The sequence below is a fragment of the Vigna angularis genome, chromosome 1, assembly GCF_016808095.1.
Source record: "Vigna angularis cultivar LongXiaoDou No.4 chromosome 1, ASM1680809v1, whole genome shotgun sequence".
Lineage (NCBI taxonomy): Eukaryota > Viridiplantae > Streptophyta > Magnoliopsida > Fabales > Fabaceae > Vigna > Vigna angularis.
In genome coordinates this window covers 59887154-60015458 of record NC_068970.1, presented here as the reverse complement: position 1 = coordinate 60015458, position 128305 = coordinate 59887154, and the positions used below count along the sequence as shown (strand labels likewise).

General features: G+C 32.4%; 10 protein-coding genes across 17 annotated transcripts; 6 read left to right on the top strand and 4 right to left on the bottom strand.

The window, feature by feature from the left end:
- Positions 1 to 18013: 18013 nt before the first annotated feature.
- LOC108320811 (serine/threonine-protein kinase SRK2A) lies at positions 18014 to 21949 on the top strand. Its single transcript, XM_017552357.2, has 9 exons — positions 18014 to 18721; positions 19243 to 19317; positions 19415 to 19516; positions 19606 to 19659; positions 19754 to 19846; positions 19939 to 20031; positions 20328 to 20432; positions 20523 to 20621; positions 21386 to 21949. Exons 1-9 carry the CDS (start codon positions 18602 to 18604, stop codon positions 21698 to 21700), a joined length of 1056 nt encoding a protein of 351 aa, XP_017407846.1. The 5' UTR covers positions 18014 to 18601; the 3' UTR covers positions 21701 to 21949.
- Positions 21950 to 27000: 5051 nt separating this feature from the next.
- Positions 27001 to 33021, top strand: LOC108323905 (ferrochelatase-2, chloroplastic). Of its 2 annotated transcripts, XM_017556724.2 has the most exons (11): positions 27001 to 27205; positions 27302 to 27463; positions 28123 to 28450; positions 28567 to 28710; positions 29227 to 29328; positions 30510 to 30613; positions 30713 to 30839; positions 31201 to 31353; positions 31932 to 32032; positions 32169 to 32370; positions 32569 to 33021. In XM_017556724.2, exons 2-11 carry the CDS (start codon positions 27357 to 27359, stop codon positions 32791 to 32793), a joined length of 1593 nt encoding a protein of 530 aa, XP_017412213.1. In that variant the 5' UTR covers positions 27001 to 27205; positions 27302 to 27356; the 3' UTR covers positions 32794 to 33021. The 2 variants fall into 2 exon arrangements, with proteins under 2 accessions (XP_017412213.1, XP_017412215.1); XM_017556726.2 differs by lacking the exons at positions 27001 to 27205; positions 27302 to 27463 and adding an exon at positions 27609 to 27626.
- Positions 33022 to 34735: 1714 nt separating this feature from the next.
- Positions 34736 to 40233, bottom strand: LOC108331879 (TOM1-like protein 5). Of its 2 annotated transcripts, XM_017566874.2 has the most exons (10): positions 39784 to 40231; positions 38898 to 39003; positions 38687 to 38765; positions 38365 to 38463; positions 38150 to 38263; positions 37359 to 37507; positions 36918 to 36993; positions 36398 to 36483; positions 35605 to 35766; positions 34736 to 35371 (listed from the first exon to the last, which is right to left on the bottom strand). In XM_017566874.2, exons 1-10 carry the CDS (start codon positions 39821 to 39823, stop codon positions 35038 to 35040), a joined length of 1245 nt encoding a protein of 414 aa, XP_017422363.1. In that variant the 5' UTR covers positions 39824 to 40231; the 3' UTR covers positions 34736 to 35037. The 2 variants fall into 2 exon arrangements, with proteins under 2 accessions (XP_017422363.1, XP_017422379.1); XM_017566890.2 differs by lacking the exon at positions 38150 to 38263 and having other exon boundaries at positions 39784 to 40233.
- Positions 40234 to 44708: 4475 nt separating this feature from the next.
- On the top strand, positions 44709 to 48715 carry LOC108331103 (uncharacterized). 2 transcript variants are annotated; one of them, XM_017565840.2, is made up of 9 exons: positions 44709 to 44850; positions 44954 to 45268; positions 45650 to 45785; positions 45914 to 45983; positions 46066 to 46159; positions 46617 to 46830; positions 47314 to 47455; positions 47791 to 47961; positions 48210 to 48715. In XM_017565840.2, exons 2-9 carry the CDS (start codon positions 44998 to 45000, stop codon positions 48399 to 48401), a joined length of 1290 nt encoding a protein of 429 aa, XP_017421329.1. In that variant the 5' UTR covers positions 44709 to 44850; positions 44954 to 44997; the 3' UTR covers positions 48402 to 48715. The 2 variants fall into 2 exon arrangements, with proteins under 2 accessions (XP_017421329.1, XP_017421252.1); XM_017565763.2 differs by having other exon boundaries at positions 44733 to 44850; positions 44945 to 45268.
- Positions 48716 to 50998: 2283 nt separating this feature from the next.
- LOC108323886 (uncharacterized) lies at positions 50999 to 57874 on the bottom strand. 3 transcript variants are annotated; one of them, XM_017556696.1, is made up of 12 exons: positions 57731 to 57874; positions 56499 to 56653; positions 56121 to 56293; positions 54620 to 55038; positions 54363 to 54441; positions 53715 to 54061; positions 53085 to 53524; positions 52828 to 52974; positions 52540 to 52705; positions 52303 to 52464; positions 52112 to 52200; positions 50999 to 51352 (listed from the first exon to the last, which is right to left on the bottom strand). In XM_017556696.1, exons 2-12 carry the CDS (start codon positions 56609 to 56611, stop codon positions 51205 to 51207), a joined length of 2283 nt encoding a protein of 760 aa, XP_017412185.1. In that variant the 5' UTR covers positions 56612 to 56653; positions 57731 to 57874; the 3' UTR covers positions 50999 to 51204. The 3 variants fall into 3 exon arrangements, with proteins under 3 accessions (XP_017412185.1, XP_017412187.1, XP_052727467.1); XM_017556698.2 differs by lacking the exon at positions 57731 to 57874 and adding an exon at positions 57302 to 57676; XM_052871507.1 differs by lacking the exon at positions 57731 to 57874 and adding an exon at positions 57335 to 57676.
- A 9707-nt stretch (positions 57875 to 67581) lies between these two features.
- Positions 67582 to 73128, top strand: LOC108320970 (phosphatidylinositol 4-phosphate 5-kinase 1). 2 transcript variants are annotated; one of them, XM_017552584.2, is made up of 8 exons: positions 67585 to 69110; positions 69190 to 69354; positions 69487 to 69652; positions 69806 to 69916; positions 70025 to 70218; positions 70328 to 70458; positions 70537 to 70576; positions 71625 to 73128. In XM_017552584.2, the coding sequence occupies exons 1-8, from the start codon at positions 68053 to 68055 to the stop codon at positions 71944 to 71946; spliced, it is 2187 nt and encodes a 728-aa protein (XP_017408073.1). In that variant the 5' UTR covers positions 67585 to 68052; the 3' UTR covers positions 71947 to 73128. The 2 variants fall into 2 exon arrangements, with proteins under 2 accessions (XP_017408067.1, XP_017408073.1); XM_017552578.2 differs by having other exon boundaries at positions 67582 to 69110; positions 70328 to 70576.
- A 4093-nt stretch (positions 73129 to 77221) lies between these two features.
- Positions 77222 to 89698, top strand: LOC108323853 (uncharacterized). 2 transcript variants are annotated; one of them, XM_052879511.1, is made up of 9 exons: positions 77222 to 77645; positions 79068 to 79159; positions 79773 to 79920; positions 80511 to 80642; positions 80742 to 80891; positions 81120 to 82664; positions 82740 to 82906; positions 82995 to 83176; positions 89493 to 89698. In XM_052879511.1, the coding sequence occupies exons 1-8, from the start codon at positions 77517 to 77519 to the stop codon at positions 83137 to 83139; spliced, it is 2508 nt and encodes an 835-aa protein (XP_052735471.1). In that variant the 5' UTR covers positions 77222 to 77516; the 3' UTR covers positions 83140 to 83176; positions 89493 to 89698. The 2 variants fall into 2 exon arrangements, with proteins under 2 accessions (XP_052735471.1, XP_052735468.1); XM_052879508.1 differs by lacking the exon at positions 89493 to 89698 and having other exon boundaries at positions 82995 to 83452.
- A 757-nt stretch (positions 89699 to 90455) lies between these two features.
- Positions 90456 to 95320, bottom strand: LOC108323809 (MACPF domain-containing protein At4g24290). Its single transcript, XM_017556569.2, has 6 exons — positions 94808 to 95320; positions 94352 to 94590; positions 93724 to 93925; positions 92674 to 92857; positions 92125 to 92291; positions 90456 to 91712 (listed from the first exon to the last, which is right to left on the bottom strand). Exons 1-6 carry the CDS (start codon positions 95060 to 95062, stop codon positions 91065 to 91067), a joined length of 1695 nt encoding a protein of 564 aa, XP_017412058.1. The 5' UTR covers positions 95063 to 95320; the 3' UTR covers positions 90456 to 91064.
- Positions 95321 to 104593: 9273 nt separating this feature from the next.
- On the top strand, positions 104594 to 116313 carry LOC108345484 (MACPF domain-containing protein At4g24290). Its single transcript, XM_017584070.2, has 7 exons — positions 104594 to 105066; positions 105818 to 106056; positions 106817 to 106991; positions 110163 to 110216; positions 110754 to 110946; positions 114098 to 114264; positions 115336 to 116313. The coding sequence occupies exons 1-7, from the start codon at positions 104815 to 104817 to the stop codon at positions 116017 to 116019; spliced, it is 1764 nt and encodes a 587-aa protein (XP_017439559.1). The 5' UTR covers positions 104594 to 104814; the 3' UTR covers positions 116020 to 116313.
- A 1860-nt stretch (positions 116314 to 118173) lies between these two features.
- On the bottom strand, positions 118174 to 126331 carry LOC108321723 (protein PSK SIMULATOR 1). The gene is made up of 12 exons (XM_017553572.2): positions 125428 to 126331; positions 123466 to 123767; positions 123250 to 123342; positions 123052 to 123142; positions 121964 to 122057; positions 121019 to 121116; positions 120735 to 120804; positions 120311 to 120414; positions 119851 to 119967; positions 119330 to 119406; positions 119188 to 119232; positions 118174 to 119080 (listed from the first exon to the last, which is right to left on the bottom strand). Exons 1-12 carry the CDS (start codon positions 125713 to 125715, stop codon positions 118579 to 118581), a joined length of 1881 nt encoding a protein of 626 aa, XP_017409061.1. The 5' UTR covers positions 125716 to 126331; the 3' UTR covers positions 118174 to 118578.
- Between the last annotated feature and the right edge of the window lie 1974 nt (positions 126332 to 128305).

The following is a 128305-nucleotide window of genomic DNA, read 5'->3' as shown; positions in this document are numbered from 1 at the left end:
TTCTCAGACAACTGAATATTAATATAACAATGTTGCCGTTAAAATATGCAATGATTTTGTTTTTTATTTCATATAATAAAAAATATAGATTAAATGCACTATAGATTATAGAAGTAAGTAATTTACACGTGTTTGACTAATTATATACGTTTCTAAAGTAAAAACAACTTCACATTATCTAATACACGCGGTTTTATCGAATTAAATTCGTTTACATAGTAAAACCAAATTCAGGGACGAGGTTTTATGAAATTATATGTTTCCTAAAGAAAATCAATTTACATTTACACATAATTAACAATATTTTTAAGTGGTTTTATGAAATTAAATGTTCCTTGAACAATAATCAAATTCACATTGACATTCATGTCATATAAACGTATTTTGACAAGTTTTATAAATTGGTTATGTTTTAAAAATGGAATCAACTTACTACGAAATGAATGGAAATATTCATAACTAAAACTTTTTTTTCTAATTAGGTTGAAAGATTAGGGAGTGGTAAAATTGCTTTCATTGTGAAAATTATTTTTGAGAATATTGAAATTTTATCTCTTTTTCAAAATTTACCAAGAATGGCATTTTCAAACAGTCTCTTTTCTTCTTTTTTTCTGTAAAATTTGACCTCCGGATTTGGGTGCCGCTGTTCATATTGGTTTCCCTAATTCTTTAAAAAGAAAATCTCAGAGTTAATGGTTTTGTGGAGAAGAGATGGCGTTGTAATTAAGCAAAATAGAAATGATAAATAGAGAGAAGCAGTAAAAAAGATGGGAAGGAATAACGTTAAAAAATTGATGAGAAATGTGATTGGTATTGGTTAGGGTGTTAGTGTCCCTAAAAAGCAAGGGTGTGGCACATTTGCACTTTGCATGCTGCTTCTTCTGTTAGACTTCTCTTTTGTTTTGTTGTCATCTGTGAAAGTCTAGCTGTACCTATGATTCCATCCAGACCATTAAAATCTTCTACTTTGGTCCACCTTCACAATTTTTTTTTTGTAAGAATTATCATGACGGCGTTCCTTACATTTATAATTTGTCAAATTATTTCTTATTCATGTTCGATATTATTATTAGCAAAAAACAATTATATTGACTGCTTTTCATTAAAAAGTTGAATAAATTAAGAAAAAAGAATTATATTGATTACTTTTCATAAAAAAGTTGAATAAATTAAGAACCTTTAGTAGTATAACAAAATTGAAAGAAAAAAAAAATCAATAAACCAAAGTTGAAAAACCTAAGAAAATTAAAACATTGCCTATTATTGTAGTTAGATGTTCGTTTCTTCTAAGGACAGTGTAAAAGAAGACCGAACCATGAACCAATTGGCAACTACAAACACTACTAGGCCCTGGTTACGTTTTTCCAGGGCCTTTCGAGAACCTTTTTTAATGTCGTTTACTTCTTGCACCTGAACAAATTCTTCACACACCCCTCAAATCTCCAAAACGACTATTTTACTCTTCATACAAGTCATTTCTAGATTACATACTCTAAAACAAGATTTCTTAAATGAGATTTTCATAATAGAATTTTCAAAATGCATAAAATATATCTTGAATGCATGTAATTTCTTCTCGACCAAGTTTTCAAAATACATATCCATTATATATTATATTTGTTTCTATCTAACCAATAAACATATCAAAGAGTATTATTCAACAAGATTCATTAAACTTCCTACAATATTCACATAACATAACTAATATCAATAATTTGGTATTATAGTTATTACTATGTTATTATTAATTACTCTATTATTATATACTCAAACAAAATATTATTCCATTAGAAACATAGATTCACAGTTTATATTAATTTATAAATATAATTAGTTTTATCAACGAATATTAAATCATTACTAAGTAATCATTCATATTCATTATATTCATAAAAATTCAAATTCTTTTGTTGATTTGAACATTGTAAAATCTTTTGTACAAATTTCTTTCTGATTAGGTTTTAGAGGCACCCCTATAATCTGATGACTTATTCGCAAATTCATGTTTAAGACCCAGCAATATGAATATGTATTATGGAAACAGCTTTCTAAAAATTATGAAATACATTCCGCAAAGAACTTTTGGGAACGAGTTTATGCTTTCTGCATTTTGTTTCTCTTTTTTCTCAGCGGCAACGAGGTGGCAGTTAACATTCATGACATTGTGGGGTACAGTTAGTAATTATGGGGTTGCATGAAGCAATAGCCTCCTTCAATTGTATAGAGGGCTCAAGGGTATTTTTTTCTACCCTCTTTTGATGAGTATCTCCATATATGTGAGATGTTGAAAGATGAAAAGTGTTGGTTAGTGGTGGGTCCTTTTGAACAGAGGAAGATTGAAGAATATTGGGTATAAGACAAGGATTGGGTAGATAAGGTGGTTTTAAGGTGGTAGCCAATGGTGGGTTGGCCTCTAAAAATAAAGTTTTTATGTTACCAAATGTAATGAATGTGGTGACAATGATTTATGTTGTGTGGTGTGGGGTATGTGTAACTGTGTAAACTACGTTCTTCAATTCCTCTATGTCGTGATGCCGTTTAACTAATCACACTCTCTTTTCTTCCTCCAAGACAACCATGTGATAATGTTAAGTAACGTTATTCTTTTAACTCCACTCTCCAAGAATAAAAACCGGACCCGAAATTATCGCACAAATCACAAGTTATTAAGAATTATCATCATGAACAAAAATATATTCTCATCGTTGCGTCATATTTTTTAAAAATGTAATACATACAAAGATAATTTAGTTTCTTTATACAATTGTGTAACATAAACTATGGGTGACAAGAAGGGTTGAGTTCAATGGATCAGTCTAACAATTCAGTAATTCAACCAAAAAAGTGGATTGAGACGATCTCTTCAACCCAACACCCGATACAATCCATCACACCCAGTAAACAGTTTAATAGTTCAACATTATTAAAAAAAACTAAATGCAAATAACTTGTCATTGTCTACAACAATACTCAGTCCAGTAGCCCGAGACCATTAAAAAAAACCTAAATATATGAACATTTTTTATACATTTTGGGAAATTCAAATGCAGACAGAAATATTATATTCATATAAGTGATAAATTATTCAAATATAGTATGACAATCCGTCCAATAGTCCGAAGCCTACCAATTTTACAACTTAACAGCTTGATGAATTGAGTTGTAAAATTCAACTTGTGTGGATTAGCCTAGTCTGATTCGTTTTGTCATTCATATTATAAACTGCATATATAAATGAAAAAATTACTACTTTTGGAATATTTTTTTTAATAATATTTCATACTTACCATTTTAATTCTTTTATTGTTCACATAATAGAAGTCTTATTTTAAATATAAAATTTTATTTTTTTATAATTTTATTCATTTTATTAGATCCTTGTTTAGTAAATATGATTTCTATATTTTTTTTTTACTAAAATTATATTTAACAAGCATATTTTTTATGTTTTTTCTTCTTTTGTTAAAGTTGTATTTGATAAACATGTTTTTTTGTTTCTTTTGTATTAAAGCTTTTATTTAGTGAGTACAATTTCTATTTTTTTTTATATTGAAGAAGTGGTTATCAAGCACGTCTTTTAAAAAAATTATATGATATAAAATATTGTATGTTAAACATGACTCCTGTGTTACATAAAAAATAAAAAGTTGAAATCATTCTTGTGGAGCATCACTTTTTTTCAAGAGAAGGTCACGTTTCTTAAGTATAACTGAATTATATATGTTTTCTTCAATTTATTCATTTTAGTAATTTCTTGAAAAATTACATCACAATAGTAAATTTTTTCTTGTTAAGTATAATGCTTTATATGAATTGTTTATTACTAAACTAATTTGATTGAAAATGATGCAATTTTATTAGTTTTTATTTAGTAACTTTTACATTATATGATACTGTGATATTTAATTAATTAGTATTAATAATACAGAGTGTTTTAAAAGATGTGATAAAGATCTTTTTACAAAATAATCTTCTACCTATTTATAAGATAAAAGGAATAAATTAATTATTTAGACAAGTTGAGCAAATAACGTTATAATCGGGAAAAAGCATCACCATCACCATGAGTCTGTGTTACCCTCAATCTTCATCTTTTTGTTCAGTATTTAGAAGCAATGTACTTGATTTATTGTTTCATTTACAAATTGTATACTAGTTTTTATAAAATTAACTTCTAAATTCATTCTCTTCAAACAAGCAGCGCTCAATTTATTATAAAATCTCCTCAAATTTATATGACAGAAAAAGAGTTAAGGAGGTTTGGTTTTAAGAATGTTTGTGAATTCGAAGGTTGCTTAGAAGTTGACAACTAGACTTTTTGTTACGTGCTTTGTCAGGTCAAAGTACAAACATATACACAATCTGAGCCAAAACCTAACGCAAGCAAAAATTCCTCAAACTTTCGATTGAAACGTGTAAGCTTTACAATTACATAAAGAGCTGCCTCATTTACCGCCTTGCAAAAACAAACAATATCAAATTCTAGAAACATATTTCGATACCTAACACAATGAACATAATTACTTGAATTTATTATGGCATATAATCAATCTCATTTTTTAAATTAATATTTTCAAGTTAGCTTAAATACAAATTTACTTGTTAATATTTCCATAAAATTATATATTAACATTTTTGTGTTATTTTATGAATAAATTAAAATTATTATTTTATTTTATACTTCTCAAAATTAAAATGATTACATATGATTAGAGATATTATCATAGTGCTTCACACTTCTTATTAACGTTCTATATTTATGAACCTATATAAACGAATCTTCTGTTTATTGTAACATATCAATGCGTAATTAATAGATTTATGATAAAATATTGATTTGTTTTTATTACATATTTAAATTATAAAGGAATAAAATAAAATTTAGAATATTAATAAAGAATAAAAATATGTGTAGATTTTAATAAGAAATTATATTTATCAAGGTAAACAATGATAACAAGTTAAAATATTGTTCATTGAGAGACCAAGATATAAATTTTAAATTAAGATATAAATATCAACTTAGTACTTAAAAATATATAAATAAGTTTAAATTGTAAAAAACAATTACCTAAACATGATAAAGTTCAATAGAGATGTTTTGAAAATATAAAATAACCTCTTTTAGGTCTTGTTCTTTTGAGTGGATTTGAGGGAGTGAATTTGAGAGGATTTAAAAATAAATTTTTTTATCGTTTATTTGAGTGAATTTGAAGATAAATGAGAATGAATTTGAAAATAAATTTTTTAATTTGTCACGTCAATACAATTCTATATTAATTCTCACAAATTTTATTTTCAAATTCACTCTCATTTACCTCCAAATTCACTCAAATAAACGACAAAAAAATTAAATCCACTCAAAAGAAAAAGTCCTTAAAGTTATATATTTATATCCTATGAGAGGATAGTGAGAAAACAAACTTCTTTTCCAACGTGTTTTTGTTGTCATACTATGAATAATAATTGTTAGGGTGTTGGAAATTGATTTATTTTAAACTTTTTTAATATGTTATTTCTTAATTAATTTAGTTCATATTCCAAATTAAAAATCAATAATTAAATTAAACCTTGCATTATATTAAAACATAAGTTAATTGATAACAACTATGGTTGCGCTGATTAAAAATTATTTTAAAATTTAATTGTATCATATTTATAATTATCAAAGCAAGACAGCAAATTTGTATTATAATTTCTAATTATGAGATTATATAATTTATTCATGAATATAACAAAAAATAAAATCATAAATATAAATATAAATATAAATATATAAAATTATAAATTTTATTTTTTGTATTTAACGATTTTATAGTTTCTAAATAAATATTTAACAATCTTATAATAAAAACCCGTAAAACAATACAAATTGAATTGCAAAAAAGTAGTTTGATTTAATTTAATTTTTATATTAAATTAAAATCAAACCAGAACAAACCATATTTAATTTTTAAATTCGGTTCCGTAACTTCTAATTTGAATCCGAATCAATCGCAACAACTTATGTGTATGTCTTTTTTTAGAAATAAAAATGAAATAATAACATTAGAATAATCGAATTAAAATGCTCGAATATCATTTTAGGATTTCATAACTTTTATTCTTCACTTTATTCTCCATCTCTCAAAGTCTCTTCCTAAATCAATTTTGTTTACTTTTAACAATTTTGAATTTCTTTCTAATCAAAGGAACCAAATTAAAATCAATTAAAGATAGAAGTTAGTTATTATTTTATTAATTTTTTAATTTTTATGTTGTCGTAATTGTATAACTTTAGTTGTTTTCATTATTTTAAATATAATTTAATTTGGTTAAGTTTTTTTGTTCTCGTTTTAATTATTAAAATATTTCACAAAATAATATTAAAAATAAATCTTTTTATTTTATATTTTATTTATTTGGTCACATGAATAAGAATGCTGCAGGCAGGGAACCATACCTGTTATTAATGTACATTCAAAGAATTTATCCATTTATGGTCTAAAGATTTTAATTTTTCTTTATGGCCCTTGTATTGACCCTGCGAAAACCAAATATCGTACTAATTCTGTAACATCCTGATTAGCACAATTATTCTATTTTAAATTTGATATTAAGTTAAGAAATTAGTATATGTATTAGAGTATTTTTCAGCATGTTACATAATAAAGTTTTTATAAACATAAGTATATTCCAAATTTAGATTAAATACGTAAAACAAAATTATATATATATAGAGTCTTTTTTATTTATATCACTTTTGAGTTATTTCACTATGAAAGACTTTTACCTATGTTATCTTTTGTTTATGTATAATATATGCTCATTATAGGTGAATAAATCATAAAAAAGAAACGTAAGCTAATAAAATATTTGAACGTTTACAATACTTATAATCTCACATTATGCATTAACTACTAGCATTTCTATCAGTCATGCATTCAAAATGACATATAATTTATTGTAAGGATTCACAAGTACAGTAATTTTAGAGGCGAATTTGGATTTTATGCATTAAGTTAGACATTGAAAATCTTGCACCTATCATGATACAAAACCAAGATCGACCATATCAAAATGCACAATTTTGATCCCATCATGATATGGTGAGTTCACTTATAAATTTGCCAAAAAATGGGTTTTATCCCAGATCGCTTCAGAACCTCATTCAATTGTTACCGCCTAGACCTAAATTTTGGCACTCGGTCAACGAAAAGTTGGCTCGTTTAAAGAATCTGCATAAACCAAACATGAAATTTTGCATAACAAGTAGTGCTCTAACTTCAATAGATCATTTTTCATTTTCTATGCAAGTTAAATAAAAGCCAAATGCATCAAATAACTCATTTTTTATTTTCTATCTAATAGACCATTTCACAATGTTAACCCCAAACCTACGACTGAGAGATTGAAATGACAACTTTAAATCCAAATTTACTCATTCAACAAAGGTTTCATCAAATCAACCACTAAAATACAACAATTTAGCAATCAATACACAATGTATCAAGCAATTAATTAAAACAATAGAATTACACATGCAAAAATTATAATTAGCTCTCTTTACCTTAGTTAAATAATACTTTGATTCAATTATTCCTTAGAACTCTACTTTTCACATATATCCTAACTAAACAAAGAAAATTCCAATTAGAAATATAAAAATATTATGATGATTACGTATCAATAAAGATTCACTTTAAACACATTAAGTCATATACATTACAATAAAATACACATGCAAACTCAAAAAACAAAACCACTAATAAAAGATAAAAAGTAAATTTATTTTGTGCAAACAATATTATATTTTTTATATTCAAAATGATTAAAACGAGATCAGAAATCTAGAAAAAAAAATAAACGAGAAACTTATAAAGAAAATTTGGAGAAATGATCATTTTTATAAAATAAAATTTAATTTATAGAAAGTCTATTTATAATATTAACTTTTTCTTATTAAATACTTTAGTGTCATATTTTAAAAACCACCGCTATATATTTTCTAGATTTTTACAAATATATTTCGAGACATTTTTTAATGATTTAAAATTTTGTTTATTTAAATTTCTTAAAAGAATTAAATTTTGATCTCGCGAACTTAACTTTTAAAACGGATAAATATAAAATAAATAAACAAAATTCGAAATTTCTATATTATCTCAAAAAATTATTATTGTTTTTATAAAAATAACTTTTGATATAAATTTATATTTCTGAATGTGTACATATATTATAATTTAAGTGATTAAAAAAGTCCAATGCTCTTAGCATCAATTTAATCCGAAATGAAACAAAAAAATGAAGAATGTAAAGAAAAACAAATTAAAAGAGAAAAAAAATTGAAAACTTGGGTGAAGATGGTGTATGGAAGCAAATGATTGGGAGATGATGAAAAGGAATAACATGAAATTGTGGAAGAATACACATGACTGACATTTGCATGTGGTGAAATCGTGCGACCATGTTGGGCAAAATTGAAAACTACATGTGTTCTTTTTTTCTTTTCATTTTTCATGTCCATGTCCTTTTACATCTTCTGTTTGTTTTCTGATTCAATAAATGTTCATGATAAGGTTTTTAATTTAACAAAACTACTTTTATAACTACATTATATGTTACTTTCAGTATATATTTACCAGTTTATTTAGTTGTTTCTCAAAACATTACTATATTTTTCATATTAAAATTTGGATTAATTTGTTAGAAAATCACAATACAAAGAAGAAAAATAACACATTTATATTTATATAAAAGCACACGATTAAAACTAGTTTGTTTAACATCTATATTCTCAAACATTCAACAAAAATATATATTTAACTACTCAACATACAATTTTTATAAAAACGTAAGTAAAACTCTCTTATTCAATATTTAATAAAGATGAGAATGTAATAATGATCATGTAATTGAAGTTTGTATAATGAGATATTAAAGTAAGTCAAGTATTAATATGTTACCTGATTTGTCAAAATATTTTAAAATCTATAAATCAATTTTATCCATTATGGATTTTAAAAAAATTAGATTATAAAAAACTTATGAATTTTAGTATAGCTAAAAAATGGATTCCGGTTATTAAGAATTCGACTCACACGTGTTAGATGTGGTGAGTCGAATTGATTAAACAATCTAAACATAAAAAAAATACTTCATTCTTAATCTGAGTCCAAAACTTTAATAATTTTTTTTATAAGATTTTGGAGGAAAGAGACTCATTATCTTTGCCTCTCATTGTATTGAAGTTTAAGCTTTAAGATGAATATGTTTGATTCATTTTTAAGATTATTTAGAATTATAACTTAATTTTTATGATGAATGATTTATTTATTGTCTAGAATGAGAAAAAACAAACTTTTAAAATAAGTTTGAACTTTTTTAAATTTTTATTACATATTAAAATAAAATGTTAGTTTGAAAAAAAAGTAATAATTTTTTTAATGAAACAACTTATTTAACACAACTATGATGGGTCGAATCATACTCAAATATTTTGACTTAATTAATAAGTGTGTTATGTTGGTTGACTCACTAAGTAACTAACCTCTTATGAATCAAACCAAATCAGTGACTCATTTTGACAATTCTACACAAAATCTTCAATTTATTTTTTATTGAGTATTCTTATTTGTGTTTTTTTTTATAAAATATTATGAACTTAGTTAAATTGACAAGTTTGCTATTAAATATTTTAAATTTATCTAAATTCTATAGTCGTATGTCCAAAATGTCAAATGATAGTATCCAACATGACATAACATAAGTATTCAAAAAATGTTAATTGATGTTTTTCCGTAAATATCATTTTGTTATATGCATCCTTAGTAAACTAATTCAAGTAGTAATTTAGTAAGTTAATATGAATTGAAATTATTTATTTAGATTCTTATATATTTTTGTTTTTGATAATTTATCTTTATTTTGGAAATTGATTTCAAAAAATATTTTAATTCTATTTGGTACATAGTAATTATTTGTCCAAACTTTGTACTATATATATTTAAAAAGGAGCCGCTCTTAAAAATAAGTAATTTAAATTTATGAAATTTGTTTGTTTTTTAATGAATGTATAAATATGATTCATCATAGATATTTTAAAAAAATATGATTTACCTACCAATTGGTACTTATAAACACAAATTTATAGATAAATTAAATATTATATATAAATATTATCTAATTAATGATTATAGTCCATGAGTAAATTAAATATTACACACGAATATTATCTATCAATAATAATCCGTAAATAAATTCAATATAATCCACAAATATCACAAAATAATATTTTTACTTAATAATAAAATAATTCATTTGTATGGATTAGTAGATAAATTAAAAAAAAAAAAAACCTACAAATTTTACCTATATTCAATACAAATATCTTAGTTTCAATTTCCCTTCACGGTTTACAATTTTGCATTTTCATTTTCGATAGTTCTCCCACCCTAACTTTTCCAATTTCTCCTCACCCTCTTATTACAAAAAACCACCATTAATTCAAAAACTTATTTGCCAATATACCTTATTTATATATTTTTTATTAAATTGTTAGATTGTGGAATTTGTTAGAGCTGTAGGACTAAATTATGTTTACGAATATAATAGCGTTACCCTTGGATGACAGTAGGTATCTTATTTAACATTCTTTAAAAAGAAAATAACTTTGTTTAGTCAAATAATTATTTATCAATAATTTTATGTCTTTAGATAAACTTATTGAAAATAGCACAATAAGGCAAAAAGTAAAAAATTTCTTTTATATATACACGAATTTTGGGAGTCTCTTGTTAACAAAAATAGGACGTAAGAAAATTAAAAATACTTAGAATTGTTTTATGATATTTTTTTGTAAAATTTATTTTCAAAAAGTTAATCATGATGTTAAGAGTCTCTTTGAATTTCAATTTTAACTTCTAAATCAGCTTTTTTAGTTAACATCTTTTTAACATGTTCAATATTTTAAAAAAATTAATTAAAATCAATTTTCATCTTAAACTTTAATTAACATATTCTTTTATTATTTTAATTTACATGTGTGGGAGGAAAAAGGGTTAGTTGGACGAATGAAAATGAAGCACGGTGGCGCTCTTTGTCGGCTGTCTGTGTATGGCTGACGCCATAAAAGTCGGGAGGAGATGTCCCCACTTCCAATCGGTCAACGCGTTTTCTACATCAGCAACATTTATTTTGTGTTTATCACAAAAAAAAAGATTAATCACTCTTAATTATAACCACAATAAAAGCATTATCTTGTTATTCAGTTAGATTTAAACTTTATTCTCATAATATGTATTAATGTATTTATGGAAATGATGTGTTACATGAATTACTAATTTTTCAATAGTATCGTTCTTCTCTTCATTAGTTAAAATTAACTAGGACATGTATTCTTTTTAGAATTAAACAACTTGCTTGACTAAAAATAATAATGGTAATTTTTTAAAAATTATTATTGAAATAACTTAATCTTAACTCGTATATATAAGGAATTTTACACACGCTACTCATTAAAAATCATGCTAATAATAATTTTAAGTTAATTATTTTGAATTGAAACAAATTAGCCCGTAGTTTTTTGGTTAAATAATCAGTATATACTATTTTCTCGTCAAAAAATGTGTAGTTTCCTTTTCTTGAGATTTTTTTTTCTGTTTGAAAATAATTAAAAAGACTGTCAGTGTATAACAATTAGTGCTAAGTATTCATTATATTTAAAGATACTTAGGATCTATTTGAACATGAAACATGTTAATTTTTATTGCTAATATTCATTATAATAATTAAAAATATAATATTTCCCTATTATGCTAAAAATCTAAAGTATTTCATATTTTAATCGACATGTTAATTCATTAATACTCAGTGAAATATATTATTACATCTTATTTAATATTGTTTGAATCTCAGCTCTTTAATTCATTAAAAAGTTTTGCTGTCATTGTCTACCCTCGTCTCAATTTTGAAAATTGATTTACATTTATTTGAATATGATACTTTGAAAATAAGTTAAAAAGAGGACTTTAATTTTCATGCATAGTTGTAGTAGGATAACGTTATTTTAGAGTGTTAAACTAAAATACTATAATATTGTGTAACAAATATAAAAATCATTAAATTTATTATATATAACTTTTTTTATTGAATGATCTCATTTAATTTTTTACATTGTTAGTGAATATATTATTTCTTTATAAAAAATATATGTTTTTGTTTAATCTGTAAATAAATTATTTTAATTAAATATTTTTTATTTTTCCAAAACCGTTTACCAGACACAGTGTTGAACAATGACCTTTGACTAATAACTGAACGTTAATTAATACTTCCGTCAGTGACGTTCGTTTGAAACAGTTGTTTCTTGTAGTAATAATACCTGTAGGTATAAGCGAATTAAAAAGTCAACAAAACAAAATCCATTTTTAACTCTTGATAAAAAAATAAAACACTAGTTTTTAATATAATTATTAAAATAAAAAATATTATTAAATTTCAGAAAATTATACTCATAAAAAATAGTTATATTTTTTTGTAATTTTATCACTTGTAGTATTTCTATTAAAGATAACTATTTTTAAAAGATATTTACAAAATTTTAAAGATAAAATAATAAAATGAAATATGTGAATAAAAATAAATTTGACAAAAAAATTGTGTATATTAGAATAACGATTACAAATCACTATAAAAATATCATCTTTATCAATAGTTAGAAAAGAGATTTGTTTTTTATTTCTTTAATATATTTTATTAGTGTTTGGTGAAATATTTTTTTAATAACTTTTCATTTATTTCAATAAACTACGTAGATTAGCTTTCAAAATCATTTACAGATGCAAAACTTATATTTTGGTTTATGTTTCATTGTTACATCTTTTAATTGTTACATCTTTTACTAAATTTCTTTGTGAATGGAAAATATAATAAGTTTATGTAAAAAAATAAAATGTGAAAAGTTAAATAAGAAATTTTTGGTAACTTAATTGGTAGAAAATTGTGGTGATTTCAAAAACATGGGTTCAAACTCTTTTCTACCTTTAAAATAATAAATAATATTAAAAAATTGTTGAATAGTAAAATTTTTGAACTATAAATAGTATGAGAGGGGAGGCTATTATGCACAAAGAGAGGAAGAATCAAGTGAGAAATAGAGAAGAAAGAGTTAGGAAGAAATTTTTAGTTGGAAGAAGAGTAGAGGTTTTGGAAGGTTTTCCGGGAAACAAATTCTGAGCAAGAGAGATTAAGTCTGGAATAGAGGTTAGGGGAGCTAACCTTTTATATTATGATTTAGTATTGTCCATTTATGGTGATATTTTAGTATTGTTAATTTATTTTGTGATGATTGTATTTTATTATATTGGAAGTTGAGAAATATGAGCATGGTATGAGTCTCGTTGAGTGTAACGTCCCGGCAACTCACAGGGACCATCGACTGCCCCCACAGATCACCACGATGGTCCCTTGTCTGTACCCCCTGCACCATGCCTCTTGCACCGGCGTCACTCCCCGCCCTCGTCAGTGCCCGGATGTCACATGCCCACCAGCTTCCGTCTGGTTCGTCCTCGAACCACACCGTACTGGGAGAGGCTAGGCTCTGATACCATCTGTAACGTCCCGGCAACTCACAGGGACCATCGACTGCCCCCACAGATCACCACGATGGCTTTCCAGTGTGCTTTGTCCTCACTCGCACACTTTCTGGGAAAACTTCCCAGAAGGTCACCCATCCCATAATTACTCCAGGCTAAGCACGCTTAACCATGGAGTTCTTATGAGTTAGGCTACCGAAAAGCAAATGCATTTGGTGATATGAGTAGTCAAATCAATTCCTTTAAGCTATCCTTCAACTGTATAGTCCCATACCTACACAGTCTCCAGATCCCTCTCATTCCGGTGTATGTTCGATTCGTCCATGTACCCCTTCCACTCGAAGCTGCCAGGAGCCGCTCCTTGTCTGTGCCCCCTGCACCATGCCTCTTGCACCGGCGTCACTTCCCGCCCTCGTCAGTGCCCGGATGTCACATTGAGGGTCCTGTTGTTGGAGGTTATCCTGATACTCTAATAATCATCCAGTCTCAAGTAGAGAATGATGAATTATGTGGTGAGAGGGACATGAGGTCCTGGTTTATGTGCCGGTTTTGGACATAGTGTTGAGGACTAACCTTGTGGATGGTATGGAGTATTTTGGAAGTGTATTTGTAAGAAGAAGTAGAAGTCATCACAAGTGCATAACCTCCCATGACCGCTCATCAACGCATCATCTGAATGAGTGTCTATTGGGTATTGTGGAATGAGTGTCTATTGAGTATTGTGGGATGAGTGTCTATTGGGTATTGTGGAATGAGTGTCTATTGAGTATTGTGGGATAAATGTCTATTGGGTATTGTGGGATGAGTGTCTATTAGGTATTATGGGATGAGTGTCTATTAGGGATTGTAGTATGATGGGATGAGTATTTATGGTGCGATTGTTGTATGATGGTATGAGGGTATCTGACATAATTATTATATGAGGTTTGTTGAGTGTATCAAAGTAATTATGCATGCTTTATAAATGATTTGTTGCATGTTAGCTCACCTTACTTGTTTGTGTTTGTGTATGTGCGATGATCGTGTAATTCGTTATACGGGAGCAGATGAAGGAATGTCGTCTGATTCAGTGCCAATGAAGAAAGAGATAGAAGAATAAATTAGAAGAATTCGAGTTATATTTATGAGTTTGTAATTGAAATCTGAGTTTAAAACACACACACACACACACACACACACACACATATATATATATATATATATATATCAACTATGAATTATCAAGTGTGAGATTATGGGATGTTACAGATGTTAAGTTTACTTATTATTATTATTATTATTATTATTATTATTATTATTATTATTGTAAAAGTTTAGAAAATAATGTATTGAAAGTGACAGTGTTTTCTAATGAGACTTGTTTGATTTAATATTAAAATTTTAAATATATAATTAGAATTTCAGTTAATAAGTTTTATTATTTAAAAACATATTATCTTAAGATTTTTTTAAGAGTTTTTTACCTTTTGTCTAAATCCTCTAACTTATAGTTTATATGTTTGAAAATAAGAGTGTATGAGTGATTACTGAGGTGAGATTTTCAAATCTTTTCGATCAATTTCTACAAAAAGGTAAGTTAGTTTATGTTTTTTTTTATTTAGTTTGTGCATTTCTCCGTGCATGTGAGTAATTGTTTCTTTGCATGTGTCATATGAGTTTTTTTATAAGACTCTATGTTGATTGATGGTACTAACAATGTGCCCTTATCATGATATTGTGGTTTGTGGGAGCAGATGAACTTTCTTGAGCTGTGTGAGTTATTATAGGTTCATTAGAGCAGTTTGATTTTTTTAACAGGTAAGAAAAGTTAAATATCTTTGTTTCAAAGTTTTAATATTATGAGAATTTTTGCGTGCATGTTTGGTTGTATGTGATTGATGGAATTGCTCGTTTAGCTTATTGAATTGTTGTTGAAACCTATTTGGGATATTATGATTGTGTGCTATTTGAATTGCTTGTTTTGGTTGAAATTGGTATTAAGTAGATGGATTAAGTATCTAGCTATTTGAACAAATTGGTATTCACTTTGACACTGAAACATGTTTTTGGACTAAGTATTGAGTCCAAAAATACTAATTTGGTAATCTAAATATGTCTCTAATTCATCATATCACAATTTTAAAGTTGCAGGTATCTAGTATAGTCCTTAGCGTCAGTTTTCATTGTTGAGCAACTAATATGCGAATGGTTCGACACTGAGCGGTGACAGGGTATCGTTGAGTGCCAGTTACCACTTCAAGTTTGGAACCAATTTCACTTTTTTTTTACTAAGTAGCAGATTGGTCTGACTGAACGTGCCAATTTGTGAGAGCTCTAGAGTTGAGCGCTAGACCTGACATTGAGCGCTCTCTTTTGCGGTGAGCATTAAGGTGTTTTTATGTGTTTTTTTTATCGTTGCTTATTTGAAGTGGTTTCTTTGGATGTTATGTATGTTTAATGTGAAATTTGTTATGCTTTATGGATTGTATTATGATTGTATGTATGGATTATGTATGTTGTGAAACAAATTTCAAGGAGAAGCTTCTTGTAATGGTTTCAAGTTGTGAGTGTATTGATGTAATGGTTCCATATTGAGAGTTATTCTAATGTTCTAATAATCATTTAATCTCAAGTAGGGAAAAATATAGGTATGTGGTGAGAGAAGTAGGAAGTCTTAATCCAGGGGTTTTACCTTGGCCTAAGGCATCAACGAACTAACCTTGTATGTGATAGGGTGAAACCCATTAACAATTACTCTGGAAACCAATAAAGGTCACCACCGTGCATAACCGGTTAGAGTTTGACATCAATGTAGTGAGAAGGTCAACTATAGAATTAATGATTATATGCTTTAGGATGATTTGATATACTTATGTTTATGTGTTAACATCTATAATTCAGTTGTATGAATGTTCCTTTGGTAAATTAGTTTATCCTTATCTTTATTTATCTGTTTGTTTGTTTTCTTGCTATGATCACAATATAAAATGATATTTATTTTACTTTTAATAAGATATTTATTGGTTGATAACTATTTTGAATTATAATGAGGAATAAAACTTTACATAAACATTGAAATATTATCTATATAATAAGTTTAGATATAAATATTAAAGAAACTAAAAAAAATACAAACTTATAATTTAAAATATGCAAGTTATCTAATATTAAAACTTAATCCAATAATTAATTATATTATTATGTGTTATGTTATAACTTTCAACTATTTTGTTTAACTAGTTTTATCAAACATTTTAAACTTACTTTCTCATAAACTCTTAGTTAATTTTTCAGTTACAACTGAGCTTTTCAACTAATTTTATAAATATAGTCCAAAAGTAAAAACAAAACTGTCCAATTTTCATATTTCATTTAAGATTATAACACTTAAATCATAACATTTTTTTTTAATTTTCATGTCTTATTTATTATGTTAATATTTTAATATAATTTTTTGTTATTTTCAATAAGAGTAAATACAATGGTATTAACAAGTTTTTATGCATAGCATGCATATTTTTCAGAGTAGGTATAATATAAATCAAATAAAACGATATATAATTTTTTTATTATTCAGGGTGAAGTTACATATTTTATAAAGAAGAACTTGCATATTTACCAGTACATATTTTAAAACGATAATATGATTATTTTCCATAATAAATATTGTCTTTAATTACATATGAATAGATAAAAGAGATACGTTTTGAAATTAAAATTATAGTCTAAGATTGCAAAAATTTCAAATTGATTTTACCTTAAAAATTTATTACTAAATTTAAATTGAGATTGGCAACAGTGTTTGAGAAAAAAAAATACAAAAACAAGATATTTAATATCTGAAAGTTTCCTAATAGCACTTTTATTCAATATTAAGTCATTGATTTTATCATAAATAATCACAATACCAGTGTATTTGTTTTTGAGTTATATGGTTATGATTGGATGCTTGTTAACATGACATAACGAGTTTTTTGGTAGAAATATTTTATTTTTTAGAAAATAAAATGAAGATGTATGGTAATTTTGTGGGTGTGAGAATTTCTCTCAACGTTTAAAGGATAACATTTGTTATATTATTTATTAATGAGTAAAACAATATATTAAATGAATACATTAATTATATATTATTATGTATTAAAAGGTAATTAAGAATTTCATTTTAAACATTTGAAATTATAAATAATTAAGAATTATACTTTCTTAAGTGTTAAGCACCTTCTGAAAACAATATTTCATAGCAAACTAAAACATAATAACAACAGTTATGTCATTATTGTACATTTTAAAAAGTATAACATTATAAAAAATAATAGAAGATAACATAACGTATATATACGTGGGGTTGCATACAATACTACGTATTTGCTTGATTAATTAATAATTAAAGGGTGGAGTGGTTCTTGGGCGAGTGAAAGAAAAAGAAAGAGAGAAAGAAAGAAACTGTTAAATTAAAAAAAAAAAAAAAAAGAGAAGGTAGCTTGTGAAAACGACAAAGAAGATTGAGGAATGAAGAGAAAGGAGTCCCTGTCCTGTCCCCTACAGCATCGGCGTTGTAAGAGATCCCATTCCAAATACCAATTCCAAATTTGCAATCTCAATTCTCAGTTTCACAACTCAAATAAAAAACCAAACCAAAAGGGTACTCACTAATTAACTGGATTCAAGCTGGTTTGCCTTCATCTTCTTCATCTTCATTGATTAGATCCCATCCTACCCCAATTTTCTAATGTTTTCTCTCTCACTCTCCCACGTGCACTTTCTTCTCTCCCGCTCTAAATAATTCTTCATTCCCACCCCCCAATCTCTCTCTCTATACATATATTACACATTATTGTATGTGTGTGTGGAAAAAGAACCGTTTTTTTTTATCAGTGAAAGGGACCACCTTTATATAACCCTTTTGATCAAAGTGTAAAATGGTGTTGTGATTCTACAAGGGTCTTGCATGCCCCCTCTGAGTTTCAAGTTTCAAGTTTGAACCCCCTTTCTTCCATTCGTAATCGTAATAACAGGCAGCATCTTTGGTTGAGTTGAGGGATTTGATTATGGAAAAGTATGAGGCTGTCAAGGATTTGGGGGCTGGGAATTTTGGGGTGGCCAGGCTCATGAGGAACAAGGAGACCAAGGAGCTTGTTGCCATGAAATACATCGAGCGTGGTCAAAAGGTTTCTTTTTTCTTTCTTTCTTTCTTTCTTTTAAAAAAAAGTATAATCGAATTTTATTTTTTCATTTCTTCAATCTTCAGATTTGTTATTGCTTGCACGTTTTGCATGTGAAATGATGATTAATGAAGGGCATGTGAGGTTGAAGCTCTGATTTGTGAAAAGTGAAAAATCTGGGAAAGGTGTTACATGGTTTTTTGTCACAATTTCATTACGCGTGATCGAAAGAAATGTAGGAAGTGATGGAAAATACAATTATAAACTATCTTGTTTTTAAATGTGTAGTAGCTCTTTCCTGGAGATAGTTGATTCTGTTTACTGATTATTATGAACTGATTTTCTTTCACTAAATCTTTGAGTTGGCTAATCCAACGCATGGCTTGTATTCTGCTGTAAAACCAAGCAGACTAGATGGAGATGTTCATATTCTTTTATTTGTTTCTTGTTTTTAATTTCTATTTATGAAATTGAAAAGCTATTGTTTTGGCTTCTAAAAGTTTTATTCACCCCTTCTGCAATTCCAGATTGACGAGAATGTGGCAAGAGAGATTATCAACCACAGATCCCTTCGGCACCCCAATATCATTCGCTTCAAGGAGGCAAGGATTTAAGCTGTTGGCATATTGGATTATTTGGTATTGAGTACTTTATTTTATTAAATTATTTACTCATTTAAATCGTATTTTGGTTTTGTAGGTGGTTTTGACGCCCACTCATTTGGCCATAGTGATGGAGTATGCCGCTGGAGGAGAGCTCTTTGAGAGGATATGCAATGCTGGCAGGTTCAGTGAAGATGAGGTTGATAACTTCCTCGTGGGATTTTCTTCACACCCTTAGTACCTTTTCTTGTATCCATGTCTCATTTATTTTCCCCTTTGATTGTGCAGGCTAGATATTTCTTTCAGCAGCTTATTTCTGGTGTGCACTACTGTCATGCCATGGTATAATAATTCTAAAGTTCTTGAAAAATGATTGAACTTCTCCTCTCAGAATTGTACAAAGTGAGAACCTATGATTTTACTCCTTTTTTTGCAGCAAATTTGCCACAGAGATTTGAAGTTAGAAAACACACTTTTAGATGGTAGCCCTGCACCCCGCTTGAAAATTTGTGACTTTGGCTATTCCAAGGTACCACAATGATTAGATTAACACTAGTTTCAAAGTTGTAATAATATGCACCTTAGCCTCATATGTCTGAACGTTTCTGATTTTTGGTTTAGTCATCTCTGCTTCATTCACGACCCAAATCAACTGTTGGAACTCCAGCTTATATAGCACCAGAGGTTCTTTCCAGGAGGGAGTATGATGGGAAGGTATGTACTCTACAGTCTACATATATTTGGTTCTTTATAGTTCCCTATATCTTTGTATGTGTGGCTGTGTTTTAGGATGTTAACATCATCTTTCTGTCTGCTGCATGTCAGTCTTTGGGTTTATTTGAATAGGGAGAGGGGAGATTTCTTTTCATTTCTTGTTACACCTTGCCTATCTCTAATTTTGTAGCTTTGTTTCTTTGACCATGCTACCTGGAAAAGTCTTTATATGTATATCTACTATAACCAATATATCAATGAATCTAATTAATGTTCTATTCTAAAAATTGTTTTAGTTGGCTGATGTATGGTCATGTGGAGTGACTCTTTATGTGATGCTGGTTGGAGCTTACCCTTTTGAGGATCAGGATGACCCTAGGAATTTTAGGAAAACAATTCAGGTACAGTACTATCACTGTTAATACTGATTCTGATACTCTTTCATGCTATATTCTCATTATCTTACCCATATTTCCCGTTCTCATCTGCAGCGAATAATGGCTGTTCAATACAAAATCCCTGATTATGTTCACATATCTCAAGACTGCAGACACCTCCTTTCTCGTATATTTGTAGCAAATCCATTAAGGGTATGTTATAATTTTCAAGTAACTCTTGTTTCCTTCTTACATTTCAATTTGGACAAACTATCTTAACCGTATTATAATCCTGAGTTACAATTATGTTATTCTGTTGACTTGTAACCCTTGCGAATCATAATGTTGATGAGAAATAATCAAGCTGGTGAAATAAACCCTGTTGACTGAAAGCTATACCTATTGGGAAGTTCTACACCCAACCCCTATTCTTTAATAATCATCTGCTACCCTCTTGTTTAGTTGATTGGTAAAGATCAAAATTTTCCATTTTCCCTCTTGTTAAGCTAGAACTTGAATTGGGTATTCTTTTCTCTCCTCTGCACTGCTTTCCATACTTCATGCTTAGGTTTGTCAGAGATCCGGGACAATGCAAAATTTAGACTTGTACAATTTGAACAGAATCTTATCATATTTTATGAAGAACTAATGGTATTTTCTTTTCAAAATTTTGGTGGCATGTACTGACTCCGGAGAATGAATTTGCTGGCTAATGGTTGTAAAAGTTTAACATACACTCAGTCCTTATTAATTAAATTACTTGTGTGGCTTTAAATCTATATAGAGCTCCCTATTTCTGATTCACCTATGTTATCTTCACTTCATTCACCATTTTTGATATGCTTTTAACAGAAGACAACATTTTAAACACAAACTTTGTGCTTTTGAAAGTACACATGACTGAATTTGATATCAGGAGTCAGTATGTAGTTTACATCAAGCTAACTGCCACACCTGATTCTCTCTATTGTCTGCAGAGAATCTCCCTTAAGGAAATTAAGAACCACCCATGGTTTTTGAAGAATCTTCCAAGAGAGCTAACTGAATCAGCTCAAGCTGTCTATTACCAGAGAGGCAACCCAAGTTTTTCTGTTCAAAGTGTGGAGGAGATAATGAAAATTGTGGGAGAAGCAAGGGACCCTCCTCCAGTTTCTAGGCCTGTCAAAGGTTTTGGCTGGGACGGTGAAGAAGAGGAAGGGGAAGAAGATGTGAAGGAAGAGGAGGATGAAGAAGATGAATATGACAAGAGGGTGAAGGAAGTTCATGCCAGTGGAGAATTTCAAATCAGTTAAGCAGTATAATTCTTGTGTTCTTGGTTAAAGTTTCATTTTTTATGCTAGAAGTCACCTATTTTTATGTGTACTATAATTTATATTAACTACTATAAACCAGCGAGGCAGTCTAAGTCACTGCACTGTCCACTGTCCATGTAATGTATTAGTATTACCTGTATCACCATGGAAGTCGTGTATGAAAACAGTAGTTGTCTGATAACTTTTAAATTACTCATCCATTTATAATCCAGCTAGTTAACTTTAAAATGCTTTTATATCACACGAAACAATGACCTCAACCATGTATTGTGCCTTAAGTTCTTGTACTTGGTTCTGGTTTACTTTGAGAATGTTATATCACAGAAAGTGGATGATTATCTTGCTCGAGTCAGAAAATGATTTTAACCATGTACTCATTGTACATTAGTTTTTTTCAAGAGAATTACCACTGGACTAAACTTTACAAGTGATCATTTAGTTTTTCAAGTGAAATAACAAACATACTTCGGAACTAAATTTGTATATTATAGTTTTAACTTTATATATATATATATATATTTCATGATTCTTAATTTTGTTTTTAGTGAGAAACAATCTCTTTGCTGAACATGTTGCAGACTTCATAACGTTTAAAATAAGTTTTTAGTCATATTTCGTTTTTAAATGTTATTTATAAGCATTTCTAAAACATAAGTGTTTGTTTCAAAGATACTACGGAGTAAACCTTTTCATGTGACTTTGCATAGGGCATAGAATATTTTATAGTCTATTAAATGTAGTCTCCAACACTTGAGTGTTATATGATTATTAGTCTATACGTGTTTGAAACGTTGATTCAAATAGTGAACTAGTTAGAAAACTTACAGTTTACATTAGTGTTCGTATTGTATGTTGGTGGGAGATTCTTTTTAGATTGATTAAATATAATTATTTTTCATTATACTTATAAGAAAATAGTCTTAGTTGATATTAATTAATATTTTTTTCTACACATAATTGATGTTTTTTGTTGATGGGAAAAATACTTTTTTTCTTAAGTTATTTTTCGATGAATATAAATTAATTTTTTTAATTAACATATGTTGGAATTATTTCTTAATTAATGATATTCGGATTTAATAGGTTTTTTTTTTTAAATTAATGGTAGTTGAGTTTTTTTTTATCGATGATGATAAAATAATTTTTTTGAGTGATTTAACTCTAAATTTTTTTCCATCGATATTTCTTATGTTATTTTTCGATTGTCATAATCGAAATTATTTATTTGCTGATGTGAAACAATGTTATTTATTAGTTAACGCTAAACAATGTTTTCTCAACTAATGTTGATAACAATTTTTTTTGCCCAAAGTCGACCATGACACCTTTTTAATGTTGAATATAAATAACTTTTTACCTACTTTAAGTAGTATTATTTTGATCAATGTTAACTATAATTTTTTTTTTAGTTTGAATTAGTCTAAAGGCTAGTAAAAAAACTTAACCACCATAAAAAGATAACCTTGATTACTAAAATCAATATCAACTAAAAGTAAAATTGAGTAACATTAGCTAAAAAACAATATCGAATTATTATTTTGAATCATTAAATATATTTAATTTTAAACAAAAATTTATATTTAATATTGAAATACTTATTTAAAGATTAGAAAACTTAAATTATTTTATTTAAACATCATAATTCTAACATCCCAAAATACAGCATAAAACCATATATAGAATATTCACAATTAATAATATTACAGTTCAGTTATGAGAAGCAAAGGTACAGATATGGCCGAACGGCCTTACGAAAATACTGCAGAATTTAAACTTTACCAAACTACAATCTATACCGAACGGTTTCAAAACTAAGCTTATACTGAACGATTTTACAAAATAAAACCCAACCTAACGACCGAACGGTCTTAAGGTTCCGCTTTCACTTTCACTTCTTCCAACCGCTCTTCTCCTTCTGCTCACATCCATAGGATGATCATTGCAACAGAAATAACGACCAAACAGACAAGACGGAAAAATATAGGGTAAGTTTATGTAATTTAATTAATTTAGTAAAACATATATTTCACATAAATCTAACATAATTCAATATACAACCATGTAACATCCAATCATGCACTTCCAATCAAAATTTCAAGTCAAAGCATGCAATGACCGACCACTTTACTCTGATTGTCCGGACTGTATGAATTATGTGTAGTTACGACGTTTTTGCACCCGGGTGATGTAATAGCTGGGATGCCCTCAACAGCTGCCACCCGAGGTTAGTACGTTCCGTCCAAGTTCACCTTATGGATTAGGACCTCCTGCCATTCTCACACATGACTTACTCCTCTCTACTTGAGAATGAGTAATCACAGAATATCAGGATAACCGCCAGCTAAGCATAACCACATTTATACTCTACCATTCAATAACCACTCATGAGATATTCCTCCCTGGAATACTCTTTCATTTCCATACCATTCCATTTATATTCTATAATACAATCAAACCGAACCAATACAAACAGATCCCATCTGAAATCAAAATTGAATAATAACATTCCCCCAAAGACAAGACCGAACGTTTTGAATACCTTCTAGACTAACACAACTGAATACTTAGTGCAAGACCGAGCGGTCTTCCACTTATACACCGAATAGGACCGAACGGTCCATTCTAGATAAAAACTCATCATAGGCCAAACATTAGTGATAGTATTTGGACTTTTACTTGCTACTCAACAGTTACTACAGAACAATATTTTACTAGACCAAACTCCTAAGAATGTACCGAATACTAAATATTACATATAATTTAGACTTAACCGAAAATCATAATAACTATTGCTAGAACCTAAGAACTTAACCGAAGGATAAACTGAACGGTCAATAATGACTCTCGGTTACAGTTTACAGAATTCTGCAGATTAATGCAGAATCACGATCAACTATGTTTCTACCCAGTTATACCTTTTCATAAATCAATAATACACTCAAACAAATATGCAGTATTACAACATCAACCAACTCATCAATCATAACATCATACCATCCAATAAATCATCATCAAACAAGAATTATAATTAAATTACAAGCTTCCCTTACCTCTAAACGTAGCCGAACACTCAACGATGCAATATTTGGCTCACCACTACCAGAAATCTTAGAATTATACAATCACGCTTTATGAAACTAACCAACAAAAGACCAAAAATACTCAGAATGAGATGATAATCTCATGCAACCAGAATCTGGGTTTGCATGTGACAGAAAAACGAACGGTCTAAGAAGAGAAGTACTCACCCGTTTAAACCACAACTTGATCGGTTTAAATGAAAGCCCTTGACGCCGGGAGAGTTCAAAGGTGCCTGATTGGTGATCGAAATAAGAAAAAGATGAGAATTCTTAGAGAGAAGGTGGATATTGTAGAGAGAATGAGGAGAAAATGGGGTTCAGCAGTTTGGAGAAGAAGGATGCATGCAGAAAAGTGGCACGAAGTTTGAAATTTAGCCTTAAATACTATCGTCACTAAAACCGATCGGTCACTCAGCACTACACACTTGTCTTCCACTATCTGAAAATTCGAACCCTTTCATTGACACTTAACTTCCACTATTTTTGGGATTTTTAATTGGTTCTAACAATAATTAAAAGATAAAATAACATAAAACAATTTAAAGTTAGTGTGTTGTAATTTTTGTAGAAATTATGGGATTATTTGGAACACGTATATAAGGGTTGTCTAAGAGGCACAAACACCTACTACTCAGTCAAACATTCAATTTGCAAAAGGCTTTAAATGCTTTATTGGTCAACCAACCTGAAAGGTATTAGTACTTAAGGGTTAACCAACCTATTTGGATAAGATAAACATTATCCATTTTTATTTTGTTTTAACCTTTTTTAGAAATAAAATGGGTTAAGCATGCATATATTTTATTTTTTAAACTAATTAGTATTTTGAACATGTGTATTGTACAACATAAATATTTAGTTCTAACTAAAAATAAAAAATAAGTTAATATTTTTAAATATTGAATGAAAAATTATAATAGATAGTTTAAATCGTTATTATGTTACTTTTAACTATTTGCTAAAAAAACATTAAGATTTAATTCATAAATATAAAAGAGATGAATATAAAATAATGCTAGTTTGGGTTGATTAAGATGTAATGTTTTTTCCTAATTATGAGATTAATGCGTAAAATGTACATTAAATATAGGTCTCACTTTCTGAGTTAGAGAAGTTGGATATTTTAATTTCTACAATATAATAAATTAGAACAAAATGTTAGAAATGCAATTTTGAATACACTTTATAGAATAATATTAGCATATTTCATTTATTGGGCATTTCTTATGAGTTTATGGTTTGCAAAGTTTTATCATATAATGTATATTAAGTATAAAATATTGCTAACACTCTTCATATTAAAATACCTCTATCTTATGAATATGCACTATATCTTAATAACTTTACAACATAATCTTCTCTTAGTTATCTCGAACTATACTTAAACCTTTTAACCTTCTATTCCCAAAGTTAGCAAAATGGATTGGAAAATCCCTTACATGCCTAAATCTAAGCTTAATATGCTAAAACACAAAAAAAATTTCCTAAGACCTTGAGTCTCTCATCTAAGCTAAAAATACTTTTCTTTTTCCCTTAACCTATTGGTATATTAAACCCAAATTGCATTGATCTTTAACAAGTTAAATTGTTCATTGGATAATTCTAAATTTCAATAATTGAAAACATAATTATTTATATTTTAAAAACATTTATCAATTGTAATTTAGAGATATAAAGGTAGGGTAATTAAGGAAGTTATCGGCTAATTATAAATATAGTATATAAAGATATTACTTTAGAAAAGAGAAAAGAGAGAATAAAAAAAGTACCAATTTAAGAAAATATAAAAAATTTATTTCATTTTCTAAATCATGTATTATAAATCTGGATTAGACTCGTCTTTCTCATTATCCATCCCTAACCTTCTGCTAAAAAAAATAAATCAACCCCTCGTCTGAAAATAAATAACTTAAAATATATGTACCATACACAGTACACCTATATCCAAGAGGATAATTCAGAAATTCCCTTTTCTTTTTCATTTATGATTTTTTTTATCAATTTAGACGAGCTCAGAAAAATAAAAAATGATTTAATACAAATAAGGCCAGAAAAAGTATACCAATCAAGGAAAGAATGGCTTGTCCATGTAAGGAAAAATATCCAGGAAAATGGTAGGCAGTAAAAATTGTTGGAGATGAGACGATAATAACAAAAAAAAAAAAACAGGAGTTGTGGATTATTCTCTGTCTCAGCCGTCACTCTCATCCTTAAGGGTCCCAATTTCAGATGGAAATGGAGTTTCATCATTTATGACATTTTCCACCTTTGTATTAAAACCAGTCCAATTGCAGATATACAAAATGTAAAAAAAAAAAAAATGGAAATTTACACGGTCTTCTTCGTTCACATTATACCCTTTGCTTAGCGATTGCTCCTTCTCTTTCAGTTTTGTGGAGATTTGGTAAAGTTTTTTCCTTTTCGGTAAATTACTTCTGGGTTTAGTTTCTTTTAGAGCCTTGAGTTTCGCTGCTAAGGGTTCAGACATGCATTTGTGCAGAAACAGAAAGACAAGAAAGCGGTGAAAGTGCTGTATTTTTTTAATTAATCGAGCTATGAATTCTCCAATTCATGCCCCTTCACCACCTTCCTCTTCATCTTGCTCGTATAACCGTCCTCCTCCTTGCCTCAGTCCTGGTTCTCGTAATTTCAAGTCACCTCTGTGAGTGTTCCTTTTGACATAGTTGTAGTTATGTGTTCTGAAATTTTCAGCATCTAACTCGTCGGATTCGAAGATGGAGTTATTTACCTTGAACACCATATTTTAAAATCCGATTAGTGGTGGTAGCTGGTATAAGATGACTTCTCGTGTGTTGATCATGGAAGTAAGCATTCCTTAATTATACAATGAAGGTCGAAAGTTGCATTCCGTAGTCTGATATGCAGTTCTCTGAGTTACGTTAAGTTGCTTAAATGGATTTCACTGAATTGTTGTTATTATAGAAGTTCTATATCAAACTAAGATTCTGTACTTCGAAAACATGTAAAGGTTTTGTTGAATCCAATTTTATGATTTATTATAAACAAGAGTTATTTCAAGTACACTTTGCTACCTCTTACCTAAATTTCCATGACCTTAAGCTTCGCATTTTAAGTGATCAATAGGACCTGATTTAAACTCTAGTTCCGATTTCCCCCGTTTTCTTTAAGCTGTGAAGTTCTACAGATCATTTTTATTATTTCCTTCCCATCGTGCATCTGAGCTCAACATGTAACAATTGATGTTTACAGTTCATGTGAATGCCCAAAATTCATCTTGAACTTTTTCCTCATGTTAAACTGTGCTTTAATTTTAATATTTTTTTATTTTTATTTTCAAAGGTTGTTGCCACTGACAATCCGTACCTCTCAAAAGATGTATCGCTGCTCTGGAGGCCATGTGGAGGCTTCTTCTAACACTAATCCTTTGAAAAATTATGTAATGGGAAGAAGTACTTCAGGGTGGTTTGAAACACAGCCCTTGGTTTCTGAGCAGTTAGTCAGGAGGCGCTTGTTGCCAGTTGAAGCTTTAGCAACTCCAACAGTTCAAGATTTATCTGATACACCTCTTATCGGTGATGATAAGATTGGAGTGTTATTGTTGAACCTCGGAGGTCCAGAGACTCTAGAAGATGTCCAGCCTTTTTTGTTTAACCTTTTTGCTGACCCAGTAATATTCTAGCTTTAACACACTATCTCTTTGGGCTACTTGTTTTTATCGATTATTTAAAGATTTTGATTTTTTACTGTTTATGGTTTGTTTCTATTTTCTGAACAATTATGTAGGATATTATACGACTACCAAGGTTATTTAGCTTTCTTCAGAAGCCACTGGCCAAATTTGTATCTGTTTTGAGAGCACCAAAGAGCAAAGAAGGCTATGCTTCTATTGGGGGTGGATCTCCTCTTAGACGCATGACTGATGCACAGGCATGGCATTTCTTACTAGCTTCTTTTCCACACATTACTGTATATTTCACTTTGAACATGTTAGTTAGTGCATTTGAGACGTCAAATTTGAAGTTATCCTGTGTTAAACAATTGCCTACAAACACGAGTGGTTCAGAGCTCTGTATATGCACCAAATGCATATAACTGTTTTAGAACGTCAAACAAAAGCACCTCTCTATGAAGAAGATTTTGTTCTTTGTAAATAGTTGTTTTGAACAAAGAAGTTATAACTGTTTTCTGCAGCCAAAATTGTTTCCATGGGGAATTTAACGTTCTCTACTCATTTGTTTTAATTAATCTTTTTCTAAGCATTAGAAACTAAGTTTTGGAGTTTTCAAATGTTTATTAGATTTTACAATTGAGTATTTCTTTTCTGAGTTATTTTGAATACTGATGTTAGGGGTTGAGATACACAGCATGTACACGCCATTAAATGCTTTCTTTTGTCTGTTTTCTTTCTCGTTGCTCTAGCTCTTCTAATGGCTCTGTACACAGGCTGAAGAGTTGAGAAAGTCTCTTTGGGCGAAGAATGTCCCAGCCAAAGTTTATGTTGGCATGCGTTATTGGCATCCATTCACTGAAGAGGCTATTGAACAGGTACTTGGTCATCTTGTTCTTCGAATACCATGTGAAATTGGATTGCATTTATTAAGATTATGCCACTGTCAGTCCTTATTTGTATAAGTTTCAACACGCTGATTAGTTGTTTATAAATATATGAAACTAGTCATTTTTCACCGATTTGATATGAAAATACAAAATCTACGTGAGTTGGTGACATACGTGTACTCGCTTTAACTGCCTTTCTGTTTGTTTGGATTTCTTGGCTGATAATTATGTATCCTACATAAGCCATTCACAAGTCTTTATGGCCAAGTGATCTATAATATTCTAGAGTTTGATCTTGCCACCTTCATTGTTCTAATGAAAAGTTGAATTTCAGTACACGGTGGGTCAGAATGTTTCAACCCCAAATGGCTATTTTTGTGAGAAGTTTTTTTTAGATGTACTATAAAATCATTATGGGTCTTTTACCAAACAACGGCTAGTTGGTTCATGACGTCCTTATATACCATTCTAATTTCAAAACATAACTTTTGATTCAGACTGGTACTATAGCTAATTTGAAATAATTTGGTATCCTTTCACTACACTTTAGCAGACACACTGATGTGGTTGTTGTAAAAGATACCGAAAAATTAGCCTAAAAAATATATGCAGAAAGGGAGATGGTGGAGAGGGTAAAATTAGAAGATATAAAGTTCCTTTGAGAAAAAGGGAGTATATAAGTAGCCAAAAATTTCTATTTATTAATTTATTATATTTATGTAAGCTACATTCAAGTGAAGTAAGAACCCTTTTTAAAAATCATACTTTTGGTTTGTCTTATATATTAGTGTTTAACCTTTAGACGTTATTACCATTCTTAAGGCATAATTTCTGTATTCTTTGGGACAGTTGAAGGTTGCTATGTTATATAATTAAAGATAAGCAGTCTAACAGGTTATCCTCTCGAATAAACTTTTACCTTCAAACTGATCCGTACCTTAATCTACCGTGTATGGAAATTATACGAGAAATAAATTATTGAAATCTAGCTTTACTCATTTGGGGAGAGTATATAGGAAACAGGGTGGAGGAAACATGATATAAGTTGACATAGGTGAACTGATATTTGTCTAAGTAATGAATATAGCTTCATTTATCATTTGTCTCTCTGATATATTTTCAATCCAATCTTAATTAATTTTTCCTTTGAAATAATATACATCATGTAGATTAAAAGAGATGGAATTACAAAGCTTGTTGTGCTTCCACTTTATCCACAATTTTCAATTTCGACCAGTGGTTCAAGTCTTCGTCTCTTAGAGAGTATATTCAGGTGATTGCTTTAGTAAAAATGTACTTTGATCACATCAATATGCTTCAAATTATCCAACATCTAGTTTTGTTATGAATTATGTATGTATTGGTTCTTCAGAGAGGATGAATATCTAGTTAAGATGCAGCACACGGTAATTCCTTCATGGTACCAGCGTGAAGGATACATTAATGCGATGGCAAATTTAATTGAAAAAGAGCTGAAAGGTTTTGACTTTCCTGAGAAGGTACAGCATTATTTATGTTTAAGTGACGTAGACAAGTGTGTTGGTCCCAAACATTTTTATCTTGTCATCATCATTCTTCTTTGAATATTTATAGCAGAATTTATGTAGTCAGCATATCAGATATTTCTGGATAGGTTAGTGAATGATGACCGTTGAGAGTGACATGATCTACTATGTGAAGTGTATTATACATTTTTTCTTTTTTATCAGAATTTTTCTGTTAACAACTTCGGTTATCTTCATATTTTGTTTTGTAATGCTGATGAAGTTTTTCCTGTACTTGAGCTCACCTTGAGCTTTTGGCAGTCACTGCTTTTTATACACTTGTTGCTGACAGTAATTAATTTGATGCATGTTGAAGGTCATGATATTCTTTAGTGCACATGGAGTGCCTCTTGCCTATGTAGAAGAGGCTGGTGATCCATACAAAGCAGAGATGGAGGAATGTGTTGATTTAATCATGGAAGAGCTTGAAAACAGAAAGATAACTAATGCATACACCCTTGCTTATCAGGTCACTACTTATTTTTTAATTATTCTTGTTTTCTGTTACCAAATTATCACTGCATGATATTGATTTGTGGTTAAAAGGAAAAATGAAAAAAAAAAAGTTTACTGGGGTTTATCCATGTATATGGAATATGTTTTACTGAAATTGGAACCTTAAAATCTATCCAAAAATGGACATTTCTATCACGGTTGGCAATATCCAGCACAAGAAAGTAAAAAAACCAGACTCTAAAGTGAGATTACTGTTTATGTATATAAAGCATAAGGCTATTGATAGAGTTCTCCCCAAAATTGTGACTGGTATTTCTCTTAAAAAATGAGTGATTAAAATGGAAATAATATTCTGAACAGTTCATGTGATTCACCTGTCATTACATAAAGAAAGATCTTTGCAAAATGTATACCTCTTTGATTCTAGCCAAAGTGTGAAAACTAGATTGCTCATCTAAGTTAATAGGTCAACTAGATAACTTATCTCAAACAATAAATCTATACCAATCTCTTTCACAACCAAACCTGGCTATTCTCTTTAGTTACATCATTTTTCAAATTTCTAACAATTGGCTATAATTCTTGTTACAGAGTAGAGTTGGACCTGTGGAATGGTTAAAGCCCTATACAGATGAGACAATAGTTGAACTTGGGAAAAAGGGAGTAAAAAGTCTGCTGGCTGTACCAATTAGGTGACACCGGCCTTCATTATGTTTACTGTTTCTTTTCTTACAACTATTTATATGGTTGCTTGCTGCCTTCTCTTTTTCTTTGCCCTTGTTTGATACCTATATGACTAGTCTTTTGTTAAAATCTGTTGATTCACAGCTTTGTCAGCGAGCATATTGAAACTTTAGAAGAAATTGATGTAGAGTACAAAGAATTGGCTCTAAACTCTGGTATAGAAAAATGGGGTCGTGTTCCTGCTCTAGGAACTGAACCCACCTTCATTTCAGATTTGGCAGATGCCGTAATTGAGAGTCTCCCTTATGTTGGTGCAATGGCAGTTTCAAACCTTGAAGCTCGACAGGTACCATTATCATTTTTGTACTATAGCAAGAGTTATCTTATTCTGCGTTCTCTATTGAGTTGTATAGAAGCACAGACCTAGACAATTTCCATTTCAGTAAACTGTTGATAGAAATTGAGCCAATAGGTGTAGTGATATTGTATTTTGCAATTTCATTTCATACTTGTTTCATTTTCTCTAATAGAAAGATTTTGGCAGTCTTTGGTTCCACTGGGCAGCGTAGAAGAGTTATTGGCTGCATATGATTCACAGCGTAGGGAGTTGCCACCACCGGTAATTGTGTGGGAATGGGGATGGACCAAAAGTGCTGAAACTTGGAATGGAAGAGCTGCTATGCTTGCTGTGCTTCTTCTGTTGTTTTTAGAAGTCTCCACTGGTGAGGGATTTCTGCACCAGTGGGGAATATTGCCCTTGTTTAGGTGAGTTAATCCTCACCTACCCTCCATGGCAGTGAAATTTAGTTTTGCTTGTATATGTATACACCATTAGCATCACATATGTCCCTTAAAATGGAAGGCATGCACTCAGGAGCTCTCAAATGTAGTTTAGACACATTATCTGTGGATGGAAACAAGAGAAAAATAATGTATAGTGATGTGGTTTGTATAGTACCTCTTGTATGTATCTAAAGCAGAGTTTTTGACATCGCAATTTCCTTTCGGCTCTTGAGACTTTGCAAGCTTTACTATTTTGTTAACAAAAAAGGGAGTTTTGCATAAACTCTTGTTCATTTTGGTTTACATTTCCCGGCTAGTAAACCATAAGAACATATTGGTTGTAGACGTGCTACTGATTTTGATTGTATTCCAGTTACAAAATATGTATTTGTCTATCTTTTTGCACTCCAAACTATGTATGTTATAATCTCTAACCAGAAGCAAGGTTGAGGTCATGAACAACAAACCTCCAACCATTGTTTTTACAGCTACGAGTATTTTGATTTGTGCTTCTAACTTCCAAACCCTCACAACTATAGAATTTTATCCACCATAAATTTCTCATGTGCGGAACAAATTTACGGAGATATATTCAATTTACTCAATCCTGTTTTTTATAGAGAACATGATGATGAGTTGGATATAGTTGAAAACTGGACGTTCAGAAACGATTCATAACTGTTTTGAATAATCAAGATTCATAATTCTAGTCTACCACCTTTCATAATGGAAGCTACTTTCACTAAATAATTTTTCATGTTAAACCTCGTAAAAAATTTGTTGATATAACACTCTTGAGACAAACTTAGAATATATTAAGATCTTTCTCTACGAAACTTAATGTCTATGACAAAATATTTCACCCAATCCTTCAAACCAAAGTGTTTCACTTCATATAGTATCATACGCTTGCCATTAGTTGCAAACAAAATATCATCCACATATAAAACAAGAAGGCAAATTTTAATTCCACTAACCTTCTAGTAAAATTGCAAATACTATTGGCATGTGAATTGATTTAATTCATAGATGAATTTATTAAGCTTGCATACTAATGCTCAATATCAGTGAGAAGAATTCTTCAAGTTGTTTCATATATGACCTTTCCTATATATCACAATTAAGGAGTGTCGTTTTCACATTTATTTGATGTAACTTCAAATAAAAAATGAGCTACTACCGTCATTATCACTCATAAAGAATCTTTCTTAAATACAAAAGAAAATATCTTCTTATAATTGATTCTTTGTGTTTTAGCGAACCCTCTGACTACAAGTGTAGTCTTATATATATCTCAGTGTTTCCTTGTGAATCTTTATTTGTTTTAAAGACCCATCTACATCCAATGACTTTTATACCATGAGACAATTCAAAGAGATTCAACACTTGGTTAAATGTCATAAACTTCATCTCATCTTTCATAGCACTATACCATAAATCCAATTTCGTATAACTCATAGATTGTGCGCTATTAAGGTCATGGAAACTCTGGTGGTGATGTGAATGTAGGGACAATGGAGGATGAAGGCAAGAATAGAGAAGCATATAAGCTGAGGTAGCAATAGTTGGGGATTAGGGTGTTCAAGTTTTCACGTGGGGTGGAGGTCACTAAGAGCCAGGCTTGTGGAGGTGGAAGATATGGTTTAGAAGGTGTGAAGTAGTGGAGTAGTGTTAGTTCATTTGAAGGAGGGAGAGTGATGAAGAAAAAGGGGTGGGAGTGAGAGAGGTTGGTGATCTTTGAAGAAGTTGTGGCTGAGGTCATCAAAAAGGTATTGATGGAACAACCTGGTTGATGCTTGTGAATGAGTTTCCCAAGTTCTCATGAGTTTGAGTGAAATTCCGAAGAACTTGTACTCTTGATGCAGACACAATGTTATAGATCTCCATCAGTAATAGAAAAATAAAAACCAATTACAACTAAGTAACAGTTGGTGTAAGAAAAATATATTAAGAGCTTGTAAGTTGAGAGAAGAAAATATTTTATAGTTTCCTAGAGATTAGAAAAGAAAAAACATTATCACACTAGGACTTGGAACTTACAAAACTTCGGGTTTCATGGCACATGATCTCAGAAACTCCTTAATTACATGCATCCCTACAAACTGAAGCAGGCTTATAAGCTATAACCCCCCATCTCTCACTCCAACACACGAAAAAGGACTGCACAGAAATCACTAACTTCAATTCCAATACCGTAGAAGGTTAAAAAAGATGTGTTTGTGTTAAAAGATCAATCACTAAAATCAAAGCTTCCACTGTGAGAGCTGCTGCCATTGTGACTATGCAAGGAAAGGCCTCTCAAGTGGCCAGCCAAAGTAGCACCATCCTTTTTATTTTCCTGAAAATATCTCTCCCTCTCAATGTGTTTTGAAGGTGGTGGTGGAATTGCCATGTGAGGAGGAATCACAGCAGGTGCAGGACAATTATTAGCTTCTCGAGATGGCTCCAAAGATAGTGGTCTTATTAACGGCCGATTTAGTCTCTCTTCAAGCAAACCAAAGTGAGGAAACTCAGGTTCCCTGTTTTCATCTTCAGGCCTTGCGCAAGCCTTTCCTTTGCGTAATCTACCACCATTGTTCATAACAAATTTATTAGCCCACCTTCACACTATACTCATAAGCTCGGTTTGAAGTTTCCTTTTTTTTAATAATCACTTAACAGGAAAAGAAACTAAAGAACTAAAGTGAATCAAATTCATTGGGTAAAATAAATAAAACGAAAAGGAAAGGGATATTCATGATACTGTTTCATCCTTGGTAAGAAGGGAATAAGTTTTGATCAAGAATATACAAGGTACCTCCGGAATAACTGTTCTGGTTCTTCTTCCTCTTCTGCTTCTTCACACTCCAAGTGATTAGCTATTGTCATGGCTCTGCCCGAAAGAAGTGCATCATGTCTTGTAAGAACTTTCTGGAGTTGCTCGTTTAATTCAATTGCTCGAGAAACTATCCTTTCATCACTACATACAACCAGAGAATAAACAGTCCATGGTAAAAATTTAACATTGAACAAAGAGGCATTCATGTGAAAATACATTAGTATTACTCAAATTTTCTTTAAAAGAAGTTCATAAAAATATTGCCGGTTTCAGATCAAATAACCATTCGAGCAATTGATTATATTAAAATTATGATTCATGAGTAGCTGCTTATGGATTATTTTCTTAACATTCTTAAGAATTATTCATTTGTAATTTCCCCTAAATACATCAATGTTTCCATTATATTATATATATATATATATTTATATATATATATATATATATATATATTTATATATATATATATATTTATATATATATATATATATTTATATATATTAGCTGAAAAAGTAAATAGCATGTTAATCTAATATTCGGCTTACTTGGTCAAAAATAACAAGCAATATAAAAAACTAAAAATTAGTTTTCTCTTAGTTAATAACAAAAATCTACTGCATATGAATCATTGAAATTGATCAAGCATCAGCAAAATTTTTAAGATACCACGGACCAGAAGCAAAGGCTCAACCCTCTTAACATTTCAAGTGTAGAAATAAGAAAAAAAATTGTATATGTTTATAACAGAAAGATAATTTTGGAGCAGCCTTACCGAGAAGTCATCACAAGATGCATTACCCTTTGCTTCTGAAATGAACACTGCTCAACAAGATCAAGAGTGAATTCATCTTTTGCTGCCTAGGAAAGAAAAAAATATAGTTTCAGCTAAAGATGAAATGTGATTGTTTCATGGTTCATTCATATATATCTCAGGGTACTTGATTCACAATAAAATATATATTTCATCATAGCGATTTGTCCAGTTCCTTTCTATTGAAAGCATATGCCTCACTAAATTTTGAATTTGTTATACAAAAGAAGTTCTTAATGTTTCTATACTAGCTCTGTTTATCATCATCAATCACTATGTTAGGCCATTCAATCTCCGCCCTTGTTGTCAATCTCAACCAAGCAAAACAAATGAGAAAGACTATTATTACTTTGACTGAAAGTTGAACAAACATAGTAGGATGTGTGGATGCTAAGATAATTCATGTATGAATAAAAAATAAGGAACAAGTCATATTCTAGAAAGAAAAATATGGTTTCAGGATGACAGGTCCTTGGCTCACCCGAGGATGCTGGGCATTAATGGCATCAAGGACTTCTTTTAAAACTTCTAACGCATTACTAGCCTTTTGTATAATGCTGCCAAACACAATTGCAGAATAAGAGATGTGCTTATCTGGATCAATAAAATAATTGCAGATTAAGAGATGTGCTTAGCTGGATCAAAAAAATGACATCAACAAACTATTTTTAGAGTAATATTTCTTCTTCTCCACCAGCTCAGTGGAGAGGTCTCCAGATAAAGAATAGTCCATGCTTCTGAATTTATCAAAAAAAAGGGTGGGGGGCACTAGCAGAAAGAATCTAATGAAAATACATTTTCAAATGTAGTTCTTTTCATTGTTTCATTTGATAAAAATGATCAGTACATCCAGGCTTATCTAGTAAGAGAAGGATTTCTAAAGAATCTGTCCATAAGTATACCAAAGATGAAGATAAGTCACCTAGATTCAGCAACCGTTTGGGACTCTGCTTGCTGATGTCTGGTCGGGGCCTGATCTGTGTTCGGTACATTGTTAATCCCATTAAGTTGAGAATTAGAACGATTTGATGGGGTCACTTGATCCCTTTGAGGAAACTGCACCCCAGCACTCTGGAAAAGAGCAACACAGTTTAATTTTGCCAAATAATAAACTAGTATGACAAAAAGTTGTTTCCATATGATCATTTCTGTCACACACAAAAAAAATAAACAGAAAGGGGATACGAGAGTCATGACTATCTATAATTCAGGTAGAAAAAAATGTCAGAAAGAGAAATTTATTAGCAAAAATTACAGATTCTCAAGGCCTTTGAAAGGGAATTTACAGCATATTTATGGCCCACCCATAAAGGAAAAATAACATCATTTGCTAACCTAACAAATTTGAGATCATTCTTCCAGCTTCATACAAACTTCTATAACCTTTACAAATTTATAATTGCATTTCATAAACCAAAATCAAAGACTACCATATGACCTGGCAACCATACCCAAATTCAGTATATGCAAGTTAGCACTAACTATCTTCTTCAAATATGAATTCAAGAATAGGGTGTGCTATATCAGCTTCTTCTTCATTATTCATTCCAGTAAAAACCAAAACCTCACATTATAAAACCCATAATGCCTAAATTACTTCACTTCTTTCCATACTCTGCTAGGGGAATAGTCTAGCTGCCAATTACTAATCAAATAATATATATCAGAATCTTAAGGAAATCTCAGGGTTGTACTTCACATATCTGTACCTACCACCAAATCATAATATGCATTATAATACTGTGGAAACTTTCCAGAAGCACCACCAACGGATGTTTGTGTGGCATCTAGTAGCAGAAATATCCGCTCCCTTACAGGAAAATCTGACTGTATGCAAAGAAGAAGAAAAAAAAAACAGAGAGAGAGAGAGACAGGGAGTAAGAAAAAATAACTTTGATAAAGAACAATAGTCTGTGGAGAAAACTCACTTTTTTCTTCACAATTTTTACAAGAATAGGGATGATTCCTGTATCAATCACCTGCTGGTGAACATGATCTCCAATATTGTTCATCAACATTTCCAGCAACTAGAAAATCAACAGATGATACACAAGTTAGTACTACACGTATGGAAACTAAGTAATATAAATATTCAAGAAGAGAAAATCGCATAGCCAATTTTCATTTAAGGTATGCTGAAAAAATGTCATGCCAAATTATCTTCATATAAGTTGTGGGTGTAGTAAAGACTATCTAGAAAATTCACATATAATACGATAAACAGACAAATCCACGAGTTGCTATACTCACCAAAACTGCATAAAGTTGAATATTAGGATTCTTGTAACCCAACCTCTTTTTTATAGCTTTGATGACATCTCTAGCCTGCCTGAATATTCAGAGGGAAAAAAAAAGGATGCTCAATAACAACCACATTACTTGTAGCCCAGGATTACTCTGGGCACATTTATGATGCCACAAAACTTGAACGTCGCATAACTAAAATAAAGTTGTGGGGTACCTTTTATCATGAGCGACTAATTCACAGATTTCAATATTTTTTATCCAATCAGTTTCAGCCAGTTTCTCACTTGTTGCAGCAATGACCAGAGCTGCCATTTTTTTTTCTGCATAAATAATGTCATAATTCAATAAAATATAAAATTGATAAGATACTTCAGACTAGAAAGCAAACATTGACCACAATAAATATCAATTGAAACTAAATTAGATCCATTTTCACTAACTAGAAACAAACGAGATCTATCAGCAAAGAGACAAAATATAACCTTAAATAATAATTAATCCAAATTGAATACCAAACAGAGAATAAGCATTAGTGCCTTGGAAGAATAGCACTACATAATATAGTACTATAAACTAAAACATGGATTCCATATTGCATAAGACTGTTAGCCATTGTATATGTAATTTCACAAGGGAAGTGGAAGTTAATTGATCAACAACACACAAAATTAGTTGCCATCACAAGACTCAGAATTTGTCCTATATAAAACATCATCCAAGATAGGACAATTAAAGTGATCTCAGCAAGAGATGAAACTCAAATGTTGTGGCAGAATTAGAAGAACAGTGTTAAACTAAATGCCTAGCAACCAAATTATGAACCACCTGTATGACATGAGCGACCTGCTACAGCAAAAATTTTAAGGCGAGATAGTTCAGCACTTAACTCAATTCCAATGTCAGTTCAAAGAAATGGAACTGAGGAAAATGAAAAAAAATTATATTCTTCGTGTCCGCAACCCAAATGATCAGATCTTGATTAAGGCAAATCAAAGACGAAAGCGAAAGTAAAAAGTGAAACCTTAAAACAAAACTTAAAGCACTAATGATTCATGGCCAAGGTAGCACACACTTGGAGTAATTAAAAAATATATTTTTACCTGGAACAAAGACAAAGATCACGAGGAAGATGCCAATCATTCACTGATGAACCTGGGAGAGGTTCGGCATTCCAATTGCAACCCAATACCGAAGATCAGTTTAGCTGCTGCTTTATTCTTACCCAGAGAGCTTTTCTTTTTAGTTAGCTTTAAAGTTGAGAGCTTTTTAACATATGATGATGAAATAGTTAATTGGGCAAGTAAGTACTAAAGTTAAAGTTGTGAGAAATAACCAGGTTCTCAAAGAGAGATATGAATGAAAGTGTGCTGTGCCAATAAATGAATAGAGTAAGAGAAGAGAGAGTGAAAAATCTCAAGGTTTGGGTTTGGTTTGTGTTTGTTGTTTGTTAGGTAATTGAACAAACTACAACACCGCCAGGAGACCTGTCCCTGTCTTGTCGTTCTTCTCTCCAAAAGCTATATCTTCTTTTCCAAGGAGAAGCTGCAATTTGATAACCTCACCATTTCTTCTGTACAGTTGCATGTGCTTCAACCTTTTACCTGATGACACGTATAATTCAAGTTTATAATTATTTCTTAGAGAAAGGTTTTTAACTAGATAAAAAAAATCTTGAAATAGTTATTCTGCCCTTTTTTCTGTTGATATATTTGGTCAGAGTATCATTATATATCACATAGTATTATTATTTTGCAGTTAAGTACAGTTAAATCAAGTTAAGTACAGTTAAATCAAACCAGTCTAAATTAAACTTATTTAATTTGATTTGAGTCAAATTGAACTTAATCAAAATGAATTAATTGATTAAATTGAATTAAAATGAACTGAATCGAACCAAAATAAGTCGACTCGAATTTAACCAAAACGAACTGATGAGAACTAAATCAAACTGAAATGAACTAAATCAAGTCGAACTGAATCGAGTCGAACTAAACCGAATAGAATTGAACCAAAACGAACTAATCTAAACTGAATTGAACAGTTCGAACCAAACCGAACAAAGCCGATATAGGTCAAACCAAGCCAAGGTTATTAAAGCTGAACTATTGGACAGTTGTTGGTTCAGTTTGAACATAATTGGATAGCAAGCACATAGTTGATAATGAACGAAAGTGACTGACCACATGTCATCACAGGTGGCAAACGTTAGTAATGAAAGATGTTAACGTGACCGTTAGCCAGTTCGGCCTATTTTTAACGAAGTTGGTTTTGGATGACGAAAATGTATAGTTACCTTAAAAACAAAAATTTAAGTGTATCAAAATTTGAAAGAGAGATTAAATCTAAACTCGTCTAATAGTTGAAGGAGTAAAAACATGTTTAACTCTAAAAATATTTACAAAGTTCTTAAAACATTAATATTAAAATTTAATAAAATACTTTATTACATTTTTCAATTGAATAAGTCTTGTTCTGAAAATATTAGACTAGTTAAAATTTATAAGAAAATAATTATATTCACTTCACACAATGAATATACTGTACATATACAATAATGTTTTACTTCCCTAATATATATCATCTAATAACTACGGATTTATTACATTTCAATTCGTTTCATAACATATTTTTTACTAATCAAAACAACTATATATATGTTAAGCTATATTAAAACCTTTTATGACGTAACTATTTGAAACTATAAGATTAAATAATTAAAATTAAGTTTTTTTAAAAATGATTCATTGAAATTAAAATTTGTTGGTTGAAATTTAATTTTTTTCCCTAAGCCTGATCCTATAAGCAAATTTTCATTTTATTGAACAGTTCAGAAAGAAAAAACTGTTCATCCGCAGCTATACAATTTCGAGGTTTGAAGCTATACAAATAGAAATGGTATATCTTATTGGCATTTGGGATGAGTTTCTGCACCATGTTCTCTCCATCTTTTTACATGTTGTCACTATAAACATGTAAGTTCCTCCATATCTTGCTTTAAGCTATCAGAAACCAACAGAAATAGTTAGTTTTATAAAAAAAAAAATCAAAGTCTACCTAAATCTGTATTTTCTACTATGCAACGACAAATAGTAAAATGCCTTGTGCAGGCTCGGGCTGGGCTGTGGCTGGGGCTGGGGCTAGGGCTGGGCTGTGGCAGTGGCAAGGCTGGGGCTGTGGGTGGGCTGAGGATGGGGCTGGGCTGGGCTGTGGGTGGGCTGAGGCTAATAAAATGTGGAGAATGGATGGGTCCTTCAATATCTGTCCTAAATGTTAACTATGAAGAATCTGAGCTTCTACCATTTGACCAGAGACTTTGATATCATGTGAAGGACTAATAACCTTCCCAGTACGAACCCAGAAATGGTTTTGTATCTCTAAAATTGATAGCAAAGTCTCTGACAGAAATAAGTTTGAGTACTTGAGAATAAATAGTAGTAGGATCAATACTATATTATGTGTTACTCTGCTAGTCAAAATGGTTTTCCATTCGTTCAAAAAGAAGGAATTATATTATGGCAAACCATTTTGGCACTGGATTATGAGATTGGCCAATTGGCATCTTCTATCCTCAGACTGTATTTACGGGTTCCTACCTGGTAGCTGAACCAGTGACAGATGATATTCCTTTATACAACTGAGTTTCCTCAGCATGGCCTTATATAGCCAGTAGAAAAACATTTCATATATTCAGAAGAAAAATATGATAATCATCACATACCTGTCTAAAAATGGCATTAGTATGTAGTCATGAACCAGAAAATCCATTTAGAGAGAGGATTAATCATGGAAGTGAACATGTCAAATATACATGTTCTACGCCCTCAAATCAAATCAAACACACAGTTGCACGAATAGCATCAGCATTCTTGAATGCTGTTATTGAAGACTTGGTGCACCTTTGGCATTGCAGATATGGGAGGAGAATGATTGATGGCCGATAAAGTTATGCAAAGATTATGTCAGACGAAAAGAACAAGAAGTTTTTCTAAAGAAAAGTACTTGAAGAGCAAAAAGAATTCTTCAAAATCTTGTTGTTGATACAAGAGATATCAGGATTGAAAGAAAGGGAGGCAGTGGCGGTATCGGTGATATGAACGGGTGGGATTGAAGAATCATCCAAGAAGTGCCAAAGAAGAAAATGATCTTCATCTAACTTTAATGCAATCGGAGTGTTGAACTTGTGAAGAGAAAAAGCAAGACGTAGCGGAAGATGAGGAAACAGAGGCCATGGAAGACTGCAAAATCAACTCTTGATATCATGTAACTATGTTGAATTGAATATTACACACAGACACAGACAGCTAGAGGACTTTATATAGTGGTTTGGTAACACAGCGGTTATAACAGCTGTTTCACGTAACACAAACAGCTAAATTCACCCTTTTTTTTGTTATTTATTTTATTATTTTATTATAGGTTTAATTAAATTTAATTTTGATAGTTTTTGGTATTGCCAAAATCCTCTTAGTTTATGTAGTATTAATTTTGACTTCTTTTTCTTTTTTTCGCAAATTTATAAATATATTTTATATTTTTATATGTTTGTATTTACTTTTTATCAATTATGTAATACTTTAGTAAGATGATTTACTAAATTAGAGTGTTATAAAGTAAAATACTTTTGTAAAAGGTGCATGTTAAATAATATTTTTGTAGTTAAGTGAAACTAATATTTAACATGAAACACTATAAATTTATCATATAATAAAATGTTAAAGATTAATCTTGTTTTCTATAAAATATTAAACAACGTTAAACAATCGATTGAATATTTAATATCTACAGTAATTTAAAGGTTTTAATTATAAAAAAACGCATGATATATATATATATATATATATATATATATATATATATAACTTCAAGACTGTGTTATTGATATATAGAAAAATTATCTATTTAATATTTAACAAAGGTAACCATATATTCAATGCTCGTAAGTATACAAATTTAAATTTTAATGATAATATTTAAAAATTCTACATATATTTGAATTATATATCCCAACGTAATTTTATTTAATAAAATAAACTTGTGCATACAAAATTTAATAAGAAAACAAATGATGAATATTATTTATAAGAAACAATACACAAATATAAAACCAAATTATCAAAATGATAAATATAATAAGAAAAGGCAAAGATAAATACTTCAATATTATGAAAGGAATCAAGAAATGCTCATCCAACTTAAGATTAACTTATTCCTAAGGATTCAAAATGTTAACTGGAAGTATAGAGTTACAACAAAGTTTACATCCCTTAAAAATTATTTACAAGCTTAGATTAAACTTCCTCTCCTCTTAAGTTTACCACAAAGATAATTATATTTATAAGTGAAAGTAAATCCTTTCTTCCTAAGTTGGAAACATTTTCTAATTTATATCTCAATTTCTACATCTTTCTATTCTTTACTTTTGTTTTTTATTTCAAAAATTAAAGTTTTTCTTTTTCCTTTTAATTTTTAATTAATTAACTACACTTTTTGTTGAACTTTTTCTTTAATTAATCGAACGAAACCAGGGATAACATAATTACTCATTACTCATTTTATATTATCATTGAATAAGCTTCACCCATTCCCTCTATTTATATATAAAAACATTGCGTGGCATCATGTCTTATACGAGCTTGGTCTTATCCATATGTTACTCTTAAAACACTCTCTGAATATTTTTACTAACTACTTGCTTATAGCTTCAATAGTTCAAACTTTAAATTAAAAAGTATAAACACTCTGGAAAAAGGTTTCTTTTTGGAGAAAATTTGTTTCACATAAAGAATTGAATAGGAAAAGAAAACAATGGTGTTGGGTTAAAAAAAGAGATTAAGGGCTTGGTTTGAAAATTGGTGTTTCAATAAGCACACGACTCTAATTCTTTTGTTGCTGAAAATTGTCTTTTCAATACGTACACGACTCTAATTTATTTGAAAACGATAACAATAAAAATTTTCAGTATTTTTTATGCAGATTGAAGAATTTGAAAAAACGCGAAAGATTAAAATTTTATAATCAATAATAACTGAGGGACTAAACAGTTTCAAGCATCATAATAAAATTAAAAAATCAGACATCGTCGTAATGGATTATAAAAGTATTTTACTGGGTCCACGGATTTGGTATTTTTGCTTCAAGTTGCTGTTGAGATTGGGTTGAATTTGGAGGTACGATGACATGTAAAGTTTGGATGTGTGTCATTGTTGTTTTGATTTAGTATTTAATTCCTGTATACCAGTAATCATCATTCAACTCACTCAGTTATCGCAGGTGGTCGTGATCCCTCGCAGCAAATTGTTACAGAAATTCACAAAATGGCCTTAGCCATGGTTCGTAGGAATGTCATCACCCACTACTCCAAGTTTGCATCTTCTTGGTCTGTGTTGTCTCGCCATTCCTCAATCCACAACCCTTCCTTGGCGTCTGTTTCTCCGTTTCATAGCCAATCTGTTGGTGGTGGTGGTGGTGGAGGATTGCCATCTTACATGCGTGGAGCTGTGTATTGGGAAACTAATAAGCCTCTGTCAATCGAGGAGTTTCACATGCCTCGCCCCAAGGCCGGTGAAGTTCTCATCAAAACCAAGGGTAAGGGTACCCTTCAATTCTTGTCAATTCTTGTGCATGCATAACGTTAATGGGAACGAGGGTCTCCCCCAAAATTCAATTTTTCAGTATTATCTAATGCCATAATGTGTCTTTTTAACTCCATCCCGTTCAATTTTGTTATACATTGATACGATTAGAGATGTCGAGTGAGAAATGAAAGGGGGTGAAAAAAATTGAAGGCTGCCTGTAGAGTATACAACATTTTAGATAACCACCACTAACAGTGATTGTTTCCAAAGTAAAAGAAAAACACTGTGGAGGAATCCTAGCCTAGAGTCCAAACGAGAGAATGAGTTGGGATTAGGGAATGGTTTGCTTATTGTCGGATATAATTGTCTTTTGGTGTGGTTATTGATGTAGCCTGTGGAGTATGCCACTCTGATCTGCATGTTATAAAGGGTGAAATTCCGTTTTCCAGTCCTTGTGTTCTGGGGCATGAGATTACCGGTGAGGTTGTTGAACACGGACCACACTCTGACAGCAAGACAATTGAAAGGTGAAAGATATTGGAAATGTGAAACCCTTTTTGCTGCTACATATTTGTGTCACTATTTGAAAATATTGTTATTGTAGAATCTAGATAATGAGCAGAAGGAATGACAATTTTGCATGTCCTTGTTTCAGGCTTCCAGTAGGGTCCCGAGTTGTTGGGTCCTTCATCATGCCTTGTGGCAACTGCTCCTACTGTTCAAAGGTAATATTGCATAGTACTCAGTCTATATTATATCACATGAATCCTTGTTCACCTCTTGATGTTGTCACCAAATGTTATGCAGGGCCACGATGATCTATGTGAAGCTTTCTTTGCCTATAACCGGGCAAAAGGAACCCTCTATGATGGTGAAACTAGACTATTTCTTCGAAACAGTGGTTAGTATCATTTAGCTATTATTTCAAGCCTGGCTATGCAAATAGATCATTTCCCCCCTGCTGTACGACCCAGCAACTGCAGTAGTGATTATGATATTATCAAAAAGTCTAGCAATTTGACTTTCTTTGTCATATTTTCTTTATCATCCAACACAAGCAGCATCACTATGACACCTGTTATTACTTGATAGTATTCACATACTACTAATCCTGAAGCTTGTCAACTTCCTTTTTCATGGAATAAGGGCAAGCTCTCAATATTTTTTGTTTGCACAAGCTTGATTATAATGAATTATAACTTCCTACTGAGGGTGTGTGCCCATAATGCCCATTTTTTTCTCAACTATGGTATTCTATCTTCAGCTTGTACAAATATATATGTTCTTAAAGTGTGTTTATCCCTAATTATAGAATCATTCAAGATTGGAATACTGAAAGAGTTTGCAATTTATAATAGGAAAACCAGTATACATGTACAGTATGGGAGGGCTTGCTGAATACTGTGTTGTGCCAGCAAATGGAGTGGCTGTACTACCAGAATCATTGCCATATCCACAGTCTGCAATTCTAGGATGTGCTGTTTTTACTGCTTATGGTGCTATGGCTCACGCAGCTCAAGTGCGTCCTGGTGATTCTGTTGCTGTCATTGGAACTGGGGGTGTTGGTTCTAGGTAAATAATCAATTTTCAAAATATTTTTACGCTGTTAAATCTTCATCTTGCTGTGCCTATTGCACGTTGTATTTGTCTTCAAATTATCTAGGTCAACAAGAAAAGGCAGATTATTCTTGTTTGTGGTACTTTATATTTTACCTCTGCTAAATATGGTCAAGCCTAAGAGTTTGGAGCTTGTAATAGCCATTTTATTCACAATTGATTATTTCTATGTGGCCTAAGTTACGCTTGAATTGTTGAAAACTAGTTCTGAACAATATACATTTAAGAGTCTAATATTATTCAAAACATTATATGTGCCAGCCACTAGGCTATTGAGAACCTGAGATTTAAGAAGATTTGTATAAATTATAAACAGCTCTTGTCACTAGATCAGTTGATACTCATTTACAGAATTGTAGGTTTCCTATGTTGGCCATGTATGAAAGCAACTGGCTCTAATCAAATTGTTTTCCCGTTTAACTTTACCACTCATTCCAGTTGTTTGCAGATAGCTAGAGCCTTTGGTGCTTCGGAAATAATTGCTGTGGATGTTCAGGATGAAAAGCTACAGAAAGCAAAGACATTTGGTGCTACTCACACTGTAAATTCAGCAAAGGAAGATCCCATTGAAAAGATAAATGTATATGCATTTGTCTTTTGCCATGCTGTTTACATTTTCCTTAATTGTATCTACCTTGAATCACAAAATTTGTTTTATAAAATCTATAGCCCTTTAAGTAACTGCTGCTTCAATAAAATTTAAAAAGAAAATAAGCTCATAGATTTCGTGCTTATATTATATTAACCTTGACATACCTAATGGCTTGTGTAGTCTGCCAAATCACGTATTCACACCCACACACACGTTCTATCTATTGGCTCGTGACATGTTATCTGCTCAAACCATCATGATGATGGCATCATTTGATCACTTGAAGACACCCTTTTTTAATTTTTTGTAATATTTTCACACAGGAAATTACTGGTGGAAAGGGTGTTGATGTAGCTGTGGAAGCCTTAGGGAAACCACAAACATTTGCTCAGTGCACACTAAGTGTGAAGGATGGTGGAAAAGCCGTAATGATTGGACTGGCACAAGCTGGTTCTTTAGGAGAGGTGGATATAAATCGGCTTGTTCGCAGAAAGGTATGTTCTCTGTATGTATATACTTTACTGTTTATGTAACCAGTACTCCCTCATAAACCACTCACTGCCTCTATATAGAATGAATTTAAATGCTTCATTATGATTATATCATGTTAATATTTGTTCTGACAGCGATGAGGAGGATGCAGTGAATCAATGAAGTTAACCAAACAAACCCTTTTGTTTTCTGCAATGTTGATGATTGTATTCTCTTTTCATCTAAACATATTAAATTTGTGTTTGAGCAGATACAAGTTATTGGCTCGTATGGAGGCAGGGCGAGGCAAGATCTTCCAAAACTAATTAGATTGGCAGAAACAGGTATCTTCAATCTTGACCATGCTGTTTCTAGAACATACACCTTTGAGGATTCAGCCAAAGCATTCCAAGATCTTAATGAAGGAAAAATCATTGGTCGAGCTGTGATCGAGATAATGTAAGTCTATGTTCTCAGCAGTGCTTTTCTGCAGCATCAGCTCTGCTTCTCACAGTCCAGAAGGGTATATGTGGTTTGGAGTTGCGAGGTGTTGGTGCCCTGAGAACACAAATGGAGAAATGTCTTTTTATGTGTCATTGCAGGGACATGTTCAAATAAAACTATTTTTCCTTTTTGTCCATTGCTTTGCTTCGTAAACCAAGGTGAAAGAATAACGGTCTCTGAATGCTCATCATGTCCCTGTCATAAAAAATGTGTTGAAGGTATGTAAAAGTAACGAAAATGAATTTAATAAATTTAACTACTTTTTGAAAATTATTTATTTCCATGAAACAATATTTTTCTCATCTGTCTTAAGAGAATAGAGTGTGTTAAGTTTTGGAATAGGAATTAGGAGAATTGTTTTTTATCAAAGTGAAACCTAAACTTATAAAATGTATTCATGTTAGGTTATTACTAGTTAAGATTGATTTAATATGGAGTTTGATTATACTCTGAGTGATAAAATATAATTTTTAATTTGTGGTCATACTAAGTTTTAAAAGCAAACTTCTACTTAGGATAAAAATATCTAAATAAGTTCATTTCACTGGAAAATCAATTTTAACAAAACTATTTTTGCAGGATTAATTCCACTCAAAATGAAATGTTAGCAAAAATCAATTTTAACAAATCTATTTTGCAGAGTTAATTCCATTCAAAATGAAATGTAAGCATAGTTGAAGTTCAATTTTTTGGAAAAGAAACTTGGTTACCTTTGACTTATATCTCGGTCGAGTCAGATTATTTTAAACCGAAACCTTTAAGATATTGGTAGACCATATATAAGGACAAACATTTTTTTTTATGAAAAATCATATTGATATTTAAAATTAGATTTTGTCAAAATCCATTAAATTATTTTTTAGAATAGAAATAGAAACAAATAAATATTAAAGAATTTCTTTTTCAAATTGTTAAAAATTGAAGAAAAGTATCATTGAAGTAGAAAACAAAACACAAGAAATGAATGATGAAAATTAAAACAAAAATATAATATACAAACACCAATGATAAAAAAGTAATTATAATGGTCTCAAAGTTCATGCAATGTGCATGAGTCCCCCTGTAGAATGCTAAAAAAACCCTTCCCAAATAGAAATATTAATAATAAATACCTCTAACTAAAAAAATTAATAGTACACAAACCAATACAAAAAACAAGTCACATCCTTTAAAAATAACAATAATATATAAAAGAAAGACTACTAAAATAGAATATTTAATGTGAAAGAGGAAAATATACATTTAATTATTTTATGGTGAAAGAGGAAAATATACATTTAATTAGATGTCAACTTAACCTATGACTCATGAGCAGTCCTAACTTACTCTTAAAAAAGTTTCCTTTTAGGAAGTCCTTCAAGTGGGAAAAAAAAAACCACAACCCCTCTTAAGTAGATTAAAGTCAAAATTAAGGTGAGTTTAGCCTCAGTTCCATTACAAAACTTTTATCTTTCATTAATTTTTCCTCTATAATGTCTCTAATATATTATTTCTCTTGCATTCCTTGCCCCACCTGCAAGATGCTCTCGCAAATTATTTTATTTATTTAATAAATACATTTTCACTTACTTGTTTTCTGCTTCTTTATTTTTAGATTCTAATTATTAGTCTTTGTTTTTTTCAAAAATGTATATTTAGTTTTTCATCCACGTAAAAAAAATATTGATAAATGTTAAACTTAATATAAAAATCATTAATATCATGTATTAGGTAAGTTTAGTTTTCTCTCAATTCAATTTTATGATGATAAAACATGTTAATAAATTTTAAATTTAATTATAAAAATTATTGAAATTACAGTATATTACGTCCCAATAAAACATTAATTACAGCATATTTCGTTCCAAACTAATATATATACAATATAAATGAAGCAGTTAAGAGCACCGGCCATCCATTATTTTATATACTTTTTCTTTTCCATTAGGTAATGCATATAATGATTTTTGGTGATACAATAAACACTTTCTTTTTATAAATTCTGGTCCATTTTCATTTGCCCAAGGTGCATCTCACGTTTCTCTTTCTGCACCTCCAATAAATCTAATAAAAAATAAACTGACTAAAAATTTCTAATAAACTAACTAAATAGAAATAAATCATATTTTGAAAAAAGTATAAATTAATTCAAAATTAAAATGTTATTGATAAAGCCTGAAATATTATCATGTTTGATAATAAAAACCTATTATCAAACAAATAAAAATGGAGTACTATACAAAATTAAAGGTGTCACTATTTTCAAAATAAAAATTGAAAGAAATAACATTTTATATTTTCAAAACAAATAAAAAATATTTAAATTTATTATTTAAAAACCAACCTCTTAAATAAAAATAATTAACCAAAAAAATTAAAGTACTATACAAATTAAAGGTTAGGGCCAAGACATTTGTCCCTAGTTAATGATATACCCGTCCGGGTAATAGCAGCATCAGCTCAAACTGATAATCAGTCAAAATGGAGACAGATTTGGTGACAGATCCGGAATGCTTGTGATGCCCTGCCTGTTCTGAAATAATTTCCTAGCTACCATATGTTATCAACAAAACAGAGTAAAAAAATCTCTTATACCTGTTTCAGCTACTATTGAAGAATATAATAAGTAATGTACAAAATTTCTGAAACAAGCATACATACATGCTTGTCCATCACCAAAAAATGGAGCGGAAAACTACTTAGTCTCTACTACTGTCAACGCAATGGATCAAACTCGCTCCTTTTAAAGTTCCAAGTTTTACTGTATTTGCTCCTAGCACAGCCTATTCTTCTTTCCACTTGTTAATATATCTGAGGAAAGCATTGGCAGGATTCTGTCTAGGTGGAGCTCTAACACGAGTAGACCTACGAAGTACAGATTCATCTATAATCCTGTGCATCAAATCCTTTGACCTTTTCTGGAGTTCTGAGCTGTAAAAATACAAATAAAAGGAATGAATCACAAAAGTCAAGAAACGAATTACAGAATAAAATCCAAGAGTAATTAAGATAACACGGAGGCAGCTTTCAATCTTCTTAACCATTCCTATATAATTCAAATGTTTATTAGATAAACTACAACAAACTTCAACTATTAAAGTAAATTTAAATCCGAAAAAAGATAGGGAATCACACGCTTTTTGGTAAAAACTAAATAATAAACTACACTTATCTTCGTTTCCTCAACTCTCCTCACTACCACATCTCTTAATTTTGCATGGTTATCTTTCACATTCAACTATTTAGTTAAATATAGTGTGTTTATTCACACCATTTAGATCGTAAACATGATTGACGGAAATCATGTTATCTATTCTATCACGGTCACTAATATAACCACTTTCGAAATAAATTAGAGTATACCACATTTCACTTGAATTGCAGCTGACAACTCCATAATATATTGATTGGCCAAACTTGGAGATCATTCTACATAAAAACAGTATCAATCTAAAACCACACATGCAACAGCAAATTTCTGATTTTCTCCTGCATTTATTTTTATCAGCTAACAGTACAAGTGACCTTAGAAGTATAAGTGCATATTGGACAAGTCTAAAAACCAAGGCTTCTGTTGTGAAGTATGTATCAAGATATAACTAACCGTGCAAATAGAAAACAAAGGAAAAAGCTATCCAGGTATTCCTACGTTGAAAATAGAAAACAAGAGAAAAAACAAATCTAACTCACCATATTTTAGTATAATATTTTTGTAGTTGCTTTTGCAGTGCCCTTTCCCGCTCACCCTTGCAATTTAGTGAACTCATCAATGCATCGAGCTATTCAAGCAATCAAGCCAACAGAAAAAGAGAATTAGAAAAGAAAAATGTGCACAAAATAAAATAACAAAGAGAATAAAGAAGACTATCATCATCTAGTACCTCTTCCTTACTGCTGTAGTATCCCCATTCCTTGGAGTCAGAGCTTTCAACAAATATCCTCCCATCTCGACGGAACCACCAATACCTATTGTAATCTCTGTCTTTACCTAAAGGACTTCTACGAACAAATCGTTTCTCCATCTCCTTTTCGAAATATTCTTTCTGTGCAATAGGCAATGTCAATAAAACATCAATTTAAAGAATAGATAACAATCTAAACAGGGAGACAGGCAGCACCCTCTGTTCTTCACTATTCTTCTCTGACAGATCCTCCTTATCAGCTTTCGACTGTTTTGGTGATTCCTTTCTGGACAATTCTTTTCCATTTTTAGTTGGTTCTTTCAGCTCTGAATTTAGCCTCTTATGCGTCTTTTTTGAAACAGAATTTAAAGGCTTGATCTCACTACAAAGTAGGTTTGAAAGGAAATAAAGTGAAATGGATAGTGAAATGGATAACCACCAAATTGAAGATGTTTTATAAATATAAATTGGCAAGCACAAACAGCACACAAGACAAAATCTAACCTTCTATCCAATTGTCTGTTTTGCCCAGTTGGTGCTACCTCTACAAGACTTTTCTCATCCATGTCTCCATTTTTAGTTGGTTCTTTCAGCTCTGAATTTAGCTTCTTATGCGTCTTTTTTGAAACAGAATTTAAAGGCTTGATCTCACTACAAAGTAGGTTTGAAAGGAAATAAAGTGAAATGGATAACCACCAAATTGAAGATGTTTTATAAATATAAATTGGCAAGCAGAAACAGCACACAAGAAAAAATCTAACCTTCTATCCAATTGTCTGTTTTGCCCAGTTGGTTCTACCTCTATAAGACTTTTCTCATCCATGTCTCCATTTTGTATACCATGATTATCATTCGTTGGGACTTTAGCACCACTCAGAAGCCCATCCACAAATCCATTGCTTCTGGACTCAGCTTTCAACCGCTCCTTTTCTTCTCTTCTCCTCCTACCCTTTTCCAATGCTTCTTCCCTTCTAGAGGCCCCAAGTGCCTGCCGCTGTTCAATAATCTCATCTAACTTTTCCCTGAAAATTGCAGTTTCAAGGGCTTGGTTGACCAATTTGGATAAGATTTCTAATTTAGCACTGACATCTACAAGGCCATAATGTCCCCGTTTTATAGTTGCTTCATGGTGCCGCAGTTCAGGAATATTGATCACCTCTAGGAAATAGCATAAATATTCTGTCCAATTATTCATTGTAATCTGAAAAAAAAAAGTGAATGAGATATTGTCACATTAAAAACAATGATGAGAAAAGCATTACCCTCACCAAAGATACCAGACATAGGAAGAAGAAATACTTAACAGGGCAAAGGCATCTCACAAAATATGAACAATTATCTATTACTGATACTAATACTAGAAAAAGATAAATGCAAGTCAGATGTATAACCTTAGACTTTAACTTTCGGTTCTTCACAGCCGAAGAGTATTCATCATCATCTTTGATGAGAAATCGAAAAAGTGCTGCATGAGATTCCACAAGGAGAACCACATTGCTATCCTTATGACAGATTGCATTTTCAAAATCTTCTAGAGAGTAAGGCCACAGGTGCAACAGTCGACCAAAGGAATTAAGCAAATCCCAAACCATTAAGAGATCCCCAACACAACTCATTGGAATGTTGAAGTCTTTTGATGGAGAAGGACGATCAGTGAAAACAGGATCATCCGGACCAGGTTTCACCAATAGATCATCAATTGGGTATTTGATAGCTTCATTCTTCTGTTGAGCATTTTCTGGAAAAAATTGCAGCTTCAAAAATCCTTTTCGATAAAATTAAATTACAAGGGAAAAGAGGGTTTCAAGGTTTTTTTTGTTAAAGAGATATTATGTATGATGATACCTATACCAAGTACAGGGGAAAACATATCACAGCATTGTAGTTTCTAAACAACAAGAAAAGATGCATCTGCAGTCTCCACACCACCCAATTTCAACAAAATAGAAACAAAGAGGAGCTTGGGGAAATTTGAATTCCAAAACTTCATGCCTTATAGAAGTACTGTATTATGAAACAAATGACTTAAACAACTCTACCTTTCTCTTGGCAAGAATCATCAACTTGTGCCCCATCCAACTTCTTCCTTTTACTGTTATCAGTGTCTTCCAGTGATTCCTAGAATTGATACAGATAATAATGCAATGCAATTCATTAACAAAATAACAAACCAATCATAAAAGCCATATATTAGAATATTAAACCCATATTCTTCTCATTTATCAATTATAATACTTCTATAGAAAAAGTGAAGCAGAAGCAGAAACTTCCATGTTTCCCTTATTCAGCAGTCTACCTCATTTTTCCTTTTCTTGGAGCAAATTAGAAGTCCATCTCTGTAAAAAACCCTCCCTCTTAATTCTTCAGGAATATCAGTTGATATTCCATAACTTTTTGCTAGTTCATCATGTAAAACCCATGGGGCATTCTGGCATGTAGATTCCCGAATGAAAGACTTCAAAATATTTCTACTAAAAAGCGGCTTCTTATGCACCAAATCTTCTGCACAGAGTTCAGCTTGTTCACTTATATTTTTGTTTTTGTCAAGCCAAGCTACCTCATAACAGAATGTGTCAACTCCTTTCTGAATTACTTTTAATATTCTGCATGGATGTACTTCATCACCCTTTTTCCCATGTAGTTCAGCACCGACAAACAAACGTTTCTGCAATTTTTCACCAATAGAATCAGCAAGATCCTTCAAAGGGAGCGTGCCTACAAAACAAAAGGATCACTAATCAGTTCAGCAAAAGTGAAAAGTATTGCAACATTTTTCGGATGAAATGCAATGTATAATCAAACTTGAATCAACAACATTTTAGGCAGCAACTCTTTACATGCATGGCTTGTGTAGTTGAGTTTTTAAATTCTTAGAAACGTGTCTTTTACTATTTTACACTACTGTTCACAGAACACAAATTCAAGGAGTCTTCAACTCCAGACAAGTTGTTTTACTGCTTTACACTTCGATTTGATTGCAGTAAGTACTGCAAACATTATAACTTGAATAGTCAAAAGTCTAATATATACCTCAGATACAAGGAGAATAAAACAAAATATCCATTCTCACATCGCCAAGGACTTATCTAGAAAAAAACTAAAGTTCTTATATTCATCCATAAGATAAACCTAGACCACGCTTTAATTTGCTGTACAGCATTCTGTGATCAAAAGTTAGGACCTTCTACAACGCACAAATGAAGAACTATGTAAACAAAGATATATCAAAACTGAAACTCCAATTGACTCTACGTCAATAAAAAGACAACATGTAAGCATTATAGAGATTAATCTTATGGGTACACATGAATAGGCTTAAAGTCTTAACAAAGAAGTGCACGTGTTAAACCAGCCCCATAGTTATTCACTAATGCAATAAAATATTAACTTGTTTGTGAAAGCCAACTCATTTAATCTAGCTCACAAAGGTTAGCAAGCACACGACTCAGGGTATCATGTTTGAGGCATCAAATACTGAAACATAAGTTGGTATTTGATATGATACCATTCTGAATAAATATGGGAATCTTAGTATCATCCCCTTCATTAGACAATAGAAAACTACACAGCCAGACGAAATAGGAAACCATTTATACACTGTATGTTAACCCTCTACATTAACCTCCAAAGCCTTCATACAAAATCAGCAGATACAGGAGGTCTCAGAAGTGCATACAACATCAGAGTTTTTCATGCAGAACAAAAAAATATATACGGCAATACGTAAAGTAAAAAAGGTATGCATCATCATGCCAACAAATATTTCTCCATAACAGAACTCGGAGAGTAGTTCTTACTGTATTGAATAATCCCTAAAGCAGTAGTCATTAATTCCTTAGGAAACTGTTGAACTTTCTCAGTAGCATGTTGTTCAGACACTATGGCCTCTTCATAAGTCAAGCCAGTTTTTCCAGTGACTTTACACATCCAAACCCTCTGACGGTATTGATTCAATCGCTTCAAATAATCACTGTCATATGTTAAGGAATCATTATCCTCTCATTGCCGGGACCAGGATGGAATGACAGACATTATTGATTAAATATGCAACAACTAGCCTAAGATGCTAAAAAAAGGACAACTCAATCAACATTTTTTAACCACTTTCAAGTTAAAGCCAACAAAGTAATGATGTCAAAAGTAAAACAAGAGCAATTGAAGATCATATAGGATACGGATAATCTCGAAAGATTTCTTTTGTAAATCGAATTTGGTAAACAAGCTCGTCTGGCTTCAATTCCTCAGGGGGCTCAGCCAAGGCAAAAGGCTTTCTCCTTAGAAGAGGCATTGGGTAAGAACCTCAGTTCTTCTCAAAGACCCGCACCTTCCACTGAGATTTTTACAGAACAGAAATCAGTCAATGGTATGATATTAGCAGTTCAATTGATTGGAGGCAAAAAAATAAAAGAATCTCGACAGTTAATGAACAAGCAATGAGAAATAGCAATACAGAAGCCACTGGAAATGCATATATTCCGACAGTCTGAAATACATTTATTCTAAGAATCTGAACTCTGAATCACGTACACGAAAATCATTCATCTGTGAATTTTTATCAAGAAATGCAAGGAGAGGGTAAAATGCCTTAATTGCTTTTTATTTGGTCTCCTTGATCAATCACGAGCAGCTTAAAAACTGAAGAAATAAAACACGAAAGCTCAGTCTAACCCAAAACTAGAAGATACTCTTCCCTCACCGAAACACACCCTCGACTGCATCACAATCTCGTGATTCAAGCTCACTCGTCCCAACATCTATTCTCAAAAGCAGGAACCCTAAGCAAATTCCAAAGACCAAAATCTATAACAACAACAAAATCAATCCACAAAAATCTGTACGACAAAAAAGAAAAATAGTATCACCAAAACCAAGCCTATAACCAATGCAACAAGAAAGAAACCAACACAAAACCCCAATACTTCCGTTCGAAAACCCAAAAGCAAGAACGGCAGAAGAAGACAATCGCACAAATTCATACTTTCCAATAAATGCACGCAGCTTAAGGCCCTACATTGAAAACCAAAGCGCAAAGCATTGCAGAGTCCCAAACCCCAACAGAAGAAAACCCTAAAATGGGTCCCCAATAGGGATCTCAAAAGGCGTAAACTCCAGTGTACCAAAAAACACGCAAACGCCACACCAAAACGCGGCACCGAATATCCAAAACGCAAAGCGCAAAAGAAACATAAACGACACAACGCATTCAGAAGAAACTCCGAAACCGAAACGAATGAACAATTTAGAATCGGCGAAAACCCCCAGTTCCCGCCACAACCCGATATTAGGTAATTACAGTTGAAAATAAATTAATTAAATATAAGAAGGAAAGAAAGTTGCAGAGTGGAAGAGAGAAAGTGGGAATGGAATAGAAGAGAGGGAATGAGAGAGTGAAGAGAGAAGATCTTACAGTGAAGAAGTTGGTGAATGTTTGAAGGGAGAGCGGAGACACTTGTGTTTGCGATGTTGTGTCTTCGTTTTTGTATATTCCGAATTGCGAGCGAAGAAGTTTCTCACCTTTTCTTTTTTTTCTTGCCTCCGCTCCTTGTGTGTGGGAAAAACACACTATTCTTATTTTTATTTTTATTTTATTTTATTATTTGCTTTTTAATAATATTTTCATGCCAAATTTCCAATTGCGACTCCTTCCACTTTAATATTCTGGCCCTACTCTGCAACACGTGTTTATTCTCGCTTCATCTTGCAATTCAAATTTTCGGAGTTTTCAACCAAACACTTTTTTTTTTATACTATTTTTACTTTTCACAGTCATAAATAACCAAATGCAATACCTGTGTTAATAAATGCAATAATAATCAAAATTGAAAAATATAATTTCAATATTGCACTAATAAATAAATGCAATAGAAGAAATGAAAAATTATTACTGTTATGGGACTCTCCCATATATTAATACATGTTAAAAAAACTAAGTTTGCTTGTTCATTTTAAGTTAAGAATATTTTTTATGCGACTTGATATAATCCAGACAAGGTTGTTACATTGTGTTTGAATTACAAACTTATCATTAAGGGTATAAATTCATTTCAAATTTAGGGAAGCCATTTTAAGAAACCTTCCATGAAATATATAGAAATGCAAACATACTAAATTGGATGGGAAGATTATAGAAATGCAAACATACTAAATTGTAGAAATAAACAGTTGAAGTAACTTGATCAAAATTAGGGAGAACAATAGAAAAAAAATATGCTTAATTATTATAATTAATAAACTTTGCAATTTTTTTTACAATGATCTATGTGGTTTTTGAAAGTGTTTCTTCTCTAGAAAAATTAAGTAGAAATAAACAACTGAGGTAACTTGATTAAGTTTTGGGAGAAGAATAGGGAAAAATATGTTTAGTTATTATAATTTAATGAACATTGCAATTTTTATTTTACAATGATCAACGTGGTTTTAAAGTGTTTCATGTATTAATAAATAAAAAGATATTAAAAAATAATTTTTATTTCACACATTTATTCTATTTATTATTAAAATGCAATTTAATTTGTATGTATATAAATTAAGTTTGCATTAGTAACTTACAAAGATATACTTGAAATAAAGATGCAATTGATTGCTTCGGTGTCGGAAAAAAGTTTGTTCGAATTCAACGTATTTCCGTCATTAAATATTATTACAAACACAGCAACTCCTCAGTTTTTATTATAATATCTTTCGGCACATGCCAATGTTCGAAAAATAAGTACTTTTACAAATGATATTAAAAAATTCTTATTGTAACTAATATTATGAATTCAATACATGCCATGGATAATTACACACGTTTTTTTGAAAAAAGAAAAAATACATGACATTCTTTTTTTTTTCGTAATTCTATGAAATAATCATATCTTTTAAAACAATTTCGACATGCTATGTTTTATAATTACTTGTTATAAATTTACACCAAAGGATGTTTTTATATTCAACTCAGTCAAATAAATTGGAAATATCTTCACGTATAATATTGAAGTACACCTTTACATTCTAAATCATACATGGTTAATTAGAAATACTCTTACATGTGTATAACCTTGTTTCACCTAAATAAAGTATTAACTATTAAATAAAGTATAAATTGAATCAAAGTTTCACCTAATAATACTAGATTTCAAAACCTTTTTTATAATACTTAGTCTTTTTAAGTTCTCGTTGAATCATCAATAGAACATCTTCCAAACAAGTCTCACATCTATAATTTTGTACCATTGTATATTAATATAATCTTACACTAATGCACTAATGGAATGCTTTTACACACTATAAAAAAAACCAATGATGTTGTGTTTTTTTATTCAATACATTTGTCTAATTCTCGCATCGGTTATGTAATACTTAGTTAAAAACTTTTAGTCCTTGTACTAGCAGGGACCGGACGCCGTACGGAAGGACATCCAAGTCATTGGATTGTCAAATGGATCGGCCGCTCATTTCAGCGTACAAGACCCAAGGACCGGACGCCGTACGGAAGAACATCTGTGCCAGCGAATTACCCACTGACCGGCCGCCCACTATAACAGACCCAGGAGAGTACACTTCTATCCACTTATAGGGCGACCGCCCTTATGCCCCGTGACCATACTCTGGTGAAAGGCTATGTAAGGCAGGGCGGACGCCCGCACGCCCATACCAGAACTCACCCGGAGCCGGCCACCCGACCGTCCGGATAGGCCGACCATGTAATTAATCATCCTAGTTTAAGGTAAGTAGGGTTTAAAAGCTATTTGGGCTAAATTGGGCCGTGATTAACGTTTCACTAATCCCAAGCCCATAGCGAAAACTATAAATACAGATCCAGGGTGAGTGGTAGATAGGTTGCATTTACTGCACATTTATTACTGTCTGAGAAAAACGCTTTAGCTCTCAACTGACTTTGGCATCGGAGAATCTTTTGTAGGTCTCCCACCGGCGGACTGAGGAGTGAGCATAGAGGATCCGACGTACGGACGACGAGAAGAGAGTAACGTGGAAACGTGGGACCAGCACTGCCCCCCACACCCGAAACAGTCCTATAAAATAATTTTGGTATTTTAGTTAAATGGAGACATGTGACTAATATATTATACATTTATAACTAGGATTAGTTCAAAACTTTTTAATGTATTTTTTAATGCATCACTTAATTACTTAAATATAATCATTGTTAAGTTGCTCATTTTTTACATGAAATGTTTAGTTGTGCTTAAAATATTAGTCAATAAATGTTTTTTTTTCTAAATTTAAATGCTATAATCTTATCTAATCTAGTTAGATAAGATTGAGATGAAAGGAATTGATGTATAAAAAAAAATTAAGTTTACTAGCTTTCTTTACCTCTCTATCAATGAAATAAAAAAGAATTTATTTTTCCTTCGTTCGATAAAAAGTTGTAGATTTTAAATCCAAAACAAATGATGTTGAGACCTCTCGATTTAAAATAAATAATAAAAGGTATAAAATAGTTTCTTCCTTAATCGTGATAATTAAGTATTGTTACAAAAATTGTTTATTCTCCATAACAAAAAAATGTTACAGTTATAAGAATAATAATAAAAGATAAAAATTACAAAGATAATATAGAAATATAAAGATAATAATTATTTATCTATTATTTTATGATACAAAGATATTAATTACATATATGATCAATTTTTTTATTAACTTTAAACTAAATATACGACAGATTTATGTCTAATTTTTTGACCCATAAATTTTAGATCAATTTTTAGATATTTAATATCCATCTTTGAGTATAGAATCCAAATGATCAAGACATACAAGTTCCCAAAAAATTAAAATCTCTTAAGCACGTTCCTTTGATTTCAGATCTTACTAGAAAAAAATATTTATCTTTAATAATTAATTTATGCAGAATGAGTTCCTGGGTAAGTGTATCTTATGTATAATAGACCTAAAAGTCTAGAATCATACTCTAAAAACTAGTATGCAATAATTGGTAAATATTTATAATTTGCAGACGATTTTTATCAAAAAGGGATTCAAATGACTTTGAGGAATAAATAGTAAAAAAACAAATTTTCTGTGAGAGTTAAGTAACTACCAAATTCATGTTTACTCTTTCACTAACTCTTATTCTCCTATTATGAATATTGAATTTTTCCTATAATTGTTCTCAACGAATCATATAAAAATAAACACAGAAACATTAAGATAAGACAATAAGAGAATCATAAATCCTTTAATTTCAACATCCCCAAAGTCCATTGATTAATCATCTGTTTGGTTATGGAAAATGAACAGACGGATAAACAACTTAGGAGTGAAAAAGTTATAAAATGCATTAAGTTTAGTATAATAATATAATAAATTAAGATAATAATAATAAAAAATAGGATTGATATGAGAAGTTATATATAATATGACTGAAAATGTTAATAATTCTTCATTTTCATATTTCTATACAATCGTGCGAAGGCATCACGACCCCACTGAATTAAAATGATAACGTCGATTGACTTAATTTTCTTTGTACTTAACTTATTCTTTTTCTTAAATGATTTTAAAACCCTTGTTTATTAGATTTACATTATTTGCCAAACAAGGTAATAGTTGATTTTATGGATCAAATAATACAAGATTTTGATTAATTTAGTAACAAAATGACACTATTTTAAACATCAGAAAATAAAACTTATTAATAAATGCCTTTAGTTAGAAACTTTATTTTGTTAAGGATGTATATTTTTTATATAATCAAGATAAATTATGGAAAATCATTAGCATAGTACTTTATCTAAAATGATTGATTATTAACAATCATAATTAAACACTCGAAGAAGGTGTGGATCCTTTTACAAACATTAATATTAATTGTTGATATTATTAATTATTAATTTTAACATTTGCTATACATATAAGGAAGAAGAAATACTTAAAAAGTTAAAAAAAAATATAGATTTCATAAGATATAGAAAAAATTGTACCACTTTCAATCTTACATCGATGGATGTGAGACTTCTTGCTGTAACATTTTTACTATATTCTTCAAATTATGTAAATCATATTACGTATGAGGCTTAAACTTCGGGAACACTACTAATACATTTTTGTATTCAGAAGGGTTAAAAGTTGGGGAATGTCATATGTTATGGACAAAGCACACACATTAATTACAACTTACTGTTGGAAGTCTCACATCCCCACATCGGCTAGAGATAAGACCAAATTATAATATATAAGTGGGGTGCAAACCTCACCTTACAAGCCGGGGTTTTGTGGGATTGAGTTAGGCTTAAACCTACTTTCTAATATCATATTAAAGCTAGGTTAGAGTTTATTCTAGCAAGTTCTAAGTGGACATTTTTGTTTCCACTCGTTGACGAACCGCTATCGAACCATCCAAACCAAGATGTCTATACCTCGAGGCCAAATTGTAATATATAAGTGGGGTGCAAACCACACCTTACAAGTCGGTTTTGTAGACTTGAGTTAAGCTTAAACATATTTTCTAATACTTACCATTCAAAAACTTGAAGATTATTGAACATAATTCTTCATACCATTATAACAGCACCAAATAATGTTGATTTTTACATGACACTTGTTATAGGACCAACGTTGTACATAATGTTTAAGTATTTCCATAGACTATGTCTCTTTCTTTCTAAACAAGTATAGTAATAGTAATACACTCAAAATCCAGTTCAATTTAACCTCCAATATTTTGTAATGTTTTAACCTAAGTTGTTTTCCTTACTTTTGGAATAAGTTCATTTGGACACATTTAAAACACTAAACCAACTTAATTTATCTTAGGAGACTTTTTTTCCTCCATCTCTAATTTTTTTTTTCTACGTCTCCAAATTTTGATTACAGTAAAACAACCTTAAAATCTAATTTCTTTCTCTTATATTTACTTTCTTACAACACTCATCTCTCTTCCAAAACAGCGACCCACAACACAATACACACTCTGATTTCTATCCCACTTGTCACCCTCTCCCCCTTCCTGCACTCCTACAACAAACACTTTTTTCCTCTTTTACTTCACTCACTTCTTTCCCTCTCCCGTGCACCTTGCCTGCTCTAACCTTTTTTTTTTCATTTTCTTTTCATGGCAAGCTCAACAACCAAGTAAGTATTTTTTATTGTTTATTTAGGCTATTATTTTGAGAAATTTATGTAACATTTGAACTGAATGTCGAAGTCCATAGCTGATTTGGGAAAGAAAATCGAATGTGGACTTTAAGTACCAGATTTAGAAATTTTGTTAAGCAAATAATTGTTTGTAATTCGATTAAGTGATGTATTAAATGTCAAAATTCGATGGAGTGTTTTGGATTTGGAGAAGGTAACAAATTTCGAGATATGGAGGAAGTTGGATTTCAAAATTCGATTAAATAGTATATTGAATTTCAAAATCATATATATATATATATATATATATATATATATATATATATATATATATATATATATAATTTTTAATTTTTTTAATGGCTTATGATTTTGTTATATTTTTATTTTATTTATTTTGTGTGTTCTTGTTTTATTTATTTATTTTAAGTTTAATTATTTGTTGGGTATATTGTTTTTAATGTTTGTTTGATTTTGTTTATTATAAAAATGACAAGTGAAATTATTTTGTCGTTTACATAAGAATGCAAAGACAAATAAGAAAGTTAATCCTGTTAACGTGACTTCAACGGTCTCTAATAAGAATCGATATTTGTTGGTTTTGTAGATGTTATTCATTAAAAAAACCTTATTAAATGCATTCAGATAAGTCCAAAAGAGGTCATTGATCACATCATATTGGTTTACACATATACTCTAATAGATGTATTTATTATATTCTAATCTCATCATCAATTGTAATTCAGTTCTCAAACCTCTAAATGTTTGCAAGTGTATATTGCATTATATACTTGTTTGATTGTTGTCACATTACACACATTAATTTTGTTGAGAATGAGGAAAATGTTTGCAAATTTCACTTGACTCTTAGTAATATTAACAAGTAATTATTGTTAAGTGAATTTTAACCTCATAGCAAAAGGGTTACCAACTAAAGTCAGTGACAAATCATGATTATGATATCCACACATTACCTTGAATACCCACCCCACTCCATTAGAAATTGGTTTGCCTTTATTGCATTTTCTTATGTTGGAGATATATTAGGTTGAACATCAAATTTATATTTCTTGTAATTTCCTCCCATTTCTCATCCTAACAACATATACATCTTTCTCTCATGTTCACCGTTAGCTTTATTTGATCTTATAATGATAACAACAAAACAAAGATCAAAAGCAATCCCTTGAACACACTAAATTAACTCATCATGTAACATCCCATTTTAGAATGTCACGAGTCAATAATTGTTTTTTCTAAGCAGATAACTTAAAAGAACATTCATATAATTCTTAAACTAAGCAATTAAATAATAGTCCATTAAAATCCAAATAAAAAGACTTTTATTACAAACTTGTAACTTCTAAGTCAACTTCAAAAAACAAATAAATCAAATTAACCGAAAATGTTCGAAAGTAAAACAAAAGAAATCTTTTCCAGTTTCTCCCCAATTTCTTCCTGCTATAATCATCAACTGGAACATCTGTATTAACGTCTGCTCCCGTATAACAACACGACTCCCGTATAACAACATGAATTATACGATCATTGCATTTACAGACACAAACAATAAGGGTAAGCTATCATATTCAACATCTGATAAAAAAGCAACATATCAATTGTTAGTCAACAAAGTAATGTTGTTAACATGCACATTCAATCAAGTATATCATAACTAAATAAATTCAAGAAGACACATGTTGTCCTTTTGTACTCTATCATTGCGATTCTATAAAACTTAAAAAGGTAATCTTTCATCTTAAATATGAAGACTCTAACCACCTATAACATGAGATCAACATAGAATACTTTATTTGCTCAATAATAATAATAATTAGAGATAAAAAAAAATCATAAAACAAAACAAGCAAATAAATTTAAAAAAACAGTAAGAAAAAACAAGCAAAATAAATATAAAATAAAAATAAAAACAATATCGGATTTTGAATTTCGAGAGAATACTTAATTGAATTTTAAAGTAAACAAAACAAGCAAAATAAATATAAAATAAAAATAAAAACAATATCAGATTTTAAAATTCGAAAAAATACTTAATCGAATTTTAAATAAACAAAGCAAGCAAAATAAATATAAAATAAAAATAAAAATAATATCGAATTTTTAGAAGAATACTTAATAGAATCTTAAAATTTGAGAGTATTTTTAACTAAATTTCAAATTTCGTTTTGTTCTTAATGCGAATCTCCTAATCTGATGAGTTTTTAAATTAGATTTTGAAATTTGATGTGTTCCTGAATCTAATGATCAAATTACTTAAACGGATTTTGAAATCCAATTCTTCTCTAAACCAAATTTTGAAATATGATGATTATTGAAACTTTTCATGGAATGACTTTCAAAATTTGATAAAAAATATCAAATTCGACGTTCAAAAAATAAACAAATAAGTGGAGAAGAATGAAGTGAGTGTGTGTCTCTCTGTTTCAAATGGAGATGAAGGAAGAAAATCACAAAAGCGTAATTGAAAGAAGAAGAAAAGAATTGATGAAGAGAAAAAAACATAGTTGGAAGGGGTTACAAAAGTAACTTATGGGTGTCAAAATTAGTAAATATAACATATTTCTCAGTAAATACGTTTGGTGAATAGTAATTATTATTTATCCAAATAATTTAATATTACAGATATATATATATATATATATATATTATAGTTATATATATTCTAAAGGACATATTTGGCATTGAGATGCAGGAAGAAAAATTAAAGGTGCAGGAAGAAAACCTGTGGAGAACCGAAACAAAACAAGACAAAAGAAATAAAATGAAAAATTGCACGAAAACACACATGCCGAGCCCAATTAGGTAACATTGCAGAAGAAGAAGGTTGTTGCTTCCTGCACCGCTATAATCATTAACTACACCAAAATAAATGGAAAAGATTCAAACATCCTTCACCAATGCACCAAACATGCTAAATAAACAATACCTCACTATTTTGTCTAAAAAATACAACTAAGCACACACGTTTTTAACATAACAACAACGAATAAACTATTGAATAAAGAACTGTGAGACTTTAGATGAAAAATGAAAAACGTAAATACTATATGCAGAATAATATGGTTTTGTTTTATAACCATCGACTGAAATCTTGTTTGCTTTGGGGTTTTATTGGGTGGAAATATAGGGTAGTGAGTGAGGTTGTAGGAGAGCATTGTTGACTTGTTTCAAGAAACTCGATCATGGTTATGCCCGTGACCCACTTGCATTTTATTAACCGGTCTAGTTCACAAAAACCAAAATTACCTAACCAAGACTTTTGTGACCATAAACATCTCCTCGTAGCATTAATATTACTAATTTTTAAATGTAAATAACACAAGTTTTTTCTTGATACCAGAAGGACTTTAAATGGTACAGACATTTGGCACTTTAAGACTTTCGTAAATTTGTAAAATGGATAAGGTAAAAAGTAAAAGAAAGTATATTAGTAGAATGATAGCGTCCTGTTCCAAGTCACGAACTTTGAAGGTGTTGGGTGAGAAGAGGTTAAATGGTCCCAGAAATACCAATCTTTAAAGTTCTGCAATACCCATGTTTGGTTAGTGGTGTATAAACACATGTGGGCATAAAATAGCAAGTATAAAGAAGAAAAGTCCCAAAAGAAGGAGGAGCAGAAATGATGGTTATTTATTTTAAAAACGAATGAATCGGAATGATACTTGTGGAATTTGGTTGGTTGATGATTTGGATTCTTGTCTTTAAGGGCAGCGTGTGGCCCAGAAATCATTGACGCAAAATATGGAGCTACGATCTGATATGATGAATCGTGAATCATCTTGTTTTGTTTTTGTTTTTTTGGCCGACAATTGTCAACAGATCAAAGTGACACACTTTTCTTAATGCCTCATGTGAAATCGACCTACCGAATCAGCGTCACACACTACTTCTCTACCCGTGTCTCTCCAATTGCATTTTCTTAGGATAATTAAAATTTGTCGTCACAGGTTAGTTACAAGTCCCACACCACTAAATTAACCTCAAATTCTTGTAATAACTTTCTAGTTTTGCACAGGGCTGAGGTCACTCGCCAAAATCTTCCATGTCAACAACATTGTGTCTTACTTCAAGGTTCTATATAAGGTTCAACATGTTTGGATGACAGAGAGAATATTATTATCAAAATATTATATTTTTGTTCAATTTCAAGAAAAAAAAGTTATCATCTGTTTGGGTTGAAAATTGAAACGCGATTTTTTCGTAATTCCATCTCGCCTTACAAACACAACACCGCACTAATGGCGATACATATGATATGATTCATGTGTTACACACTCTCTCTCTCCATCTCGTATGTTTCATTACAACTACATAAAACTTTACGTATAATAATATTGACACTACGATAGGGAGACGTAGGTAACGTCGGTGACGGAGGAACAGTGATAAAAAACATGGTTAGTACGACATTGTCGTACATGCTGGAAAGAAAAAACAAACCGTAAAAAGCAAAACAAAGCATTGCAGCAGCAATGGTTGAAAAAACCAAGCCAAGGCACCAAAGCGAACCAAAACCAAAACCTCTTAACTTCGTGTCATAATTTCTCTCGTTCTTTTTCAGTTTCCTAGGATATGCTGCCACCGTTGGTTAACTCTGCGGCTGCTCTCCGCCGGCGGTGAGAGACCATGCAAGAGACGCTTCTCACTCTCCCTCTCTCTCACCACCAAGACATCCACATTCGGGCCAAGAAGAAAAAGCCGCAGCAGCCGGGAAGCGGACATAGCAGCAGCAACAGCAGTAGCAGCGGCGGCCACTCCACCACTCGCGTGTCGCGGCGCGTGAGTCCTGTCGGGGAGAAGTCTCTGCCCAACGGAGACATCTACAGCGGCACCCTGTCGGGGAACGCGCCGCACGGCACCGGGAAGTACCTCTGGTCCGATGGGTGCATGTACGAGGGGGAGTGGCGAAAGGGGAAAGCTTGTGGCAAGGGGAGGTTCTCGTGGCCCTCCGGCGCCACCTACGAGGGGGAATTCAAGTCGGGTCGGATAGACGGGTTCGGATCCTTCATCGGCGTCGACGGCGACATGTACAGAGGGTCCTGGATGGCCGATAGAAAGCACGGGTTCGGCGAGAAACGATACGCTAATGGGGATGTGTATGAAGGTTGGTGGAGGTGCAACTTGCAGGAGGGGGAGGGGAGGTACACATGGCGGAACGGCAACGAGTACGTGGGGGAGTGGAGGGGTGGTGTGATTTCGGGGAAGGGTGTTCTGGTGTGGGCGAATGGGAACCGTTACGAGGGGTTTTGGGAGAATGGTGTGCCTGTGGGGAAGGGTGTTTTCACGTGGTGTGATGGGAGCACGTGCGCGGGGAACTGGGGGAAGGAGTTTATGGAAGAGGCACGTGAGGAGAAGATGAAGAGGAGTTCTGTGGATGGGTGTAGGAGTGTGAGCTTTCCCAGGATTTGTATTTGGGAGTTGGATGGAGAAGCTGGGGACATCACCTGTGACATTGTTCACAATGCTGAGGCTTCTCTGTTCTACAGGGATGGCACTACTGCCAGTGAGTCTGAGAACGGTGGAGATGATATTATTATCAATAATAATAATGGGTGTGGGGTTTTGCAGAAGAGTCCTTGTTGGTCTCTTGATGGTTCTGGTGGTGAGGTTAAGAAGCCTGGTCAAACTGTGTCCAGAGGGCACAAGAATTATGATCTCATCCTTAATCTTCAACTGGGTATCAGGTATCGTTGGTTTTTGCTTTTGAAGTTTGCTATTTTTAGTTTCATTTCAGTTTTTCTCATTAAGGTGTTTTTGTTTTAGATACACTGTTGCCAAGCATGCTTCTATAGTGAGAGAGCTTAGACCAGGGGATTTTGATCCCAAGGAGAAGTTCTGGACTAGGTTCCCACCTGAAGGGTCTAGGTTTACGCCCCAGCATCATTCAGTGGACTTCAGGTGGAAAGACTACTGCCCCATGGTGTTCAGGTGTGAACATTAGCGATTTTCTTTGCTTTGAATGTTATTTTTTTTTCTTAGTAAGGAAGGTTTGGTTATTGGTTATACTAATTGTGTCTGTGTCTTGGTGGGTACTTGTTGGTTGGTTGGTTGGGTATTTAGACATCTAAGGGAATTATTTGCCATAGATCCTGCGGATTACGTGCTTGCTATTTGCGGAAGTGACTCACTTAGGGAGATGTCTTCTCCGGGAAAAAGTGGAAGCATCTTTTATCTCACTCAAGACGACCGCTTCATAATTAAGACTGTCAAGAAGTCTGAAGTCAAGGTTAGTCACTTGGAATTTATTCATTAATTTGAAGACACTAGACAGAACTATAGACATTGTTAATTGAGTGAGGTGAAACTTTGCTTTCATCTGTGGTTGGTTACCTTGTTATTTTCTGGGTGTTCAATATTAATTTTTCGCTGTCCATGTCAGGTGCTCATTAGGATGCTTCCAAGCTACTACCAACATGTTTGTCAGTACAAAAATTCCTTGGTGACTGCATTCCTGGGCGTGCATTGTGTCAAACCTGTTGGAGGTCAAAAGGTATGGTTTGACATTTGAGTTTTGTAGCACTAATTAAGGTGGTTTTTTTCACCACCTATAATGCTTGTCAAAATGTAATGCAAAGTTGTGATACCATGGATGAAACAGACCCGGTTTATTGTAATGGGCAATGTGTTTTGCTCCGAGTACCGGATCCACAAGAGATTTGACCTCAAAGGTTCTTCTCATGGTCGAACAACGGATAAGCCAAGGGAGGAGATTGATGAGACTACCACTCTCAAAGACCTTGATCTTAATTTTGTCTTTCGCCTGGAACAGTCTTGGTTTCAAGAGCTTATACGGTATAGATTTTGCCAAGTTGCATGTTCTTCTTTTATTTTTCTGGGTTTTCGTTTTGTGTTTTCTTGCTTAAGAGTTGGTCTCAACTTTTATTTACCGGCATTTGTTTAGGCAAGTCGATAGAGACTGTGAGTTCTTGGAAGCAGAGGGAATCATGGATTACAGTCTTCTAATTGGCCTGCATTTTCGTGATGATTGCTCGGTTGATGAAATGAAAAGTTCACCACGCAATTCATATTCAGGTATTTGTATACTTTTTGTAGTTTTTTGGTTCCAAATCCTGGAGGGGTATAAAATCTTATGTGTTATTGATTTACCAGGCAAGAGAGACATGCTTGACGATGAAATGCTCACATGCCGGTATGTATTTTTTTTTTCTCTTTTATTCACATTTGAGTTTCCCTGTCATCACAAGTGTATAATTCATCTGTTCGCAATATCTTGCATTTTTCTTTCACCATTTAATAGTATTTAATTGAGGACAATGGTTGAATATCTAGAGAAATCTTGGCGCGGTTTCTGTCAGTTTCTGGCTTGAACTATTAATGTCAATTCCAACTCAGCATTTGGTGTACAAATACAGTCAAACAGGAGAATCTGGATTGTTTTAAGTATACACCAATTCTGAGTTAATAAATGTTACTCCTATATGATTTATAGGGGATAGCATTTTTGTCTTCTAACACCGTTCTCTTGTTTTGTACCCGATGGTATCCGTGTGTCGTGTCCTTGAGGTTTATTGAACATGGTCCCGGCTCTAGAACTAGCAGAGAGATTAAATGCTTTCTGTTTATACATATATCAATTTGGCCCATGTGCCTGCAAAATGCCAAGAGGATGTGGCCGCAAGTTGGGTAGAAACAAATCACTAGCTGCTGATGGATATCATATTTGCAACTCTCTAGTCCAATCCATCTATGACTTAGGTGTGACTTGTTGATTTCTTTTTAAGAATACCAACGCAATGGCTGAGAATTGAAATGCATCGAAAGTGACCTGAGTTGTACTGCAAAAATTGGACTTAGTTTTTTTCTGACATTTCAAACAAACGCTGGTGGGGTCTTTTTGATTTTTTTAGGTGAGGGCACTGCTTTCTTTTCAACAGCCAAATGGTAGCTGACAGGGATTTTGATGGATCAGAATGTTTTCTAGGACACGAGACTTGTGAGATGTATTTGTGTACTACCAGTAACAGATGATATACATGTTTTCGTTTTTTGTATAGCACCTTTCAATTTCAACCCCTAGAGAGTACAAATCTAGTCACGTCTAGGTGAATTATCAGTGCTTATTCTAGCAATTGACCCAACGAATAAACTTAAGTAATTTTGTTTCTGTTTGGCCCTCTTGATGACATCTGCATAGGATCCAAATTACGTAAATTCTTGATCCATTCTTGATATTCCAGGGGACCTCTGATCCGGCTGGGAATGAACATGCCTGCCAGAGCCGAGAGTGTGTGTAAGGGTGGATTGGATCAGGCAGCGGGTAGTGGAAGTGGCAATTCATGTTGTATCCCTTCAGAGAGTAACAACAACAGGCAGATATCTGATGTAATCCTCTACTTTGGTATCATTGACATTCTCCAAGACTATGATATAAGCAAAAAGATAGAACATGCATACAAGTCGTTACAAGTGGACTCCACCTCTATCTCAGCTGTTGATCCCAAGCTGTACTCCAAAAGGTTCAGGGATTTCATACACAGAATCTTTGTGGAGGATAAATGAGCAATGATGTTCTTGGAGGCAAAGGATCTGGCTTGCTAAGGTGACATTCCATGCACAAGGGAATGCTTAATTTTGCATAGATGGACTGGAATTCATTATGGTTGTTGATGGCTAAATTTTTCTCATAGCCATTGCAAAGATAATGGTTGAAAATTGAAAGGGACGGGGGGAGAGGACTTTGGACAGGAATGACACTTGTTTTTCACTTTTGTTGGGAAGGGAGAGAGAGATTGTCACAGTAGCTTGTACAGGGCATGTGATAAGAGTTCTTTATTTGGATTGCTTTTGTTATGGATGTAGACATTGTGGGGTGTGGAGAGAGATTGAAATTGAGGCGGAGGGGGGGTTAATAACTGTACAGACAGTCAAAAGATTGATAATAGAATTGAATTGAACATAGATTTTTGGTTGGAGGACCGAAAAAGAGATGGTATACCTGTTGAGCAAGAAAGAAAAGTTCCCAGAGGGACCCCCCTTGGTGGCCCTCACTCTCTCTCTTTCTGTCTCTGTGATGTGCGTTCAAACGGGTTTTTTTAAAACTTTTTTCAGTAGTAATATGCATAAAAAGAAGAGAAAAGCAGAAGAGAGAAAGGAAGAGGTGGGTGTTTCGTTGGTGTTTGATGGATGTCCCTTGCAAAAACGAAGTTTGAAAAAGCAGAATAACAATAATACAGTGTTATGGTAATGTCCCTTTTACTTGTTTTGAACAATACACAGAGAAGGATGGAAAGAAGACGACAAAACAATCACGTCAATGTGGACCCTTGTGGCATCTGATAGGTATTTATGCATGTTATGCCTCAGCATTTTAATAATGAGAAAAATGATGGAACTTGGCAGAGAAGTCTCCGCTTCACTCAATCACTGACCCCACAAAGACCAAAAAAATAGCGATTTTGATATGTATCTCATGTGGTCAAATCAGAGCGAGGAAGAGAGAATAGTGGATTTTGTGTTGGCATTGAGATCCTAATGCTGCAGCTGCTGCTTCTGCTGCTGCTATGATTTGGCAGTTTTTGAGCGTGACCATGTCCTTTTTCCGACACCACTGCTAGTGAAACATCCTTGTAATTGTAGAATAGTCATTATACTCAATCTGCCACTGTCTATTGCCTACCTGGTATCTCTTGTTCGTTTCCTATTTCTTCTCAAAACACTCACAAATTCATCATTTTTCATTCATTTTTCTTTTCTTCCTCACTTTTCCATCACCTGCTAATATTGGATCCTTATGTATGCATTTTAACTACTTCCCTTCCAATTCTTTCTCACCAGTGACACAAAAGTTGAGTTCAGCTGCATCGATCACCACTATTTCCTATTTCATATGCTTTTCTTTCTCATCACTGCTTGCTTGGTTATGCAGTAAGTAGCTTAACATGTTTTCAAATAATAGATATATATTTCAACCACGCATAATAGATAGAACGTGTTTGGTTCAACGTTAGGTTTTTTTTCAGAAACACAGTAAAATCCTTAACGTGATTTTAGATGAATTATCATGTATTTGTTTCATGAAGATGAACTGAATATTAGGCGAAAATACTTTAAATACTTTTTTTTAATAAAATATTTAACTGAACTTTCTTATTTTATATTTAACTTGTTATAATAAAATTATTCAAAGACATAATTCATGTTGCTTTAAAACTAATTTTGTCTAGTGCTGAACTAAAAATTCACCTAACTTTCTTTTCCTTGTCAGTATGCTGTCGCGTGAATTATGTATTTACATTTAGGGTAAAATATTTTTTTTTATCCTCATATTTTAACGTCAACTTGATTAATTAATTAGTTTTCAAGCATTGAAAACAAATTTGAATTCAATTATTTTAACCTTTTTACGATAAAAAATTATCACTGTATCAAATTTAGCTATAAACAAAAAGTAATAATGTGAATTCAGTTCTTTTCATCACTGCTTTTTGTGACAAATATATATAATCGGCACTAAACATTAAATTCGGTATATAAATTATCAAAGTAATATATATTTAAAATTTGGAGAACTGAATCTATCAATTTTAATATAAAAAGTCAAGACAGATTAAAAAATATTAAAGACCAACATTTTCTTTTCCGGGATTTTGAGTTTAAGATTCAGTTGAGCTAAAATGAGATAAATTTCGTATTAAATCTTTATACTACTACGATTTAGAATAAACATTAATTTTTCCTAAAACTAATTTAATCAAAATTCATTTTATAATCAAAATAGGTCCTCTTCTATAGGTTTAATTTTGTCATTTCTATTTTAAACTCAATCTTAGATTCTTAGTGTTGTATAATGATAATATAAAATGATTTTTAATCCTTATATTTTTGTATCTTAAGTTAAACACATTGATGGAAGAAAAGTTACTGCATTACAAAATCAACCTTGAAGTTGATTGCAGAAGAAGAAGAGAAGAGCAAATAATTTTACACCGAATAAAATGATGCTGCTTTATGAAAGATGCACAAAATAAATCACAACGTTACGAAACACCAAACACATAATGACATAATAAATTGCCAAAAATTAGGGTTTAGTCGGTGTGTTTTAACCTCCTCATTAACATCATTCCATGATGTTTCAACCTTATTTCTTTTATGTTTTTTGTTTGATTTCTTTAACGTCGTCACTTTTTAGCTATTGTGATGTTATTAGTGTTGGCTACTTTTTAGGTGTGTTTTTCAATTCCAAAAGTAAGTTAAGGAAGAACAAGAAATTGTTATTTTATTATCACTCTTTTACATGCTGCACCCTTGCAACTTCTTCTCACACCCTTAGAAAAAAGTGACATAAAATTTCTGAAATAAATTTTTTGAAACAGAATTTTCAGAACTAAATATCCTAAACAGAATTTTCGGAATCATATTTCGGTGAAATACATTTTGGCAAAGGTTTTTCGGAATAGGATTTCCAAAATGATTTTTTCTGAATATAAATTTATGATTATGGAGGTGCAGTTAGTAATTGAGAGCGTGCTGGATACAGTAGCCTTATTCTAGTTAGGAGGCCCAAAGCGGTTAGATAGATGAAATTGGGTCACAGCTCCGATTCATAGCCCAATAACTGAATAACCCGCCCATTTAATTTAACTTGATGTGGGCCATACTCAAAATGACTATTAATAGCCACGCCTGATTAGACACCTCTCCTCCAACGAAAAGGCATGCTTGATTTAATTATTGTGTTGTTAGAACAAAAAGAAAAAAAAAAAGTTTCATTAGGTGGAGAAAATTTTGTTTGTATGCGAACTTTTTCTAATAAACAATAATTATTTACATAACAATTGTTTTTTTTTTCTTTTTCTTTCTCTTTTGACTTTGAACTCACTTAAAAAGATTTTCTCGACATCATTTTCCTACCGTTCAAAAAGTCATTTCAACGATAGACCTATTTAGAGCTATTTCAATATAGGCTTAATTGTAATTTTCATCCTTATATTTTATAAAATTTTACAATTTAAATTTTTAATTTAAGTTTCTTATTTTTTACCTTTTTAGTTTTTTCATTATTCTTTATGTATCTTTAAAAAACTAAATCTATCTTTCTATTACTATTACTTTGAACATTATATGATGTGAAAAGAGAAAACACTTAAAAATACTATAAAAGTAGAATCTGTTTGTCAGTTTTTTTTTTTTGACTTAGATTTCTAATCATAGTGACTGTATTGATAAAAAAAGTATATTTATAAAATAAAATAAATTTAACAGAAAAATCGTTTTACTAGAAAGGGTGATCTAAGATTTTATATAGAATGCTCTAAATTACATTCCATATTAATGGCTCAATTCAGGCTTAACTCAATTTGATATTGGGCTTCTTGTAACTTGATACGGTACAATCCGCAACTGGAAATTTCTTCCTACACCTCCATAATTTTATCCTGCACTCCCATAAAATAACCAACCATGTAACGTTAGGAGATAAAAATAATAGTAAGAATAGCTGGGTAGTTTAATGATAATTTACTCTAACAATACATATATTCATTAACTTACACAATTTAAAAATTATGAATCTCGTTTTTTTTATTAAAATAATGTATCTCGTTTTTTAATTCCAAAATATGGTAATATTACTTTAATTTTAAATTTTCACCTTATTTAAAAATAAATAAAATCTTTATATCATACATAAAGTTGATTTGACTTAGAGAGTTAAGTCAGCAGAAACTTAGGAATTTACGTTCAAATCTTAAATTTAAGCTTTGTTTATTACCAATCATAATATAATTACTCCTTCATAAATTTTGTTTGAATTAGATACAAAAATATCAATCTTGTCGAAAATCCAATCATGGCCATAAACAATACAATTTTATTTTTACATTTACATTATACATATAAAATATTGTCTTATTTAAAATATAAAACTCTATTACGATTTTAACTATAAAAAATGCAAAAGAAAAAAAAATATTGGAATTATTTTAAATCTTAATTCCTAAATTATGTGTAACTATTGTATATGATAGTAACAAATATTTTCCGAATACACCCTACAATTGTATAGATTCAGTATTGGATCTTTAACGTGATGCATTCACCACATAAACAAAAACAAAAGCACTCATATTTTATATTCTATTTCCCTTTTCTGTTCCGATTTGCAGGATTGGAGTTGCAGAGAATCTTCTGACCTACAGCTCTATCAATCATCTCATATTTTTGTTGACATAATGCAAGACAAAAGGAAATTACAAGGAGACAAGATTTGAGGCTGTGCCTGAGGAGAGGACACGTAACAACCTTAGATGCCTTTTAGCCATGATAATATGCATATAAATAACTCTCCATCATAAAAACCGAACACGCTTCCTCCATTCAAAGTTAACTAATGTAGACAATCCAACGATGGAATGCGAATAGTATTTTTTTTTCATCATCCATCGCAAAATAAAAAAATGTTAGAAAATATAATTTATTGGTCGTTTTATAAAACCAAATTTCTATTTTTCTTTTATAATTTATTTTTCTTGCTAATTTCCCCTAATAATCGAGAAATAGTTGATAGTGGGACCCTGAGAGTGCCCTTTTAATGAATTGAAATAATAATGCCGTCTGAAAATCCTACGAGTAATATATTATAACATTATTAACTCCTCGAAACATGGCATTTAATTAAGGATAGGTGCAATTCATAAAAGTAACACCCTTTGCTAAGTAATCAGTGTTTAGGTTTCACGCATAAAATTTTTAATAATGGAAGGGCATGAGAAGGAATGAAGATGTTGACCGAAAAATGTGGTTGTAAATAGGAAGTGTGGGTTAATAAGTACAACCTCATAAAATTAAGCTTACTGTGTTTCATTTCAACTTTCAAACTTTGTGTTCCACTGTACAGAAAACCAAAAGCCCAAAAGCCAGAATCCGCGGTGTGTCTTTTGTGACACACCACTTTTTGTCCGTCGCAGGAAACAATGACACAACGCAAACGACACCGATACTAAGATGTAGCAGGTACTGGAACCTTGTTACGTACTGCTGCACACCACCACATAAATGTATACAAAAGCGTGTCGGGTATTGCTTACATGTTGAATTGGGGGTGACAGTTTTGGGGGGAAAACAGAGCAATGGTTTGTGAGGTTTCTTCATCGCAAACTGCTCCATCCACGGAGCTCTTCACAATTCTTTCTTCTTCTTCTTCTTCTTCTTCTTCTGCCGAATCCAACTTTCGACAACTCGATGATGCATTCCTGCAGGTTTATCACTCTCTCTGTCACTGTTTCCATGGTTATTCTTATTGCGATTTAGTAACCAATCTGTGTATAGTTTTTGCTTTTTGGAATCGGATTGTGTGGTTGATTAACAGTATGAGCCAACGTTGGAAGACGATAATTGTATGCATCTTTTGTAGTTCTTGTGCTACCGTAGATCGAGCGTTTTGATGATTTGGAACTAGGATTGTATCTGTTTGGATATCTGTAATATGAACTTATATTGTGCGTGTTAACTTTGGTGTCTATCAAATGTTGGCTCTGTGATGTTTGTGTGTGTTGTTGTGTCGAAGTCCTTCGAACAGGACCGAGGAAATTAGATAATGTTCTTTGTGCTCGTTAGTTTTATCGACATTGAATGGAAATCGTTTTTGAACTGGTAACTTGGGTAATTAATTTTTCACTCTTAAATATAAGTGATTCTTAGCCACTTTCATTGTACATAAAAGATAAAGATATCTCTAAATATACTCTTCTTGAGATTTTATTTTTAATTACTATTATTTTTTATATCAAGTTTGACATTTAAAATCTTGTTTATTTTTTAATTGTTGATTAGTACGCGTATATAATATTTACCACTTTTTTATTAATGTAATGATTAATTAATTTTAATTATATTTCAGTTTTAAACAAGTATACTAAAATGGACTGATAAAATTTAGTCTGTGAGAAAATGAGAAGTTGAGATATACAAAAATGGGTTTCTGTGGCTGTTAATGCTTCAGAAATATCGCAAGTTATAGCCACTTGATACTGGTAGAGAATTTGTAGGATAAGGTAATTCCTTATTTCTGACATTATCCCTGTGGAAAAAGATTGGAATAGTCTGGTGTAGCAGAAGTTTTTAACACTGTAATTCAATTATGTCATATAATGGAACATTATTATTTTTTTATTATTTTACTTTAAAAGTAAAATTTAGAATAATTTCTCATGTTTGATAGAGTAATTTTTATTATACTTGCATTGTATCAAAATTTGACTAAAATAGAAACATCTCTTGCTTGTTTATGGAGAGCTTTCTGTTCTTCAGTGTTGAATTTGGGGTGGTAATGTTGGACTTTTCGGTTGGCAAGACAACAAAACTTCAGCTTTTAAACCATGGAATCAAGTTAAAAGTTGAATGAACTTGTTCATCATACTTCTAACGAATATATTCGTAGATATAGATGTAGAAGTTGCTAGAGAAACACATTATCAGTTGTTAATCACTATAGAATTATAATTGCTTTTCGTCCTCTGCCTCTGAGACATGATCAGTGGTTCTCTGCCTCACTGTTCGAAAATAATCTTACACTTCAAATATTATATTTTATAGGTTTTTTTCTTTCCTTTTTCTTGTAACTAATTTTTAGATGATATAGTTTGTTCATAGTTGTAGCTAATTTTTTTTTCTATATACAGACTCAAACAAGAATTTGGCTAGGAGAAGTATTGCAGATGAGACTAGATGAGCAACTCATTATATCAGAACTACTTGCTGATGGAGAATTGTTGTACGTTGTTGATAATGTGTTTGATCAACAATTGTGTTTCAAATTTTATTTTTTATGTTTATTATTGCTGTTAATATATTAAGGTGAGATATTCTGAAAAATAATCCGTAATATTTTATGTTTAAATCTAGTTTATTAAAAATTAAAAGCTGCATTAATCATGCTAACAATCTTAAGAGAAGGCACATTAGATGTTCTTTTTCCTGTTTATGGATAGTTGGTGATCAACTTTTTGAGGATAACACTTGATAGAATTTGAGAAAAAACTTTAATGAACGACTAACACATGAATGTCACTACCTGGATGGAATGTAGCAGGAATTCGAGAAAATGTTTTTTTGAACCTATCTGTTTGTATGTTTTTGAGGAAAATGTGTTTGAGAAGTTATAATAATTATATACGTTATTAAAAAAAACTTGAAAATATTTCAATACTTTAATAAATTGAAAGTAATGGTTTCTGAATAAAAAAATATGCCACAAAATCATGTTTTCAAACATAAATAAATCAACCTTTAACAATTGCTACTCGTACTAATATTCATCACACAAGTTGCTCCTGGATTGGCAATTCACATTGCTTGGAATCTGAAACAGTTTTATTGGTTTTCAGGTTTCAAGTGTCAAAAGTGGTGTGGAAATTGCTGTCGGCAAAGCATATGGAGCTAAGGCATATAAAAGCATACAAAATCCAGTCATTTACTTCTAAGAAGAACATTGCCAGATATAGGCCTTATTCTAATGTTGATTCATTTTTGAAGGTAACGTGTTCGATTATCACATCTTTGCTTAACTGATAATTACTGACCAAATGAAAAGAGAAGTAAAATTTACATTTTCATTATTGTATTAAAACCTGTAAATTTCCTTAATATTTAATCTGAATTTAGAGGCAGAAGGTTGCGTGGAGAATGATAGCGAATTTTCTTATCTGAATTCAAATTGAAGTGTAGTTCTGAGGATGTTTATACTTAAGAAGTTGTGCTCTACCATTCTTTAGTCCTTCCATCAGCCCTCTAATCTGTTTGAAGTTTGAACTATGCTGTGTCGTAATGTTCTGTACTATTATGTAATTGAATTGCATCACCTTGATGATTTCTAATGTAACTGATGACATGAAGACGCAAAATAGTTATTCACCATCACATCCTATCAATTTTATTTAGTTTGAAATCTCTGTATTATGCTGATACTGGCTTATTTGAAATAGTAGGAAAATCTCTTGATGAAAGCATAAGAATGCAAGAAAAACAAATTCTGAAACTTCACTTTATTCGTTGATGTTTCTAACATTTGAATCATGTATACAGATAAAATTATCAAAGTAATCCCAGTAACTTCTAATATGCAGATTTGCAAAATTTTGGGATTGACTGGCGTTGACCTCTTCTCTCCATCAGATGTAGTTGAGAGAAGAAATACTAGAAAAGTTTGTATGTGTATACGCTCATTCTCCAAAAAATCCAGATCTATGAAGATAAATGTAAGAAATTTTCTTCATGTTCCATACAAAATTAATTTTCTCTTCGTATTTTTAATCTCTAAACAATGGTCTTTTGCTAATGAAAAAACGTGGTCACAGGTTCCAGATTTTGACATTGTGACCTGTATGGTAACCATGCCCAAAGCTTTGGTTGGGTGCATGCGTAGAAGCATAGAACTATCTCACAGCATCCCTGCTGATTCCTCTGGTGGCTATTACTTACAAAAACATGCAAGAAGATCTAGACAGGTTTGTCCTCGAATTCACTAATCAATTCAAACAAATATTAAATTGCTATTAGCCAACGACGATCTTGTGAGTCAATTGACATTGTTTGCCAAAGTGTTTTTCATCCAATTTGACCCAAAATAAGTAAATAACTTGCCATGTGAATGTCATGTGCTGTACAATGTACTTCTACTTACCAAATCATTTTGATATTTGTTCTTGTATCCCTAAAGCATGATGACTTTGTAGGGTTACCCAGTTACAGCCTCCACCAAAGACTTTGAGACATATTTGGATCAATATGAGGACCCAGAAAACAAACATCTAGTGCTTCAATTTGATGAGTTGCACACTGATGACTTGTATGATTATACATCAGAGATAGACTACAACATAGCTTCTCCAATGGCTGAACGTATTTGTTTGCCCGAAGATTTAGCTCAATTGGATATCCAAGAGCAACAGAGAAATGGAATTTATAATGACTTTGAATTGTTATGTTCAATGGAGTCATTGCAATATCATTGTTCTGAGGACATAGAGCATGATTGTGAGCTGACATGGTCATCATCTCCTCCCAGTGGGGATTTACGTACTGGCATTATTCACATGTCATCTCATTTAGATACTAAAACGGAACGAGTTCAAGAAAGTAGGAGGATTGTGGACTTTGATTACTTTGAAAATTTGTCATTAAGCAGCAATGGTTCTGTCAATGTAACTCCTAAGAATGACAAAATACCATGTAAAAGGGATGCTAGCTCACTTACAAAAGATAGGAAGGATCCCGATTTATTTCATGAAGAAAATGGTACACCAAATGTATATCAAAGTGCCAGCTCTCACGGTTCAAATCCAACTCCACAGACTGCTGAAAGAGTCAAATTCTTTGAAACTTGCGACGACAAGAAGAAGGTTCTGGTAGTTGCTTGCATGAACTGCTACTCAAGGGAAGACATAGGAGATCAAGTTGATGCAGAGAGCAATTTTAGGAATATTGAGTCTTCCAAAGTGCACAATGACAAGAATGATCGACGGGACAAGATAAAAGAAGAGCACGAATCTCAAGGAATGGTGAGATATAGAGACATGCCGTATCAAATAATTTCTAATGCAGGATATTCTTGCTCTGTAAAGAAATTCGAGGAAACTTATCCTTCATTATATTCACCTGATTGTTACTTCTGCAGTACCAATTCTCCAGATAGAGTTGTGCCTCGTAGCAATGACACTCGATCAACATCACTGAAAAATTTTCTAGCATATGAAGAGAGAGAGTCTCAAGTTGGTTTGAGTTGTTCGGATAATGCTAGTTGCTGTCAGTCTGGTTACGAGCCCGAGTCTTGTAAATGGGATCAGAAAGGAAAATGCGCTATTACATCATATAAAGATAACAAAAGTTCATGTTCTGTGGGAAATGGCTCACATGAGGAAATTAAACCTTGTATACAAAAAAATTCGGAAGTCTTGTCTACTATTGTTAAGTTGGACACTGATGGCAAAGAGCTAAACATCGATTCTCTGCCTCTGGCCTCAAATGCTGTAGTTTTAGGCAACTGTGAAAAACCTTCAACTCGTGGTGACGATCCTAATGATTTCAGCAGAGGTGATGCAGCTCAATACATTGGAGATGGAGGCCAGAGAGTACTAGATATGATAATCAATGATGTTGTAGTTCCTGTTAACTGTGATGAGGTTGTATCACTTACTGAATCCTTCACAGCAAGCCTAAGCCCAAAACATGGATTTGATCCTGTCTCCCGTTCAGAACATACTTGTGCGGTGCATGTTAAAGTAAGTTTGTTTTGACCCTTTTGTGTCAATCATTTTCATTGTAAATTGAGTCTCTATTACAACTTTGCCTTATAGGATGAAATAAATCCAGAAGATGAGAGAGTACACTTAGAAAATGTAGTTGGAACAAAAGAGGGAGGTGAAGAAATACCAAAAGAAAAACCTCAAAAGAAGAAACTGCTAAGATCGGTCTTGGGTGGTGCAGCTGCAGTTGGTTTGTTATTCATGATTTTGCACTTAAGGTTTGTGTTTGGCCCCTTTTTTGTGTTTTCCAGGTAGTGCTGGTTTAGTGAGTGCATTGATTTGACGTTTTGGTGTTTTGTTTGATAGGAGGAATGGCGGGGAAAAGGCTGCACAACCAAGTATGGCATCTAGTCATATAGACAAAGTGAAGATTCAGAAAAAATCTGACAGGAAAGTAACGAGAAGTACTAAAAAAGGGGTTTATCCAGCTGAAAAGATCACGTTGAAGTGATTAAGATTTTGGCCTCTTATGTTCAACTAGTGATAAGGTAATAGTTTCAACTTTGGAACCTCGTTGGTTACACATTTGAGTTAACTGAAGCTATATATATATATATATACAAATAAACCAATATATACAGATTTGCGCTGTTTGCCACCATCCAAACACAACACAGCATGGCCAATGTACAAAATACTAGGTTTTTACCCGTGCAACACGAGTTACTTAATTTTTAATTTGTTGATTGATATAATACATCAATTTAACTGTGTTTACATAAAGATTGAATTATATATGATAAGTATTATTAATAAATATAAAATGATAGAGTACATTAATATTTACTTATGAATTGTGTGTAACTTGTGTATGTGAGTGAAGTATATGTCTCCAATAATATTGTTTGTATAATGGTTGTATTTATGTATATATAAATAATTATAATAATTGAATCACTTTAATTATTATCTTTCTAGTTCTTTCTCAATAGAAAAGGAAAAAAATAACTTAAATTATAATTGAATGGATTATTGTAACATCCCAAAAATATAGTGTAAATCCATATAATAGGAACATCACATTCATAATACTACAGATCAGTTCATACAAAAGGTAGAACGTACGCTTATGGCCGAACGACCTTACATAATAACGGGAAAGCTAAAACTGTACAAAAGCTAAAACTATGCCGAACGGTTTACAAAAGACCTATACTGAACGGCCTACAAAAGAAGTAGCCCAAAAGATGATCGAACGGTCATACAAAGAAACCAACAACTGACCGAACGGTTCTACTGTTCGGTCTTAACTTCTACCTCTACCAAATTTTCTTCTTTCGGCGTCTGTTTCAGTAACGCTTCTCCTTCTGCTCATATCCACACGGATGATCATTGCAACAGAAGGACACACACCGAACGTACAAAACAGGAAAATAGGGTAAGCTTATGTAATTCAATTCAATCATCAACATGTACTTCACACAATGCAATTAAACAGATAATTTCATTCACTTTTACATGCAAAGCCTAATACTAGACTCTGACTGTCCGGACTGTATGAATTCTGTGTAGTTACGACGTTCGTGCACCCGGGTGATGTAGTAACTGAGATACCCTCAACAGCTGTCACCCGAGGTTAGTCCTATCTGTCCAAATTAACCATAAGGACTAGGACCTCCTGCCATTCCTACTCATGACTTACCCTTCTCTATGTGAGAAACGAGTAATCACGGAATATCAGGATGAACCGCCAGCTTAGCATGCCCACATTCATACTTTACCAAATTTCCAATATACAATCATGAGCTATTCCTCCTTGGAACGCTCGTTCATAACTCAAGTTCTTTCATCCATATCATATTCTATCATCTTTCATTATTAAGACCTCAACTTGAAACAATTTGATTAAAAGATCTTCTGAGTATACCAAATGTCAGACGTTAACTTTGACTCTGAACACGACCGAACGCTTGAAGTGAGATCAAAAGTCTCCAGTTCCAAATTGATCAAAACCGAGAGAGTGAACATTGGTTTTAAGAAAGGGAGTGATTAACATAATATTTCTCGAGGACAACTAGAACCAAATGTTATTTACTAGGTGAGTCAGTTTAATGAACTGACTCATGAGAGTTTAGACCGAACGCCAATAAGCCTAGGCTGAGTACTAAGACTCTAGGTCGAACATCATAGAAACCGATACTGTGGAACATCGAATAATAATAAGTGACGAAGTTATATGAAGAAACCGAACGCTATGAATACTTGGCTTATTTATAAGTTCATCACCAAGGGAAACGAGGGCTAGTCAAAGACCAAGCACTGTAGAGAGCGAACTCTATTGAATTAGGATGAACACTGTTATAAAGGTAGCTTACGAAAATGAGAACGAGTGCTTGGTGTAAGACCAAGCACTTGCTTAGTATGAGCACTTGGTGTAAGACCAAGCACTACTAAACTTATAGAGAAAAGGCTTGATAAATATAATATATACTATTTTAATTAGTGTTTAAGATCAAACGAAATATATAAATACATATAGATATACTTGAGTTTATAACCGAATACCAAGGAACGACTACCCTTGGCCGAACGCTCATGTACAGTATTACAAAACGAAAACGCTCGTCCTCGATTGGAATTCTCTCCAAATGAAAGAATCCAGTTATAACCGAGTCCACAAGAAAAATCAAACGGTCAAGGACCATTCAGTGACGAACATGAATTCTCATATGAAATTACATACGTATCATTCTGTATATCAATTCATTTATTCAACATCTATTTTCATACATTCATACTTCCATATCATAGTGAATATTCATACAGTCAAAACATATCAACCATCATACTTCATATTCATTCATCAATTTCAACAAAAATGCATCCATTCAAAAGACGAACATAGAACAAACAAAATCAAATTATATAAGCTTCCCTTACCTCTTAACGTGACCGAACGCTCACAGATGCAGAATAGGGTTCTCCTCTAACAGAGGCCTTAGCGTTCTACAGTCACGCTTTAAGAAACTATAACAAACACAAGACCAGAAATACTCATAATGAGAGGATCAACTCATGCAACCAAAAATCTGGGTTTGCATGCAACATAAAACACACGGCTGAGGGAGAGATGAACTTACCAGTCCAGAATCCGAAACTGATCGGTTCAAACGGACGTCCTCTACGCGGGAAGAGTAGAACTGGTGCCTGAGTGGTGATCGGAGAAGAGAAAGAGTAAGATTGTGTAGAAAGAAGTAAGAGTTTTTAGAGAGATGGAGGAGAAAATGGAGTTTCAGAATTTGGAAGAGAGGTTGCATGCAGAGAGTGGCGTGAGTTTTGAAAAACTAAGTTTTGCTACCACCGTCAAGGACGAACGGCCACTTCGCTGCTCACACCTGTTTCCCACTTCCAGATTTCCTTCGCTTGACACCTAGCGTCCGCTCAGAGGGGGTTTTTGGGTGCGTTTTTAATGAGGTGCGATAATTATAGATATAATGAAATAAATATCAATTTTAAAATAAACAACAAAATCCATTTAAATTTTTCTCATCGTATTGTTTAATTGGTTATTAATACTTATTTATAACAACGTTTGCTTAGATACGATGGATAATATTTTGACCATATATAATATATTGGTGATGCTTAATTGAGAATACTTAGCATATGTAATTGCTCGTAAGTAAATTAAAAATATCTCAATTCGCATATTAAATGAAAATTTTATACATTAAACAATAAAAAAAATTGTTTAAGTTTTAATTTATATAAAAATAATGTTTAGTATTCAAACTATTAATACACATTATAAATGGAATATTGATATTAATGTTTATAATTAAAAATTAATTTAATGATAATTAAAAAATATTTAGTTATATTATATTTAAAAGAAGTATTTTATATATAATGTTTCAAATTCTGTTCCTAAATATTTTTTCATAAATTTTTTCTTGAATTTATAAATAAAGTATAAAATGTGGGACAAAAATTATATATTTTTTTACTAAATATTAAACTCTATCATGTAGTAAAAAAGTTCATCTACATATTCAGTGTATTTCGTTTAATTGCTTTTTTTTTCATAAAAACACGTTTAAAATATATTTCTTTCAATTAATGTAAGTCTGTTTTATGTTTTCTTTAAGAGTATTTCTTTAATTTTATTATATTAATTAAAATATTGATTTAATTAAAAGTAAAATATTCACCAATATTTTTTTTAAATTGTAATATATTTATGATATAATGTTATTAAAGTGTATATATATATAAAAGGGAGGTGAACAAAGGTTTGAGTTTTTTCTTTTACTTAGAATATATTAAGATATTTTTGTTTATTAAAATTCGGTACACATGATGTACAAACTGAAAAACAAAACGTACGCAAGTTAACAAATCCATATATATATATATATATATATATATAATATGTTGTTTAAAACATATCTTTATAAATTAAAATATTGAATAATTTGTAATCTAACATAAAAAAATATCTAGTTATTTGTTTAAAATTATTTTTAAACACTAATTGTAAATAAATTAAAGCTGATTTGAATATTTTTTAAATAACTAAAATATATCAATCACATAAAAGGTTATTTTTACTTTTTTGTAGAATAATTATTTGATAAAATATTTATAGTAAAGTAAATTTAAATATTTTTATTATGAAAAAATAATTTTAAGATTTGAATGTTATATGTAATATATATTTTATTAAACAATAATAACTTTGATTAAAATAAGTTATAATTGTTCATTAATTTATTGATGAAATCTACTTTCTAGTTGAAAACGTATAGACTTTGGAATTTGATATTTTCCCTTTACCTTTATTAATTTCAAATATTACTAAATAAATAGGATTATGTTTCCGAATATTACCTCAACATTCTAATCTTAGCATCTTACATAATAACTAATAAATATGATAGATTGTCTCAACCTATAAATAAATGAATTGTATTAATATAGTTATTTACAAAAAGAAATCACCTTAGTAATAAAATATATCTAAATCAATTAAGAAAAACTATTAAATAAGGACGAATACTTCATTACAACCATTCACTATGACCAGAGATGCTTCAACACCTACTTTTAATCTACTCACAACAATAACAAGATTATCACAAAATAAACAAACAAACACACAAGAAACAACATGATAAGTTAATGTGTAGAAGAATTTTTATAAAACAAACATAGAGATATTACCATACACCACTCATTCATAAAGACAATCATATCACATATATAAAAACTCATATTAAATTCAATTATCCGAATACATGTATTGATATCAGATTTTGTTGAGTTATGCACTTGTGGTGGTGAAATAACTCACACACCCAAACTCGCATACACAAGGTTAGTCTATCAACATCTTTGGCCAAGGTAAAGTCTATAGACTATGGCCTGATGCACGTCTCACCACATACTCCACCCTTCTTTAGTTGAGATTAAATGGTTAGTAGAGACTTACTGAATCCATATATCAATACATACACTAAAGAAATGTCACCATAGAATCTCTCCACGAAATTCCTGAAATTACGCTAAACACATACAATGCTCATATCTATTAACAATTTCATCATCATCACAATTACATACATAATTATTCGCATGTATATTTATCCAAAAATATATCCACAATTCTCAAATAAACATCATAAATCAATTATCATTTTAACATCACATAGTCCTACATTAAACATACAAGAATGTACATATAAAATAGTATAAATCTCTCTTAATTTCCCTTAGTGGGAACATCTACTCGCTCAGCAGTAGTGCCTAAAGGCCCACTCACCCAACAACCAGATACCTCGTTTAGTGAAATTATTACTAGAACTCACAGACTTAATTTCTCCCAAAAGACATAGTAGGTTCTCTAACTTTGGCTTCGTCCAGCAAGCGTATCCTCACTCAGCGACAACCAAGTCAGAAGTTCTATGACTTTGGCTTCGCTTAGCGAGTATATCCTTGTTTAGTGACAATCAAGTAAAAAACTCTCTAAATTTGATTTCTCCCAAAAGGTTTATCCTTGTTTAGGGACAATCAAATCAAAAGCTCTCTAACTTTGACTTCACTCAGGGACAATCAAGTCAATATTCCATATTTCATCATACAAATTCAAGTAAGGCAAATCAAAACCCTAACCTCAGTTCAACTTATCTTATATCATCACACACCTTAATCATTCAAACAAATCACCGTACAATCATAAAATTAGTAATTACAAGGTATCAATCACATAAAAACTATACAATTAGTTTGTGTATTGATGTTATGAGTGTTTGAAATTTGTTAAGTTACGTTTTATGCAGACAAATTAATTTTTGTATGAGATAATGGTTAATAAGTATGAAACAAGTGTGATTTGTTTTGGAGAAAGGAATTTCATGGGAAAATTCCATTTGTTGTGTAATGTGCTCTTTGATGTGGAGTCCAGATGTTGGAGGTTATCCTGTCACTCTAATAATCATTCAGACTCAGGTGAAGTAGAACAAGGTATATGGTGAGAGGTGTAGGATGTCTTAGTCTAGAAACTTTACCTTGGCCAAGAATATTAATGGACTAACCTTGTATGTAGTAGGGTGAAACTCATTGACAATGATTCTGCAAAACAGTAAAAGCCACTACAAGTGTAAGACCTCTCGATATTCGATATCAACGTTTTTATCTTCATATTTGAGTCTTTTATAGTCTTCTCTTAATTGTATGTGTCGATGAATGATTAATTAAATCTTATAACATGTATGGATATATGTTCTACATATGATATCCTTTTGTAAATTAGCTTACCCTCTCTTGTTTGTTTGTTTGTAATGTGTTATGTTCTTTTTTGTGCAGTGATCACCTTATTGGTCTGAGCAGAGAGATACAGGTGATAGTTGCACCTCTTGTGGTTGAGGAGCCAACTTTCTATGCAATTAAGCAATATTAGTTCATGTTAGGTCTTGTAATATAATCATAAATCATGTTAGGTCTTGTAATATAATCATAATATAGGAGCTTAAGAATGTATTTGAGTGATATTACTATAATCCTATCTTGTAAGATTGTACTAATATATTATATGCATTGTATTATTTGTTTTTTGAATATTTATAATAAAATACTTTATTTTAATAATATTATATTATTAAAATGAGACGTTGTAATGTTGATGATGTGAATAAAAGGATCAAATTAAATTTGAAAATAAAGTATATTTGAGGGTTAAAATAAAATTGACTTTTGGGTGATTTATGTTGCAAGATAAAATTCTTCCTTGTAGATTTTGCTTAGGCGAAGTAAGATACTTAGTTGTATAAAGTGTGTAGGTCGTGAAAAGGAATTGGAAACCGTCACACATTTGTGCTTTAGATGTGATTTTTTTTTCCCTCTCAACATTAGGATGCAATTTAGAATTGGTCTGAGTACAGTTCTCCGCATAATAAAGGTAGAAACCATGCAGAGCAATCTAGAGGTTTCTGATGTCAATATTAACAAAACAAAAAAAATATATGGGAGTTTGTATGACATGCAACAATCTGGGTAATATAGTATGATAAAAATGATATCCATTTCAATGATATAAGAAATAATTTTTTATATAATGTTATGATTGATACTTGGATGAATCATGGAATGGATTATTCGTGACATGTTGGTGCAACTCACCTAGGTTGTCTGTAACGAGTCTTTTTTTTGTTTTTGTATTTGTAGTGTTATTTGGCTCCTTAAAAAAAAAGGGCACATGCCATCACACAAATAGGTAACATGTGGGTTAAAACCAAATTACAGTAACTATTTTAAAAATAATACAAGGACTGAATTATCAAGGGAGGATTTTACTATAAAAGAATAAGAGTGAATAACAGATTCATGGTTACTGTATCAAATCATAAAAGCTTATGATTAAAACATAAAATTCTGCTACTTAGTGAAACACCCATATATGATATACATTTCTTTCACCTTTTTATACAAACACTCATCCCATTTGATGACGATCGTTCTGTCTAACAGGTTGGCGATCGTTTGGAAGTGATCATATGTGACTTGTTTATTCTTGGTGGTCGTCTGGGTTGCCAGTCGCTTGACTCAGATATCTTACCATACAATACGTATACTTACTATATCCTTTAAGAACTTACCACATCACATAATTATTTTTTTCGTTCGCATAGGTTGTTTCCAGAACAAGGCTTTTCTGTTGAGCAGGACAAAATATATATGTGCTTGTTAAGTATTCACTATTTTCCTTTGTTGTGCAAAGTGAATATGAAGCTTCATAGAAGTTCTTTAATGCTCACTCCACTTCCATTTGAAGTCAAAGGATGACAAAAAACAGCTAACTATGAAGCCAGGGAAACACCTTTAACTTCAATGGAAGATAGAGTGATCATTAAAGCACTTATGTGAAGCTTCAGTTTCACTTTACATAACAAACGATAACAGTGAATATTTAACACGGAGATATATTTTGCCATGCTCAAATGAAAGCTTTGCCCCAGACACAACCCAATATCCAGGAGTATCTTCAGGTCCTCTCATCATTTCGGTTGTGTCAACAAACCTTTGAAGCTTTGGTGTGTGAACTGGTGCAGGGCGTACAGAAGAATATGTATTGGAACTAATGGTTTTATCACCTGGCTTTGGAAGGCCCCTCTGTCCCTCTCTGGAAATGAATGCTAAGATGCCCCCAGACTTTATGCTAAACTGGTCAAGACTGGAGGATCGATCCCATTCAGGTATCTTCTGCAGAATGGCACCAATTACTTTGGAGAAACGCAGCCTCAGAAGGAGGCACTTCTTTTCAACTTGTAACTGAGCTCCTGTCACAATTGAAACACTATCATTTGACTCAACTGGAGCAGTACACACGTATGAAAAAGAGTTCCATTTAACTTTCTTATGCCAGCTGCAGTTATATGAGTCACAAGATAAGTAAGTATTTGCGTTGTCAGAAAGTGGTAAGGACTTGGGTAGAGAAGCCAGATGCTGCAGGTGAATGGCCAACCGGTTGCTTCTTCTACCTTCCAATTGTAATCTTAGCCCAACTACTGGTCTATTCCCTACATCTACCTGCAGTGAAGGAAAAGGAACCAAGATGATCAAATTCATTATTGTATAATGTATAGAAACCGTAGATCTCCTAAGTTGTCAATGTTTACTAGTACGTTAGTACTTCTACTATATCCATATGTATGTAAAATGCAGAGTTGGTGTTTACTACCAGAAGGGTCATATTAGCATCAGAATGCCACTGCTCTAACATAATTCAATCACATTAACTGAGTCTAAAAAGCAAAACACCAACATCGTGCATATTCAACAAATATGTAGAGAAACTACTCGTGCCTTGTTTATGTTAACACAACGAAAGAAAAACCAGAATAAGGTAAATCTTTTTCTGCTCACTGATTATTAAACACCGAAAGCATGGGAACCTTCAACTCATAAAATGCACATAAAAACTGTAAGATGGCAAACTTACTGGAATGGTGTTTACGTAAAGCTTGGGACCCAAGATACTGAATCTAAGCCAGGTGTTCTCTTGATGCTTCGAACGAGAACCAAGGCGAATCTCACTAAGTACAGGTGCCCATTGTCTTGGTAGCTGAAACTCACAAAACTGATGAAGGTCTTCAATTGGAGGTTTATCTGTTTCAGCAATCATAGTTTATGTACAGGTTCAGCTAATTCAGTTTCAGAAAGAGAATATCACAGAAAAACCCAATTTACTTGTATGATTGACAAAACAAAGGAAAGAGGTGAATTGAGTCCCCTTTAAAGACTAACTTCGGAACTCTGTTGTTCGAGATAATGTTTTCCAGAAACCAAGTAAAAATAAGGCGGCGCTTGTGATAAAAGATGAAAACAAGAAATGGAAAACCATTCTAAAAGTAAACAAGCCCCTGGATATTTTATCGGTGGATAAAAGAATTTTTCATGACATGGTCATTTTCTGAAATTTAGGTAGAAAGGGCAAATTCTTACTACTGTGAAATATTTGTGCAACAAGACAAATAAAAGAATTGCTTACAACGGAGATAAAGATTTATGGCATGGCTCACAAATCCACTTCCACGGATGCTTCTCAAAAGGGATGTCAGAGGGAGAAGGAACAGTGATATCACGTCAGGCTCCGAATCAATAGTACCTAACCATTCATCATGATACATCATTTGATTGCTTCCACCCCTCCTACTATGTATCATAACGAGATTCTGCAAATCCAGTTGAGAGAATTTATGAATAATCAATGTGGTTAGGAAATTTAAAACTCTTTTTGTTTGTAACATCCGTTGCATTCCAAGAGAGGGACTTGGGCACAAATGTATTAACGGAGCATAACAGAGCAAACATTTCTTCATTATACTGGGAATTGAATATTTTTGCTGTGACATTATTAGTAACATTACGCTAGTTCTTCAAGAAAGGGACACTGACACCGTAGAATTCTAAATAGAATTTAAAATTTCAAGATGAGTTATTTCATTGTAAGATAAGAAGAGATAATTAATGGTATGTTACTAAAGGAAGGTCAAAGCATTCTGTGAAGCTACTAGACATACATAAAATGAATAATTATTCTCATGGAAGAATCTGTTTAAGTTGAACAAGCAATTCCGTATGTAATTTAAGAATAATGCTATACGTAAGCAAGAAAATTTGGTTACTCTTGTAACAGTTTACCATACAAAGATTATAACATATAAAGCTGAAATGAGTTTTAAGTTGCCACTAACTGCATTCTTGATGCATGAGTTAGGAAGGTTAAGAAAATAAATTAACTAAAAAACTACTTAGAAGTTAATGATCAACAAAAAGAAATTGCCCTAACGAAAATCAACTTTTAAAAATTAATTAGTTATGGGAAAAGTACTCTCTTTAGCACAAAACTTGCATGGTTAGTTCTTTTTTTTTAAGGGAAGTGGAAGGGGAAGGACTTTCCCAATCCCAAATTCCCACCTAAGAATCAAATTAATATATAAACTTTCAATCTGACCACTCTATTATAATATTTATTTTCTATTTCCAACTAAAAATTCCAGAACGACTAAATCAAGTTAATAAAGAAGTACAATGACACCTCTTTTTCTTTACTGAAATCTTCAGAAGCCTGGCAATGATTGTCTGCAGAATCCTTGAACTTCCTGTCAGCTGTATCCTTCAAAAATTTCTGAATACTAGTAGGTCCAAGATATGATGTATCCTCTTGTCTAAGATATAAAACATCCTTCCCTCCCATGCTCACCCCAACTATGACATGAGTTCCAAAACGTTCTATAAACCTTGCATGAATCAGTATAACAATTTTATCATTCTGAACTTACAGTTATGCAATGTAATTTGTTTCACTCAAGACATCCCTTCAAATTCACACAGCAGAGCATGAGGAGATTTATGAAATATACAGATTGAAATTTATGATGTGATTAAAGACATTGTTTTCCTACTTGATGCATTATATATGGTGAAGGAAAGCATTACATGTAGTCTCTAAATAGATTGAAATTAACAAAAAAAATAAAGGTTTGAACTAGTATTAATTGGGTGAGTGGTAATGAATGAACTAAAAATACCTAACATGATCGTAAAAATATGTTGAAACGGTAAACACTGCAAGAGAAGCTCATAATTTCTGGGCCAAAAACACTTCTCGATACATGGAGTAGTAACTTGTTACATCATACCACTACAAGGCCTCAAAGTCTTACCTTGCCAAGGCTTCAGGGTCCCACGACGATGGCACTGCTTCTTTGACATGATCAAGGAGTTCACCATGATACTTTTCTAATTCAATGGCATAGCGTTTGATGAACCAACCATCATAAGCAAGAGACTTGATAGAAGTCAAATCCTTTATACCTCGGCTGGATAACCCAAATGAAGCACAGAAATGACCCGATGCAGTTCGTCCACCAAGGCACATTTCCTGGTTGAAGTGCTCCAACATCTGAAACACGGCATAGGGTCACACAAATTAACATCTGCCTTAAGGTTAGTGTAAGTATACACGACATTGCCAATGGCAACAACTCTATTTCTAACATACCCTTCTAACAAATTTCAGCGAATAATGAAGAATATATTATAAAAAAAAAACGTACTACAGTATGCTGATAACACTTCTGAAGCATATAAAAATGGTAACATATTCATAATTAGCATGCCTGTTGCAAGGGTAGCACTTCTGAGAAGACTCTAATGGATTCCCCTCTGACACATTTGATAGAGTTAGGGACATTTGGAATTGAAATCCCTCCTCCAGGAATCTCAAGAAGACGGCTCTGTTTCTCATCCACAAATATCAACCTTGAACCCTTCTTACAGTTGTCAAAACCTATATCTTGTGTTATGTCAAAACCCAGCCCAATTGAGTCTATGGCTTTCTGGGCTGCTTCCAAGCTCGAAACTTTCGGTGCCATTACTAAATTTGAAGGTAGAGAACATCCAAACAAGGCAAAAGTTGAAGTACAAGACGAAACTATCACACACTGGATTAAGACCAAGCCAAGTCAACACGGACAAAGACTCGGTTTTTAACAGACAATAACTTCGTAAGAAGTTTCATAATCATTTAGCAGAAACTGGGACCTTTGATTTGGCTTTCAGAACCGTAGGAAGTAGCAAGGAAGCAGCAAGGAAGCAGCCACTTATGACGAGACACCAATGGAACCATATTACAATTTGAAAGAGTCTAAGAATGCCTAAGAGGCTTAACTCCATCTTACTAATCTAGTTTAACTTTAATATAAATATGATATGATAGTAATAATATAAGTTTATTTATCTAAAATAAGTAATTTTAGTAGATAGAAAAAGATGGTATTCAAATTTATGTTACTACGTTTAAACTTTGATTTTGATTCTTTTAAATTATTTTATTGTGTTACTTTATTTAGTATTGTTATCTACTCTCTCTCTCTCTCTATCTCGTTAGTTTATTTGTTTTCTTTTTTTCTATCTTGTTGTAATATTGTGTCAATTATTGCGTTGTCTATTTTTAATTTTAATTTAAATATTTTATAATTAAACAAGCTGATAAAATTCAAATTTATAAAGAAAAATAAGTTGTAGTAATATTATTAAAAAATTATATAAAATGGTAAAATGTATTTAATTAAATTAGTATATCTTATAGAAAAAGAAGGAAACACAAAGAATCACAAAAAAAACATAAAAGGTAAAGTAATAGTGCTCATAAATTACTTCAAAAGTATTATATTACTTTACTCAGACAAAGTCATCAAATCTTATCTTAATTTTGAAATAGTAAATAATTAGAAATAAAGTTAAATATTGAAAGTGTTTCTTCATTGAATTTTAAATGTTTTATATATTTATTCAGATTATTTTAAGAAATAATAATAAAAAAGGATTGATTGATAAGATATTTATAGAAGAACTTCACAGAAAGTTTAAATTTTTTAATATTAATAAATATATTAGTTATGTTCCTTAATTTATGTGCTTTAGTTATAAAAGGTTGTGTCAATTTTAGAGTTGATGTCAAGAGGTCAAAATGGTTAGGTCGTTGTAAGCAGAATATAACAAATAACTTTTGTATTCTTATGAAATTAAACCTTTTTAAAATAAAAAAGTGTTATTTTTCACACTTCAACATCAATAATGTTAAAAGGTTATGACAGAAAACAATAAATACTTATGAAGAAGTTTCAGTTTCACTTTAAAATATTGAAAACTAAACCGATAAAAAAAAAAATCTGAAAATCCTTCTAAAAGTCGAAAACTGATCAAAATTATCTTAGATTATTCTGATTTACCATTTTACAGCTAAAATTTAATTTTAATTGAAAATAGAAAAGTAAATCAAAATAAACCAAACTGTTTATTATATTTAAATTTGGTATTACATAGATAATATTTCTGGAAATTTATTTATAATGTATTCATATTTATTTAAACAAGATAATTAATCTGTATGATTTTTTTTACCTATAATTATTATGTACTTTATCAACGAATATGAGATGAAATTTAAATTATAAATATAATAATGGATATAAGATCTTTTTCTTGAAAAGTTAAATTCCATAATATTTTACAGAGTATAAAAAAACGTTAAATACAAATTTCAAATGTTTTTGACTCGATTTTAAATCTCATAAACTTTAAATTTATTATATAATTATTATCACTCATTCTATTACTTATCCTAAATGGTGTAGGACTTTTCAATATATATTATTTTTGTCGACTAAAAAATTTCTATCATGATTAAAAAACACATATTTCTTTTTTATCTTTATAGCCTACACTAACCATCATTTATACTCTCGCATAAAGAGTATACTTACTTTGAATTAAACAATTCCAAGAATTTTTTTTCATTACACACATGCATAAATGTTAATCAATGTTCATGGACAATCACACACCCTGCATCAATATCAATAATGTTTGTGTTCCTTTCAATGTCTTGTGTAATCTAAATTGTGTTAGCACATCTTACTTGAATTAACCACAAGTCAAATTTAATCCTTCTATCAAATTTTTGTATGTCATAATGACAACACTTGCAAATGATATTGCAACTTCAACAACCAAAAATGGTTTTCCAATAAGGAATTATGGCTTGAAAGATTAGACTAAGTGTATTAAGTCAGTAACTTGACTATGTTTGATAAATTACTCAAAACAAATTCACTTTGGCAATAATAATGTATTGAGTTAGTTTTATCTGTTTTTGTTGTGTTTATTTGTGTGTTTGTTTTTGTTGTGTTTAGTAAGAAGAGTGTTTCGGATGTGTAGGGCTGTGCTGTTCCAAACCTTCAAGTTCTCCTGCAACCTTGTTTCAGTGGCGGATCTTCTTCTTCTCGAGCTTTGACTCTCCTCTTGATCCGGAGGGGTGGAGACCTACAAAAGATTCTCCGATGCCAAAGTCAGATTCAGAGCAATGGCTTTACTCAGGGGATAGCAATAAATGTGCATTCAATGTAACCTATCTACCACTCACCGTGAACCTGTATTTATAGTTTTCGCTATGGGCTTGAGATTAGTGAAAAGTTAATCACGGCCCAACAGCCCAATAGCTTCTAATTTCTACTTACCTCTAAACCAGGTTAATTTACTTGAGCCACAACGATTAGCGATTTGGCCGGTCAGTGTGATATGGGCGTCCACCCGAGTGATACGGGCGTCCGCCTTACCTACGGATGACTCGGGCACTAAATTGGGCGGACGATCCTCCACGCGGTCGTCTGGCACTTCCTGGGCATCCGCCCAAGTGACACGAGCGTCCGCCTTACCTGTGGATCACTCGGGCACTAAATCGGGCGGACGATCCTCCACGCGGTCGTCCGGCACTTCCTGGTACCAGACGTTTCGTCTCTCAGCATTTTCCTGTAGAACACTTTTTGTGAGTGTAGAGTGCGGGGCTATCCCGTGATGATGGAATTCCAAGTGAGTTCTTCAAAGTTTCTCTTACAAACAGAGGTTCTGCCCATTTGGGCGACGTAGGCACCGAGACGGGCGGACGGCCTTATTCGTGGGCGTCCTTACGTACGACGCCCGACACTTGCTGGTGTAGGAGAGTTTATACGGAGTCTAGGTTCAATCCGTACCTACTTGGGCGGTCGAGCATTTATCCCTCCGGGTGTGGCATGGGCGCCGAACCGGGCGGACGGTCTTTCTCATGGGTGTCCTTTGTACGGCGCCCGACACTCCCTGGTACACAAGCCCCCCAAGTCCTAGTGCACATAGTGAACGTAGGATTTTGGATACGGCGCGCGTTGGATCAAGAACCCGCAATTGGGCATTATCCAGTGGGCTTTTTGAATTTGGATTTTAGGCGGAAAAACACGTGGCGCGTGCCCATTGACGGGAGGTGAAGCGTTGCCAAATCCGGAGCGTTGGTCGTGCTAAATCTAGACGGCCAGGATACACGTAACGGTTACTAACTTTTTCCTATAAATAGCGGATTAGACGAGGTCATTTTCACTTATCTGCATTAAGAGTTCAAAATTCTTTTTCCCTCAGGTAATAAATGGCGTCTGTATCCATTGAGTCAGGTTCTGGGTCGTCGGGCGGAGTCCGGGAGGGGTCGGCGCGGGGCGACAGCAGCGATTCTCTTAGCTCAGTTTCTTCTCATTTTTTGGAGGAGGCGGTTGGGTCTTCCGGGGCGGACCCTGAGTCACCGGTCTCGACGAACGACTGGATTTTCCACGGCGTGCCTCTATTCCTGCTCAAAGGCGATGTTCGTGTAGTCGGGTCCCCCTTCGAGCCGGAAGGTCAAGGGGCGGTGGTGTCTGAGTTGGCTCCCCCCGTTCCTAGCCGATATGCTTCCTGCTATGCTTTCCGCAAGGAGTTAGAATGGAGGGTCCGCCATACCCATATTGTCCGGGATGTGGAAGACTCGAAGTTAATTCGTGCCGGGGTGACTTTGTTAAACGAAAGGGTCTTTCATGATGGGCGGTCTAGTTCGTATGATTTCTTCTTCATGTACGTGACCTTCTTCACCCATCTTTTTATCCGATTACCTTTTACTAAGTTTCAAACGGCCGTTCTTCGGGAAGTTAATGTGGCTCCCACGCAGCTGCACCCCAATTCATGGGCGGTCGTGCAGGCGTTTCTGGCGATGTGTTTAGCAGTAGGTGTCACTCCCACCATCCCGGTCTTCTTTTATTATTTCGAAGTCCGCCCTTCTCGTTCTGGCGGTTGGGTATCTTTTACATCGGTGCGGGGCAGGACCCTTTTCCGCCCCTTCTCTGATTCCTTCAAAAATTTTAAACAACATTACTTTAAAATAATCGTTGACAAAGCCGGCCTCCACGAATTTTCTGATGGTGAAGGGAGGCCGCTGTTCCCATTCTATTGGACGAGAGATCCTCGACGAATAAGGGCGACTTCTATAGGGGCCTTGACAGCACCCGACCTAGAGGCCGTGCGCACCATTAACACCCTCCCCCGCCGGATCTCCGCCCGTCACTTGGTCGAATGCCTTAGTCTCGAGGATTGTGGACCAAAGGCGTTCGGTATGGTCTTGTCACATTGGGTGTGTTTGTTTTTCGCATACTGACGTTAATTTTTCTTAATTTTTTTGTTTTTTGCAGAACTAATGACGACCCCGGGCCCCCGCAAATCCAATTTTTTCGCCATCAGGAAGAAATCCGGGGCTAGCTCGTCGACCGCCCGGCCGACCAATGTTCCGAATGTTCCCCGTCCTCCTCCTTTAGGCGGTCGCCAGACGACTGTTCGTATAACTCCTAAGGTAGGAGTCCCCCCCGCTGACAAGACTGGGGGTTCCAACATCAAGGTGCCGCCTCCCAATCCTCAACCAGAATTGGCGGCCGTCCAAGTGGACCCATTGTCTGAGGCGGCCACTGTTTCTGCTGATCCCTTAAAGCGCAAAAGGAAAGATCCCGCTGCGGAGGGGCGTAGAGACAAAGAGGGCTCATCGTCTCGTTCGGCTTCGAAGAAGGCCCGGAAGGGCAAAGACAAAGAGAAAGACCGGGGGAAGGCCCCGGCCGTCCCTCTACCGGGCGGCATTTTTAGCCCCGCCTTTAGCATGAGCGACCGGGCTAAGTTTCACATGAGCTCCTCCCAACGGGCGCTCATCGAGCCTCTTTCTGAGTTGGAGATGACTAATGCTATGCTGGAGATGTCTACCCGGACGTCTGCCTTGGCCTGGTATCTTAGGGAGTTCGCTGACCGCCCCGGAGTGGCGGAGGTTCGTGCCGAACTTGATATAGAGAAGAAAAACTCGGCCTCCCTTCAGCAGACCTTGGAAGAGATGGTCCTTAACCAGGATGAATATGACAAGAAGATCGAGCAGCTGGAAGCCGATCTAGAGAAGACCAGGAGGGAGGCCGCCGAAGGTTTGGCAGCCGCCCTGGCCGAACAGGAGCGCTCGGCGGAGGAAGGTCGCCAACTGAAGGCGGAGGTAGCCCGCCTAAAGGAGGCCGAATCGGATCGTGCCAAGGCTAACGAGGAGCTCACTCTTGAAGTTGCTAAGGCTAAGGAGCAAATTGCTGAGTTGGAGTCGACCATCTTGTTTGAACATGAGGAAGGCTTCAACAAAGCCCTTCGTCAAGTAACTCTTCTGGCGGGCGTCCAGGATCCGTTTTCTCTTGGCGTGGATATAGAGAAGGACGTTTTCGACGGCGTCCTCGTGGATCTGAATGCCGCCGAGGAAAACGAGCCGACTGTGGAGGCCGCCGCCGGGGGAAACAATTAGAATTTCCTTTTCTTTTGATTTTTTGATGTGTATCATTTGGCCGTCCGTCCAACGTCTCGAATTGCCCAGATAGGTTACATTGAATGCACATTTATTGCTATCCCCTGAGTAAAGCCATTGCTCTGAATCTGACTTTGGCATCGGAGAATCTTTTGTAGGTCTCCACCCCTCCGGATCAAGAGGAGAGTCAAAGCTCGAGAAGAAGAAGATCCGCCACTGAAACAAGGTTGCAGGAGAACTTGAAGGTTTGGAACAGCACAGCCCTACACATCCGAAACAAAGAGTAAACTATGAAATCTTATCAAGAACTTCACCTTTGATGTTCTTTTATCTTAATATATTTGTATTTATTTTACTTTTTTTAGTTTCCTTTATTTAATTATTGCATTACTTGTGGTTTTGTTTTTGTTATTATTCCTTTATCTCTTTACCAAACAAAGTATTTGTACGTGAATGTAAGAAAATGCATGGTAAGGAAGATCTCTTTTCACATATGGTGAGAATAAAGTTATGGACAACATAACTTGCATGTGAAATTTTTTCTATCCTCTTTGTTTTTTCTCCTTCCTAAACCTTATTTACTTTCTTATTTTTCAAGTTTTTTTTACATAGTTGGTGCACATTTGACTTAAAAATAATTATGAATTTTAAGTAAGTTGAGAGAAGAGTTCATGTCTTGCATGATTTCTGTAAAGTGAAGTCATATTGAAAAAATACTAGTTCAAATTTAACAATTTTCAAATTTAAAAGTTGTGATAATATTAAGTAGATTATTGATTTTTTATTTAATGTACCCCTGTAAACAATGTTTAATATATATTTTATCCAAGAGACATATAACTACAATGGATGTACATTGTCCTTTGAATAGAAAAAAGGAGTATACTCAATTAAAAAAAATGTTTGATATTAAACATTTTCTAGCATGTGTTGTTAAAAATGTTATACATATTAAATACCTTGTCAAAAACACTTAATATATCTTAAATCAATAGTTTATAAAAAAACATTTAATGTCCTCAAACTTATATAAACACAAGAAGAATCAACCTCATACCAAATACAAAATATGTTTAAAGACTATTTCTCTTAACTCTATATAAGATATTGTTGAAGGAAACAAATATTTGACAATCTTAAGAAGACGAAATTATTGTAAGAAAACAAGACTCTTAATATAATAACTTGCACAAAATTTGTGTACCAGGCTTATAGTTATAAACTATTTTGTTCCTTTAGTAAAATGGAAGAAAAAAAAATGAAAAACTTATAATACTTGCATTAGAATCACAGGACTAACTGGTATGAAATCAAATTACTACTTGCATTGAACTGAGCTTTTTCTATTATACAATTTGGATTCCCACCAAACAAATCCATAGGTTGAACCCACAATCACCATCAATTCACACCAATATTTCAAACTTGTTTTTTTTTTCATAATAAATATTTAAATTCTTTCATTCATATAATATAACATTTTTTAACTGGTCATAATTAAATGTGTTTTCTAGGCTGGAAAATTCTAAATAGAACTTGAAGCCCATTCGCATTTTTTCGTTTTGTATAAATTTTGATAAGGACACTATTGTTAATACTCTAAGTAAGCTGACAAATCATGTTCTTGGTCAATCCATCAAATTAATGTAACTAATTAAATATAATATATAGGAATTTAAATTATCTTTTTGATATTGTATTTTTTATTACGAATTCGTGCTTTTAATATACACGGCATTTATCAATTGAGTAAAAAAAAAGACAAAATTCAAAGTACCTATCCTCAATCAATGATTATTTTTTGTTCAAACTGAAATGTATGCAACATCTTCTTTGTCAATTTTCAAGCAGAAATCACTCTCTAATGCGTCAAAATAAGATTAACACAATTTAGCAACAACATTAACACAATGTTGGCTTCTTTGAATTTTTTAAAGTTTTGATGTCCCTAATTTTTAACTTTGATATAACTCATGTTATGTTTAACTACACTTCCCCACTTAATAAAAAAAAGTTTCTTTTGTCTACATCTCAATATACTTTTCATTCAAGTTTCTGCTTCAACACATGAAACATTTATTTCTCATTAGTTTTTTTCATAATAAAATATGTATTAAATATTAAATATATCATTCAAAACACCCATTATGAAAAAGTCATTATACGATAAAACGACCATATTATCAATCGAAATATTGAAATAATATATTCATTTATCGAATTTTAAAATTAGGTTCGTAACTATTTTGGTCCAATCATATCGATAGAAACATATTGATTAATTCAAGATTCAGATTTTGTTTTTCTACAATTGATTTATATAATTTTGTCAATAATAAAAAAGATTAAGTAATATTTAATCATCTTGTATGAGTTATTATTATTATTATTATAATATTTATTAAGGCATGTGTTGATTGATGAAATGAGGCATAGCAGCCGTACTCGAACTTTGACTTTTCTAGAAACGAAAGTTGGCTGTATATATCCTTTCATTACCAACCACTCTCGGATACATTTATTCACATCATCATGAAATTGCTTTATAATAATACTACTTTTACTTTCCACTAAAAATATAAATTAAATTCTTTATACAATCACTTCTACTTTTTTTACAGCTTTCTTTATTTAAATAATCCTTATTTGCATAATGAATTTGCTGGTCTTTTAAAAGCTTAATAAATTAAAGTTCAAATTGTTATAGACCAAAATCACCACATTCAAATTATTTCTAATTTAAAAAAGACTTATGAGGAAAAGGCTAGGAACCTCATCTTGGGTTTTAATTTTATTTAATATGAAATATTTGTTTCATGGGCATCAACATTTTTTAACATATGTGTCGGAGTAATTTAGTACGGAAATCCTCGGACACTTACTGTACAAAACGTGTGAATTGGTGTCAACCAACACAGTCAAATAAGAACGACAATCCTATTTAATGTTACACTTTTCAATCAAAGACTTATACAAAAAACATTAAACTTTAACAATTGATTTTTTTTTTCTAATTTCCATGTGATTTGTATGTAAAAGAATCCTACAATGTATTTATATTCCATGGTGTGAATCCTAAGCCTTTTTCCTATGCACAAAACCCACCAATGAAAGAAAACTAGTTGCAAAGTTGACATTAAACTCCAAGGGGTTTAATAGTATTATCAAAGAAAATTATATGCTTCTACTTTTAGTTTTATAATTCCAAATTGGATTTCTTTTGCACCGAAACTACGTGCAGGAAAATAAAAATATTCCTACACACGCATATGTGTATGTACAATGCTTTTGTTCTAAACAAGTTGTTACAAAATTAGAGCATGCCATAAATTATTTGTTTGCAAGCAATTTATTTTCTTTCTTTGACTTTATTGTTCACCTTCTTTTCTAAACTCCTGCAATGCGACTTAAGCCATGACCAGGTATAAAAATCAGTTTACTTATAGCTTTGGTTAAAGTTCAAAATTCACGTCAATGATGACTGTGTGTAAGGTTTGTGAAAAATGGAAACTTTCAAGTATATTTTGCAAGTTGTTGTTTGAATGAATAAAGTATCAAGGTAAAAAATTTATTGATTATATTTGCTATACAAAGTAATTGATAATTGAATGATGAAATGCATAGTGTTGGAATGAGATAAAATGGAAAGAAGTGGAGAAATGGAAAAGGGGTTAAGAAAGTTAGAAAAGGGTGACTAGTTTGACCAGTCTTGTAGCATAAAGATATTGAGGAAAAGACATAACATTACAACACAAATAGAAGGTAAGGGAAGTATAATAATACTACGTCTCCTTTGACTATAGACATTATCAAACAGCCACCTTAAAATCTCTCTCACTATTCGCAATTCCAATTCTCGTGAACTCCATCCATTGCTTTTCCCTTTCTCTCTACTGCACAAATTCCATTCCCACAAAGAGGACCAAAACCTCAGCCTTTCAATTTCATTCACTTCGTTTTGGGTGATGAGCGCTTGAAGAGATGCTGCCCGGGAGAAAGAAGGGGGTGGCGGCGGAAGACGCCATAAGGGTCATTGGGTTGGGATACGATCTCACCAACGATCTCAGGCTCAAATTCTGCAAGAATGATTCCAGACTCATCGCTATGGACGATGACAACCTCCGAACTGTGGAACTCCCTCCTCGGATTTCTATCCCTAATGTCCCCAAATCCATCAAGTGTGATAAAGGCGACCGCATGAGACTGTGCTCCGATGTTCTCTCTTTTCAGCAGGTACAATAACTATTTTCTCAACCCCACAAGCTTGAAATCATTCGTAACTAGTTTTAAGTTACTTCAAAATAGTAAATATTGAGTTTTTATATATATAAATAAATATTCTTTCGGGAAAGAAAAGTTCTTTTTGACTTTTAGCACGGGTTTTAAGCGAAAGGTTTTATTCTGCTAACCAAGCTTGAATTTGGTTGTGTACAGAAATGATTGTTTTGGTTTGAGTCCAAGGTTTCATTTTGGTAACCAAGTTTGAAGTTTATTAATGTGGGTGGAGAGGAAGGATTTGTTTATTTTAAAATTAATTAGAAATAATGGAACGATGTGTCTTCAAATTAACTTCAATCGCAGATTTGACATCATGGCATGTCTTATAGCTGGGGAGTTGTTTGTGAATATTGCCAAATGGGCATAAACTGTTTTTGTCCGTGTTGGAATGTTTTTCTTTTTTATCAAAAAACAATTTTCTCTGTTTTTATTTGGAAATTGGTGAATGCACGCCCCATTTTTCTGGGGTATATGGATGGGAGGAAACGAGAGATAAAAAGAAAAATAAAATTAAAGAGAAAGCGGTGGATGTGATAAGTTATGTGATGAAAAATGACTAGATAGATAAGAAGGAAAGTAGTTAGATATGATATGGAAGAGAAATTTAATGTGTGATGATATCATGTTTGTTTTAGAGGTTGATGGATACTATGTTGTTGTTGACAAGTGGAGGATTTCTTTAATACTATGTTGTACTTCGTTTTAGATGTCAGAGCAGTTCAACCAGGAGTTGTCTCTGTCTGGTAAGATTCCAACGGGCCATTTCAACGTTGCATTTGGGTTTACATCAGTTTGGCAAAAGGATGCTGCCGATACCAAGACTCTTGCTTTTGATGGTGTATCCATCACACTCTACAACATTGCATTTGAGAGAGCGCAGCTAGTTCTTCAAGATCATGTCAAACAAGCTGTTCCTTCATCCTGGGATCCGGCTGCCTTGACAAGGTACTTCCTTGATTCAGCAAAATATAGAATTATGCATAGTTGATGTGTTCAATAGTTGTCCAGAAAAAGCTTACTATAGCTAGCACACAGTCTCGTAGGTTGTCAGACTCCAGACTTTTCATGAACTCATGGAGCTTTGATAAACTCAACTTGTAGATTCAATTGGGAAATTCGCAATTGTTTTCTTGATATAAAACATTAACAAATCTATTAATGATCAGATACATAACATAATACTCTTAATACAACAATAATTCAATATTTCCGTATCATAATAAAAAAAAGTAGCAACTCATGATAATAAAGTGTGATAATACACTAGAGCTAAATAAGATTAAACTACATCTGTGACTACATCATATATAAATTCATAAAATCAAGTTCTTAACGTGAAAACAATTAAAAAAGAAGAAAATTTCTTCAAATTTTACGAGTAAATAAAATACTGTCGTTCTTGGGTAAAAGGTGGGAAAAAATTGCTTTTGATTTCAAATTTTTTTATTTGGTTCTTGACTTGAGATTTTATGCTAATTCATCATGACTTTATAGAGTTTAATCAAGAAAGAGTTCGATAGCAAGTTAACTTATTTTCTCTATCTAGGACGTAAATTTGTAAGAGTTTAAGAATAAACTGGGGAGTTTGATAACCTTGTTTATAAGTGTATGCCAATACATACATGCCTCCTTTTCCATTCATTTCAATTAACATATCCACTTGCAATGTTGGAGTTGCTCCTCATATTTGATCTGGTCATTTCAGATTCATCGAGAAGTATGGAACTCATGTTATAGTTGGGGTGAAAATAGGAGGAACTGATATAATCTATGCAAAGCAGCAGTACTCATCTACTGTCCAACCTGCCGTTGTACAGAAAAAGTTGAAGGACATGGCAGATGAATTCTTCGTTGGTGGGAGGGTTAATGAAAAGGCAAAGGTTTGAAGTTTTTCTAGTTCAATTTTATTTTTATTCTCATAAACTTTTGTAAATTCTATAAGGTTACACCATTTTACAATTAGGTTATGCTCTTTTTTGTATAATACCTGATGAGGGAGTTGAAAGATGGAATCAGTGGTATACTACAGTTGTGAAGGCAAACTTTTGAATCAATTTCTTTTTTATCAAGTGGAAGTAAGAAGGACTTATCCAGCAAGATTTGTACTAGCACTCACTGTCTTGGATGGAGATGAAAAAAATGGAGATTGTAAGATTTGTATTTCGTGGAATGGAATTTAGAGGTGGAGATTTGAGTTTGACCATATATTTAGTTAGTGTGGGATTTCCAAGATACCTCATTTGTGGATGGTGGTCTAATAAAACTCGATAGCGGATGACATGATATATTCGACAAACTTTGATAGGATAGCCTTGATACCATCCTAAAAAGTAAATTTTAAGTCTAAGTCAGTTTCACAAGATTGGCTTGGAAGGTAGGTTTGTACTCAATTATATCCAATAGTTTGACAACATTTTTAATCGACATCTTACATGCTCTTGATAACAAAATCACGTCAATATGGATAGTGAATGTAGAGGCTTGTAGCTTCTGCTGTGACTCAATAGAGAACGTAAAAGTGGCTAGTTGTTGAAAATGTCACTGGCAATAATAGTGTGCTAGAAATTATTTTTTTCTGGTATGGTGGACTACAGCATCAGTGACCAGAACAGTGACTGAATGTGTCAAATGAGATAACACAATGGAGGAGAGCGGAAAGCAGCGGTATCAGAACAGAGGAGACAATAAAAAGCACTGACATATAAAACAATTGGATACAAAGTGGAATTTGTGTTTCAGGATGCTGGAATACAGGCTGAGGAAACAATAAATACATGAAAGTTTTGGGAGTCCAAATTTGAAGGGTCTTAAGGTGAGATCTGAACTGTCCAAGGTTTATAAATACTACATTGGCCACATTTCTAGAGAATGTGAGATACCAATATCCCCTTCACCCGCACCCACACCCCCCTCAATGCTCAGTATTAGACATTTGGAGGGTGGACAAATGCAGATAACCTAATAGCAATATCCCCTCCAGCATGGAAATAAATATCTAGTGCACGGGAAATACGGGTGACCCAATAAGGGATATAGGGTAGGTTTTGATAAGAATTTGGGTCGAGTCTAACTCAAATTTAATTTGTAAGGCGAGGATACATAAATAAGGATTACATTTATCATATCTCTAGTTCAATGGTGGACGGTAACACTTTCTTACCATGTTGAATTTAGAGAGGGAGATAAAAAAGAAGCTAGCATATTTTAGAGAGAATATAGGGAATAAGATTCAATGTTGTTAAAGAGTGGTGCCATGGCTGCTGTGATGGAATGGTGTGACAGGTTGTTTGGGTGAGCACCATAGGCAATTTGTGAAGGGAGGCCCAGTGAGGCGGATACTGGGCCCATAGGTCACCACACTGCCATGCTTATATTGGTGGAGTTTTGGCCTTCCAACATATTCTGTTGCCCGCCACTGATAAATCTAATGTGAATTCTTTATTATTCAACAAAATTTAGTATATATGTTCTGCATGTTATACATATGTAGCTCTTGATAGACTTATTGAGGAATATTTCCTAGGCTAATGCAACTCCCTAGACATCAAAACTACCCATGAATACAAAATGCTTTAGGCGTTATGGTACTAAATTTGTATGTCATAATGTAACTCACTGATTTTTGTTCATTGTGTTCAAGCAGTCAGTTGGAAAAAGAATGCATTCCATTAGTTTTGGGTGGTAAAATGCGAGCAAGAACATAAGTTATGTGTTGCAAAGTTGATAATGTTGTAGTGGATGAGTAACATTGTTAAGTATCCTCATATAGAAACACAAGAAACAAGGGAAAAAATACCGTTTTCTATATTCAGGAATTCTGAGTTCGTACTATTCAGAATAAAGAACCAAAATTAGAGAGAATGTAATTCTCTCTGCCCTCTGAAAGTTCCCAGGTCCTCCTCCTTTTTTTCCTCCCCACGTAATTCTCCCCTCACTCTCTTTATTCCCTCTCTCCTCTAACGAAAAGATACCCCCATGATTTCAAACCTGCCACATCAGCCATTCTGTTATTTCAGAACCAAGGATGTGTGCATGTGGGCCCCCAAGTGACGGGTTTCCACTTTTTCCTCTCATAAACCTGGTGGATTTTCCTACTCTGCCCTTGCACTCCTTCTCCTTCATTCGTATCAAACATACAACAAAAGATATAATTAGGAATGTGTATCTTGAGAGAAAAACACCAGTTGAGGAAACATGATATGATTTCTCCAAAGACAGTTTGGTCATGTGAGATGAAGAACTATAGAAGGTCCTGTAAGAAGAATTGATCACATGGAGCATGGCCGAATAAATAGTGACAATGGAAGATGAGAATAAGTCTTACGAGAAACCATAAAAAAACCCTTGTGCTCATGTGGGCTTTCCAAAGACTCAGTCTTAGAATACAATAGCAATGTTGGATTTGTTGGAGATGGACTTAAAGTCCACTTTCTAAGAGGATTCATGCAACTAAAACTAAGACTCCACTTACTAGGAAAAAAATTGTTGTGATTTTGTAAATATAGGCCAGTTTCATTGAGTGTGTAGAAGCTTTCTAAAATTGTAAAATTATAAAGCTTATATTCAGGTGATATTGATCTTTAGATTGTAGGATATGTCTAATGTTAGATAACATGATTATCCTGGTCTTTAATAAAAAGGATATTCAAGTCCTTTACTAATGTAAATATATATTTCCAGTAAAAGACTAGAATATTTTGGTGATAAGTCACTTTTGACATCCTGTATTATGTCCTAACTCATAAGTTAAAGGAATCGTGTATTGAAACGCTTTACATTGTAAGTGGTAGTTTAGAAAGAAACTTAAAATGTTTCATTTTGTGTCCTCCGATGAATTTTTTAAAATCAGGAGCAACAATGAAAGTATAATATCTTTGCTATTAAGACTGAAGAATCACTAAAATAAGAAAAACAGATTAAATGAAAATAAAGAAATTCTAAGGACCATCCTGTGGGATATAGGGTTAGATACCATTTATTTGAGGTAAAGTCAGTCCATTTATTAACATTTATTCTTTTTTCTGACGAAAATATTACATTGACCTATGCAGGACAATGCTCTAGGTTTTATGGATATTCAAGCTGGTTCCTACTATGAATCAGAGGTAAATACATTTTATTTTAAAAATTGAATTTATGCTAGGTTTGGGATCCTTCAGGTTTCTCGTATTGGTTTGGGCTTACTACCAGATTCCTTTACTAATTTTTTGAAATTTAAATTGGTGTGTAACATATAGCCGATCAACTTGTTTGTTCAACTTTATTTTTTAAAATTTCACGTGTTTTCTGATGCAAATTTTAATATTGTTACTAAGATACTTTTCTTGTTCTATCTGTTTTTGTTTTAGAATTTTATTAATCCATAATTATTTGTGTCATTTTGTTCTAGATATTTAATCTTTGAAATTGTATGTTCAACCCAGTATTTTCATGTTGAATACTACCAGCATTTTAGCATCTGAATTTGGTTGTTTTTGCCTCGATGCATAGTTGATTTAATGGTTCCAGCCAAGGTAGTCATCAAATTGATGCCCTTTTCAGTATCAATGTCCTCTTGGTCCACTGGTAAAAATAAAATAAATAATACAAAGATCACACAATAATTATTCTTATTTCTTTTCTCTTTTCATTAAACAATATAGGTGCAGGATATCAAGTTCTTGTGCAAGAGGAAAGGTGGAAATGGGAAAAAATCTTTGTCCCATAGTGAGTGGTGTCAAACTGTTTTGTCTCAACCTGATGTGATATCAATGTCATTTGTACCAATTACATCTCTACTTGGTGGAATAAATGGAAGTGGATATTTAACTCATGCGATGAACCTCTATTTACGATGTAAGCAGCTAAGTGTGACTCCTTTAGCCATTTTTAGATTTAGCTTTTAATTTTACTTAGATGTGATCTGTTTTGATTTGTTAGAAAAACTCGTAATTTCTCTTTAGCATAGTTATCAGTGGTGCGCCATAGCCTTGTGGTGATGTCATGTGCCACCACTGTTTTGAACTGCAGTGAGTTTTGCAATGGCAGTTAAAATAGAAGCTGTAGAGTGTGGCATTTTTAGCAACCCATTCTGGCCCCCAAAATAGCAGCATTTTGGGAATTTTCAGGGCAAAGTTGAGATTGCCTTCCTCTTTAAAATTTAAAAAAATCACTAATGGATGCAGTTTCCCATGCTTTTACTACGAGACACCCACACTGTTTGACTAACACCCACCTATTTCCAGCAATATATCTTGGGTCACTCACCTTCTCTTCTTTTCTCTATTTTGAACTCTGAGTCATCTTAATTGTGAGTTCTGAATCCCCAACCATCTATGTTCTTTTTTATGTGCAACACCCACTCTCACTTCTTATGAATGTTTAATATGTCTTGTATTTGAAATTTGAAATATAGATATGCATTTAGATTTTGTTTGTTTCCTTGACCTACCTTATTTACTTGTATGTTTTTCTTAAACTTATGACATTTTATTGTTTATTATGAATATATCATGAATCTTGTGTAACTTTAAATTTTTTAGCATTTATATGCACATGGTATAAGTTATTTAATCATATGTAAAAAGTCAGAATCATTCATCTCCATATATCTAGAGCTTTTGGGATTAGTTGCTATGCATTGCTGACCAATATTGATATATAATTATGCTATTCAGTAATGCAATACATGTTATACAGATAATCAAGCAACTTTAGTTAAAATGGGGTCCAGGTGGTGAACATTAGTTACTGTGAAGAAAAAACTACAATGGAAGTAGGGATGACAAATAAACTTGTCCCTCTGAATATTATTTGAAACGATCCTAATTTTGATGGACAATGCCCACATTGACCGATTATGGATATGAGTAATATCTGACTTTTGAAATTGAATATGGGGATGAGTATGTATATATCTATCTCATTTCCGTATATTTTATACTCATCCTCATTTTAAATTACTAAAACACTTATAGTTTTAGGTAACCTAAAAAACTTATCTTTACTTTTTCTATTGACCTTAGTTTCTCTTGTCCTTAGTTTCGTAACATTCGGAAAACCCTTCTTTCTTTCTTTTGCTACACAATTTTTTATTCATTCTCAATTATTGTTCAACTTATTCAATATTCACAAAGTTTATTTTGATCCTTAGGATACATCTTTTATATCACAACCTTTATTACACATTTTTTCATTCATGCGGTTTCGTTCAAATGATGTTTTACATTTCACGAAACACAAACTTCAATTTCATTAAATCAAATTGATTTTAGGGCACACATTTTATTTCTACTTATTTTTAATATTTTTTTGTTTCTTTTTTCATATTAGAATATTTAACTCTTAATTTTAAGTGTTTAATTGCATAAACCTTTAGATTGTGTACTCTTTTGACATTGATTTTTGTATAATATCATGCTTCATTTGCTATGGTTTTTATCTTTTCGTAAAAAAAAGAGTTGTTTTAATTAATATTTGAAATAATAAGGAGGTTGATATAAGTATATCTGATAGTCGATGGGGATGCAAATGAGGATGAAACAAAAAATTTATACCTATTGACTATAAGGATGAGAATGAATTTTTACTTCAGAGATACGGATAAGATAATCAAACTCGCTCCCATCTTACACCATTGTAATGCCTCAACGGGAGAACAAAATCTTCTTGATTCAATAAGATGATCATCAAAAAATAGATGGCATGATACTCAGAGCAGAGAAGGAACATAATCAGTCCTAGTGAAAGGAATAAAAAGCCATCAAATTAGTTTTCTATGTGAATCCCCAAATTTAAAGGATTTTTAGTTTATTTTCCTAATAATTATACTAATGTTTACACACCTACATCTTGGGGTGGGAGGGGATGTTGGAAAGTCTCACATCACCCCCCTTAATTCTTGGGGTGACTTGTATATCGCTTAGACAATTTCATTAATGTTCTTTGGTTTTAAGTTGAAATATGACATGTTATGAGAGCCTAGAGTTCAACTTAGTAATTGCCTATTTTGATTCTTTGGGGGGTGGGTCTCGATTGTTGGGATGTGGCTTGTATACATGTTTGGTGAGTTGCCTAATGCCAATTGGTAATGGACTATTTTGGTAGGCTAGCATGATTTGGCATACATATGTGGAAGGGCTGTGTTCAGAAGTTCTGCATTGCCAGTCTTAATTCTTGTGGGAGGGGAGTGTTTGAAATTCCACATGCCTTAACTTTTGGGGTGTGGGTTTGGTAACTTCACTTAATGCTAATTGATAATTGTCTATCACGGTAGGTTCACACGATTTGGCTGACATCCGTGGAGGGGGGTGTTTTAGGAAGTACCACATTGTCTGTCTCAATTCTTGGGATACGACTTGTATATATGTTAGACAATTTCATATAGTCGCAATTTGTTAGGATGAAATTTGACATGGTACCAGAACCTGTAACTCATCTTCGTAATTGTATATTTTGGTTTGACATACATTTGTGGAGGGGAGTATTGGGAAGTCCCACATTGCTTGTCTCATTTCTTAGATTGCAAGTTCTATATCTATCAGACAACTTTGCTTAATGTCAATTAGTTTTACTTTGTCAAACAAGTGTTAAATAGATGTCTTCTATTCCTAGTTAGGCTATAAGATCTTGAAACCCAAGCTGTTTAGCCCCTTTGTGAGAACATCAACCTATTGGTGCTTTAATGAAACATAGGACATGCACACCAGATCTCCCTCCAACTTTTCTGTTGTCGAAGAGTCTACCATTTTCAATATATTTTGTCCTATTATGCTGCATAGGAGTATAGACTAAATTCAGATTCTTTGTGAAGATCTTATACATTTTGTCATTTTTTTGTCTGAATTCATCGGGAATGATTATCAGAAAATTGCTGATTGTTATTATAGTTTTGTATGCTATTGGAGATGATCTAAATATATGCCACAAATGTAATCCTTGCATTGGAGGTTAAAAAACATGTCTTTTTAATAAAATGCAATCATCATCCTATGTAATTTGACTGCAGATAAACCACCAATTGATGAACTGCATCAATTTTTGGAGTTCCAGCTTCCAAGGCAATGGGCCCCTGTATTTGGTGAGCTTGCCCTTGGTCCTGAAAGGAAGCCTCAAAATACTGCATCTTTACAGTTCAGTTTCCTGGGTCCTAAGCTCTATGTAAATACAACACCGGTAATGCTACCAGATTTATGTTGAACTTTTTGTTTCTAGTTGGTTTGTTGTTATCTTTGGCTCTATGATTTCTACAACTTATCTTCAATAAATGTGAATGGAGATTTTAATACATGTCCCTCCCCCTCCTCATTTATATAACCATAACAAGGAAAATGCGGTGTATTTCTGTTTTCTTTAATTTTAAAATTGAGAGAAAGAGGATATTAGGATTCTTGTTGTTTTAGAAGTGCTGCCGTTCTAGGTTTGTACTAGTTGCTCTTGTACTGGACGTAGAGTGTCAGTATAAATATGAGCATTTTGTCAGTTTTTTTGTATCATCAAGACATTGCAATTTTGCAGAACTATAGTGATAAAATATATATTTTTCCCGCTTTTTCATTTTTGCTAATCCACCAATAGAGATATTTGAAACTAAAGAAATATAGCCTTCTTTTACAAGAAGAAATACAACCTTAAAGTTAGGGGTTATAGTCTGCTTTGTATTATGCCATTTGTGCTTATCTTTGGATACTTTGCTGATTTTTTTAGGTAAATTTGTCCAGTTGTTCTCGAAAGACGAGGAGTACAATATATCCTCTGATGTTGTGTACCTTTGCTTTTGTGTGTGTGTGTTGGGGGCAGGGATGATGACATTTATTATCGAGTTAAAATCACCATCTCATTTATGTAATTGGATAATTTAGCCAAAAGTGAAAATTAGAAACATTACTAGCATGATTTGGTTTTTCCTTTTTCCTGTTATGATCTCCTTAACTAGTGTATATTTCCACATCAATGTGTGAATAGATGAACAAACTTCATATTTCATTTAAAAAATTTAATGACTAGATTTTATGTTTATAGGGGCTGCATGTCACTCTTGTCTCGTTTACTTTTGTACCCGATATTTTCTAAATTGTTTTTGCAGAAAGTAGTAACCCATTAATGACATCAAATTTTACTGGTCACATTTGTACTGATAAAGAGCCTTCTGTTTCTTTGTTTATTCATCAAAAGTAGTTTGCTAATGCATTCATTATTTAGATGTATTGTACATAATTGTTACAAATTTGATCCACTTACATACAGGTTGATGTGGGAAATAAGCCTGTGACAGGCCTTCGATTGTATTTGGAAGGAAAGAGAAGTAACTGCTTGGCAATCCATTTACAGCACCTCTCCTCTCTGCCCAAAACCTTCCAACTCCAGGATGAGCCTAATGGGAATGCATCCAATGACTCTTCAGAACGTAAGTACTATGAGAAAGTTCAGTGGAAGAGTTTCTCTCATGTTTGCACAGCTCCTGTTCAATCAGATGATGAACATGCTGTTGTGACTGGTGCTCACTTCGAAGTTGGAGATACTGGTCTTAAGAAAGTTCTATTTCTAAGACTTCATTTCTCTAAAGTTGTCCATGCAACCAGGGTCAAAGAACCTCAGTGGGATGGTTCTCCTGGCTTGACCCAGAAGTCTGGAATAATCTCAACATTGATCAGCACTCACTTCTCAGGTCCACAAAAGCCACAGCCACCCCGGCCATCTGATGTGAACATCAACTCAGCTTTATATCCTGGGGGGCCTCCTGTGCCTACTCAGTCACCCAAACTTCTAAGGTTTGTTGACACAACTGAAATGACAAGAGGGCCACAAGACTTTCCTGGCTACTGGGTTGTTTCTGGTGCAAGGCTTTTCGTGGAGAAGGGAAAGATATCACTTAAAGTAAAATACTCTCTTTTAACCGTGATACCTGATGAAGAGGTGGGAAATTTTTGAAATTATCAAATGAGGGATTGTAGAAGATGGTCTCCTCAGGTAAAATTCAATGAAATGGACGTGTGTATATAATAGTAACTGATTCTTTTCCTGTGTACATTTGTCATTATTTGTGTATACCTGCACTGCAGATACCTTTGGGGAATTCCTTGTTGTAGTTTTGGGAAAGGCTTGTGTAGTCATGCCCGTTGCATTTTTTCTGCCTGACTGTTTGAATCTATTCCTGTCAGTGACTTGTATGCAGTAGTTCCACTTCAACTTTACTCTCAAGACAATGAGGGGACATTCATTTCATACTGTGTTTGGATAAACAACTTAGTTCTGAAGTATTTATCATACAAATGCTTACGTAAAATTTATCTGAGTAATCGAAGAGAGAATGAGATTTTTTATATAGCTTGCAAGTTACTTTCACTGGTTAGTTGGAGAACTTATAAAAGTAATTTGAAGACACAATAAACCATTATCATAAGCTCTTTCAAAAAGAAATCTTATGTCGTCACAAGACAGATTTCAGCAGTACGTGAATACGTTGTTCCAGATGAACTTTTAGTATAATACAAGTGTGAGGAATACACAAGTCGCATGCAAAATAAAAGCATTATACTTGTAACTATCTTTTATTCATGGCAATGCTTTCCCAGAAGAAATGAAAACTCAAAAGTTTTACTAAATTAATATAAATTTAAATAATTTACTGTACTGTATAAAACAGTATACTCCTAAAAGAAAACTAGTGACATGAAATGAAGTCTTTAACAAATGTGTCATTCGGAATGCAAAATCAAGTGATTGTGAAAATTTCAAATTGAAATATCCATTCTAAAACGAAGAGAGATTATTGCAAAAAAATATAAAAAATTGATAGTATGGAACATGTGCAATACATTAGCAAGTATAAGCTTAGCACACCTTGATCCAAGCATTTATTCACTTACTGGTATAAAAGATGTTTGAAGATAGATCATGTCTAAGATCTTGAGTATGACACCTATCTATATTGGAAATGTCCTCACAAAAAGTGAAACTAACCAATTATACAATGATGCATAAATATCATCTCACTCACCATGTGTGAAGATACACATTGTGTTGAATAAGTTTAATTGGATTTGAAATTTTAGATTAATAAAATTCATGACATTTATTTCGACTTGATCATATAAAAAATCTAACACCATATTTAACATAAAATTTAAAAATTCATATTAATTGTATATCATTCAACTTTTTTATTTTAGACTTTTTAACTCATTTATATTTTTAACTCATTTATACTTTTAAAAGATTAAAAATGACCTTAACAACTGACATTCTCATTCAATCAGTAAACATGGGACTCAAAGTATAATTATCGCTCTACCTTAAACTAAAAAAACTAAATTAAAAATGGAGACTTTCTTTATCCTGATTTATTCTTTCTTTACTATTCAGTGCATTTTTATTAATACCATAAAAAAATTAAATGCATACCAATATTTTTCCCCCTATTATTTATATCTGCATGGCAACGCCATGATATCCATTGATTGAGAAGCATATCTATGACAACATGGTCTTGTTCAAAAGGTTAACTAAAAGGGGATATTGGTGTCTTGAGTCGTGATTTAATCAAAAGTCTAATTATCAATATTCTGTATATTTGGAAACATTTCAGAATATATAATCCGAAAACTTAAATTAATTTTCATATTATACAATTGAAAAACAAAAAATAATTTTGAGATTTTGAAATCTCAATCCGGAAGCCATATCTCACCCACCGATGGTTGCACTTGCGGTGGAACACGCGGCTAGCATCAAACGCAGGTTATGGGTGTCAAGAGTTTAAGTCTCATAACATTTGCATTAGTTATTTATATTTAGATTAATTTGGTGAGACTTTTGAACTGCAAATAAAGAATTGATAAGAACTTTAATTAATAGATACCAATTTGTGCCATTAGAAATAATAAAGAATTTGAAGACACTAGAGCAATTGTCTATTCTATTACATGAAGAGAGGACAAACCTTCCAGCATGAATAAGATGATGATTTTGTTATAATAACATTTATGTATACATTGCATTGTATACTTAATCTGTAAATAGAATCTTCTGTTATAATATACTTTATTCTTGTTCTAGTATCTTTTTGTTGTTGTCAATGCAAGGTAACCAAACCAACAATTATACATGTAATAAAAACCAATCACAAGTATCATATCCTCACTGTCTATACACTCTCAAGAACAAAAAACACAGAATCCACCCTGCTCCAATAGCGAGTGGCCATTTCAATCACATTGCTACAAACAACAATGATTATCATCTCAACCCACCAATTTCCTTTATTCCATATCTACATCATCATGTGGAGCAGCACTTCACCAAAACAAAGCACCCTACTATAATCAAGCAAAGGAGTCCATGGTGCCAAAAGTGTAGCCAAATTTGACATTCCACACTTGAGGTTGAGCCGTGAGTAGTGTTGTATAGCTCTACACAAACAAGTCCATTCTTGTGTCCGTGTCTTGCTATTACCCTTTCCTTTCAAAGGCACTCAACAATAGTTGCATTTTATCTGTCCACATCTAATCTGTCAATCACATCCAATGCTCTCTTTTTGTCAATAACAAAATCAATAACAGGAAGCTTAGACACAATTCTGTTAAAAGAAAATTCCTTGCTTCTACTTGTTGATGAATAACTGCTGCTCTTGGTAAGTCTTTCATTATCTGACAATCCAATCTTCAAACTGTCAAAGTCCAAGCTTTTACTCATCCCTCTTTTACGAATTTTATTACTAACATCTTGCAGCATTTTCTGCTCGTCACTTGTTAACAATGGTGGTATGGCTTTTGGAGATTGCTGATTTGTTGTTTGCAGGGTAGAGCCGACACGGGACTTTATGGTAGACTTGGTTTCTCCTATATCAATGCCGGATTTACTTTTTACGGCCAAGCGATGAAGCCATAGGAGAAGTTCAAGAATATAATTTTCTACTTTGTCTTTATCAGCATGGTGAAGCGTTTCAATCCTCATCACATCAGCCTTCATCGTCTTCTTATTCAGCTCAGAGCTGCAAGAATTTGAAGACAAAAAGGAGCATAACAATAGAGAAGAAACAAGTGTACACTGTAAAACATCTGACTTTCAATTTCAAAATAGAAACAGAAGGTTGCTTACCCAGTGCTTGCCCACTCCCCCACCCAACCAAAACCATGATGTGCTCTGAGTCAATTTTAGAGTAACCAACCATAAGAAAAACAGTTAGTTCGTTTAGAAACAGATGAATTGGTACTAAAAGAAAATTTCTTATTTTGCTTACTTGGCTGTGTTTGTAGCAATTGGAACCAGCCAATGCAATGTTTTCTCCATCTCTTGTTTAATATCTGATATGGTGAGCTGCAGGAAACAGCACCACAGGGACATGGCAAATACACTATAGAATTACTAAATCAATATAGGAAATTTTGTACATAGGTTGAAAGTACAAGGCTGAAAGCAGAAGAGAAATACTAATTTGTTGTTTGATCATTTTCCTTGCCGCTCAAATAAAAAATGAAGTTGCAATGTGTTGTTAAATATCTAGGAAGGCCATAAGGGATGTCCAATGGATTAAGTATCGAATGTTAATTCAAGGTATAGCTGAGGATTGATCATGAGAGATTGAGTGTGTTGAATGCTGATTGAAGGGTTATAAATCAACAATGTCACGCGTACAATTGTGCATTTTACCCTCTAAAGGCTTTCGATATTGTTTTTATCTCTTAACATTTCAGAGCATTGTGCTGTCTCTTAAATTTTGAACAGTGATAATAGGAGAAAGTACCAGCAGTAAAATTGTACCTCTTTTAAAACATGAAAGCTTGGCAATTTGGAACGAAAAGATAATTTTATATTAGGAGGCAAGCTCTGATACAATGCGTCCCTTGTATTTGCAGGCATAGAACTGGATCTGGCAACCTGACAGCATCAACAAGGGCTAAGAGGAAGGTTCTATAGTACATAAGCTTAATCACACATATGGCAGTAAACAGACAATTATTTAAACAACTATGAACTAGAATAATTACACATGATACAGACCAGGAAACTGATTCCGCCACAAAAAATTAATATACCAATTAGCAAAAGGTAAAAAATAAGTGTACAGCCTAATAAATTCTTAAGAGTCTTGAATCAAATAAATCACGGGCGAGTAGCCAAGTTACACATTACTTTAGTCGAACTTTTAACCAAAAGATCAAGCATACAGACTGACCTAGACCAAGCTATGAAATGAATACAATAAAGAAGAAAAACTTACAAGAGTATCAATTTGGAGCACTATATTAGCATAATGCAAAGCAAGGCCTGCAGGACCCAGTCTTTGGCGATTGCTGATGGTTTGAATTAATGGTTTGTGGTCATCTGCAGGTAACCATGGATAAATACCATTACAATCACGAACAAAAACACAGCTTTCATTACAACTTGATCTGAAGAGTAATTTGATGAGAATGAATCCAAATTACTTTCCTTCCCTGCATCCCCCCACCCACCCCTCTTTCCCTCCCATCTCCCATTGAAATTCTACAAATTTCTTAAAACTAAGAAATAAGAGAAAAAAGGCTGAAATTTATCAATGATATCAAATAAACTGTTGGATGGATGAATAATGATTAAAGGAGGTGAGATTAGAAGCAGATAACATAGCAAGTAAGATCCTGATGCCTTTAGTGGGTACATACCTGCAGTGCCAAAGACACTGTTTATCTCCAAATGCAAAAAATGAACCATCTCTACTAGCTTCTCCATAACCTGTAATCCATCAGATTATATTACACTCCACTTTTCTCAACTTCACCTTCATGTTATGCTCAAAATGAACCCACCTCTATCAATAAACATATTAGAGTATCTTTGCTAGTTATTGTATTATACATTGATCAAATGCAATGAAATGATAATACATGTCGATTGGAGGAGAATAAGAGATGATAATCATTCATGTGCAGTAGTAATCTGAAGTTACCTCCTCCAAACTTCTGGACCAGAGTGACTTTTTTTTCAAATGTTTAACTTGCTTCTTTTGATTTCTAAGTTCTGCCCTCAAGATTGAAAGGCCACCACCTACATGATGATGAGACAGTGAACATTTTATACACAAGAAATTGCCTATAGAAATATTGCTCAAGATAGCACAGTCAAACTTCTAGCTTAGAGTGACTTTTCCTTTAAAAGTGATACATATAATAACCGATGCATTGTGCTTCCATGCACATGCTCAACAAGAATCACAGCTCAGGCACCAAAAAAAATCAAATGAAAATGAAAAGATGTGCTTTGGAACAGTCACCTGAATGAGCAGACATACACTATTATTTTTTAATAAGGGTGAGTTGCCATGGGATTACTTACCCAATGCAAATGAAGGCATTCAGAACAGAAAAACCAAATTAAAACAGTCTAAACAAATCCAACCTAGTTTTTATGTTCATTTCAGAATCCAGCGAAAATAATTCTACTCTCTATTTGTTTAGTTTGATAATAACCACAGTAGTAAACATAGGACTAATAAAAGTCCTGGGTGTATTGTGTGGCCGTACGTAAAAGTAAAGGATAATTTCACTATAATTTATGGGAATCTTAAACCATGAATTGAACTGCGCAAACATTTGGGGATCATTTTCAATATAAGCACTAATGTGTGTGTGTTATCTTTCACCACCAGGTCAGAATCAGTTATGCTCAGTGAGTCTTGTCTAAGTTTCACACACTCCAACCCCTAAATGTTTATTTTAGAATACCAAATTTAATCTTCTCTTCCAAATTATAACCCTTAATAGAATTTTGGATGTGTAATGGAAAAAAATAGTCCCACGTTAACTTGAAATAGTGTGCCAAAATACAATATTTATAATCACTCTGTCACAAAAGAAAACTGCAGATTATGTCATAAATAATACTCTTCAATTACCATTTTGAGCTGCACCCAAATTATCGTCTTCTTCACGTTTATGCTGATAATCTTGTGCAAATCTATCCAAAGCATGTAACTCATGGTATAATTCCTGAGGACATAAAAATTTATTTTCCCATTTCTTTCAGATTTAAATCACACATAAACACAAAGAAACAAAGACAAAGTTGAATGAACTAAAAAAATGGAGGTCAACAAGTTCACACCGTGTAGATATATTATAGAGCCATTGGTTGTACCCATGAAAACATTGGAGATAATTTTTCAAAAACACAGATTCAAATTGAGTCACGTTTCCTTTTTTTCATGAATATGAGCAAGTAAATATGAGCAAGTAAATATGAGAAGATACTAAACAATGAGCAATAAATACAGCTATTCCACCTCAGATTATTTAATCAAGCCAACTATTTATAAATAAGAAAATATAATGATTTCGCAATTATTTATGAGGTCATATTCCTTCAACAAGAATCAATTTATACATATTCAATCATTGTAGAAAGAAAGTATATCCAAGCATCACACTTGTTTCATTCCAAATCATTGTATTATTATGAAGTAGTATTCAACTACTCTTACTTCTATATATTAAACTGTCTAATTTATAGATTACAAGATTTACAACAGGGTGGTGATAGGTGATAGAAATTATAACCGTTTAACACTCAAGGATTACAAGTTGAACTAATACAGTAATTCAAATTAACTACGAGCATAAATCTTGATTCAGATAAGAGTCACAAAGGAGGAATAAGAAAGCGAGGGATAGAAAGCAAAAAACCAAATGCAATTGATATGCTACACACGTATAAGAAAAGTAGTGAAACATCTTCAATTCAATTTCCTCAATAAGACATCCTTGAATAGAAAAAATTAAACTGTTAAAAAAGTCCAATTAAGGAACAATTAATTACTCAAGTATTTAAAATATTCAAAGAGTGGTTAAAATGTAACCATTTAAGTGATTGAACTAACCACCTGAGTGGTTTACTTTTACAAAAAAAAAACATTCTCTTCTTCAGCTTTAAAAGCAACTATCAGAAGTAACAGTACATATTTCTTCAGTAAAGGAATAAACTCACAGCTGTCAACTGAACCAAAGTCATCAACTGTTTCATTAGTAATTCAGCCTCCTCCTTTGATTGTCTTGGAGAATTATGTTCTTTGCTAATTCTAAAATTTGCCAAAAGATGGGTCAGAATGAAAATTCGAAAGGCTAAAATTTGTTATCCTGAAAGACTAAATATGTAGATGAATTGAGTGAATACAATTTATATTACTTCTCAAAGTATCGGTCCAAGTTGTGCCACTGAGGATCCTTTGAACGATTTCCAAATCGAATTACCTCATCAGAAAAGATTTTCAACTCATCCCTGAAAACATAAATAAAAATCACTTACAGTTTGGGATGTATAAAGTTGTGGTAAACTAACAGTTGGAAGTTGGCCTGGTCAGGAAGGCCCCTTGTTAGGAATTTGACCAAATTCACTAGTTACCTCTTATCTGCAGCAACAATCCTGAGAAGTTCATCCGTATCCTTTGACACTAAATCTTGCACACCCCCTAACGGAAGAACCTCTTCTTTTAAGTGCTTAATACTTTTTGCTGAAAGAGATTCCATAAGACTAAAACCCTTGACAATCGTGTTTGCAACTTCAAATGCTAAAATACCAATTTCATTCCCCTTCATCACAGCACCAGATACAAACCCTCCACCACTTAAATTTGTCATGCTGCTCCCAAGAGTGTCCAAAACATCAATACCAGCTCTGCCCAGGCGTAAACTCACCTCTGAGACCTGAAATACAAATATTTCAGTACATAGCTTCAATTTTAGCCTCATGTTTAGTCTACTGAAAGTATAGGAACACTATACCGAAGATTAAGAATGTTTGGCAGGGTTAAATTAAAAAATAAGGGAAAAAAGATGAAGAATGTTATGTGACAATAGAAGGAAGTACTTCAATTTCAACCAATAACAGACTACTAGTCCACGATTCATTAAATTTAGGACATTAGTCACTCAAATTTTTAGTTTTCTCTTATTATCTCCTTGAAACTTCTGTATAAAGTTTTGTATTTCATAGTCTTTAATTATTCCTTACTCCAAAATTTTAAAAAACAACCCTCGCCTTCCCCCACGAAAATAAAAAAACAAAAATGTATAAAGAACCATCTCAAAAGATAAAAAATTGTCAATTTCCTAATATTTGAAATTCAACAAGAAAGATAAAACCCTAAGGTAAAAGAAAAAAATTGTACTAATGCTAGACTAGAAAACCTAACCTAAGACTCAGGTAAAGGTAAACCAGGTAGATTAACCCGTCCAAAAACTATATATCCCAAACAATTGAGTTCAGAAATTCCAAGTTGATAAAGACATATATTACAAATTCCACAATGTCTAGAGATATAACTAAAATAAACTATACAAGTGGGTACAATCCTCAACATGGTTTTGTAGGATTGAGTTTGACATAAATTCACTTTCTAATATAGTAGAGTTTATACCGACGAGGTTTCTTGTGCTTGGTGTAAAGCTCATATTCATGGTCTTAAACGATAGTTCATAATACTACATTTATCCCCTCATGTTGTAGAAAACTCATTCTTGACTTGAGATGCAATACGGGTAGTGAAAAAACCAACAATGAAATTGGGAAGTTGTGGTTTCTGCTAACATTATCTCTTAAACAGCAATAACACTACCAACAATGACTTTCCAATGGCATTATCTTAAACTGAAACAACACTGCCCAGACCAACCTAGGTAGTGTGTTTCTAAGCTTGATATACTACTTTCCGACGTGCTTTTGTGAAGTCAGTGACTGTGCAATTTGAAAGAAGTTTGGCGCTAATGCTAAACTGAAAACAGCAAGCATAGTCAAACGAGGAAAATTCTCCAAAGAAAGTCAAATACTTAATATCCATACTCAACAAGGGTGAAATCCCAAAGCCCAAAGCTCAACCAACCCCGATACTGACAAGGACAAGCAACCTAACCTAACCTCAAGGCAGAAGTATACATAAACTATGATATTTAAAATTCTTCATCACACGACAACATAGCGTCTCCAATCCACAACGTCCAACCAATCCTTGCATAAATCTCATCCCCTAAAAGCTATCCCTTCAATCCAAATCAAACGTGTAACATAAACTAACAAAATTTGCATTGCCAATAACACCATCTTTGTCAATCACTTACACCTGAGAACAAAATAAACAAACAAAAATAAAATCTAAAGCAGTAGCTTGAGGACAACTCTACTTTCACTCTGGATCTATCTAACCCAATCCATTACCGACTACAACATGGTTCACAAGTATACCAGGTTTCGGTAGACTCAGATTACTGATTGATCAGCTCACAGGTCGAGCAAGAAACAGAATGTTGCATAACAAAAAAGATATTGGTGAAGCGGAAGAAAGAGGAAGAGAAACAAAAAATAACCAACCTTTGCCACAGCTTGCCTTGATCTTACTGACCTAGACTTATGGGGAAATGAATCAGTATACCGTGGGATTCCATCATAGAAATCTTCAGAACCGGTCCCTGCAGGTGCAGCAGCTGCACCTTCTTGCTTTTTCCTGTTCACTCCATGATCCCCTGCACTTGTCAAATCACCGGGCACCATGATGTTGGACTTGTGGTTCTTGCCATCAGATTTATGGTTATCAGAATGTGCATCCGCTTTAGCAAACACCTTGTCACCTTTGGCAGACTTTGAACAAAGCCCCCCCATATCAAAATTCCAAACTTTTTGTACAGAAAGAATAACACAAGAAACTTTTTTTGCAGTTCAGCTCATCTAAATCAGAAACTGATATAATAACCCACCCTTATGCTTGTAGTCCTTAAAAAATAATAAAAATAATAATAATTGTAAGAAGTCAAAAAATTGGTTGGTTTTTGAGTCAGGGAAGAGCATGCAAGTTGAGAAAGAAATTACAAGAGTTTTAAACAGAGAAGAGAGGGAGAAGAGGGATGGGTGGTGAATGGGACTGAAAAGAAGATTGAAAATTTGGGAAGAAAAAGTCCACCCTCAACATCTCTTTGGTGGCCAAGAACAATAATACATAACAATAGTAGTAATTGATAATAATTTTTACTATTATAAAAATAAGATTGGTGATAGAATAGAAAAGAGGAAAAAGCATAATAAAGTAGTAATTTTGATGAGAAAAGAAGAATTGCTGTGTGGTATGTTAAGTTAATCAAAGAGACATGAATGAGGCGGCGCTTCTAGTAGGTTACGGAGTGAACACGACGCCGTGTGTTAGATTACGGCCTTCGACTTGGACTGCCAACATGGGAACTGGTCTTGTTCAACCTTGTCGCTTCCACATTTTTTTTTAAGAAAACAACCTAAATTTGCTTAGCTGCCATAATAAACATTTACATTCAACCCATGATACTTTTATTGTTAAGTAACATTAATTCTTCAAATTCCCTTCCTTCATTTTTAAGTTTCAAATTCTCATACCGTCTCACATTAACTAGTTTTCGGTTTGTAGTGTGAAGGTATTTTCGGTTGACGCTTAAATTCTTCTCTGTACATGATTAATGAAATTTCATTACCCTGTTGAAAATTAAGAACCTATTTGGTTTTACGCATAAAAAATATTTGCTTTGTGATATGAATTATAGACACTAATGCTATAATTTTCTACAAGTATTTACATTATTTAATAAAAAGATATTAAATAAGAAGTAAGTATATTTAATATTTTAGAAATATAAAATATATTTAATGCTTTGTTTGAGCGTTATGCCCTTGAAAGAATGAATCAGTTTGACATTAATAAACTCGTATTTTTTTAATAAAGAAGAGTCTCCAATCATTTTTTACATGGTCTTGAATCAATCATTAATCTTATTATTATTATTATTATTATTATTATATATATATTAATTAGGTATGAAACTAAATATTAAAAATGGTTTGATAATAGTATGATAGACTTAAGAAACAAAAAAATATCACTAAAATAAATTTTGGATTATTTAATATCATTTTAGAAAGTAAACTTTATATGTAATTTAACACTTTAGTAAAGTGAAATTTACCTTCACTATAAACTATTTTTTTTTCTAGTCAATATAAATTTTTTAACATGAATCGAGTTTTAGTTTACAAACATTCAAATACAAATATAAAAGTAAACACACGAGTTAATAATATCAATTTCATAAGGTTTAATTAGTACTTTAATTTATGTATGAAAGACAAATATTTAATTGATTTTTAATATATTTTTTATTTACTTGAATCTCAGTTTTGTTTAAAATCACACAGTATTGATATTTTTGCTAAATTGGAGTTAACACCGTTTTGTGAATGTTACATGCTAGTATATTGAATTTTTTCTTTTTTTGCCAAAATTTTCTATATTTTTTTGTTTTATTTTCTTATTTATGTGTGTTTTTTTCATTCATTCATTTCTTTCTTTCTCTCTCACACCCTTTCATCTTCTTTGTTGTAGATGATTCTCTTCAAAATAAAGACTAAAATACTAATTAAACATTAAAACCTTATTAAATTTAAAGTAATACAATAAATTTAAAAGTAATTATTATTTATGAATAAAATGTTTAGATATAGGTAAGATGTGAATATTTTAGATATGATTGAATAAACTTTTTTTATAAATAACTGTAAAATGTTTATAATTAATTGAACGAGAAGCAAGTTCAAATTTAGAACACATTAGCTTGAATATATAATGTGAACATACAAGATTGAGTTGAGACATTGGAAGAGGTTGAAAACATTTTAATCTAAGGAAGGTTGATGAAGTCTCATCCTACACTAAAGACTCATTATGGACTACGGATTCGTACTACAACCTTGTGATACAAATCTACCTAAGCAATAGGAATATCACAAAAAGATTAAAGATAATTAAGCGAGTTAAGAAACGCTAAAACAATATAAGCTTGCGAATCCTAAACTCAACATACACGACTCATCCAAATACTATATATATAGTTATTGTTCATAAGGTATGTCAATAGTAATCATTTATCATAATTTTATTATTGATTGTTAGTAATTAACTTGAACGTCATAATATTTTTGTAAACATTTCCACCATAATCACCTCACATGTGTTAGAAGAATACACATCGACATTAACAATGTAGATAATATCTCGACATATGTAATAAATGACCTTGGTAGGAAAGTAGACTTCAAAAACTATCTGTTACATGTCCATTTAGACATAAAACTAGTTTACCTATGTATATTTTAACATAGGAACACTATCAATGAAGCAATCACGTATGAATAGGAGAAAAATATAAGTTTTTATTATACGAAAAAGAAAAAC

Bases quoted from the DNA above. Each gene is read 5' to 3' on its own strand.
- LOC108345484 (XM_017584070.2), top strand. From the start codon at position 104,815: ATGCTGCCCGGGAGAAAGAAGGGGGTGGCGGCGGAAGACGCCATAAGG. The intron at 106,057-106,816 runs GTACTTCCTTGA...TGGTCATTTCAG, and splicing joins GATCCGGCTGCCTTGACAAG to ATTCATCGAGAAGTATGGAA. The intron at 106,992-110,162 runs GTTTGAAGTTTT...TGACCTATGCAG, and splicing joins GGGTTAATGAAAAGGCAAAG to GACAATGCTCTAGGTTTTAT.
- LOC108320970 (XM_017552578.2), top strand. From the start codon at position 68,053: ATGCAAGAGACGCTTCTCACTCTCCCTCTCTCTCACCACCAAGACATC. The intron at 69,917-70,024 runs GTATGGTTTGAC...TGGATGAAACAG, and splicing joins AACCTGTTGGAGGTCAAAAG to ACCCGGTTTATTGTAATGGG. The intron at 70,219-70,327 runs GTATAGATTTTG...GCATTTGTTTAG, and splicing joins TGGTTTCAAGAGCTTATACG to GCAAGTCGATAGAGACTGTG.
- LOC108320811 (XM_017552357.2), top strand. From the start codon at position 18,602: ATGGAAAAGTATGAGGCTGTCAAGGATTTGGGGGCTGGGAATTTTGGG. The intron at 18,722-19,242 runs GTTTCTTTTTTC...CTGCAATTCCAG, and splicing joins ACATCGAGCGTGGTCAAAAG to ATTGACGAGAATGTGGCAAG. The intron at 19,318-19,414 runs GCAAGGATTTAA...TTGGTTTTGTAG, and splicing joins ATATCATTCGCTTCAAGGAG to GTGGTTTTGACGCCCACTCA.
- LOC108331103 (XM_017565840.2), top strand. From the start codon at position 44,998: ATGGCCTTAGCCATGGTTCGTAGGAATGTCATCACCCACTACTCCAAG. The intron at 45,269-45,649 runs GTAAGGGTACCC...TTATTGATGTAG, and splicing joins AGTTCTCATCAAAACCAAGG to CCTGTGGAGTATGCCACTCT. The intron at 46,160-46,616 runs GTTAGTATCATT...AATTTATAATAG, and splicing joins ACTATTTCTTCGAAACAGTG to GAAAACCAGTATACATGTAC.
- LOC108323809 (XM_017556569.2), bottom strand. From the start codon at position 95,062: ATGGCACCGAAAGTTTCGAGCTTGGAAGCAGCCCAGAAAGCCATAGAC. The intron at 93,926-94,351 runs GTAAGACTTTGA...GATTCATGCAAG, and splicing joins GACCCTGAAGCCTTGGCAAG to GTTTATAGAACGTTTTGGAA. The intron at 92,292-92,673 runs GTAAGCAATTCT...TTGCTGAAACAG, and splicing joins CATAAATCTTTATCTCCGTT to ATAAACCTCCAATTGAAGAC.
- LOC108323905 (XM_017556724.2), top strand. From the start codon at position 27,357: ATGAATTCTCCAATTCATGCCCCTTCACCACCTTCCTCTTCATCTTGC. The intron at 30,614-30,712 runs GTGATTGCTTTA...TTGGTTCTTCAG, and splicing joins CTCTTAGAGAGTATATTCAG to AGAGGATGAATATCTAGTTA. The intron at 31,354-31,931 runs GTCACTACTTAT...TTCTTGTTACAG, and splicing joins CATACACCCTTGCTTATCAG to AGTAGAGTTGGACCTGTGGA.
- LOC108321723 (XM_017553572.2), bottom strand. From the start codon at position 125,715: ATGGGGGGGCTTTGTTCAAAGTCTGCCAAAGGTGACAAGGTGTTTGCT. The intron at 123,143-123,249 runs GTAATATAAATT...GGCAAATTTTAG, and splicing joins TTGGACCGATACTTTGAGAA to AATTAGCAAAGAACATAATT. The intron at 122,058-123,051 runs GTGAGTTTATTC...TTATGTCCTCAG, and splicing joins CTTTGGTTCAGTTGACAGCT to GAATTATACCATGAGTTACA.
- LOC108323886 (XM_017556696.1), bottom strand. From the start codon at position 56,611: ATGCCTCTTCTAAGGAGAAAGCCTTTTGCCTTGGCTGAGCCCCCTGAG. The intron at 52,201-52,302 runs GTACTAGATGAT...TTGCTTGAATAG, and splicing joins ACTACAGCAGTAAGGAAGAG to CTCGATGCATTGATGAGTTC. The intron at 51,353-52,111 runs GTGAGTTAGATT...GTATTTTTACAG, and splicing joins AAATATTATACTAAAATATG to CTCAGAACTCCAGAAAAGGT.
- LOC108331879 (XM_017566874.2), bottom strand. From the start codon at position 39,823: ATGATTGGCATCTTCCTCGTGATCTTTGTCTTTGTTCCAG. The intron at 36,994-37,358 runs GTGACTTATCTT...TGTGTTTGGCAG, and splicing joins CAAACGGTTGCTGAATCTAG to CATTATACAAAAGGCTAGTA. The intron at 36,484-36,917 runs GTGAGCCAAGGA...TTTCTTTCCTAG, and splicing joins TTAATGCCCAGCATCCTCGG to GCAGCAAAAGATGAATTCAC.
- LOC108323853 (XM_052879511.1), top strand. From the start codon at position 77,517: ATGGTTTGTGAGGTTTCTTCATCGCAAACTGCTCCATCCACGGAGCTC. The intron at 82,665-82,739 runs GTAAGTTTGTTT...TTTGCCTTATAG, and splicing joins CTTGTGCGGTGCATGTTAAA to GATGAAATAAATCCAGAAGA. The intron at 82,907-82,994 runs GTTTGTGTTTGG...TTTGTTTGATAG, and splicing joins TTCATGATTTTGCACTTAAG to GAGGAATGGCGGGGAAAAGG.